Here is a 110,966-nt window from a genome sequence, read left to right on the forward strand (position 1 = left end):
CCTGTCATCAAAACTCTCTATGTCTTTTATATTAAAGCAATAACAAAAACATCTCTCAGGTTAGGCCACCCTTGTCTCAATCAAGCATTCAAGCGTCATGTCAAGCTCCATCATCTGTTGCTGGATTTGCAAGACGAGGCTGAATCGGCAAAAACTTAGATAGATAATACTCATGCAATATTTCCATACAAAGAACCAATTTGTTTAAAAACAATATAGTGTCCAATATCAGTATTGTGATTGGATGGTTATCAATGTGTAATGTATGCAGTATATTTAGATTTTCAATGCCACATTTCTTCATCATTTCAAAATTATAAAAATGAAAAATTTGAAATTTTTGACAACATTTAGTTTTTTGTAAATTTCATGGATTTCTGCTCCTTTTAAAAGAAAAAATTATATTATATTGAATAGAAACATGTATGTTCTGCATCTTTTGAGCCACTAACCAACTCTCTAGCACATCAAATAAAATAGTTATGGCCGATTTGGCTATTTTGGCCCTGCGTGACCTTTGGGGGGAGGTAGCCAAGTCGGTTAAGGAGGTAATTTCCCAAATCCAATTTTTTTGACGGTTTTAGATGTTTTGTCAGCATTTTAGACCCCCGCAATTTTGATTTGAAAGAAAAATGATTTTTCACTCCACCCTACTGTACATCCATGATGTTAATGTGCGATGTACACAATTCCAATCACTCTTTAGAATCCCACACATTTTTAGAAGACGTCGCATTCTAAGCCATACAGTAAAGGCTAAAGCTATTTAATTGAGGTATAGCAAAGGAAGTATAAGTTTTTATTTTAACCAGGCAGTTTAACCCATCAGGAAGCACATGCATTGGGCTTCGTTTTACGTCTGGCGTAGCTTTTCAGACAGATGGCGTTAACGCAGTACAAAATATGTGAAGGGTATGACGTAGAACGCGACTAGTGGGCAGACATTCTTATACCTTATGTTGTGTTGTTGTGACATCAGGGAAATACTGACGTATAACAGCCGTTTACGTTTACCTTTAAAAAAATTAGAGGCTTACGTTAATTGCACAACCATCCGTCACATAGGCGGCAACAAGCCTGAGCTAGTAGCTAGTGCAGAACACATTGCGTCACAAAAAAGAAAAATAATGACTTCCTTTATTGCATCACTCATCACAACAATAACAGCCACAATGTGTAAAACCAGCTGAACACAGTGTGTAGAAGAAGAGATTTCAGCATATGTAGCAGTTTTACCAGCAAGGTTGTAGTGTTTGTGAGAAAAGATGTTTATGGGACGCCTCGCCACTTAGTTGACAGAGAAGCAGTTTTTAATAACCTTCAAAGCGCTCTGTTCTGTATATTATAATTTTATTAACAACCTGCCAAACCGTGGTTTGCTAGCCGCATGCTGCTCTTCAACCATTTTTATGCGGGTTTGTAGTTGCGTTTTTTAAGATGTCCCGTTGTAATCCTCGGCTTAATATTTTGCTTTACTTTAATACTACAATGCAAACAAAGATAAATCTCGTCATCATAAACACGCCATGAGTCCCATGGCAGTTAAGGGGTGAAGGCTTTTGTGGCCCTAAATTCTAAACTAGTGGTAATTAGGTTTTCGACAGAAATTAATTTAGGTCAAATAAAAGTAGCAAGCTATAGACGCGATAAATAAGGGTTGTATTTTTCTCCCGTACACACAATACGATCTACAAATCAACATTAATTAAAGCAGAATATTCTATAATACCACAGTATTAGGACCAACAACTGTTTAGCGAAGGTTTGGGGGCCGCTGTTTTTGCACCGGAATATTTAGGCCTTTGGGGTTAGGTAAACAGTTGAATAGGCATTGTTCTGGCCATTCAGGTCTTCTTCCAATTGGTTCAAGTCTTATTCTGATTTAGACGTTATTACAACTATACGGTATTAGTCCTATTGTGGTATTTTCTGAAGGGTATTTTATTCCGATGTTAATCTTGTTTTAGTTTCGGTTTTATGGCTGGAGGCCAACCGTAAATACCGCCTGGTAAGTCAGGTGTGACGGGTCACGCCAATGAACACAGTTGGGTTACCCGATTCGTCAACAGCCCTCGCAAAAACAGTGCTAAATGTTAGGGAAGAGTTGACGAATCTGGTGGTTGGGTCAACAACGGGTTTTTGGTGCAACAATTGCGTGGTTCACACAACCACACTTTTGATTTAGATTTTAATAAGTTGTGCGTTAGGTAGTGTGCAATGACAGTTGGCGGCTATCGTCCTATTATAAGATAAATCATAAATAGCTTCTAATGTAATTCTTTTTGTTCTCCAGCGTTTAAACCAGCTATACAAGTCGCCTTTTTTAGGGTTAATGTCACCGAATGGTCGGTAAATAGCAATATTTAAGGGTCTACGAGCATATACAATAGTTTAATTAATTATTCGTCAATCGTCTATATTTCCACTGACGTTTGACCCGTTATCGCAGTGGTACCTACTGGGGTCCGGGCTTAACCCTTTCTTATGCGCGAAAGCGTTTTAAAATAAATGGTTGTTGGTTAGCATTCATTTTGGGTAAAGTATGTTGAAGGGGTCAACACTACATAAGTAATGAACGGTGCTAAGAACCATTGAACAGGAAAATGTTGCAATATTGTTCATATCTTGATTCAACAAAATTTTAAGCGATTGTTTATAAAGAAAAACGAGCAGCAGCGTTATTTATAAGTTTCAACAGACGAAAACAGGCTTTCCGTTATTTGGGGGAAAGATTACTAATGCAGCCATTTATCTTTCCACAGAAAATCAAATTAGCTTTTACAGTCGTAATACCAAATGTCATTGCAATCGAACCCAAAGTGACAAACTCTTAAAAATGCCAGCACGACGCGCAGGACGTGCACGTCGAGCAGGGCGAGCAAGACATCATCACCATCGTACACACCACACCAATAGACATCGCCATCGCACTTTGTTTGCAAGTAGAGCAAGGCGAGTGCATATGCAACAAGGAACCAACGGAATGGTGATTACGCGCTCGGTTGTAGGTTAGTAAGCACCTTAAGTTCTATGTTACCTATTATATCGATTAAAAAATAGACCCTCGTAGAAATTTTCATTTTGGTTTACTATAAAAAAGTTTTTATTTTATATATAAACGGAACTGCGAACCTTTCAAGATTGATTCTACTGATTCACTCGGACATATTTAATCAAACTACTGTTTATAACGTATGAGTTTCAATTCGTGACTGACTGAATGTACATGAACTTTAGTTTGTTTAATAGATTTGTACTCAATTAGAGATATCCCGCAATATCGACAAAAGTTTAATATAGAGATATATGGGCTTCCTAACCCTCGAGCAAATTTTGACTTAATTCTTTGAAAATGTTTACCATTGCGCTGATCAATTTGATAAACTTTGTTTATTGCACCATAGTAATAATATAATTTAAAATACCAAGGATCGAACGTGGCACTTTTTAAAAGACTTGTATTAAAATATTGACAAGCGTTTGCACAAATGTGCTACATCACGTCAAAGTAGAAAATCATATTGATTACACTGGATGAATTACAGTTGTTTCTTAAGTTTAACACCTTTTCCCAACCTAGAGAATACTAATGCGCCTTAAACTTGAAAGGATATGTGCCTGGATTTTGCGTGGTTAAACAAAATGCATTTTTGCAATTATCGAAAAACACGTTACCTCAATTGTGAAACAGAAGAAACGCTTGTCGTCCCAAGGCTGTTTAGGCTTTTTGTGTCGTGATTCGAAAAAAAACTAAGTATCTGTGCGACCATAAAAAATCAAATTAGACCAAAACTCTCATAAAGGTTTGCAAAATATGTGAAAAATCTATTGACGAAACGGCGTGAAACTTGTTCAAATAATATTATGGCATTTGTCTTAGTAACCGTTTAGGTGTAATTGGTAAAAACGAACTTGCTAAGCCGTTTGACACTTGTTTTGTCAAGTTGTTAATACTTTAAAAAGTTAAGAATTTTACGTTTACTTTCATTCAAAACATTTCCTATAAAACCGTATTGTTTCTTTGTCTAGGTCTCTAGGATATAGATTATTCTCTTTTTAATATTTGGAGCAAGCGGTCCGTTCGTCGTGGATCGTGATAAACCTTTTTCCAAAGTATTTACCAGTTTATTCTGACTCGGCGTCGTCCAGGTTAAATTGCTTATTTACCAGTATTAATTCTAGCTGTTACTGGACTAATGTAGTCCTACCTGCGATGGAAACCAATTAAGCGAGGTAAATTTGCAAAACCTACCTGATTATTGCGTGCTTAAACAAAAAGTACAATTCAACATGCTGTGGGCTCATCACTATTGCATATTACGTTGTAACATGTCCGTGTAAATTGGCCTACCTTGTGTAAAAGCCCGTGATTATAAAAAATGTATGCGGTGGCAATCGACCTGTAACCTGGCGATTACAATTCCTTCCGCCCTCGCGAAAAAAACAAAAAAACGTTGTTGTAGAAAAGTTTAATAACTCGCCCTCCCCTTTTCAACCCATGTTGATGACAATTTGAGTTGAACTAACCAAACAACTAACGCGATTGGTATGTTAGAAAATATGCTCCTAAATAATAGAAAGCATTTAGTGTATTACGTCACACACGCATCCTGTTTTCTTCACGTGACACACAACGTTCTACGTATGTATCAATTAACAACATTTATATGTAGAGTATTTTATTTTTAGATTTTATAGTAGCCGTTAAAATGGTACCGATCGGGCACAGGACGTATGCTCATTAATTTCTCATTTGTTGCTGTCATACACAACGACTTCTGGCCTACGATACAAAATAGATTAATATATTAATTGTATAGCTGATTCTTGTATAAACGTGTCATAAACCGTGTCGCACAGGGCATACTATGTGTTATAGGTCTGGCTACATATGCAGATATAACCAAGGAGTAGGCCTGCGCTGATCATCCAATGCTTTGCAAACTCATTAAAAACTAGGGATTATTTAATTCCTGACATTTTGCATGTTTTGCAGGTGGTACTCCGCGTGTGTTCGGAGCAATTGTGATGTTGATGTTTGGTTTCTTCTTGTTGGTACCAGGTGGAGTGTTGACTGCCACCGGTCGGTCAACTTCCATGTTCAAAATCGGCATCGTCTGCTTGTCCATTTCGCTCGCGTTGCTTGTCACGGGGTTTGTAACTTGCTGCCGTTATCGCGCCCAGCAGCAAATGACTGGACAGCCGCCTGCGACTACCATTGTTACTTCCACCACTAACATGCCGCAAAACACTGGTAACCAGGTATTAATCACTGGAAATGGACAACAACAGAATATCGCAATGACTGCACACTTGCAACAACCGTTTACAACAACTCAGAACAACATGCCTACTAACGTTCACGCAACCACGACTATATTCCAAAATCAGGCTCAGCCAAGATTCCAACAAAATCAGCCAAGTCCCAATTTTGCCCCCGGAACCTACCCACAGGAGTACCGACCTTATCCCAACCCTGGACCCATTCCTCAACCGGGGTTTTCACCTCCCTACCCAACGCAGCCGAGCCTACCGCCGGCTTTTCACAATGAACCTGCTCCCCCATCTTACGAAGACGCGACTGTGAAGTAATAGATTGGTCCCTTGTAGGTAATACTTTTACAGGAGTAAACTCGTAAGAGGGCGGACTGATACGCGGTCGATGTGAAACAATTATATAAGATTCTGAATACCAAAGTCAAAATGGCAATTCTTCTGCCAATATCTGCAAAATGTAAATATGATTCAAACTGAAATAGAATATATCGTCTGCAATGTGAGTGTGTGTGTTTTTAATTTATGCGACATGCGTGTAGGTGTTTCGATACACCCTGGTGACCCAGGTCCAACAAAACAGGAATAATACGAACGAAGGCCTCTTCAAAATATGTTTTTATTTATTTAATAAGTATTGTAATATCTCTTTTCAACTACTTTTTTTTTATTACAATTTTAATCTATTCTCGTGATATTTATTTTTATGTTTTTTACATTTTTTGTATTCATTTCCATTGCCCTGAATATGACAGAATATTTACTATACACAATTTCAGTGTTGGCAAATTACCCCGAGGGGGGAGTTTTTCTACAATATGTTTGGTTATTCGCAAACAGTCTTCCCAGGGACGGATCTAGTCATAACTCAGCCAAATTATATTTTTAGACTTTCTTTCTTGTATGTATTACGCGATTTGTTGGTATATTTCCGACACAAAGCGTCCTCTGCGCTGTGGCACTTTCTCAAAAGTTCAACAAACTCAGCCTAATATTTATATATTTTTTGCGCTTCTGTCGAATGTATTTAGTCTTTGAAATATAAACAAAATACCAGCCGTTTTCTAAACTCAGAAAAATACCGATTTACATTTTGTCAACCTAATTTAGTCACCCATGTTGTGTATTTCTTCCGATTTATACGGTGTTTGCAATATGTCCGTTATACCGCCAGTAACACGTCTGTAACTTAAAAGCCTAAAAAGCAAAAAATTATTTGTTTTATAGCGTCGGAGTATGACGTCATATGGTGTACAGTAAATTTGAGATTCTATTTTTAACCTGGCTCGCCACAACATTTTAAGTTTCCCATGAATACTGAAAGTATTCCAAATGCCTGTGACGACTTTTATTTTTGACACAAATTGTTCAAAAAATAAAACGCTTCGCACACAGCTAAAAGTGACTTTTACAAGTAATATAGGGAACTATTTTGAATTTCTATCGTGAGGGACATAAAACACCTTCTAATAGCATATTACCGCTGAAACAGTTAACTCACTAGCAGTCAACTCAACCCACCGCTATTGTGACGTAACAATTGCATTTATTTGTCAAAATAAAATTAGGGGACGCACATCAGGTTGCACTCTTCATCAAGTTGGCCAAAAAGACCAATCACAACAGATGCGTGTAATGTATGAAAAATGATGGCAGACTAAAAAACTGGACATTTTGGTGGCTAATCGTGACGTCGGGATAATGCCCTAAAAATCAGGATGTATGGCAAACCCAAAGTCTATAGAAATCACAAGTTGTGCAACTCAGATTCACGCTCAAATATTTCAATTGCTTCTGTTTACAATCGGCGCTTATAGAAGCGAATTAAAAAATTGACGTATTTAGCATTTTTTTTAAAGGTTTGTAAATTGTGATGACCCATACACAAATATAGGCCTATATGTGTAATGCACACAGTTAACCGACATTTTCTACATAAAGAACGCCTTGTTTTTCTTTGGCCTTTCTGTAGAAGAGAAAAGTGTTTGTAGCAATATTGTAAACAACTGACGAAAAACACTTACCATAATTACAAATTCTTACACAAATACCAAGTTTCCATCTTGCAACTTCAAAATTCAACCTAGTTGGGCGTTACCCCTTTGAGAACCTCTGGCAGTGTTGTAAACAAGTCATTTTAAAATGACTGAAGTCCCAGTCAAGTCATTCGTAAAATAACTTAAGTAGAAGTCAAGTCTTTTTGAATAAATAACAAGTCAAGTCCCAGTCCAAGTCATCGGTTGCCCAAGTCAAGCCATAATTAGAGCAAGTCAACTTCAAGTCCAGCCCTTGTCAAAAAATAAAACTTTAAATTATGAAAACCGGCAAACTCCTCCGATTATTATGAGCAACTTAAGTCAAAAATAACATAAAAGCAGCATATAACAAGCAAATTCTTTTATGTGCAAAGATTGGGCTAAATAATGCAATTTTATAATTAATTGCTTAATTGAAACAATTTGTTTAACCCAAGTCATTTGTCCAAATGACTTAAGTCAAGTGAAGTCATTTGCCCAAAAGACTTAAGTCAAGTCAAGTCATTTAAAAACAGTGACGTGAGTGCACTTAAGTCAAGTCATTACAACACTGACCTCTGGTATAGCACAGAATCTGTCGTGATTTCATGTTTAGTTTTGCAGAAGAGCTATGCCAGACAATCAGAAATATTGACAAGCTCCCTTGTAAAAAAATTAAATCTATTACAGCATAGGTCCAATTCATCAATACAATACTGGTGTAAAACAGTTAAGAAAGTCTTTAAACTAACCACTAATAAACTGTTCTGTTTTGAAATGACAACCACTATCTTTTACTACATATTGTTTATTTAATGCCCCAATAACTTTGTCAGCCCTAAGACCAAGAGTAACTTTTTTCAAATCTGAGCAGAATCTTTTTGTTGGTAGGCCTACATGGTAAAGTTGGTCGAGATATTTAGCATCGCAATTAGCAATACTACAATGTTTACTCATCTTCAACTAGAACTAAAATATGAACAAAAGTTAAAATGTGACCAGTGTAGTGAAATATTGCTTAAGATTTCTCAAGTGCAATCTAAGGTATTGGGTACATATAGGCCTACTAATGGTCTTTGTTACAGATAAGTACATGCGCACATGTAAAAAGACGTTTGTACTTCGCCGTAGTACTTTAAATACCTTTGTAAACTTCAATCTTAAAAAAATATCACAAAATCCAACTAATCTCGCTGATCACAAATTCACAACCAACGTTAATTATTGCTTTTGGTAAATTCAGTCAAGCGTGAGACGGCAGACACAAATAAACAACGTACCCATGTCTGTGATATAAGCCTCGGTAAAAATAAAAAAAAATAAAAAATATTGCCAAAAACTCAAAAGCTTACCGAAGAAAACAATAGCTTTTCAAGCGGTCTAAAGCAAGTGTTGATCGTTCTGCTAAAAAGGAATTACTGTTTGCCCTCACAACCCAGTTTTCAGGCGAAGCAGTATATCAGCAAATCACACATTTACTCCAATTCAGCCTTTAGCAAACGAACCGGTTGTAATTGTTAAGTAATAAAATCTGCCGGTTGTCAACCCTTGTGCTATTGTATAGTTTAGAAGTACGTTGTCGTTGGCTTTCTTAAAGTTAAAAATAAATAGGACAAAATGAATGTTTTGAAAAAAAATTTTTTGATGATAATAACAACGTTATCTTAGCCATTCATGAACTAGGTTGTAATCATAATAATGGATGTAGGGCTAGCAGATAAAATAAACTGGTTCATGCCTAAGTCTTTTAGGAAATTTAATAGCAGTTTTATGAAAAAAAATGGTAAATGTATCATTTGATACAGTGTTTCCCAACCTTTTTAAGTTCGCGACCCACTTTTAATGCAAGTTTTATTGTGCGACCCACAATGAGATATGAGCAAACAGATAAAGTTACATAAAAGCTGCATCTTTGCTACTGGCGTACGTACTGAAATAGTTTATGCGACACAACACATTTAATTGTTACGTATTTGTTATTTGGTGCATAAATGTTAATGCAAATAATTTTCCGATCCAACAGAAAACTTTAACAATTAGAAATGCTTAGCGACTCGCCTGAAATAGCTTCGCGACCCACCAATGGGCGGCCCACTGGTTGGTGGAGGTAAGAAAAATCATCGGTGAGGTATGTGATTTGAATCGACCTTTGTTCAAATTTTATCACAATTTGGCATAGGCAGCCTTAAAAAAAAAAAATTTTGCAAGTAAACCAGTGATGATTAAAAGTACAGTTTACTATTATTATGTTTAGGTATGATAATTTCGGCTATATTGTAATTTTTTGCCAATAATTCATTGAGAAACAAGTTTAAATTTTGTCTTAACGTTCAAACCAAGTATGCTAGACTTATGGTAAACGGCATTAAACAAATTATAAAAAATTCAAAAAATTATTTCTCCGAAATGGTCTTATCATGTCGTTGTTCTGAATCTTAATATTTTGGTGCTAAAAGTTTAGATTTAGGTAATGATGCTGTTTTGGTCTAATTGTCTGTTCCTATCGACTCAAACGGTCTACAAAGACCGTATCGCATATAATTTAGGTAAGGGTGTAAGTTAGCGTTTGGATTTGGGTAGGTTTAAAAACAATATTGTTGAATAATAAATATATAATAATACCTAACCCACACCAAAACGCTAACCGACTCCCTAACCCAAATAATGTGTGTTGCGGTATTTGTAGACCTTATTTGCGTTACTTTCTAGAGCCCCGTATAATATTGTATAGGTTTACCAGTGAAGTTATTTTGTGACACAGTAGAAATGAAAAATACATCCTCGTTATGTTTCCCTACAAAATTTGAATGGAATGATTAATAAATAAATTTACTTAGGTACTACTGTTTAAGATCTTTGCGATATAATGCATTTTTCGGTCATAAATATTTACCGAGCCTATATGCTTACAAAATATCCATGCAATGACCTCATCCAATATAGTTTCTAAATTTTAATCAAATTGACTATTTTGACTGGATCACATTTTTCATTGATAGTTAAAATTCTGTTAGTTTAAAAATAGAGAATCCTACAATTTATTTATTTAGAAAAGAATATGTTTTGTAGTCTTGCTTTGCTTGCTCGAAATTCTTGTTGATTTCGGTTTTGACTTCCCCCGCTGTACTATAATATGTGTTCTTGTTATGGTTGTTCGGTACGACTTTGGAACTCGTCAAATTTTAGTTGTACGCACTTGTGTACGAATGTTTCTGTGTGGCTTTTAAATTTATATGTTGGTAGGGCTGTTCAAAGTAGAATCCCAAGGTATAATAGGTTTCGAATCTAGAAAAACGAATCCAGAATAGCGAATCCTAGTATATTTTTATTAAATTATTTAACCTATATTTTGTTTGGGGAACGGATTAATCTTAATCTACCCTGCAGGGCCCACAATCACAGCAATAAATCGCCCAAACAATTTGCTAACATGTGTACATTATAATAAAAAATCTCAAAGTTACTATTAACATAACGAATACTTGGCAATTACACTGTGCATAACTGCATAACCTCACTGAATATTGGCCTAAAGTTAACCTTAGGTAGCCCTATAGCGCATTTTGTGGACGGCCGGTACGTTTTACAATGTATTGTTCTTTTGCAACTTACGCATTTAGGGAAATTGCAAACTCTGCACCTAGCAATACACTTTAGTCGCTCGCCCAATAACGGTTGATTGATACTTAATTATTAAATGAACGTTATCGCAAGACGTGAAGTAATTGGTCGCCCCAAAACACGATGACACTGCACTGCCAGGTTACATTTAAAGCAAGCACTATAAATTGGTCACCGCAGCGACAGGCCGACTTGCCACAAGTGTTTGTACAATTATGCGCAACAATTGGCGGTAAATCATTAAATTATATCGGTTCCAATTACCCGAAATAAACGGCAAAATTGGATTCGATATTCTACTTTGAACATTCCTATATGTGGGGCAATGCAACACTTCTGATATGTTCTTTGAGACATGTCTCTGGTTCTAATATGGCAGTTAATGAATAACTACACCGATAACTGTAAGTACGACTAAACTTTTTTATTCTTAGCTGTGGCTAGGAGCACTTAATAAGTCTTTCGCCCAGTCCAAACTTTACTATGGCTGTGGGCCAGTCTGGAAATTATGTTAGATCTTGATGTAATCTTGCAAGCTCATGACAGAAAAAAATTGGTTGACTGTGTGCACATTGTGCACCAAAGGTAAAAAGTGTTTTTGGTGCAGGTTTGGTGTGTTGAAAAAACACGTTTGAAATTTTGGTCTTAAACACTCAATATTTTGTCAACCATTCATGAAGCCCTAAAAGGCATCCAATGAATTAAAGTGTACTAAATATACTTATGATAAAACAAAATAAACCTCATGACTGTGATCATATTTGTTTTGGGGAGGCCAATTAATAAATGCCCGTTCAAGAGCTTTTGAAGTCCCAATTTGTTAAACTGCTAAGCCAACAGGGGCAGGTCTGAGGTTTTCATTTGGGACGACATAGAATTGTTCAGAAAGAAGTCACAAAGTTAAATCATAAAACAATGAATCCTAAAAGCACTTTTGAACTCTTGCACGAAATATGCAGCTGAAACCCGTAGCTGAAAAGTATGTGGGGGACCATATCCTGTTGGCCCTATAAAATAACAATAAGCCAAAAAAAACTCTAGTCACACCTATTTGTAAGTATGGTATATAGGGATGTTCAAAGTAGAATATCGAATCCTTGGATTCAAATCCAGATGGGATTCGAATCCAATTCTGCCGTTTATTTCGGGTAATTGGAACCGATATAATTTGATGTTTTACCGCCGATTGTCGCGCCTAATTGCACAAACGCGTGTGGTAAGTTGTCCTGTTGCTGCGGCGACCAATTTACAGTGCTTGCTTTAAATGTAACCTGGTAGTGCAATGTCAGCGTTTTTTCGGGCGACCAATTACCGCGTCTCACGATAACGTACGTGTAATAATTAAGTGTCAATCAAGCGTTATTTGGCGAGCGATCAACGAGTAATGTCTGGTGTGGAGTTCGCAATTTCCCTAAATGCGTTAAGTTGCAAAAGTAACATTACGTTGTAAAACGTGCTGGCCGTCCACAAAATGCGCTATAGGATTACTTAAGGTCAACTTTAGGCCAATATTCAGCGAGGTTATGCAGTTATGCGCAGTTTAATTGTCAAAAATTCGTTAAGTCAATAGTAACTTTGTATTCTTTGCAGTGCATTATTTGACTGCATAACAGATAACATTAGTAAAAAATAAGACCCAAGACCAAACAATGCTTGAAAAAACAGGACCGAATTGCTTAAGACTTCTGTGTGCAGTGTTGCATTATACTCACTATTGGCAAAAATATAAGTTTAACAACCTGGACAGTTGACATATTACAGTTTACACAACTGCTTCAAATGACAGAACTTTGTTAAGAATGTTGAACAAATGGGAGATTTTTTTTATTATAATGTACACATGTTAGAAAATTGTTTGGGCGATTTATTGCTGTGATTGTGGGTCCTGTAGGGTAGATTAAGATTAATCCCTACCCCAAACAAAATCGAGGTTAAATAATTTAATAAAAATATACTAGGATTCGCTATTCTGGATTCGTTATTCTAGATTCGAAACCTATTATTCTAGAATACCCTGGGATTCTACTTTGAGCATCCCTAATGGTATAGTTATCACATGCGCACAACTACATGAAAAAAATAGACGATTAAAAAAATTTATCCCGTCCACTAAAAATGAATCAAAGGCCCACAGTAATCCGACCACTGTTTTAGTGTTTGAGTCATAGGTGGCGACATGGGTGTGCAGAGCATCGTTAGATGCCCTGGAATTCTGGAAGGTTATCAAAACGCCCTGAATTTGAACAAGTTACACAGCAATAAGTGTGCAAAACCACTTTGTATAAGTCATAATAAAGGTTGAGTAGGAAAAAAGTTAGTGCCATTTAATACACTGCTCCGCATGACATCAAATATTGTGTAATATTCAGTCGTTCAAAGTCGATAAAAAACTTATTTTAGCTGATATAAACATATGTTGAATAAAATTAAAAAATTCTAGATAAATGATTGCAATATATGCTAAAGAATTCTTCATTTAAAATTGCCTGCTCTCGAGCACTTGCTATTCAATTAACATTAAATATGTCGGATGATTTTGTTGAGCTTAATAAGTGTTGTGGTCACTAATTTGTTTTATTTCTATGACTTTGTCAGCAAGAAGTTATTTAAACATTGTGACAATTGGGTTTTGTAAATAAACATTCATGTATCAAGGTAAATTTATTGTTGAGCGATAAACAGTGCAGGAGGCCGATTCTTTATCATGAGCCGAGTAGATATTCACCAGACCAGGGGTCAATACAAAGGCTTGTACCTAAACCCTTAACATGATTTTCCAGCCATTGTTTGTACACAAAACTTGTTATTTTTCGTTTGAGTGTCACTCACCTTTAACAAACAGCCTATTCATTTTATATGTATGAAAACATATATTCAGCTGTGTACAATATAGACAACTTATTGTGTCTTGCACCTTAAGTAAATATGTTACTTCACAATAAAAAATATTCGGAAGGTTTGTATGTATGTGGTACTTTATGGTAGCTGTGTTTGAGGCAGTTGTGTCAAATGGTTTATTTGCAATACAGTATGCCATCAAATTTTTTTATCTCAAGATTACAGTATCCAACAGAACTTAGTAAGTCGGACACTGCTACAACTGCTGAAACTTTAAAAAAGGAGGCTGGAAATATTTTAAAGAAAAAACAAAATAATATAGAATTAAACCACTTTCTTCAACAGCAACTGTTGCATAAAGGGACAACTACTCTGATTACTCATAGTGCCGCTAAGTGGCCTGTCTGGTGCAATCATAGCGCAAATGTGAGATACATCCACAATTTCCACAACGTTTCTGGAATCACTGCTACAAAACTGGACCTTCACAAGCGCAGAACTGTAAACCGACCAGTTGCAGAGTCTGTTACTAACCCTCGATCAACCTCTGAGCATTTTCCTGTCAACAAAAACTTATCTCATCAGAAACTGAGTTTGAGTTTGCCAATTTACGGCGAAGAGGTTGTAAGCTACAGTAATTTGCCCCTTAAGGTTAAGTTTGTTTCACGCTTTGGTGCTTATGTAAAGAAAATGGGTCAAACTTTGTCAGAGCCAGTTACAAAGAAAGAAACCACAAGCGATGAAAACCACTTTTTGAAAGTAGGAGCCTCTTGTATGCAAGGATGGAGAATCAGTATCCTTTTTTATTAGTACTACCCTCAATAATGCTATATATATGTATTCAACTTTATTTAAAATAATTCGAAAAAAAAAAGTTTAATACCATTATCTGCCTCTATGCTTTTTGATGGCTTTTGTATATATGTATATATAATTTTTTTTACTTGGTTGACAATCACTGATGCAATAAAAAATATTACTGTGCCATATTATGAATTCAAGTTTTTTTCATAACCATTTTACTTCCAACAAAAGCAATGGAAGATGAACACGTCCACAAACTTTGCCTAAATGATGAGAAAGACACACATTTCTTTGCTGTGTTTGATGGACATGGCGGCCAAGCCACTGCACAGTATGCTGCTAAACATTTGGATCACTGTATTGTGAATCACACTGCTTATAGTGAGTTCTTTTAGAATTTAAATTATTCTTTTACATCAATTGTTGGTCAATTTACCGTCTGGTTTTACTTTGGACCAAGGCAATCAGATACCTTAATCTGTAAATTTGCAGATAAATGTCTATCCAGACTTGTCAAATTTCATTACCACAAAGATTCTTTGTTAAAGTTTCTTGGAAATTTTTTGTAGAGCAATACTTACCTGGTAGCTGCACTTTTTACTGGTATAACAAGATAAATTTTCCTGACTGTGTATTACATTTAGGAATGTTTTTGTTCCTAGCCATTTACTATTCCATTATAAAAACAACGCCTTTTGACATCAGCTCCATAACAACAAGCTGCAAATAGCACAAAGTTGACAAATGCTGTGTTGTCAGATTTTCATATATTTTTCTATTAATTAAGCATTTCTGACTTTCTTTTGAAAGAAACAGACTTCTGTTTCTTTTCTTTTGGAGCGATTTCTTCTCAGAAGAAATCTCTAATATGTTTTTTTAACATTTATGGGGAAACAAAATTGGTTTTGAACTTTATTTTATTTTTTGACGGACTAGAAAATCACATGGAAAGGTACACCACTATCTTAAACTTAAAATTATGGGTCCTTGTTAAATCTAATTTGGAATATTTAATTTTAGTGTTACCTTTTTCAATAATTAACTGTAATGTTAGAACATGCTTGTAACATTATAGCTGTCAGTAAAAAATAAAAGTATTTTTACCTATTAAAATTTGCGCTCTTGGTGAACAAACCGTCCAAGTTTATTAGTATTTAAGCTACTCATTAGAAAAAATATCCCTTCAAAAAAAAATTAACTTCCCTGCTGTCACATTTTTGTAATTTTTTTTTTTTTTGTTTTCTATTATCTTAATATATTACTGCAAGTACTAAATGTAGGGGTTAATTTAAGAAGATAACTAATTTTAAGTATTACACAGTTAACTTCAATTAGGATTAGAAAAACTAAAAGGCTATATTCAAAAGACTATAAGAGTGATTTAAAATGTTTTTTTTTTGTTAAAAAATATTTTACATTGCATTTTATATCTTGGGTTTGCACTTAAAATCGAAACAATAAATAGATATTTCCAAGACCCAAGATTAATATATTGTTTTGTGAAACTTTTAAACCTTATGCAAACAGGTTAACACAGTTCTGTTGTGAAAAAAATATTTTCCACTGCATGCCACAAAAATATATTTTTACTGAAACGCTTTTGTAGTTTCAAAGTTAAGTCTTGGAACTCTTGCAATGTTTTTTGCTGCATTTCTGTAGTAACTGTACAGAGTTTAGAGTAAGTAATTTATTCCCTTTGTATTTAGGGCGAGACATAGCTTTGGCTTGTAAAGGAGGATTCATGCAGGTTGATGATCAGTTGAACAAGGACTTTTATGGAAAAGAGGATTCTTCTGGATGCACTGCTGTATCAGTGTTAATCAAAGGAAGTAAAATATATTGTGTAAGTTAATAGGTTTGTCTTTTGTGAAATAGTGGTTTAAAATTAGTGAAATATATAAAAAAATTATGTTAACTAACCTGTTTCGGTTTGGGCTGTGATACTGTGATAGTTAATCTGCCAAAAAATACCATTTATATTTTCACACCGATGGCTTGGCTTTTATGCTTCCACTTATTTATTTCAGACAAATGGTTACACGACAATTTATAGATATATAATTACACAAAACGAGACTTGGTGCAGAGGGGTACTAGTGTCCTATTGACATTTTATAAAAATCTTCATTGCTTTTTTTATTCTTGGCAAATGCCATTTTTGTACTAATTGTTATATTGTTTGTTAGCGAAAATATTTACACTGTTCCTACAATTATTTCATGTATATATACAACCGTAGTCAAACTTTTTGATGACAGTGCATCATTTGAATCCACATTCTTCTCTATTGGTGGGTGTATGCTCAACCCCCAACTGATTGCCACTATGCCTTTTTGTTTGTTAGCTTGCTGTCATTGTGACCTATACACAGTGTATTGACTCTTGGCAATTGTGTCACATAGGATTGGCTGTTGGCTAATAGACATTCAGTTCTTTCAGAAATGATTGAATCAATAGGATGTCCCGCGACTAAAAGTCTCATATTTCACCCGTACTTCTACTAAATTCATCTCTGGTTGTAATCTGAGTATTAGTTGGACACACGCGTGTCTGTAAACTGGGGTTATACTTATCATTTTCGGGCATAATTACTAAACAATATAAGAGATTGCAATTTTGATTTCCATGGCCTTGAATATTTGTTATTTATATGAATAATAAACAAAAAAACTCTTCCATTATTTAGTATAACTTAATTTTTGTGCTAGGAAAATCATGGCAAAACATGTTTTCAGAGGTCTATGTGTGGTCATTTGTGTTGAAAAGGGTTAATTGCAAGTACGTACACCACAAAGGCCTTGGATTGGTATGGCATTAATTAAGGTCAACATATCAACTTTAGGCTTGTTGGCATTACTGTACGGTGATACTAACACAGTAACACGGTGCTTCAAAAACAAGGTAGTTTTTTTTGTGGTGATTTATTTAACTTCGTAAAACGATATGTTTGTAACCCAGTACATGTTTGACATAACAATGTTCTATGTACCATTTTTGGTCAACACCCTGTTATTATATGTTAGCTAATATATTTTGAAATTACATGCTATTTTGCCATCACACTTTATTTTATATTTCTGTCACACCCATTTAAAGAGTAATTAAGTATATTAAAGAACATATTGTCTCGAATTTTAAGGTCTGTGTTCATTATTCTTCTCCGAACCTACTATTCTAGATTATTTAGTACAGACGTAGGCAGAATACGGCCAGTCTGCCAAGCAACTGAATCCTACCCGCAGCCTATTTTTTTCTAAACTGCTTTTTGGTATTTTTCAGGGATAAAGCCGATATCAATTTTACGAACCCAATACGATTCCCGATATGTTGTATTTTTGCCTACTGATACTCGATACCGATAACCGATTTTTTACAAACCTATTTGTATGAGTTTTAAGTATTTTATTACACTGCAACATGCCTTGTAACTTCCTATTGAAGTAAAAACTTATACATTGCATTTTTAACCATGATACTAAACACAACAAGACTTTATATCATTGTAAACCAATCAGGGTTTAAGTGGGTGTGTGATTATTTTTTATTCAATAAGTGTAGATTAAAGGCAAATTGTAATAAAGGCAACACAACTTTTAATATCGCTAAATATATTGGATGAAATTTACTTATACCGATTTATCAGTAGAAGTGAAATATGGGCCAATATTATAGGTGAACCGTTACGTTTGACCTCTAGTATTTTCTGTCCTAATTTTGACAACAAATCACAAACTCTATCCTAAGCTGTTTCAAACTAATCGTTGCCTGTTTTCAAAAATGCAACACTTTTGCCCAGGGATGAATCTAATCATGATCCAACCAAACTCAATGTTTTTTTAAGTTCAAACTGCTAATATGGAAATTGTTTTTACCTTGAAGCTGCCAACAGCCCTCAAAACTTAATAAATGCCATATATTGAGCAATATGCTTAGGTTTTGCTGTGCCCAATATGTTTCCCCCTTTAAATCCCAATTAAGTTTGCATTTTAAACCTAATAGCCACAAACTCACTTGATGTGACCTCTGTCGCTTTTTTAATTTTGACTTCAGCTGCAAATTTGCACACTTATAGTGTCACAGTATGATGTTATGTTGTGTGTATTTCAGTTCCTAGTTTTGACCCGACCTGCAACAATGTTTTGTTTCTTGCCTGCTGTAAAAAACACCCCTGCCTAACCTTACACTTTCATAGAATGAACTTTACAAAGATGTAGTATCGTAGTTGGAACCTGTAAAAAACAGCGACTTGAGCAACTCCTGCTTTGCGACCTCAAAATTTTACATAAAAGCAACAAAGTTGACTTCACTAAACATCCTTAGTAAACAATATGAACATAAGTCACAGAAAACTGAGTAGAACGCCATATCTGATCTAAGGAGTTGAAACCTGGGTATTAAGTTATACAAATGCCAACCTTTTGTTTATATCGGGTTTTTCAAATAGATAAACTTAATCCTTTCATGGATGGTGACCCCCTTTTATAGTCTTTTTACTTAGGTCCCTACCAATAAAAATGGCACTATTTGTTTCTAACTATAAAAAAGTCAGGAATATTTTGTAATAACATCCATTGAATTGAACTATTCAGAGTCATTATACCATAGAATACTAATTACATAGAAGGCTCACCGGGTCTTGTCACGCATGAGTAACACTGACACGATTTGTTAAAAACACTGGTTTGCTTAACGTTCCCCAACAAGTGGAATTACAACCACTAATCAAGCCAACACCAGAAGCAACCATCAGTTTAGTGTCCCTACCGGGAGAGATTCAGCTTCCCTTCTAGCCCATGAAGTAATTACGGATTGGTTGCAGTTATTTTTAAGAAAAAAACGAAATTTTGCTGTAATGCTGATAAGTTATTTTAAATTTGCCATAATTGGAAGCTGCAAAGCAACTTTTACATTTACTCAATGACATTGTCAAAAACAAAGAGGGAGATACAATTTACAATCCTATTTTATAAATAAAGCTGAAAGTGAAATGTTAGTAGACGTTGCTGGATACCGTACTGTATACACAAGTTCTCCAAAGAGTACAAAGATTTGCATACAATTATTCAAGTTTTATGTGCACCTGAAAATTAAAGAACATTGGATTCAGCCTTTCTTTTCAGGTTAAAAAAAAACAATTGCCATCCAAAGATGCCTGCTGAGTGGTGCTCCTATTTTTTAATTATTTTATTTTACTTTTAGCATAGAATGCAACAAAAAAACTGACAAAATTAATTTTAATGAAACCATGAGGGAAATAGCTAAATGTGATTCAGAGCGAAACGGTGACTGTTTTTTTATTGTTAAGCTGTTTACAAGAGTTTTTTTTGAAGTTTTTTGAAAATGTTTTTAAAAAGGTTGATAAGCAATCTACAGGTTTACAAGAGATATGCCAACAAAATAGGAAAGAGGCATGTAAAATAATGTAAATGAAAAAAACAATATATTTAAATCTTTGTTATAACGGTTTATTTACACATAAAGGTTGTCTCAAATTGAAGTTTAACCCCTGTAATGTATTTATTTATGACATATGCCTTGATTGTTGTTTTATCATTGATACATTATTAGCATTTGTTAATTGGCCATTAGGGATCATTATAATAGTTATATTATTTAATTTCATCCCATTAATAGCAATTCATTTCTTATTTGTTACATCAAGTCATAAAAGAACACCAATTTATTGTTCAATTTGTCATTTTTGAGGGGGGAAAGTGGATCTTCATAAAGTATTTTCCAGGCATTTTGGATCCCATGTAATGTATTACCGCCTTTGGTTTTTTATTATTTTTCTTTCTATTACATGCTGTACATCATCTGACACCTGGTGAATATCCGGATTTCTTGCCCGGTAGCCAAGTTGCCTCTAAATAAAACACAATTTGATATTTGCTCTGTGGTCGATATTCATTAAAGCTTGGTAATAATTCTTGTTTTCCAAAAAATACTTCAAAAAAATGTTTCCAAAAATGCTTCCAAAACATCCTAGGAAAAACTATGTAGGCACACATGATCCAGCTGTTTTAAAAGACGCTAATTAAGCAGAATAAAATTTAATATAAAAAAAAAATTTTTTATTCAGATAAGTGATGAACACTAATCGTTCCAATATGGGCTTTGCCATAAGTCTTTTGTTTTCACTTTTGTTGTGTTTTTCTATATTTTCCTTTAATTAAAAATAGCTGTAAGTGCCTGCTATAGCTTTAAGCAAATTAATATAAACAACCTTCCAAGAAGCTAGTTCTTGAATAAAAACATTTTCTAACCGTTCCAAATTTTCATCTCCCCCATATTTTATTGGACACTTCACTCCACAATTTACAATATCAAACCATCTGTAAATATTATTACATATAAAAAGTTGTATATTAAATTTTGTTTAAAAATTATAGTTATATATATGTATATTTAATTTCTTTTTAAATTATAGCAAAATCAAAATTATAACTCCCCTCATAATTTTAAAACTAACCCATTTTGTAACCCCACCCATTACCTACCAATAACCCCAAAGAGGACCAAAAATCGGAGCCAAAACACCCGCGGCCTGACGTGCCGGTCACACTAGGTCGTCCAAACGAAGTCATCAAAACGGCTGATGGCCCCCGATCCTCCCTTACCCTCTACCCACAGGTTCGGACGTTTATTTGTCCTTATTTCGATGAATTTAGGCCCTATTCCGACGAATTTGGCCTTATTCCGGTGAATTTAGGACTTATTCCGATGAATTTAGGCCTTGTTCCGATGAATTTAGGCCTAATTCCGACAAATGTAGGTCTTATTCAGACGATTTTGATCTTATGCTGTACTGGATTACTGCGTATTTGGCTGTATTATGTCGTTGGTCTTAATACTATAGTTTTATAGATTTTTCTGCTTCAGGTATTGTTGCTTTTTAGGTCTTATTGTTTGTTCCCAGATTTGTTACCGCACAGGTGTAGGTGACCGCGACGATATGTATGCATTTTATACAATCGTTAATTGTATGGAGAGGCCTTTACGATGGTAAAAGCCTAACTTGATCTTAATTAGTGGATAAAATTAGTTTTGAACGTCAGTGATGAAAACCCAATACACAATACAACAAATTTTGATGCGAAATATTTTTTACCTTCACGACCGAAGTAAGTTTCATTCATGCGGAATTTAGTCAACATTAGTGGTGCGGGACCGATGAGACAATAGAAACAGGTACCTTTGAGCCACTGGTTTCTCGGTAACTACGGCCAATGTTACACATATTATTAATATTTTCAGTTGAAATAACATAATACAAGATGTCTGGTAAAAAAATTTTGCAAAAATCCTATGTGGCACCTTTGTAGCTCAGGTTTTATGAAGCTTGCTGTCAAAGATGCTAATGATAAATTTTAATCAATAAGATTGTAAGCAGAAGCTCACTCGTTGACCAAAGAACCCTGTCAATATATGTTAAAGACACCGCTAGTAAGTGTCATTATGCGGAACAGTATGCAAATGAGGCAATGAGCCTTCTATGTAATTAGTATTCTATGATTATACTATAAATGAACAAAGCTATTATATAATGTTTTACATAGTGTATGACTTAATTTACAGGGTTATTCAAAGACACTGTTACACCTCTATTCAGAATGGGAGCACACAGTGTAACTGACTAACTACCAATGTAAAACATGAACGAATTATGGATTTTTTTTAAACTTCTTTGAGCTACTAAATAGGCATTGTTTATTTTTAACCATTCATAGTTTTATTTTTGTTATAATATACATATCTAGGCAAATTCATTTTGTTTAATCTATTAATTGCTGAATCTCTTATTTTTTCGAAATTTATTTCACAATATATGACTTTTTTAGCATGAAATGTATCCTAATCTTTATAGATAACAGCTTGCAAACAACTTTTTTGTTATGTATTTTAAACTATAACATTGTCAAACAACGTACAAAACACTTGTTTCACTTCGAAATTACAACAAATATTTAAATGTCCTGTGCATTTAACTAAACTAAAGCATCCAAGTACAATTTGTAATAATTATACATGTTTGTGTCTTAGTGTCTGCAAAGTTTCTGCTTGTATCAAGCATTGATTTCAAAAGGGAAAATAATTACTCTGTAGACAGATCTCGAAAGAGGCTGGCATTTTTTTAATTTTCACAAAAAAAAAAAATCTAATAATCTGGGAGCTATTTTTTTTACTGGCCCTAGTAATTATTTAGGATTATTTTGACTTATTTTAGAATAGATCATAGATCACTGCTCTGCAACCTCTTCTCACATTTTGCCACACCAAGATTAAAATTTCAGCTGCACATGTAAATATATACCTTAAGTCATGATAGACTCAAAACCCTTAAAAAAAAGTTAAATAAAAAATAATTATTCTTTGTGTTAAAAATAATTGTCCTTATGTCATATGGACAATCTTTTTGGGTATATAAAATCATTGAAAACCTTTGCTGTATAGTTAAATTGTTTCTGAATTATTTTAACATAGGTGTTCTACCTGAATTAATAAATACAGTACAGTAAACATGTCCCTTGATTTCTCTGTCTTGGATTATTCCTACAGACTTTAAGACCATACCCTGTGAAAAGCACCTCTAGTAAATTCTGGTGACAATGTGGCACTGGCATTGTACATTTTAAACCTATTTATATATAAAATATTTTGGGTAGTCTGCTTTGAACATTGCTCACTACAGGTTGGCCATCGCTAACTTTTAACCCTTTTAGTAACCAGGACTGTTTAACTGGGACCTCCATGTGAAGCAAATAACTGAGGAAACATTTTTTTTTTTTTTATTATTTGTTCTGTTTTTTTTTCTAAATTTATGTCTAATAATCGGCAATTTTATTCTTATCTGACCTTAACAAATATGTTTTGTTTCCAGGCAAATGCTGGTGATTCACGGGCAGTGGCAAGCGTTAGAGGTCATGCACAGCTTCTTTCGTTTGACCATAAACCAAACCATGAAAGGGAAATGCGAAGAATCAATGCTGCTGGTGGCTTTGTTGAGTTTAACCGCGTTAATGGCAACCTGGCCCTTTCACGAGCTCTAGGAGACTTTGTTTTTAAGCGCAATGAGCACAGGAGAATGGAAGAACAGATTGTAATTGGTAAATGTTTTGAATTATCCCTTTAACTTTTGTCTTAGATTTACTTAAAATTTTGATTTTAACGAATATGTAATTTTTAATCGCTAGTAGGATGTGTGTTTACCAATCAGCACTTGTCAGGACAAAATTGCACTCACCAAAATTTTGTCAACCAATCTGCAAATTTCCGTCTTACCAAATTGTTTTGCACATAATATTTAACATGCCTTTCTATTTCGATGCATATACATATTTATTATGGTCGGCCTTAATTGTTTATCAATGATGGACTTTAATCTTGGCATTTACCATAATTTGTCGCAAATTTAGGTTCTTGCTGGTCAGGCAAACGGTTGTTATTCTGCACTAACCATTGAGGGCAAATGGCACTTGCATTGGCTAGCAGGCAAATGCAAATTCCCAACCCTGCCATGTTCACATTGTGCAGAGATCCATGTTTTCTTATATTTGCTACTTGTTTGGGTAACAAATGTGCTTACAAGTCCTCCAAAATTTTGGGGACCTTTATTAGGACAACATGTCCACAATAATGACAGTTAGTTAGCTTGTGTATTTTGTGTTTTCGTTCTAAACTATAATGTATTCCACCTTGATAATCCCTAGTCTGCCCAAAAATGAACTATTATTGTGGCATTTTAAAATGTTACCTGAAAGTGATGACACCACCTTTGCATGCAAAAAATTGACCAAGGTGAAAATACTTGAGCGCAATTTAGCTAAATAAATGTTGTGGGCTTTTTGCCAATAGTCTAATATTAGATACGGCGGATTAGATCAGTGCCCCGCAACCGGTGTGCCGTGAAACCATGCCAGTTGGGCCCCGACGTCCCCTGAGGTGTTTACTTGCGTTTTTAAAGATACTTTAGACCTTATGCAGTATTTTAGGTGTAATTTTATGAACTTTCCTTAAAATTTAATACATATGTTGCGTTTAAACGCCGGAAGTCAAATTTCAAACAGATATTTTTAACACACTCAACATATTAAAGCCAATGGCGCAATAATATCCACGAGAGAATGAGATACAAAATCATCTAGAAATAACATACCTGTAGAACAAGTCCTAAGTTCATCGGAATAAGGCCTAAATGGCCAAAATAATGCCTGAAACTGCAGTGAGAGGGTATGGGACGATTGGGGCCATTTGTCTTGCATCTGATGTTTTGGTGTCAATGTTTCGGGGCTCTAGTTTGAACTACGGTTACAGCACCGTTGCGGCACTGCTGTTTTGGCATTGGATTGTTTGCCCCTGTTTGGGGTAAGTGGTGGTTAATTGGTGGAGTTATAAATTAAGTTGGGATGGAATTAGGATAGTTAGTGATGAAACTTAAGAGTAGATAGTGATGAATTTGGGGCGGGGTTTTTGAGGTTGAGAAAAAGCTTGTGTTATTCTAGCCATTTTAAGTTTTATTCTGACGGGCTTAGTACTTATTGCGACTATTTGCGATTCTATTAGATATTATTTTGGTGTTATTCCAAACTGTGTTTTATTTCGACGAGGATGTTATTCTAATTTTGGTCTTTTGACTGGAGTCCCTTATTGGCCATCGTAAGATATTTTAGGAAGAGCTTAAAACCGCCAAATCAAAAGATAAAAGAATGTGAAACGTCCAATTTCCCCCGCCTTCTGTGCGTTTAATCATAAATCGCTCCTTTATCTTTGGGCAGCCTAGAATATTTGCCTTTTTTGTGTATTGTCGATCTTCATATATTTCGGTTTGGCGCAAGTGTTAAAAGGTTGCTGAGCACTTAATAAGATTGTAGTGTGTTCTCAGCTCATGTGTAGAGAACATGGTAAACACCTGTCTTTTTATTTTGCTTTGTTGTTACAACTTGTGTACACCTGTAAAAAATAGTACAGTTTTAAGAAGTTTGATCTATTGTTTACAGCTGATCCTGATGTCATAATTAAGGATATGACAAAAGATCATGAGTTCATAGTTCTTGCATGTGATGGGATATGGGATGTTCTCAACAATCAAGATGTAGTCGAATTTGTAAGGGAGAAGTTGTCCCAAAAAATGGAACCAGAAATGGTGGGTAACTAATAGCAACTGTAGTTGTAAATTGAGATGTTTTAAATATATAATGTGAACAGAAATTGGTTCAACTCGACGTTAAGGTATTTCAGCTTGGCCAGCTGTAACTATTTATTACAGCATCAATTTTGTTATAAACCTGCTCTTAAATTGTCATTTTGTTTTAAACCTTTTAAACTTATGTCAACAGATATGTGAGGAACTGATGGACAAATGTCTTGCCAGTGAGTGTGCCATGGGCGGCGTTGGCTGCGACAACATGACAGTTGTTATAATTGCTCTAAAACATGACGGAACGTTCGAAGACCTCTGCAAGAAATGCGCAACTCAAAAGCGAGATCCTATTCCGCCATCGTGCCTGTTAACTTCCTACCCTGATTATGTCAGGGGTGGAATCAGCTGCCTATAAAGGGTTTATAACACAACCATGGAGGCACTTTTGTAAAATAAGGTGTTGTTAAAACTGAAATTTTGGTAACCTATTACACTTTATATCAATCGCCCTCAACGATGTTTAATGAATACGATGTATTAATATAAAATACGTTTTTTTTGCAATAGGGAAGAGTTTTTATGTTGGTTCCCGCCTTACCATCTTAACTTTTTAAATTCCGATCTTATGGCAACGCTACTCACCTTGCTAAACTTTTAGTGTCAATGAAATGTTTGGCTGTTTATTTTTCAAACGGAAAGTACTATAGCAATGCATTTTTGGAAAACCGTTCTATGTGAGATACCATCGCTTATAGTCAAACTTGTTCTCTATGAATTTGTAGTACACGTGCTAAAAATTGCGTGTCTGTCATTATGGTTCGGTGTTTTCCTGAACAAATTATATAAAACTGTGCCTGTAGTTTTTTCAAAATGTTTTTTTTTTACTCTTACACTCACATTTTGGTACGTTGTGTATAGTTCTGTTGATTATATAAATTTTAAAACAGCTATCATTTGTACTAAACCTAAATCCCACTCAAAGATGCTTAGGGAAAGTAAAAGGTCATCTTACACCCTTATATGATTTAACTCACGTAATTTCATATAATAATATTTGGGGTTTTATACCTTCAAATAAAAACCTGTAACTAATCCTATTATGCAAGTTGGCACTTATCGCTTCCCGGAATAGATTAATTTGCTTGTACTTTTCATCGAGTAGTAAGCTATTTACACATTTTAATTGCTGTGCGTAAGTAATAGGTATATCAAATCTTAGGGCTAATAATAATTCTAATTTCAATTATCATTTTACATCAGGCCAAATAATACTTTTACCTCAGGCTGAATATCTAATAATAGTCATATAATATACAACGCGTGGCACAAGTAAAAAAATTAAGACATTTTTGAAACCTTTAAACGTTAGCTATTCATGATGCATAACATACTATCCGAATCATTGTTGTTAAACTGCGGTCTACAAGCTTATGGGCGTTATAACGCAAGTTTTGCTCTCTTCCATGCCTTACTGCAGGTTTGTTTTTGTTTTAACGAATCTTGCCAAAATTTCTGATTGATACGGTTTATCCCGACCCTAGATTAGAGCTGATAACTACTGAAAATACTTTTGCCGTGTATCCTTTTTTGTCGCAGGAAAAACAAGTGAGTTGGCGATTCATTACGGTGATTTAACATTTCACACGATATTTTTATCATTTTGCCTCAGCCAAAATAAGGGGTGGGATTCTACAAGTTCCTCGATAAAGGTGTTTGTCGTTGTTTTAGTAACCACCCAAAGCCCTAGGTAATTCCCCGCAGGTGGTGCTTCAAACACTGTAAGTCGCATTATGCGCTGCTACCTTGCCTATATATATATATTTATATATGTATGTACGTGTATACCAAAAGATCAAGCACTTAGCTCTTGTGCATGTGGAGTTTTCGCATGCGCGATGTTAATTTTGTGCAGTTTGGTGTAAAAATGACTGTGAAATGTGGCGATAATTTGTCCAATATTTAGTATTGTTGCTTTACAATGTTTTCTAAGTAGGCTTTTACAGGGCATGAAATGTGATTTGTTATCCTTGGAGTCAATTTAAATAGCTTGTGCTAACTTTACCAATAGTAACAGCACTAACAGGCCTCTTGTCACAGGTGTATGGAATTTTGGATGTATATTATTATGTGCCGAGACATTAAGTTTAATTGATCCGATTGTGATAGTAAAACCTATTTTGTGCCCTGTATTGTCTAATTATTTCGCATCAAAGGTGCCTGAACCCATAATGGCCTCTAACCTTATGTCATGTGTATTTATTTTAAGTTTTAAGTTCAACCTTCTATTTAGGGCTTTAGCTGTGTTAATTTGTTCATTTATATGACAGATTAGAACTGAAATTACTTTCTGCATATATAGGAAGTTACATTACACTCGCATTTTTTGTTTGTTCTGACTGTTTGATTTCGTATTCTCAAATTAAACTTGACTTATAACACTTCTAATTGTAACACTTATTGGTTTCCTCAAACATTTTTTAGGTTGTTGTATACTTTACCAATTTTTAACCGCCTATCGTATTTATTTCAATGTAGTTTTGACAAAAAATACTACGTTAAAATAACCAAACTTCATACATCATTATAGTTCAAAGATGTGATCATTATAGTTCAAAGATCAATTTATATTTTTGTTTCAACTTTGCATGTTCTAAATTTTTTCTGAATGCCTCTTGCACACCTGCACATGTTCTTGCGAAGGGTAAGTGCATTCTAATTGTGCACAAGCTTGCGTAGCTTGTTGGTTGTTCTGTGCCTTTATATTGTGCATGTAGTTAACAAAACAGGTTTCTTTCTGTGTGTTCAATTTTGTTAAAGTTTAGCGTATTTAATTTCGTAAAACATTTTCATGGCTGATCTCTTTTGTTATTTGATTAAGCTTCATCCATGAATAAATAAATGTCGTTAAAATTGCCTTTTTTCACAAGTAATATTCGTTATGTACGCTTTGTTTCATGCAGCAGGAGAATCTGGTTATTTTATTAAATATTAACAATGTTTTGTCAAAATTTGTGCTTGTTTAGCAGACACAAACGGTTAAAATATTTACAGCAAATTCATTTTTCACCCTCACCAGTTTTAAGTAAATTAATTAGGGATGTCCGATATTTTGGATCGGAATCGAAACCCTACATGGTAGTATTTACTGGAAGGGCACGTAACACACCACGGCTTATTAGAACACAAGTAAAGAATCCGCACTACTGCGAGAGTCGCGGTTATATGCAGGCACAGGAATGCGTAATAAAGGTCGTACACAATAATCCTATACTAAACAGTTTCACATATAAATAAGTCGACAGATACTAATTTGTCGGTATGATACTAGTCTTATACTTTCGTTCCCAAACAATTGTGCTTTTCTATTTATATAGGGCCGTCGTATTCTTAAATTTATGTTGCTTTTTTAATAATACTAAAATAATAGTGCGTTGTGCTAAAAACTGGATTTTTAATATTTATAGGTCAAAATTTATCATTTTTTAGTTAAAAAAGCAATCGCCCTAATTGTTAGCAATGAACGTTGCTGAGTCATTTTTCAATTGAAAAATTCAAAGAGCGTGTACAGTCTTTTTACTTGTTGTTTTGTCTTGCATGCGAAAGTAAACTAATAGTTTGAAATTTGTAGAGGGCTCTTTCAGAAACGGACAAATAACTCATAAATAGCAATGCGTGAAAAAATGGCAAATATGAATCATGATGAGGGACCGTAAGATCTGTGCGTCAGTGGGTGTCGGTGAATTGGGAAACGGTTTCGGTGGCTTAACAACTGACAATGCTGGGGATCCGAAAGGGGTGTCGGATAGTGGTAGAGGATAAAAATTTGATGGCCGCCCTCTACGCGGAGGATGAGGCACAAGCGCTGGAAGGTAAACTTTTTAGCGCCATGCTTGCCAACCTTGTATGGACCATCGTAAGGAGGGTTAACAGGGGACGACGACAGTCTGCGAATGAAAACGTAAGAGCTGGAGGTTAACTATTTCGGAATCTTTACTCGGACAAAACCATAACGAGACATCGGTGTTGGGGCCAGTTGCCGAACCGTGGATCTAACTAATGGCAAAACTTAGGCGGGCGATGGCGTCGTGACATATAGCTTATTGTCGCTCTGGCGATAAACCCGTTATATTATTCCATTGGGTTTGAGATTACTGGAACATGTACGGCGAAGCCGGATGCCCAGTAGTTTGTTGAAAATAGTCTGCAATTCTGATGTGAACTGCGAACCTCGTTCTTTCGAGAAATCGGTGGCAACTCCGAATCGAGAAATCCATTAGAAGGCGAAAGCTCACGTGAAGATTTTTTTTACCCGTGAAGGTGGTCGCATCCGACATCGGAACGGCTTCTGGCCATCTAGTCTAACAATAGACCATCATCCATAAATCCTTGTTATCTTGTAAAGGAGGTAAAATGCCGACGCTGTCGATATTGACATGAGCAAACCAAGCTTGGTAAGGAATTCACCGGCGTGCGTCGTGTTAGTGAAATTTGCCTTTTGACACTCTACGTATTGTTTAGCGGCTAGCCCATAAACCAACTTGATGGGGCTGTGCCATCCAAACTTTAAGGCAATTAGTTTACGCGTAGCCCGAACCGAAGGATGTGACAGTCCGCAAACTATTTCGAAAACCTTTTGTTGCCACGACTTTAGTTCTATTGGGCGCAGAGATCCGGCGGCTACATCGCACAGGATGTTTGTTCCGAGCTGGTTCAGTAGGATGTTTCCCAGTTTGAGACCATAAATTGCGGTGCCGTCTGTTCAAGATTTGTACGCGCGAGTGCGGTGTAGTCCATGTCGAGTTAGTAATTCGTTCTGGTGGAACTTTGGGAAAGCGCGTTGGCGACGTGGTTTCGCTTCCATTCGATGTACCGGTACAAACTTAGAAAGCAGTTAAATCGTCAGTTGTTACTGCTGTGGGTGACTTGGACGAAGGATCATGCAATAATGTTGCACTGGCAAGGGCGCTTTGAGCTTCCGTGAAAGCCAAACATAAACGGTCTTCTAAAGCTAGCTTACTGCTTTTCACGCAAGTGCTTCGTAAATCGGCGAAATGATGCATGGGGCTTTAGAAATGACAAAAATTGATAATGCCGACAAATTCCTGATCTTCTTTGAATTATGTGGGCCACGGGAAATATTGAATTGACTCCACCTTGCTAGGGAATGGCCTTGCGAAGAACACGATTAATAAACGAAACGTGAACTAATCTACGTGCAATTATAAAAAAAAAACACTAGGACTGTGAGTGTCAGATCTAGTCGAATTATTTTTATAAATTATTTCCACTTAACAAGATTGCAACAGAACACACCCACAAGCGGTTTCACCGCTTAGATAACATGCCTTTCTAGGAATAGATATCAAATTTTTAAGCACTACCTTCGATGCACAGGTGGGCATGGCCTAGTTTAGATAACTATCAAATGAAGCTGATTGAGCTGCAGTCCAGTGCAGAGTTAAAATTAAAATTTAACGCCGAGAATGTGATACTGCGTGACTTTTATGAAAGATATCTTAATTGCAAGCAAAATCCTACCTTAATATATCATGGCTAAAATATGCCTCAATGTATGGTGAGCACTTGCAAGATGCTTTTGGCCAATTTCAATTTATCACCGGGCTTTAACAAACTTTTAAACCAAAAACAACATCGAATATCTCATTAAGTTGTGACAATATCACCACTAGTATTAACTACTTTGTTTTGTTTTTGTCCGAAGCTGGCAAAATTTAAAATATTATTAATAAAATGCATGGTACTCACACATTTAAAAAATAAAATTGTTTGGAGAAATTTGTTACTGCCTCGTTCTTTTTAAATGTAATTAGACCTTTCTTCAATTGCCAAAAACACGAGATACGTCCGCTTGATTAGTTCTTGTAACACGTGTAAAAGCTAACCGTTTTAAAATTAAAATAACAAAAGTTAAAGGCCCGCCGAAACCTTTCTGAGTTCAGTTTTGGCCCGCGACTAAATAAAGTCTGCCCACCCCTGATCTAGTCGAATTATTTTCTTATCTGAACTTAAGGATATGGCCTGACACACTTCGGTGTTACTGAGACCGAACAGAAAACGATTAGGTTAACTATATCAGACCCTTGAATTGCTCTTAAGCAGTGGTTCTCAACCTTCTATGCTTCGTGACCTCTTTTGAAATGCTCTCGGCCCTGGTGGCTCCCTGCTAATAAAAATGCCAAGCGTTGTGTTTAACGTCTTTTCGCGTGTTTTACTTCTTCACGTTAACCAAGCGATGCCACTACATTCGTTGAGATAATTTCTTGGTTTTCGTTTTATTAATTTGACAAATAAGCTGTGCATTAACTCGCTAAATATTGGCCTAAAATTGACCTTGAGTAACCCTGTAGCGACAGCGTACTTTATGCGTTTTACGATGGAATGTTTCTTTTGCAACTTAATTCCGTTTAAGGAAATTGCAAAATCGTTGCACCTGGCATAACACGTTAGTTGCTCACCCAACAGCATTTGCTGGACACTTAATGATTAGGCGAAGAGTATTGGCAAGTAATCGGCCGCAGCACCGTTTCGCTTTATCAATGTTGCCACTCGGGTACGTTCAATTAGGCGGCGTAACTTTTCGCGATAAAACGAATAAAAATGATCCAATATTCTACTTTAAACATCCCTACTGACGAGCCAAAGCAGGTGTCAAAAATGTGTTACATAACATTCCAAAAAGTTTTACTGTCATAATATAAAACACAAATTTAAGTTAACTGGCTTATTAATAAAAAACGTGACACTTTGGTTTTGCAATACCTATAGCTAGAGAGTTATGGGCCCCAAGGGCCACGGTTGAGAAGCCTTGCTCTGAAGTCTAAACATTGCCACGATGCATTAGAAATTGCACATCGAATCCTAGTCCCGGAGCACAACAAGGTGGGTACAGACCATTACATAGCCTACAGACACATATTAAACGTAAAAATACGCAACCTCAAAAAACCTCCTGTTCTCGATTGATCCCGTACAAAAATAACTGAAGTCTTAGGATAAAAACACTTTTAAAGGGAAGCGAGAAGGCATTTGCGCCAACGAACATTCCTTTATGACAGGTTTACTGAAGAGGCATTGTTAAGATTCACTTTGCTACACCCAGCGTACTTTAAAGCGCAAACCCCCTGTTATAATTGTTTTTTTGTCAGTCGCACACGTCTTTGCGAGCATGTGCCTGTGGATATGTTAGACGTCACCATTCTTATCGCCTTATTCTCGCGTTTGTCATTCTAGGGGCATTTGAATTGTTTTCATTTATACTGTGACCTGATGAAGCACGGTTTAACGAAAGCTTGTCGAGAATTCAATGCAATTTCTCTTTATACAGTGCCACCTGATTCCTCTATTTATAATTTGACAAATACAGCCACATACAAAATTAAAAAAAAAATGTCGTCTAAAAATAACTTGTGCCTATAGACGAAATCCTGTGCGAACCTGCAACTGTGTAAGTTGCAGTCTTATAGTTATACCTCGTCTTGGACTGAAATAAATCTAGATTGATGCTTCAAATTGCAGTCACGCTTGCAAACCTTGCATAGTGTAAGTTAACCCAAATCTGTGTAATATTGCGGGCAAGTTTTAGAATGCGTCACTAACAAAATTCGACCAAAAACGAAAACGCTCATTAATCTTGCAAATTGTGAAGCAAAAATAATGCACATTTAGAGAGTGTTTGCAAAGTATTATTAAAGCATTTTAGCGATTCGATAATAATCTAAACATACGAATATAGGGCCGTAGCCGAGGTCAGATATAATTCATTTTCGCACGTGGCGTTGTATAGCCGGGGCAAAGTCTAAAGCATTCAAGTAGAAGAGTACTGCGCTTATTTTGTTTAGATTGGCAACACATAGACACGAAAAAAAACGCGCACTGCTAGAAAGAAAGAATTAACTCAGATGGTATTAAGAAAACGTTTAATTTTAGGCCTTTACATCTTAAGCTATATGCATAGTCTGACAAAAACCACTTAAAACATTTGCTCCAATCTCGATAAAATAATGCTGAAATTTAACAAACCTTGAAGAAAGCGGAGATCCAGCGGTGCTATGCTTTTACCTCGCAAGAAGGTTGTATTTTTTAAGATTCTATAGGACCCTGGTAATAAGAATATCTTGGAAACGTCAATACATAAGACCGATGTAAAATAAAAACAAAACATATCAAATGTAACTAATATGTAGCGAGGTTTAATGAGATGGGTCAACTTGCTTGGCTTTACTATAATCAAAACACAAAAATAACTACGATATAAGCATTAAAAAATTTACATAGTAAACGTAGACAATTTTTTTTAGAGGACATGAGCTCTTAGGATTAAATAATGTTGTCACAATTTACAAGTTTTCTTTTAGTCAAATTGTTACACTTAAATTTCTATATTATAGTTCATAAGGGTGCAAAACGCGACGAGAAATTATAAGAAATCAACTAGTAAATTTGGCAGAAAATCATTCAATATGTAATAAAAATCCTTTGTACGTTTGTTTTTCCTAAAGATAAACATGATTGAATAAATGATTGCACCAATAATAGCAAAAAATATATTAGCTTGAATAAGTTGGCCCGGCGAACAAATCGACATCAAATCTCTTCTTTCGGAATGAAAAAGTGCAGAATTTGTAGTATAAAGGCGAGCATTTTGCTGACCAACGTAGCAGCAGAAGACATACTACGTAATGGTTAATAATCGTCCTGTAAAAGTTAAAAAGAATAAACATATATGTTAGTATCGATTATACCGACCAAGTAAATTAGTTTAGTTCCCATTTCTAAATTTGGTAAAATCATTTTTTATTTACCTAAGTAGCGAAGCTCTTATAGCCATTGCCGATTTTTTAAACTTTAATGGTATAAATTGGGCGCGAAGCTATTATTCCTTAAATGAACATATACGTTTATTGAGCAAAACTAGGCAATATTGAGTGATTTTATGTCACGTGCACGAAAGAAAATGATTGGTAAGACCAGAACCCTGTTTCTCCCATCTGACTCGAACACAAACTACTTGCCCATTCGTCATCGTCTACCCCTTCCATTGTATCCTGTTCAAGTTCTTTGTCAAGGTCCAGTTTGTTGGACATAGCAGTTACCAGCTGTGAGAATAACGCAAATCAGAAGTTAATACAATATCCAAATCGATTGCTCATTAAACCACTAAATATGTACGAAAAAACGCGGTGCTTTTCATACCAAGTCGCGTTACATTGGTTTATTCGTCGCAGATCACACTAAAAAACGCTTTTTACCTCTTCCTTTTTTTCTTCGTCAGTCTTGTAAGTTTCGGGGTTGTACGATTCATACTTTCGTTGCTTTGGAGCTTCTTTTGGTGCATCACTCACTGAAAGAGTGTGTATATTGCTTTAACAAGAATATAACTGTTTCTTACAATGAATCAATTCAATTCGGTTTTATCACTTCAGCTCCGATTTTCTCAAATGCGTTGCATCAACGATTTTACAACTAACTATTAGTTTGTTCACCGTTCTATTTTAACAATCCTAAATTGCATCTCATACACACTTACAGTTCTTCATATCCTTGGGTTTCAGGCTGAAACTCTCAGGAAGTGTATTGGAGCCATTTAACCACTCGTCGGAGGACATCGTGGCCACGTCAGTCCGCCGCGTGTTGGGAAAAAGGTCGTCCTGAAAGTATTCCATCTAAAAACAGATTTTAAACTTTATTTATGTTATTGTTAACGTTTCAAAATAATTATGATGTCGGAAAGTATTACAGCTGTAGCCATTCTTATTAAAAGAAATTCGGTGATAAAATGAATGGCAAAGCCAAAAAGGTCGAGTAGATCGATATCATCTTGATTATTAAGACGTTTAAGACGTCGATACGAGCTTGTATAATGTTCAGTTATAGTCAATAGTTAACTCGTATCGGAAGTTTCGAAAGGTCTTAATAAACAAACTGACGTCGATCTACTCGACCTTTTTGGCTTTGCAATTCATTATCAAGCTACATTACAGATCAGTGCATAGTGTACCCAAGAATTTCGTTGATAACACAATATTATCTGAGACGTAAACCAAGGAAATATTTTTTCGAGGTGACCAACCTTGACCCTTGGGACTTTGAAGGACACCGGTTCCAGTGAGGCCTTTCCCATTCGCCATGCCCGAGCAAACTCGACACTTTTGACGTCACAGACGGTTTTGCTGAGGAAGCAGAATCCCTGATAGGCCTGGTCCGAGCTAAAGGTGGCGAGGGGGGCGATGTAGGGCTCCTCCGAAAGAAGTTCGAACGATACGAGGAGGTTGTCTCCCTGTAGAAAAGGGGTTTCTTTTTTGACCGCGCCAGACTTTACACAATTTTTTTAAACTCGCGCCTTCCTCTATGAGTAATATGTTTCATAGCCGCAAAGTCATTTTGCTGTTACTTTTAATGTTAAATGATCTGCAATGTAGAGGCAGTGTTTTGAGATAAAACATAACTTTGAACATACCGTGCGAAGAGGTTCATATGGATGAAGAAAAAATAATATCTGTTTGACAAATTTTTTTGTTTTTGACAATGGGTGATCTAATGACCGTAGATTTATAACTTTTTTATAATAACTTTGTGCCACAGAATATACTAGACGAAATATCCGGTGTTGTCCAGGCGAAATAGAGTATTTATCAGCTGTCTTATTGGTAAAGATCTACTGGCATTGTACACCGATGTTAAGGAATTACTGCTGCAATAAGCGTGATAGTTTGCAAAATCAACCTGAACTTAAAAAATAAATTTTATGCATTTCGCAAAACAACAAAGACGTTGGTGAAATGGGTTAACTCAGTGGTTCTCAACCTGGGGGTCGCAAAGGGCTGTCTGGGGGGGTCGCCATGTACAATTTCATTAAGGAAATATTCATAAGAAGTAGACAATATGAACTAATAGTTTAGCACTATGGAAGAAGCAAAAACAACCGCCAGTCTAACATTTGTCTTTGTGGGTTTTTGCTGCAGTGAACCTGTCGCGTTTATGACGTCACCATTATATTTTTCAATTAATGAATTAAGCCTAGCTTCAGTCAAACGATGTCTAATAAAAATGAATGGACGCTCAAACCAGGATTGCCCGAAGGCCTAAAATTTGAACCAAAAACAATAAATTGTCCTAATTTAACTGCTGTGTCCGACGGTTTGTAAATCATTAGGACAGTAAGCTTTCTGTCCTAATTTGGCCGAATTTATTTGAAACATTGTGGGATGAAGTAAAACCACGGGCTCACGAGGCCTACAAACTTTGTTTATGAGTGACTTTTCAGGTTGGTAGAAAATGACTTTCTTTCTGTTTAAGAGTGTCGCATGTCCTCACAATTGAGATAGAGCTCTGCCGCGTAAAGTGCTCAATCTATCTCTTGCAACAAAGATTATCATATTTGAAGATTAATGCAATAACAGCGGGTGTACTACAGTTCTCCACAAAAATACAACAAAATTTAAATCAAGAACCAACGCACGCTATATATTTCAACTAATGATAATAAACACAAACCATGCTAAAAAAATTGTCGGTTTTATACGAATTTACCAAGAAACAAAGTATTTCTTAATTAGGCTATACTATAATCTGAAACAATACCTTTCCTCCTAACATGACAATGTTGTTTTCTTGATCGACGTGTGGAATAAGCGTAGAGGGTGCGCGTGCCAATTCGTGAACTACTAGGGGACCTTCTTCAAGCTTTGAAACGTCATAACAGCTTACGATCCGCGAACCTTGCCTGCAAATGGTAGTAGCAAAGCATACAATTTGTTAATCCAAAGCCTACAGCTGCCGGTTAGTGAAGTATTGTAACATTAGTGAAGTATTTGTTACATTAAAAACAAAACAAAAAAGAAGTAAAAACAAATTATAAAACATAACAATTCTGGTAACGTTACCTTATAAACCTTGAAAGTGTATTTTAGAAAATTGCATTAGCATTAAACGTATCATAAAATTGGGTGGTAATTCAAATACAACATGTAAAAATAACAAACATTTTTTTTGCGTTGAAATACACAAAACAGTGAACGAACATATACGGTGTCACCATTTTTTATCGTTTTAATCCAAACAATACATGGCAACCTCAAAAAAGAGTGCTTAGATAACGTCAGAGTCACACGGAAAGTATCTTAAACCGCCAAAACATTCTAAAAAAACGTTATAAACTTTACATATTACAAATCAATTTCCGTAAAAAGTTGTGTAGATTTTACTATGTGATAAGTACATTGCGTTACGATTGAGATGACAATAAGTTACGTACTTGGAGAAACCGGAAACGAAGAGCATCGTGTTGTTGCAAACCCATGCGATACGAGCCCCTCTGTTGCCTTCAGGACCTGGGCCGATCTGTGGCATATTTTACTGTTAAAACACCTCAAGTATCAGGTGTATTATTATTTTTGACCAATCTGATATAGATATATTAATAAAAAACAGGGAAAATAAATATTTCCTACATGTTGCACTGAATATGTGAAATGGGAAATCACCTTGACCATTGCAAGATAAATGTTGACCTTAATCAATAACAGCAGTTTCTTATACAGTGCGTTTGTTTATTTATGTATACTGACGATGCATTTGCTGGCAAATATATATATCTTTTAAGATCTTTTAATAGTGCCTGCCTGAATTGCTAGCGTTGCTAGATTATTCTGCGATTATTTCTTACATAATATATATATTCAACATAAATATATATTTCGCCGTATTAAATTAGGCATAAAACCAAATCGGTAGAAAAACTAAAATAATATAATTAAATAAAAAAACTCAAAAATCTATAAAATGTAAATATTAAATAAGGCAGGTTTATCCTCCGCTAAGACCAAAAATAAAGCACGCCGCTCTGTGATGATCAAGTAGGTTATCACTCGATATTGTTCAATACATGTTTGTAACTGATGATTGTAACAAAATTATTTGGTTTAAAGATTTTTACTGCCTCAGTTTTTATTGATCTTATAATGTTTTTTTTTTTCGCTTAGCTTAAGATAAGTAGTTGAAAGATAGTTTTAGAAATAAAAATAGGCCAAACCAAGCGCTCAACTTGAAGGAAATCACGTTTTTTTGAAACAAGGATATTAATATATTTGAAGACAATGCATTTAAGAAAAGCACAACATTACAAATAAGTACGAAATGCTAACCCTGCTTATAGGCGTAAGACAACGAGCGAGTGACAACAAGCAAAAGAAGAAAATACGGCAACGAAACAGACGCAATGTTTAACAAAAGTAATTATTTTTTAGATATAAAGTAAAGTGTTGTTGTTTCTATCAAATGTTGTGGCCCATATATATTTCTCTATATCTATTTATTTCTATAAATATAGGTAAACGTCAACGATCTCTGTAGTGCAATAAGATGTTTTCTACAATTAGGTTTTAAAGAGGTAGCGTGTAACAAACCACACAGACACGTTAATTAAAATAAATAAAACCTACAGCACAGAATCAAATATAAAATAACTTGTTTTATAGCAGTAAGTAACATATTTAAATAGTTCTAATTGCTCACAAGATTATAAAAACGTATTGTGTACTTTATTTTAGCAAGCTGACCAATTTGTTCATTACATCGTTAGATAAATAAAAATTCGCTCATATTATTGCTTAAGAGGGGTGTGCAACCTGTGGCCAGCAGAGAAAACAAAATTGTGACAGAGAAAAGCTCTTTCCGAGTAATTTACTGTAGGTCCCTCCCTTAATGAATCATGATATTCGCTCAGTAATTTGATAATATTTTTATTTGCCTAAATACCAGAAATAAAATCACGTACTTTTTATGGGTCGTCATTTACTGTAAAATTGCTACGACCATCGAGTATGAAATCCTATACTATTTGTTGTTTTTTATTGTCCACAAGTACAGTGGTTCCGGAATTTATTCAAATAAGTCCAGTTCTTAATGTGAGCTTCGTACAAATAAAGCTTAACCTCTAAAATGTTTCAAACAAGGAGTATGGAAAAATCGCGGCATAACATTCACAATTGTACCATTTAATAGCATTTTAATTCTTATTTAATTCCGATGCCCGATGTCAGGGGAAAAAATCAACTATCTGCGTCACTTTAGGCTTGTTTAAAAACAGTGAGAAATCGAAGCAGCATTGGCAACATTTCAACGCAAAAATCGTAATAATAAATTGAAATACATGAATATGTATTATTTTCTAAACTATTATGATTTACAAAATCTTCTATAGCAAAAAGTGGCCGAAGCCATTCTCAAACTTGGTCTATCGACTCTGCATAAGGGCAAGCAATGAATTTTAAGGACGCTAGTAGGTCCACCTTAATAGTGTTACATGCATAAAAATGGCATGTTTTACAAATGCAAAAGTTTAATTTAACGTAAAAAAGCATGTTCCCGAAGTGGACATTATCGGAGGAAAGCAGACAACGAAAAATATATTATTACTACTGTTAAGCGGAAAGGGCGATCAAACTTTTAATAAATTTAAAGCGGTCGAAGACTGAAAAGGTCCTATTCTAGGCAATCAGCACAGATTGTTGTTCTAAATAACTGAAAAATAGAGCTTTTAGTTAAAGTGAACCTGGATAGAGTTTATAGAAAATCAAGCAATCATATTTTATTTAAAGCGTTTTTGAAAATTGTTTGTTTATTTATGCAACAAATGGTTGATAAATATCAGTTTGATCCTGGTCTAATTCGGATTTGCTTATTAGTCCAACCGGTATATAAGGTTGCCCCCATAAAGTCTGGACATAAAGATATAGAAATGCGGTTATATGGAGATATTCTTCACAATAAAACGTATAATTTTTTGTACCTTAGTCGGCTCTGTTGAGTGACGAGGATCAAAGATTCGAATCTTACTATCCTTTGCTACCGTTGCAAGGTATTTTCCGTCAGAACTCCAGCTCATATGCATAACTTCTTCTTCGTGGCCTTTCAAAATGATTTCCTTATACAAAAAAGGTTTTAAGCTAGAAAGATAAGTTGTTTAGAAGAGTCACATAAAACATTTTTGCTATCAGTTTGGTTCTGTCCTTCATCACCAAACATTCGCATTGCCGTTTTTTCTAAAGGGTTTTCTGTATTTGAGCATTTCTCTGTATAACACCGTTTTAGAATTCAAACTTAAGAAAAACTCATTGTTTCGAGGTAAAATGTAATTACCTGGTCGCCTGTCTCGACGTTCCAGATGATAATTTTCATGTCAAATGAGGCGCTAGCAAGTAGATCTCGTGCCAGAGGATGATATTGTACGCATACCACCTTTGTGTAATGCCCTTGAACAAAACGTAGTGCATTATTGAAATCACGGAAACGTCAATAGTATTTTTGTTAGTCACCCTGGTTAGGTTTTTAGCAAACGAAAATGTAAATCTAGTATGTTATTTGCAAGTTTATGTAACACTATTTTATTCACCTATCAGTGCGTTGTCAGGTTCAGATTCGATCCCTTTAGGCCCTGACCTAGAAATGTTCCAAATTTTTACTACGCCGTCGTCAAGACCCACGGCCAGCTGGTAGGAATTAAACGGGTTCCATTTGAAGTCGGTCACAGAGCTGGTGTTTTGGATGGCTGCTGGTGTTGACGAGACTCTACCGGTCTGAGAGACCTGAAAACGAAATTATGGCGCAGTTGGAACTTAAATCTCAACAATATAAACATATATCATTAGTGACGTACAAAATTAACTACACTATCAGGTGTACTTGTCCTGAGGTACACAACCAGACAGAAAGTTTAAGTTTAAAAGGCGTTTTTTTGTACTTACAAGAAGGGTTTTTTTAAGGTTTGGTTTGGGTGACCGCTAAGTAGTTTTAAGAGACCGCAAGTGTTTCATTTAAATATAAAAAATAGCCATATTTGCTTAAACGAGTTGCAAGTCCAAATTTTGGGAAACCACTGGAGAAATTTGACACCTTAAAAACCTTTAAAAAAACACTGCTTACAAGCGACCTTAAGTGATTTTATAATCGTAAATGTTTGTAATAATTAGGGCGATAATTTTCTGACCGAAAAATGAGACATTTTGACAAATTTAATGAAAATATGACAAATTTGACCTTAAAATTTCCTTGACAACATTTTAATCTATTAGGAATACCTTGATTTAAACAACGCATTATTGCATAAAGTTTTGGCATATTATAAAGACAAACAACTATAAAAATGCCAAAGAAAAACACGACAATGGTTATTTTAAAAAATTGTTGTGTAAACAGTTGAAATACAAGGTAAAATTAATTGCAGAAAATCAATACAAACCTCGCATATTATCGAAATAGGTAATGGTATAATTGCAAATCACCACCGTAAAAAAAAACAGCATACTGTTCAATGCAATTGTCTAAATCAAAGATACAAAACTATATGACGCAAAAACGAAGTACCTGGTTAATTCTGTCGGTTTGCGTACGGGCTTTACTATATATTGCTCTATAATGAAGACATATTACAGTTAAAATGTTGTTGGTTGTAATTTAACACTAAATCTTAATAAAATTTAACAATTTCATAAAGTTTACTACGTCGTTTGGTAGTTTTTATAAACGATTTTCTTACATTTTGTAATAAATTTTAACTTTAAACAACTTCGACATATTTTGACCGAACGTGTAAATTTTAACAAAATTTTGATGTTTTTCGCCAAGTAAAAAAAATTTGCCTCTAGTAATAATAATGCAATATATATTTAAGAAACTAGTTGTTATGTCGTACTTAAACTAAATCTTTCGCCAACCAAAACAAGATAAACAATATAATTCACCGCTCTTCACAGAAGTATTTTATTAAATCATTTAATGTGAGCATAGGCTAGCGACTTTGGACCTTTACGCGAAATGAATCTAATATTCATTTTTTGCCATTAAGCGAATCTATAACGTTTATGTAATACGGCATCGTAAGTAACGCCTCTCCAACTCATTGAAGATAGACCTGTATTTTTTTGTGCATCGTGCATAGATTTGGTTTCTGTGCAGCCGTAAACCACCTTGATTAATTTAAACATATCGAGAATTGTGCGAAACTTGTGTGTGTGACCGAGCGAGATATAGTTTTTCTCACGTAGCACCACCTATTACCTCGAGAATGGCTATCTGACCACCGGCTGCGGCTAGTGGAACAGCAGCGAATTTATCGTTGACATGAAAACCGTCGCAAGATCCGGGAAGTGAGGTGCTCAGTTTAGGGATGTTGGTGATGTGGGAGGACGGGTGTTGGACAGTGGCCACCCAGTGGCGAAACTTCGATGCTCGTACCCCTAAAAAGTCACATATATATTATATACTGTATAAGGTATATTTATGAAATCCGAAACCATTGGCAGCAGGTTTCTGCTTGTCGACCACTGTTCCGCTGACGCGTATATAAACAATAAATAAAAAAGTTTGAAAACCAGAGTAAAACCAGGATCAGACATTTTTTAAAGAAATATAAAAAACGAAATAGATTCCAGAGTTTAAACATTAAAACTAAAATACATAGCACACTTAACTATTGCGGAACAAACATGTGAAAAGGGTAACCTCTGAATGCATTTTTATGCAACTTTAACTACTAACAAGATCTTTCACATTTAGACACTTATTATTTAGATTAAAATGTTTCGTGTTAGTAGAATAGAGTACAACACCTATTTTATTACATTAAGTGAGCTATGATTACTTTCACTATTGCATATCTCTCAACGTTTCCTAACGTTTAGGTTAGATGCTACTTTGCCAAACACATATTGCTACAACAAATTGCTTTCAGATTACACATTGAGCTGCTTAAACTAAAGAAGAAATCGCTTCTTCTTTTTGAAGGTTGATTGAAGTTTTTAATTGCATATATTTAAGACAAATGCATATAGGAAAAATGTTAAATACATCGAATCGCCGAGATAAGGGTAACTCTTATTTTATCTTTTAAGGCACAATTTACCAGGACAATATCGGGTATTTCGCTACAAAAATCCGCATACTATCCACTAAACCAGGGGTGGGCAATTATTTTTAGCCGCGGGCCGCAATACAATATGACGTCATACTCTGACGGTGTAAAAAAATAATCAACCAATTTGTTATTACGTTTAGAGTTGTGCGAAAATGTGCAATTTAAGTCGGATTTAAAGAAGGTGACGAAACGTCGCGCGAAGCGCGAAAAATTTGCGACTATGTTTGTTTGAAAATGCAAACTTTAATTTAGATTTAGATGGTACGTGAAGCATTGAGCATCGACTAAAAATGTATATTGCTTGATATATTAGCGTTTATTAAGTTGTGGGGCGCGTTGACCCAAAACTTAAGATTAAAATACATGAAAATTTCGTACGAAAAACTTACCTATATGTTTTTTCTTCTTTTTTAAAACTTTAAGTAACCGATGTGTTACAAAGTTTAACAAACTTAGCCTAATATTTATATATATTTTAAATAATATTTATATATATTTTAAATATTAGGCTAAGTTTGTTAAACTTTCGTAGGAGAAAATGCCACTGAGCAGAGGACGCTATTTGTTTGTGAAAATGCTAAAAAAATCGCGTGAAACATACTAGGAAGACATAAGAGATTCGCGCGAACCGCGAAAAGAATTTCCGTTTTAGCATTTAGAACAGGCTAAAAATCGAATTTGGCGGGGTCTTGACAAGATCTGTCAACTTGCCCTGGTTTTCGCTTAGCCTATGTATTTTATTGAAAATAAGCCGCGGGCCGTATGTTGCCCAGGTCTGCACTAACTAAACATATTACATCATTTAAATTAAAGTAAGCAAAACATACCAGAAAAAGGTTTTAGTAATGGCGGTGATTCGACCATTTCCTGATCTTGTCCTTTGTTGTTGATCGTAGGTTTTTCCACTGGTTCTTTCTTGTTCTCAACTTTTGTATTGCTTTGGGAAACAATTTCGTTCTGAGTGGCTTTTTGTTCCCCATTTGCATTTCCGTCGCTGGAACCGCTGCTTAGCGGCCTTTTATTACTCGGATCAAGGCTGCATTTTTTGCGCTAAAACACATAACCGCTAGATGATGCTCTTGAAAAGAATGCTACATTACTCATACTACTGAATATCCAGAAGAAAAAAATGAAGAAAATTAGTGACGATAGTTACTAGCTTGTGAATAACAATTGGGCAATTACATTAGGTTGATACAGTGATTATCAACCTTTTACGGCTTAGGGCAACCCTCAAAAATATAAATAGATTTTTGGCACCACAACTGGATTTTCGTTGAGTATTTTACTGAAATGCCACTATAAATGGAACTGGAACAACACAATCAACTTAAAACATGTAGGAAAATGTCATTTGACATAATGGTCTCTATCGTACACTAATAGTTGTATCAAGAAGCTTACCAATTGAGCAAAAAAAGATTCCTAAAAATTATCAAATACCTATGGGCACCCTTGAGCATTAGAAATGACACACCAGGGCGTTGAGAACCACTGGGTTAAAAGGTTAACTCAGGCGGGACATCAAATTTACTTCGGCCCCAACAATCTTCAAATTTTAAAATAAATGGAAAACAGGTGCGACACAATAAACAAAACGATGTTCAGTCTGCGCTGAGACTCGAACTTACACTCCTGTATATACCTGAGCATCTTTACCTTCGAACCACTCGTCATTTGTCAAAACAACTTCATCGGAATCGGTGTCCGGAAAAAGGTCGCTGGGATAATCACGGTGGGCCTAACAGAAAAAAAAAACGGGAAATTCTAACTTCCTATGTTTTGCGCTATACTTCGATAAGTTGAACATTTAATATTTGCTGTACTACCGTTGCGTCCATAAAAATTTTTCAATACGTTAAATATTGAATTTAATTTTAAAAACTTTTTTTTTAAATGACAAATTACATAAATTACATAAATACATAAAAAAGTTTTTAATACACAACCTAAACCAATCATGATAACAAACAATCTATTCCAAAAGGGATTTTGTCGTTATTGCTGGGCCCTATTCAAATTCCCGGAACCTTTACCTTACGCGGTACTTCGATCGTTATAGGCACGACCTGTCGAGAGCAAAGCTGCATCAACCTGGCAACTTCGCACGACATAACGTCCACAGACAACTTGTTCATCATCCCCATACCTTTGGTCTGGTCGGGTAGCATTATCTTGTTTACTTTGCAAAAATCATATCAGTCACGTTACAATACGATACATTTATTTTAGTAACGTCAATGCCTTTATATTCTTTAAGTTGCCCAAACAATTTTTTGCATTTACATATATAATTAAAATAGGCAAAGCATAGGAGTTGGACCATTACCACGTGCTTCCTGAGAGCGACCCTGCGGTAACAATCTCTAGTGGTAGTTGTAGAATATGAGGTAAGTAGAACAATGTACGGTGCGTGGAATATGAGCTGGGATACGTGAAATTCTTAAAGGGTGATAAAGTTGCAAAACTTGCAACATACGACAAAACCGGATGCACATAATAGTATGTATTACCTTCAACATTAGCATTGTACATTTATTTTGTTATAAAAAATTGTGATCTATTTCAACATTACGACGCATGAGCTACTCTATAAAAAGGTTGCTTAAGGCTATGGCGCCATAAAAATATTTGACTCCTACAAAACTACAAACAATTGAGCGCGAGTGTTTTACTTGCTATCAGTAATAAAAAGTAGCACTACTTTACCCAGTTATTTTCGTCTTTCATCTGTTTATAACAGTGTTAAAATAATAGATGTTAACTAAGCGGAAAACCAGAATCAGTATTGCGACCAAAACAAAGTGTCATTAGACTCGACAAGATAGATTAACATTACTACACAGCTTTCTTAACCAACTACCTTGTGATATAGCAGATTCTTCAACCTCCAGGAGGGTCAAAGTTGAGTCGCCCTACAAAAACATGTAAAAATAAAGCAATGCCATTCCTTACGTAAATATTACAAATAAACTGAAATGTCTAAACAAAAAGTACAAACCCTGAAATTTACTTCTATGTGTAATATTGTTTTATCAATTACCTAAAACAAAAAAGAGTGTGGTGCGTCATTGCGTTGTTAAACGATTATAACAAGCATTTTCAGGTCTTTTTGTGACTATAAAATTTCGAGTTTTGGTAGTATTACGACTTCCGTTAACTGAACTCTCCCTTTGCTACAATATATCGATCTATAACAGGGGTTCTTTAACTTTTTGTTAACGCGGAACCCTCATTTTTTTGCTTCGCGTGGACCACGGAAGGAAAGAATTTTTCATAACTGACGTCATAAACTGACGTCACAATACAAATAGAACTAAGAAATCTGCAGTTTTCTATCCACAAAATGTGAAAGTAAAATAGAGTCTAACTATATATTTTTAACTAAACTCTTTTCTTTGAAAAAATAATTACTTGTTAGTTCTTAAAAACACTAATATTTCAATTTGACCTTTATGGACCCCCTAAAACTAGTTCACGGCTCCCCAAGGGGTCCATGGACCTCAGTTTAACAGCCCCTGATCTATAACTTTTTTCTTGCGACGCACCAAGCGAAGGTTTTAACTATTTTTTATACGTTGATAAGAAAACCGTAATCAATTAAAATGAGTTCGAATGCTTATATCATTGGATAATAATACCTGTAAGCGTTTATTACCGGTACTAAGTTTAGAAATGTGACGAAATTAATATGCGATGCCCCTGGAAAATTAAAATGTTTGAGAATAACTGCTATAACCTAAAATGCGACTATAGCGCTGTGAGATGTTTTTAACGCAACTACCTTCTTATAAATATAACCGTAGTTTAATAAATATTTAATTATTATAAACTTGAGTAAAATTGTTTTTTTAAAAACCAGTGGATGCTTGCATCGATAATTAAAATCAACCAGAAGATACGATGCTAAAAAGGTTGAACATAACTATTGTAAATTAACTGCGGATAACTTACTGATTCAATTTAAGTTGACTACTAAATACCTCAGTAATTACAAACAATTTATCCCTTACTATCATAGTTTGGTATTCAAGGGTCTGCCAAAGCGTTGTAGATTTTGGTTTCTATAAAGGTATTTTAATGAGGTAATTGAGCAACTGCGAGGGAGCGGCCAAATTAATTTTCTCCTGATAAGGAAAAAGTAATTGAGCGGAAAAAATTTGAAAGTTTTTTATTTTATTTACGATGCGAAGTTCAAAGACCATATTACCATATACTTGTAGTTGTATGTTACACAGTAAAACGCCTAGCATGATCACGCAGCACATCGTTAGAGGAGCAATGGGTTTGATGATAATAAATCACAACGAAAAGAGCGAGGTATGTTAGTAGTTTAATGAGCCACATTATTATATACGTTTTTTTTAGGCTGGCAATCTCAGTTCTAGTAATGTTTCTTTATGGTTAACTGCTGACATTGCCATACCTGGTACTAAATCAATCGTCACAATTGGGATAAAATATTAAAAAAATATTTTTATACCTTTGAGCCAATAAACAGTAGACGAGTGTCCTGGTCGTAAAAAGGCATTGGCACTCTGCAAAGAAACGATTTAAATATTAGCACATCGATCATCTATTTAAATTATACAACGAACCAAACAAATTTTAATCATTAAATACAAGCGGGTACAGAAAATAGGCTTTTTCGCAAACCAAAATATAGGAATAAAACAGTGTTTTTTTTTCATTAAAACAACCTAACATTACACAGTTATGCGAATGAACTCAGTATACGTTGAATGGTATAGATTTTGAACCGAATTTATTCCAGATTCGTATCATGTGTGATTTTTAATGTGGAAATATCAGGTTTTCAAATAACGTTACTATTTCAATTGGAAGTGAGGAAGTAAATAGTTCTTAACAAAAATCCCGCACACCATTCCGTTTTGAAAAAAAAAATGTCCCATACTTGTTTGTAATCATTCGAAAATGATTAAAAATAAAACTAGACTCTAGTGTTGGCAAAGATGATGGCCAATCACCTTTATTATTATTAACCCCATCCCCACCGCCAAAAAAACACAGGGCGCATTTCAAAAAGGTTAATCAACTCGTCTAAAAAAGCTTCGGCACGATAACCAAACCATGATTCACGAATACGATCTTGAAAAACCACAACTAGGTTAAAATGCCGCAAAGTGAGCGAACTAAATCAGATGGGCAAACTACGCAGTTAAGCTGAGGTGCAGTTAATGCAGCCAACGCTTTCACAAGTCTCCCTTTTCTCAACGCAGGTTTATTTAACGATGCCTAATGGGCCCGGTCAAGCGGAAACTTGAAAATGCTTGTAGCGGTGAGACGATGTGGGGCCTATTATCTTTCTCGCTCGGCTGTGTAATTGATGAATTTGCCTTGCCCGCCAATTTGACAGTGAGTAGGGAAAGGCTGTTTTTGAAGGTTGGCATGTTTTTGTGGTTTCATGTTGGCTTGCACAAGGTTCGTCTGTATGCCTAAATTTATGGCAGATACTATAAATGGTAGCAAAAAAGCATTGTTAAGTTCATATCTAAAAACGTAACAACCTAGTAAAAAGGATTGTCGGCATAGGAAAATCTTAAAGCGATTACATTATTTTTATTAAAATTTATATAAAATATTAAATCTGTCAATAATTGATTAATATACGATCGCCAACAAGAGAAATATTTCCGCTAAGTGTCGCTAAAGGGTTGAGTGCTGTCGCGTTATTTTTAGCTGATAAGAGTTTAAAGCTGAGTGCTAATACGCATAAAAAATGAAACAACACAACACTGCATTTACCCATATGTCTAATTTAATCTAAATAAAGTCGAAAACCGCCATGGGAAGACATTTGCTGTTCATTTTGACTCGCTGTTGCACCGAAAGTGTAAATGGTCCGCCATTTTTGAGGTTATGTGTTCCAATTTGTCAAAAATATCCTTTATTTGTGCAATTTTCCCAAAGGTAAAATGGTTCATGTTTGGCGCGATAAGGGCAGTATACAGCAGTGTTTCTTAAACAGGTGAATGGTTCACCCCAGGGTGAATAATATTTTTGCAGGGGTGAGCCAACCAAAAGGGGTGAATAAGGGTAAACCATCAGAAATCGATGACAACTCGCAGTAAATCAACTACTGAACTGTTGTTTTTTTTGTGTTTTTTTTTGCTTATTTTGATAGAGAAGTTGGTTTGCACTGAGTGTATAAGTACAAACATTTGGTGACTGTGTTTTGTGCTTTTGTAGCTTTATATCTCTTGACTCGAGAAATTGTAGATTGGAAATTTAGTAAATCTTAGCTAGAGTTGATCTTAACCAAAAAAAAACAAACTAAAAGTCATTTTGTGCTGTTATATATAGACTAGATAGTTCTATCATATCATGAGACAAGGGTGAATGAAATCTTGAGAAAGATGCTTTTAAGAAGCACTGGTATACAGTGCTGGTGTACTATACACAAAACGTTGCAAACTCTTTGGACAACTTTGAATGCAGTTGTCACATTTTAGGTCACATACGGCCCAAAAAGCGTTTGTAAAACTGTCCACTAACAATAGCGCCAATAAATAGTTTTAACTACAGATATCGGGTTAGGTCTAAATGGAAAGGCTGAGTTCGTCTGCGACCAGAAAATGTAACAAATTTCACACAATATGCTGACTTCAAAAACTGAAAAAAAAAATCCCTAAGATATTAAAATTAGGAATATCTAACTCTCCAAACATTTTTAATATTAACTATCAGGGAAAAACGCTGCACAATTAAATGCATACGCCAGCTGTTGACAGACTTAGAATATGGAAGTATCATGTGTCTCCAAACAGGTTTGCACAATGTTCAGCCGTGATTGGGCGATTACACGGGTCACGTGGTTTTGGCTGCTTTATAACGCGTTTGCCGTTTGGGTTACTTCACGGGTCACGTGATACGATCCTTGCCACCTACTAAGTTCCAAGGCAAGCATATAAATTCTACACATAGTGGAATGTCAATTTTAGTCGATGTTACGACACAGAAGTGTTTTTTGAACAGTTAAAGAAATAATGACCGTTTAAAATGAAAAAAGTAATACTAAAATTAGACAAAAATTTGAGTATAAGTAAAAAATTAAAAACGCTATAATTCGCCATAATTGGAACGGCTTGAAGACTTACCATCCTTCGTCAAGCCAGACAATAAATATTTTTTTCAAACTACGCCTAAAATATGCGGTTGTCATGACAGCGTAAGATCAACAACTTTCGGCTTCTGCTAACAGACGAGCAAAGCACAACAGCCGACACGCTCGGTTGCCGACATTCTAGGTGTTGGTTACACTTCGTAGCAGTGCTTCGAGATATAACAAGTCTTAGTTTTAAATTCTGTCTTGCTCCGTTATCAGTTAACTTTTTGGAGTGGTTATTTTTGGAGTGGTTATTTTTCGTACTATACTTCTGTGGCGTTACATTATACCGACGGAAAAAATGTCATATAATGTCAATTTTAAAATAAAAACATGGTTGCAAATAAACTAAGTTTATTTGGCGCATAGGGCCAGAAGCCACCCAGAGCTGGCGCTTTTAGCAGACCACTGTGTCGACAGGCAAGATGTCTACAACTCCTCTTAAATATAGGATAAAGATCAACAAATTCACGAACGTACATCAAATCAAATTATCTAAAGCGACTTGCACCTGTTGTCGCAGAATGGGGAAAACGAAGGACCATCTTAAAGGAATCCACTTCTACTAAAAAGTCGTTTAGATTTTTGATCGCGGTTCTACTGTCCAACGATGACGTCACGATTTAAATCACGACAGTGACGCATGAGGCTCTATTACTTTGATCACGGGGTGTCGAAGGATGCGCATTATGGTATATTTTTTATTGGAATCGTAAAACGCTAAATTACACGGAACAATATTTAATACGTTTTACTATTGTTTTTAAAGGTGTCAAAGGAACTAATGACAAAATAGCAGATTTTTTGTGAATGAATTGATGCTTAAAAATATGTCGCACTTTCCTCCATATAGTCAGAGCCAATTTCAACATCACGAGCGTTTAATAACGTCAGCATATTACCGCACGTTTCCTTTATAGTAATTTGATCACAGCCGGGCGTCGCGGATTGATGTTCAAAGACGCCACTCACTCGCCCATCATCGTTTAGCGCAATAAAAACACATGTCAGAGTAAATTACATGCGTCGCAAATTATCAAGATGTGGCACACTCTCCTATCGATGTCCGCTTCGTCAACGCCTACCTAGGAGTTGGCGTATTTTTCTTAATACTTGGAGCGGATAAAATTACAAGGTATTGTGGGCCTCGTATAAACGTTTGACTTAATAAATTTAGGTTAAGCACAGTTATATTTTTCAATCATATATTTCAAATCCATTGTTGCGTACGAGCACTAGTGTTGCCCTTTTTTCGAAATATCAGCAGATCCATTTAAGATGGACCGTTTCATTTATTTTCAAAAACCCTAATTAGCCACGAAAATACATTAGCCATGTACTGTTATATTATAGTATGTCGCCATGTGCCACAGGCCAAATATAAAGTAAGTATCCTTTTTAAAGAAAAACAAACTTAGGTACAAACAAACGCCGAAATATAAATGGTCAACGTTTTAAAACAACTTATTGACTTCAGCAACGGCTTACGATTTCAAATAAAGTGAAAAATTTTAGAATTTTTTTTTAATTTTTTAAAAAAATCAGAAAAAAGTATATTTACGAAAATACTTAAGTCGCAGTACGGCCGCGGTTTTCTCCATAGTTAATTTATCATTGTTGGAAGTTTTCACGCCAAATTTAAACGACGCATATCTAAAATCCCTGCCTAATACATATGCGAACTAGGGGCGACAAATTAAGTAGGAAATGCGACGAAGGGACAAAAAATATCCAGACAAATTTCTAGACGTCGCGTTATATCGCGGCGACGGAAAGTTTGCCAGCGACGGGCCATCAAATATTATCAAACGAGTTTAAGAAGAACGATGATCTAGACTCCTAGAGTAACCCGATAGGACTTCGCATTAGGGAAACAACGTCAAAACTATACAAAGGAGACTACATATATTTCAAGTCTAACAAAAGTCTTCTTTTTATGACGATTCGCTTATTTTAAATAACAACCGAAAACCTCTCGCTTGTAGGAAATGTACCATTTTAACACCAAGTATAACTGGAAAAAATGTGATATAACTCATTCACCGTTATAAACAGAATTAGTAACTACATGGAAATAAATTAGGTCATTTTAGATAGAGGTAGATCAACCGACTTGATACACACCCTTTTATAAATTAGACCATTAAACAGATTGGGCGTAGCTAGATCACAGAATCAGTAACAGTATTCCGAAGAAGAGTAAAAAAGGCCACGAATTCCTCGCCACGTGGGGTCGTTATTATAGACACTCGAACAATCCCTGATCTTGGCGGGGGGCGAAGAGAAAAAACAAATTAAAACTCGCCAATCGACTGCTAGGAAAACCGAGAGGGTCGCGTGACATTAAAGAGGCGTCCGAGGCGCGATCAAATTCAAAGCGAAGTGTTATAGGTGGTTGATTTTAGCTCAACGGCGGCGGGCGCCAAAAGCAAACAAGTGCTCGCTTGGTTGAATCTCGCAAACCTGAGGCCAGAGCTAAATAACTACTGCGTTGGGTTAATTCCATGCGGTTGATATGTCTCTGTGGGACACCCTTTTGTTTTTATACACCTTCTCCAGTATGCAGTCGCGAAATTTTCTTCGCAACGCTGCGTAACAAAAGCTATAGATGCTGCAGTGAAAATGCAAAAAAAATCGACCGAAAGATATTACTTTGTTATCGAGGCATGAAAAACGCACCCCATTTTTATGCAGTTTGATTTCGGCTTCGCATTATCAGCTCTATGAATACCAGGTTATCTTAAAATGCAGTATGATGGATCTTCTGCTGGCAACAGAATCCGTCGTTTGACACAGATAATTCATATAAAAATACCGCAACAGAGTATATATTCTTGTTGGGGCCCATTAGAGCAGGGATGGCGAACCACTGTCCCGCGGATTTTCAATGACCCACTTGTCTCTCAAGAAATACCGAAATGTTATCATTCTTTTTCATGAAAGAACAAATGTAAAAAAGCAGTTCTTCGTTAGATAATACTATACTGTTTAAATCAGGTCTGGCAAATCTGTGGATTGTGCAAACGTGTTTTGGGGTGACGAGTAGGCCTACATTAACTGCAGATTAACAAATCAGTGCAGAAAAGCAGACAACTTAAAGTATTTTGTTTATCGCTGTCAAACGTATAAAAGGCTGGCGATCCTCTAAAAAAACTAAGAGTTCGCAGACTAAAAGTTCTAAAAACCCTGGTTAAACCAATAAACCATGCTGAAAAGCTTTCTGCTGAACTCCTGTAATACCATAAAAAGTGCTGCAGCATTTGTTAACTATTTAGCTTCTTAATATTTGTGGGAATCTGAATTGGAATTACCAACCCAGACAATAACACTTAAAACGACGCAGCAGAGTTTTGCATAAAATTAGCAAATAATTAAATATATGACCCACTTGAGCATTTTGTAAGGATTAAAGTCGTGTTTGTGACCCACGCGATGAAAAGGTTCGCCATCCCTGCATTAGAGCATGGCTCTGCAACAAGACGAACGTCTTCCTTCATTTTATAATAACATAATTCTACCAACTATATATCTGCCAAGAATGGTCATATGCGCTCATTGTTCATAACAATGTTGGTATTAAAAAGAATCTGTGTGTTTTTAACGACAAACGAAGGGACTTTTCTTTGAGCTCAGTTTGCATTAGCAGAAACGCAGGTGAAGAAAGACATCATGGTACGCAATGAACGGTACAACGCGTTGGGCAGAATTAGAGTTTATCGAAATCATGAAAAAAGGTACCATCATTATCCTATAAAATATTTATAAATTTATGATTTATCACTTGTCAACCATATCCATACACAACAAACACAACGAACTTATACCATTAATACAAGTTCTGTACTTGACACGCACGAGCCATTTAAAGCGGAAAGTGAGGTGTTTTGACGAAATCTAAACCACACGACGTTGTTGACCTCTATAAGATTGTGCATGGCTTACTTACACTGTGCACGAGGTTGCAACAGGTCACATTAAGCGCAGCCGCATTTTTTATGTTGGTTTCACCAGTTGGAATTATATTTTTATAGTCAACTGTAAATTTTGGTTTAAAGAATATCCAAATGATGGTTTAAGCAAAACAAATATACGAACTAAATTCCTTAAGATTTCCAGTGAGAATATTTTTTGCTTATGATTTGTGATACGCAATTGGACCGGTGTTTGGAAAATTGAGTGTTAAACATTAATCTGTATTGAGTGTTAAACATTAATCTGTACCATAAGTGTTAAAGACTTGAGGGTAGGCTAATATATGCAAATCAACAAGTGGCGGTATTTGGCGACTAAAACGCTTTCTCAACAAGAACTAACAACAAAATGATGAAAAATGGCGTGGTATGAGACAGTAATCCCAATTGTTGTGTAGGCCAACAAGAAAAAACAAAACACAGTTGCCAAGGAAAGAAAATGACAGCAATACATCAAACTGGCAAAAGCAATGATGCAAAAACTGCACCGCAGCCTTCCAACAAAGCAATATTGTTGAAATAACTTATACTGTTTTTGCTAAGCCGGGTATTCGCCTGGTGATTCACGTAGCTATGCTTTAATCTATTTGCTGCGTCAGACGGTGTGCGATTTGTAATGCAGCGAAGTGGAAAAGGCGTCGATAGTTTTTAGGCACGTTAGCTTTAAAACACATCATGGATACATACTTGCCCTTCATGAATACAGCTAGACGAACGCTCGTAAGGTACGTTATAAGTTTCGGGTGATTGCATAATTTGTTTAGGGAGGGATAAAACAGGATTACAAAAAGTTCGTCTGTGGCGGGCTTTTAACATGAGATACTTATAAGAGCGAATATGGAAAATGGAGACAAACTGTAGTGGTATCATACGGTATCAATACAATATTGTAAACTATTTTATAGGAAAACTTTCATTACCCACACTCCCACCAATATCTAATATTCAAAATCTGGCATCTTAATGTTTTTCCAGGGAAACTGACATCAGTCTGTACTTTGTAATAATTTTTGTAAAGGTATTTATTTTTTTCATTGAAGATAAATTAAAAAAGTAAAACATCTTAAATTAGTTGCTCATGTGCTATACCAAAATGAGAGATTATCGGAACATTTTCATTAAAAAAAAAATTAATAAACCAACTAGCAACTATAAATTTGGAAATCCCAATTGCAGCTGGATTTTCGCCGTATCCGAACTTCCTTAGATGGCAAATCCTACACGAGCGTTAAAAGCGTTCGAGCGAAACGAAAATCGCGCTACAGGAAATGAACGTATTTCGAAGTGAGTTATTGTTCGGCGTCGTTTCTTAGATTTATTTATAGTTTGATAGAAAAACATGTAGGTTGAAGGGTTTACCTTCATATTGCGTTTGACAAATTTAAACTATCAATTGCAAGCCTTGAACGGAAGTTTTCACTGCAAAAATATTTGTTAACAAAATTCCTGTAGAAAATGAAAGCAAAAATTTTATTTGTACTTTTGTGAATGACGTATAGTCCGGTACACCGAACAAGTATTTTTTTTATATGTACCGAAGATTTTTCCAAGAAATGGATCGTAGACACGTCGCGAAGAAATCTTATAATTTCGCTATATTATAGCTTTCGAGCATATGAGTAGTTTCTTCAGGACTTGCAGCATTTTCTTGCTAGAAACATGAACTAGAATTTTCCACAGTTTATAAATCAAGCATGAAGCTAACGCGCGCCGAGAATCAAAACTAAGATTATGGAGTCACAACAACCGAGATCATGGATTCACAAACACGCCAGCTAAGACCTATACGGGCTCACAGGTGATAAGAAAAAACAGTCAAGCCAGCTTACTGATGGGGTTATCTACTTGCTAGGTGACATGGCATCGACAGACATGGCGTGCCGGTACCACAAAGAAAATTTTGGAGCGTGTTTTGGACAACTAATTCCAAGACATTCGAAAGATTTTAACTCATCCGACGGTCGCCTCATCTTGAAAAGTTACCGATGATTACATTAACCTCAAAAAGCTAATGGGTCATCGTCAGATGTATACGCATAGAGTAGAGGTGTTGCTAAACAAATGGATGTATACTTATATATTACAGTAAAACGGGCGAGGAATATAACTAATACAAACAAATGACATGGAAAAGTTAAGATAAAGTTAAATATTATGATGTTTTCCGGTGCATTGCTAAACAAGTTTAGTCGACAAACCTAAATTGTTTTTCATAGAGGGCTTACAAGTTACATATACAATTAAAACATTCCATTGTTATTTTAGGTATTTGTGGAATTTGAACATTTAAAAAACAGTAAAGTATAAATATGACTTAAACATCTAAAACAAAAAGTCTAGTTTTAAAGCACGTTTATAACACGGTTTGATTTTCCTTCTTCCAATAACAACATTGGAATTGATTGACGAAGTCATTTTTCGCGGCAACCAGACGGCCTGCGATTGATTGAGGGTTACCAACGGGGCCCACGAACCCATATTATCGGGGGCAAGGTGGGTGGGCGTCTCCGGGATTATCCGGGGCACGTGGGGCGCGTGTTCTCGGGCAAATAGTTGACAATTTTAAACAAGTGAAGGTTTCCAAAAAAAGTCATGGGTGCCGGGCTATATTGGCCGCGTTCGCTCGGGCGAGAAGCACTTAAGTCCGCCGACGAAGGATAAAACCGAAAAAATACAAATGGGAAAATGCCAGGGGTCTGTATAGTTTGAAGTATATGAATGAATGAATGCTAGGCACAATTTTAGGGCCAAGCTGCACACTTTCGGTACATATAGAGAACGCCATACGGCTTCACAAGAAACGCATGTATTTTCGAGATAAATGGCAAATTGTCTTTATAAAAAGGTTCGCCGAAATAAAACTTCCTTTGTTTAATCCCTTGTAAATTGTGTAGAAACGACAATTAAGAAACGAAGGATGTCGAGTCCACGATGCAGTGGTCAACAACTTAGTACACCAACATGAAAGCATACACCAAAAACTGTAGGCTTATATCGTCCTCCCGTTGCGATTGGTGCGTCAGTACAATGAAAACATAAGGGTTTGTGGGGGTTACTGCAAAGGTTTCAACAATATATACCGCAGTAGTGCTGCAATATCAGACTGTTAAAGAAACGAGCATAATATCAAGAAAAGGAGTTTAGGCTGAGACAACTGCAAATAACAATACGAAAAAGATAATAAAACTAGTATACGTAGAGTTAAAACAGCCTTTGATAAAAACACAGTAATTTGTAAAACAAACATAAATCCAGTGAGTTATATTGCAATACGAAACAAAAATCACAAATATACTGGTATATATATTTTAGGATCTGTTCATGTGATTTGCTTTAAAGTTTGGCATCAGGAGTGTATGCATATCTTTGCATCAACATGTTTGTTCGGTTTCTAGCGTTTGAGCAAAGGGTCGCATAAAGTGAAGCCTTGTTAAACAAGGAACACGAAGGCAGTTTACACGACATGTATGTATCGCGCAAAAGCACACGAGGAACACAAACACTCGACATGTCGGTAGGAAATAGCAAGGGAGGAGTCCTGGTGCAGTTGTTTGCGCTACTTGTTGAAACGCTTCTTCTTATCATGATCGAGCCGTGCTCTGCCCAGATAGCGAAGCTTTAGTGTCTTGTTGCACTTTGTACCGAAATGAATGCTGTTTGTTTGCGTAATTTTTTACACTTACCTAGACGTCATCACAGTCGGCGCTGCGCCAAATTTTGACGCACCATAGTCCTATTTCCGATGAAGTCAGGCTTGTTAGGGTTTAGAAAGAAAGAAAAATCAGATGCGACAATCAGCGAGTTCCAATATAACACGGGATAAATTATTGTCAAACAATCTACGCGATAATGTCAAATTTATCATGAAACTCACAAACTCAAATTTACCGTCCGGCATGTAACAAATTGAGGTGATTTATCAAACTTCAGACATGCAAAAGATCGATATTTTGTCACAGAGACACTATAGACGTCTTTAAGATTAAAGTAACTTCAAGAGAGATTTTTAACAACCAATCAACACAAAAATACACGACAGTTCTTTTTTATAAACAAGACTACTTCCTTTAAAACAATGTTTCTCAACGCCGTGTCCGCGCACTTATTTGACTCCGTTTAGGGTACTAGGAGTCCACGAGCACATTATTTGTACAAATTTTTGTTTAATTACTATTTAACGAACTACAAAAGTACATGTTATGTACATTCAACTTTCACAGATCCAAGAGGTGCCATTCTCCCAAAATTTCAAGAGTTTTCCGAGGTTTTGTTAAAAAATTTAGCAATATTGAGCGTTATGACGCCTTAAAAATATAACCAAGCCCCGTTATTTTAGCCAGTCGAATATTTGGTTTTCGGGCGATTTTTGTAAAGGACGGTTTTTAGGTCAGTTCGTTTGAAAGACGCTAGCAAACTTAACTTAACATCAAAAGTGGAAAAACGAAACCGGGTATTGGAATTACTTCGGTTTAGTTAAAGGTAAGGCCAGAGAGCTTGTTGTGCAAAGGGGCTTTGGTCATCGGTCTGAACAAGGAAACGTTAGTATTCACCTAAAAGTTAAGGAAATAACGATTTTAAGGGTTAGTTAGAAAATTGAGTTATAATAAAAAATAACCATCTTTGATCTGAATTCGTCAATATGTGATTCCTTACATTGCAACTTTTATTTGGCCTAGTTGCTAGTTCCAATACAGTTGAGTACAAATGTCGAAGTTTCACAACAACAACTATTAAAATCAGTAACATACAATGCTGAACTAACTAAAACACAACAATAAATGCAATAGGGTTTAAATCGTTTAAGTGTGGCATGTTGGTTGAAATTGACTGACATTACAGCCCGCAGCTTATTTAAAAAGGTACAAGGGTGACAGTTAAGATAAAATAATGACGTTTCCATTTTAAATCCTAAGGCACGCGTTTGCTGTAATGGAGCGTCGGAGCATTATCTGGGCGCTCAGGTTTTACAAAGCAAAAAAATACGAAGCACAGGCACGACTTATGGCAACGATCGTCTCGGCTTTGACAAACAGCCTAAACGCTGAGTGACCCCACAAAAACTCTCCCAAACTGGCAAAGAAAACAGAGGGCCCAGCCTTGGCTTAGGCGAATAGCAAAAACAACAGGCGATTGATGTACAGTCACAAAAGACCTTGTTTGCCGGACGCTCAACCGGGATACAACACGACCGCCTTTGGATTGTCTTAGCGGAACAGAATCCTGTCAGTTGCGATTCGTGAGGCAAGGCGTAATCCAAATCCTGTTGTAACGACTTAATCCTGATTTATAAACGTGGTGAACGAACGAAGGCTTTTTTAAGTATGTCAGATGTACATTGACAAAGAGGCAGAATTTTAAGTAAAAAAATCCAAGCCGTTAGTGGAAGAGTCTGAACCTTCACAAACATAAACACCATACCTACCCCAAATCTTGTTATTTTGACCTTCCATTTGACCCTTTAAAAAAAACTTGCACCTAACGAGCGTTTATTCATAAACGCAGCTTTTTGCATAACACAGGGTGGAACGTCAAAACAAAAGCTTCAAATAAACAGCAACCAATATACAGAGTAAAAACACAGTTGTATGTATCAGGTTGTGTGTTTATCACTGAAATAAATATTGATTTGTAAACAACTAAAATTTTTGCAAAGAATTTATTATTTGTATAAAAATCTGATAATAACGAATATATCGCCTCTTTTTTTAAATGTAGACTATTTTCTGCGAAAATTCGTGTATTGTTTTCTGCAAAAGAAAGTATCTGTAAGAAGCATATTAGCAGACCTTGAGTCGTTCTAGCACCAGAAAAACAAGTCTATTCTGACGCTGCCATCCAATTTGAATTGAATCGAAGTTTTCAATGAACAAAGCTTGTCGGCTTCGCAATGTTCGATGTGCGAAAGGCAGTAAATCTCGCAATACATTCAATGTAACAAGTGCCAGCCTTGAGTACGATCTGGGAGTTTACAATCCATCACTCTACTGCCGCCCAGGCGCACCTCAAAAACAAGCTTACTTCGCCATGCGCGATATTTAACGTTATAGGAAAAATGCTGGTGCCATCAGAAAGCTAGACAGTTTCTATAAGGCCACCTTCCCAACTTTAACGGGAACCAAGGGGCGTTGAGTGCATTATTAAACAAAACAAACTTCCTCTAGCCCACGCCCACCCGCGCAAACCTTATCATGGAATGTGGTTGATGCTTGGAAAAACACAAACTTGCCAAACGATGTCACAGATACAAGCCAGTAAAAATGCACATACTCGCAAAAATGCGATGTTTTAGTCCGGTAAGCGATCTCGCTATTGGCTGTTTGAACCACGGGACAAAAGAAAGAGTTTTACTATGCATGCCACTGGTAAAAAATAACTTAATCAACGATAACCAAGTACGTGACCAAGCGAAAATATAATGTAGACTCCAACCAATTTAAAGCGCACTATTCAGAATGCAAAATCAGATAAACATTTTCAAACAAAATCCCACAAAAATCAATAAATTAGTGCAATTATCGATTCGCTCCTAATGGGCAAAGTGCGGAACCAAAATTTGGCGGGAAACTTGCTGCAGCCGCGTGGGACTCGGCATTACAATGCTAGAACCGTGGGCTTATTGCATTAGATGTGGGAGAGGCGCAAAAAGCGAAGGGCGCATCATATTATACGGGCCAGGGAAAGGCCGTGGGAATGCCAGCGCCCAAAGGGAAAAGGCCTAAAGGTGGCCGACAACCGGCTTTTCAGCCTGTGATATTAGAAGGCGCAACTTGTCAGTTTGAGTGCTGCCAGAACTCGCACCAGTTTGCTGATCATAATTTACGTGGGCGAGCGCGTCAACAATGTTATGTTCCGTTAGTCGTTTGTCACATTTAAAGGAAGACAGCGGACGCGCTTGTACCTCGATACTGAAATTTTACCGTAAAAACCTACTTTTTTTAAAGGAATCTCTAAATAGTCTGATTAAAACAAATATGTGGCACACTTGATCGCCCTTATAATATGTGTGAAACAATACCATTAGGTTTTTCGTGTCGAAAAAGATTAATAATATAAAAATCATTTTAACAATTATGAAAGACTTGGCTGTTTTTGATGCAGTTCCTAAAATATGCAAAAAATATCCAACAGCATGACGGACAGCAATTCCCCCAACATGCGCTGGAAATTCGACCAATATTCAAATGTCAACTGAAACCACCACAAAATAATCCATCTGGAACGCAAACGAGTTCCTCGAATATTATTTTAACATGTTGTTTTAAATCGACAGAACCTACCCTATTTTGCGTTTTTGTAACGATTTACTTTTGTTAATCACGCTACTGTCCTTTGCACTAGATATTGACTATAGACGTCGCAGCTAGGTGCTTTAATCTAAGCAACTGCGTTTGTCAACTCTCGAGTTATACGTCGATGGATAAATGAGATATTCCAGGATAAACGCAGGGAAGGGTAGCATCGCTTAGTATGATAATCAAACACATAAAACTAATGTTGCACATAAAACTGCATTTTGAAACACATAAAACTAATAATGTCCGCACTAAAATTAACGAACTTCCTGGCTTAAAACCATCAATAAATTCTATATATTTCGATCCCAAGCATGCACAACAATGTATTTGCTAGACGTTTAGAATTTTTGCTGGTATTTGGCGAATGTAGGGGAAACTCCCCGCCGAAGTGTGTCGATGGTGTTTCATTACAAAGTTGTAAAAAGGCGCAGTTGAAGCGCAGACACCTTAGATCGGGAGTCGCGGACTTGGTGTGATCAAACTTTTCACAAACGTTGCCTAAATTTACATAGATAGTAAGTTGGTAGCCTTAGTAAAATTACTATTTTAAAGTAAAATACCGCTTTTCGCGCAATTTTTTAGTTTTAAACCTGTTTAGCGTAATGTCTTAACACAATTCTCTCGAGTGGTCACGACCCACTTGTCAAAAACGTGATTCCATTGTGACGAGCAGCGATTTTATTGTTCCCAGTCGCGAGATGTTAGTTCCGGGTTCAATTCGCCGCTTGCCAGAGATCGCGCGGCTCGATTGCGTCACAATAAACGGGGTTAAACGTTACGCGCGAGCGAAACAAAGCGAGAACGCGATCTGGGTTGAGGAGCTATTTGAACGGGTCACAAGCCAATTTTTCGATTATGATGACACACAAGTACGATTGCAAACAAAAACAGACATCGCGTTTTAAATATGAGAGATGCGATTGGTCAGTTAGGCTCATTGGATGTTAATCAGCTAGCACCTTCAGTTGTAAAGGTTCTAAATAATCCTAAATAGGGTTTACCACGGGAATCAACAACAACAAGCAACAAACAGTAACAAGTATAGGTACAATCATTTGTGGTGACCGGTGACGATATGAGATCGACGCTAGTTGTTTTATTGTTGGATTTGAAGACGTTTGAATTTTTCTATGCGACTGAAGACAAAATTTATGCAAAACGCATTTAGAAGTAATTTATTGACATTGACTTTTTGAAGCATTTTAATCCAGAGTAAGTATGGAAAACACTAGTCTAAGTTGCGTTCGGCTCAGGTACATTTCCTTTTACCAATATGACCGCTTTATTAGGGCAAGGTACTTCGTCAGGAACCCGAACTTAAAGCACTTTCGCGCCCCAAGACAAACACGGCTACCTCCGTCCCAGCAGGAAACGTATCCAGACATGCTGTTATGGCCATCCACCGTGCAAGAGTGGCTTAAAACCTTATTTGAAATCCAACAAACGCCGTCTGTCAATCAAAAACATCGAGGCGTAACCGCCATGCCTGACTGACAACGGTCAAGTACAAAAATATCCACAAAGTAAAAGACTATAATATGGAAGTGCGAAGATGGCGCCGTCTGATAAGAAATCCGCCCATTGTTTGTCATAAAACGAATAGGTTATGCATATAGTCCAGTGCCTTAAACGTTTGGAAAAATCGCTGGTGTCTCATATTTTCTGGAGATAACTGAAGCACCTAGTTGCCTGATTCCAAACATGTTATATGGTCGTGCTGCTTCCATCAATGACATTTTACGTTGAAGAATACCGATTTCAAAGCAGTGCAGGTAAAACCATCTCCTTGAAAATGTGTTTAGTCGGCAACAGATTGCCGGAAAGAGCCACAAGTGTCCGCAACCGACACATGCGTAATTCGTCACGCTTCAAAGCGTCACAGAGCTTTGAGAAAGTCACGTGACAGTTGTGGACCAATCGTCGTCAAGCATCTAAAGTAGGGTAAGTAGGTGGGGGATAGAAGACGGAAGCGGAAATCGATTATGTGATTCCGTCGTTTTGGATTTCCAGTTTCTGACGAAGGAATTTGGCGAATAGTGGAACCACAGGGGCAGAGATCGTGATTTTTGGTAATTGCAGTTTTTACTTGAGTTAGTTTTTGTGGATACACAGCAAACGAATATTGTTGTGTAACAGAAGTTAAATAAATGATTGCCAAAACTAAATGCAGTTGTATTTATTAAAAAAATGTACTTTACCGTGATTATTGATGACTGTTTCGATCTATCAAAACTAGGAAATCGAGTAATATTTAGGTGTATAATAAAAAAACAAAAACACAGAACATGTGAGTTTGAAAATCATGATATTAAAATTAAGGAAATTAGGATAATTTTTGTTAATGAGTGGCGAAGTTACTTCAAACAAAGTTCCTTGTTTAAAAAAACAACCTACGAACAAATCCATTTCCTTTTTTAAATGTATACCCAATTTGAAATGCAATGCCCCAAAACAGAAATAAAAGCGTTTCAACGTCGACAAAGCAAAAATGATTTTAGCATGGTGTTTGGTTAAACGAACTGTAATAATATGGCCTTTTCAGCTAACCATTAGAGGGGTTCTGGTTTAATGGCGAAAATACAGAGCCGAAATAACGTAAGGCTGAATTGGTAATGGATAAGGCAAAAGGAGTAAAAAAAAATAAAATAAATGAGCAAAATTTATAAAAGTCAAATTCTAAGAGAAAAGCTACAGTTTTGTTTGTTTGTTTATCTTAGGTGTTCCCAGTGTGAGTCATTTTAAAGGTCGGTTTAGGGAAATTAAATATAAGCAAGATAGAGCAGAAGAATAGCGATATCCACATAAACCAAATCACGTTTGCGGGGCTATTTGAACCGGCGCAGCTCCGCGTAAAACGGCTGTAAGGAAAGCCCATCCAGAGAAAGGTGCATAAACAAACACACGCGGGGGCAAAAGCCGGCAAAGTCGGCTTTGGTCACGCCCGACCACGCACGTAGATCGGCGAGAGCGCCCCGGTTTGAGTAAATCTGACAGGCTATAACAACTCCGGTGCTCGGGCAAAAGAAAGTTGGCGCTCCAAGGCGGGAGAAAAAAGAGGAAGTAGAGAGAGAGGGAGAGAAGTTGCTCCTGCGGTTATCTCGCATGAGCGCCCCGGCGAGAACTACAATGCGATGCCTGGCCTATCGCTCTTGCGACTGTCTAATGTTAGACCTCTGCAGACGTAGGACAACGAACATGTGCATTTCAGGTTATTTTTGGTTGTTTTTTGTGGGCCAACAAGATGGTTCATATAAAGAAACCGCCTATAGGCTAACTCAAATGTTTGTGTTCGAAGTTCCGACTTTGTGTGTGAATAGTGTGGGTCAAGGCAGGGTCGCTAAAGAAATAATAGACGGCAATTTCTAAGGCAATCTAGTACAGCAAGCTTTTTAACTTTTCTATCAGTTAGTTACTAACAACCCTGTGTCGTAAGGATGTCATAGCATTTGTAATAGGCCACATGTGTTAAAGAAATGGGATATCGTCAGTGGACAGACTTTCAAGTAATAGTTTGCATGTAGGAAATGCAAGTCGTACGAGTGTACATTTAGTTCATGATTGTATATATATAACGTATGAAATAGCTTATATAAGCAGATGTGATTTCCTTGTTTAAGAGGACAATATTTCCAGTTATGTTTCTCTAAAATATACCGTAGGGATCTAAAAGAAAAAGTATACCGTAGAAAGCGATAACAGAATACCTTGTACATAGCTCACACTTTAAATGCTAAAAATTTTTCACCCTGAAGAAAAAACACTACCAAAATGTATTATGTTGACTCGCGCGAATTCTTTCATCACGTCGATTCGTCAATCATAAACTTCTCTGCATGTTTTCTTGGGGTTAAATTCGCTCTATGCTATGTCTCACGAATCAGTCATCGTTATTTTGCAACTTTGCAAAACGTTTGCACTCCATGCTTTTAAAACGCAATCTGTTTACAAAATGTAGGAAGACTTGCAGAAATTAAAAAGAGGACAACGCTTGAAATACAATAATACGATTTAATACTTTGATCAACTTTTGATACGAATTTGGGACTGTAGTATGTTCATCTGCGGCTCAGTGCAATAAAAAAATACGATAAAATACATATTAAAGCAAGTAATTATATAAAGTTATAACAAATGACTAAACGTGTAATTTAAAGGCTATCGCTCAAATGTTGTAAGCCATGCAAAGAAACGAAATGCGTTGTGCGTTATAGCATTAGAGGAATCTTTAGAGACAACAGCGTGGAACACTATAGACGTCGAGGCTTAGTAAGTTAGACAACAGCATCAGCAGACAGCACTGGGCAAGCCGATCGATTTTTGATCCCCTTATCGCTGCCTAAATCATTTTACAAACATCTATTCGCTGTTGTTCTTTCGACGCGCGCAAACTTCCCGACTTCGCTTCAGGCAGCCTGGTAAAGCTCCACATTTCTATGTTTGATTTTACGGTAGGTGGGTGAGGCCGACTGCCTTTGGAAAGGGTGTTGACAGTCGTATAAGGAGCGGGCTGTGCTTTATGTCTTACCAAAAACTCTCTATTCCAGCCTCTCTACTAAGGTTTTCAGTTTTAGGCGCAAGCTATGTAAGATGATATTCCGCTCTCCTATTGAGACGTCATGGCAAGCATACTATATTGCAGGGGGCAAACAGTCAGCAAAGATGTCGTACTTTGTTAACTAAAAAGAGAGCATTCTTATGCATTCACATAAATAAATATCAACGCGTTTTCTTCTCGAGCGCACACTAACCCTATTGTGTAGGCTGCATTAACGGTAATTGCTAATAACACTTGAGGGGATTCGTTAAAGATATATGTCAGGTGGGGCAAAATGACCTAAGTTAATAGCATTTGAAATGTTTCTTCATAATAACATGGGGCAACATTGAAAAATTAAACCAAAGGAATAACTGCAGGCGGTAACAAAAATTTGATTAATTTGAAAAGGCGTATTTCTTTATGAGACAAAGCTCGTTTTCCGTACCCAAACACCTGAACTTTCAAAACGGCGACAATGGGTCGTTATCAGTGGCATAATCTCAACCAGATGGAAATCGCCTTCTATGGGGAGGTTCTGTATTGGATGAGCGCAAAGCAACCACGCCAGTACAAATATACTTGGTAGGATCGCTAGGCACACAATATACGCTTCATCGTCTACAGCAGGTGTGCGCTGGCTTAAACTTTAAAGCGATAAAGCTTGATTGATGTTGCAATAAAAATCGAACTGTCGACCGGGTATCTTGTGACGATTTACTGTACCTAAGCGTAAATCAAGCTTTCTTAAAAAAACAAATTTTTAAAATTGGATTTTAGCTGTGGTAAATTAACACACCGCAAGCATTTTTTTTACATTTGGTTATTCCAAGTTATTTCAAAAACTAGCTGAATTAGTTCAAAAGCCTCTATTTTTATGAAACTTATCTTTTGAATATCTGCTTTGATCAAGTTTCATTATTAAAACATTATAGCTGTTTATTTAAAAGCGTGGAAATGTTGGCCATTTATAATAACCAGTTCAGTCTAAACACATTTCAATATAAAGTAACATCTTGGTGGAATTTGCCAAAGAGTTTCTATTCACTAAGTACTGTTTTTCAGTTTGCTAAATAATTTTTATAGTTTAGTATTTTAATTCGGCCTAAACGTATTTTTTTAAACAAAATGCTTGTTGAATGTTTCGTTTTCTTGTTTTTCACCATGTCGTACTTCAAGAATGAAAGTCAGTAAGACCGGCATCAAAAAAAACAACCATACGACTGTAATTACAGCGAAATGATCCTCGATTTTTATGATATTTCCGGGTGCATTTTCGACACGTAGTTTCGAAGGCTTTAGCACGTTTTGGTTTATTTTGTGAGGCCTGAAGCCACGCGCGAGCAATCTTTTAGCCGTCAGATTTATATCAGATCTTGTTCGGATAAAACTTGATCCTCCAGCCACAACTCCGCACAGTAATGTGCTCGCTCTTTGTTTAGTATTTTACAAAAGCTAGAATGATGTTGTACCCATCATAAGCCATTCGCTAGCATCGTGAAGTTTTTACCCTATTTCGAGAGGGCCTATACTTTTCGACTCGGTAATAGTTCCATTTTCATGGATGAACAAAAAACAATAATACATAACTGCTTGACTCTTTTGGTCGCTAAGTGTAACAACTTTCACAAGTAAAAACTAAACTGGTTCATTCAAAAATTGACCGTGTTATTAATTACTATAACTAAGTTATTTTCCTGAGAAAAATTATTATTGAAAAAAGATTAACGAACGTTTAGTTAACAAGCGACATCTAGATAAACCAACAAATCCTGATTATTTTATTAGTTTGCTCCACTTGCTGTTCAAAGATAAAACAATTTAATAGTAACAATTTAAGGATAATAGGCATACACATGTGTGAAACGTGATTTTTAATGTGGGCCTTTGGGGCAATGCAAGAAAGGTAAAAAAGTGTACCTTACGAAGGTCAGTGGTTTGACAAAACCAGTGATATTTTTAGTTGTATCAAGGAGAAATTTGCAGTTTGCTGTGCAGCCGCATTCGAAATGAACTAGACAAAACATAAGCATGCGGGAACGCAAAATACGCCGCAAATTTTATGAAACCGCACAAGTGGACGTTAATGAAGGCAGTTAGCGTCGCCGTGGCTGCAAACATCAAGTGGTTAATTGAAGTGCTGGGCGCCTGGAGTTCGCCCGGCAACTTCCAGAATTATCGAGGACTCGTAATTACAGCTTCGTTAACGTGTTTTAAAACGCGTTTTTCTTCAAAAAATACCATAAATTACGCGGAACAGCTAACACACGGGAACTCTAGACCCTGAAAATGTATAATTGCTTTTATGCTGTCTGATAGACGCAATTCATCATTTAAAAATCGTTCGAAAAGGCCGCGCATTTTTATCATGATTTTACAATTTATAATTAATTGGCCATGCATCTTTCTTGTCAAAAAATTGGTTGAGAACGAAACACCTTAAAATATATATTTTCTCTCGAAAGAGTGCATGTTAAAGGCTTGCTAAAAATCGAACGAGAAAAGAACGTAACAAGCTAATACGGTGTCCCGCTGCGTTAAACAAGGTAACTTGTCGGGGCCCTTGTGGTTTGTCCATACGCTTACATCGACGATTTAGCGGCTTTATGAGGGCATTAACGGGACTTTGCAGCGCTCTGTAGTGTTATTGGCCACAAATAGTCCACGTCATGCTTGTTTAACCGCAATTAAATGCAGCTTAAATGGAAGCCAATTCGAGTCGGATTCAAACGTTTCAAACTCAAGCATTATATACTAGTACCATATTGCAACCATAACCTAATGTTAAATGTTATACGATTAAAAGGTAAACTAGCATGACTAAACAACGAGCGCAACGTAACTATGTTTCTTCATACCCTTAAAATATCCCTTTTTGTAAATCCCAACAGACCACGCTCCAGTCGAAGGCTGTGTATGATAATTTTTAGAAGTCTGGTAGGTGGCATTCGGCGCCCGTACACAAAGCCTGTTGATTTAGTGTATAAATGAAGGTACGCGCGTGCGACTGTGCGTGTCTGCCTTGTTTTTCTACGAGAGAAAAGGAAAATCTTTATCCGTCGGTGTTCTGCGAGCAGTGTTATTAATTTTACGGCAAAGCTTCAGTCATCGCCAAGGCTCCTAAAGCCGCTTGATTTGATTTGTAGTCGCAAGGCAGGATACACGCTACAGCGTTTTTGTTTCCAAGGGGGTAATACGCTTCGATAGCAAAGCATAGGGGTCTTCAGGGGAGGGAGCAGTTGCCCCGGGCACGCCTAACCTCGCTTCATTGGAGCCCAAAGCCACTTGACCACGAGCGAAATCAAAACAAAACCAATAAATGTTTTTGTCGGCGTCTTGTCGGGCAACGACGTGTATAGCTTTTTATTTTGCGTGTACATTATTAATTTTAACTTTTAGTAGTAGCCTTCGACTATTCACGCAAATCGTAATAGGAGATTGGTTTCCATGTGCGACGATCTTTTGTTTAACGCCCATTCAAATAGGTCTTTCCTATGCTTTTAATTTCGTTTTATAGACTTTTGTTATGAATATAAACAACTCCCGGCGCGCACCTCATTTCCGGAGATGCTTTGTTGCAAGGCATATTGAAACCGAAAAGCAAAATGAAAAAAAACGAGGAAAAATAAATAAACGTATTAAAACAATTCAGAAAAAGTAAATAACTATTCAACGAGATTCAATTTAACCATCAAAACGTGATCAAGGAAAAAGTTAAGGAAAAAATAAACTCGGCATGTTCTTTACAAATTGAATTCTCGTTAAGGTCGTGGGTTTTGAGATGTGATAGGGTATCTTATCTTGAGAACGGGAATCGTTCCATATTTAATTATGTTTCATTTGAGGTGTTTGCAATGGGCACCGTAGAAGAAATAAAATCATTTATGTTACCAATATCAGAAGCAAGCGTTGTATTTTCTAGATTTTTATTTTAGCTTGCACTTCTCTGAATTTCCCAGTGCCAATAGCGTCAAATTTCCAGATAGTTTCACGACAAATCAAAACAAAATATACTGTGTGCTCTTCCAAAAATGCGGTTCAACGAGCGTAATTACCCAGGTAGGTGAAGACCACGAAAAGGTACAGTTTCGCTTAAACCGCATTAACGATTAGCCATATATATTAAACATACCGCGATTAGTACGCGTTTGTGCGCTATGGTGAGATCTGGTAATGTCACTGCCGCTAGATCTCATAATCCGAATGTTGCCTCTAAACAAGCACCACAATAGCCCGTATCGAGTTGTCACAACCCACCGCAAGTGTTTACTGTTTACGAAGCGTGATCGACGGGCGCTAGACGCATTTGCCGGGATCCGATTAACGGGCTCCCGCGGGCGAATGGTTTTTCCGCGATGGCAGATTCTCAACCGTCGTCGCGAAAAAGCGGTTGGTCAGCGGTCATGTAATGATTGGTTTAAACTTGGAAAAGAAACGTACTGACGTGTTATTGCGGACGATGATCGATCACGTAAGGACGCGGTAGCGCCAAATTAGGCCAGCGTTTACAAAACCATTTTGAAGGCATTGCCGAAAACGAGCTTACAGGTTTAGACTTATTGAACGAAATAGTCTTTAAAATTGCACATTTTACAATAAAACATTTTAACAACCAATATATACATATATATCGCCCATTCCCAAAGTAAGCATGGTATATTCAGTAGGTGACCATTATGCTACATTCATTCGTAACGAATAGAAAGTGGCATAAAATAAAAATAGTCCTATTTTAATCAAAATTTCGATCCTACTAGTATTTTATTGCAATAGTTTAGCGTCTTAACATCGCAGACGATAAGGCGGTGAGCAAAACCTATTTTTAGTAAAAGCATGTGCAAAAGTGGAGACCACCTCTGTATTTCCACCCACTTCACATTTTCGCCATTGTAGTATATTAATCGTGCGGTGCACCAAAGCTGTACAAAGAATATCAGATAGACGTCAAACACACAATAGCTACTGTTTTTCATTCTAGCGGCAAACGCCACACCTTGAACGCGAGTGTCTAACGTTGAAGACACTAAAACGTTGCTCTATTCGGTCTAATTGCACACATGACGAACGCTAGTTAGCTGATATTGATTTATTTCGGTGTTTAGCCGGTTTGAACCACGTACAAGAATAAATTGGGGCGTTTAAAACGACGATGAACGTGTGGTTTCACTTAAAGCAGTACGTTAATGCTGACGACTTGCATGAGCGTAATATCATTTTTTGCATTTTTTCATATTGCACAAGAAAATTGCTACCACGGACAAAAAATAAAAAGTTTTACGAAATTTTGGGGTTTAGCCCTCATTAGCGTCAATCTAATATTTTAGAGGCACTGTTTTATCGCAAGGTTTATAATCCATTTAGGCTAAGCATCGCCCCTGTGTTATTTTAGTTTTGTCAGTAAAAAAGTATGTTTTTTGTTATAGGGTGACTAAAAAATGCGTGGTACGCTGTTAATCCATTTTGTACACAAACGCTTCAGCGTTTCAGTTTAATAAAGGATAAAGTGCTCCGCGAGCTAAAACTTCCTGGAAAATACACAAAAAAGGCCGCAGACACACGACCAAGACGAAAAGAATAACCGAAGCCAGTCAGTTTACCACAAACACGGCGCACATAAGTAGCAACAGCCTTAGGTTTAAACAATTTAAAAGAAGTTCAGAGCTGCGCACAGCCCATCTGGTTCAATGCTAATTCGGCAAGAAATGTGAGCAAACAAGGTTTAAGAGAGACTTGTTCGCCGTAAAGCAGTCGCGTGCCCGCCTTGTGCCAGAACGCGCGCCAGTTGTGTGCGTTGTTACGCCATACAGTCGAGAAACACCTATGTACAAGGCAGTAAGGACGATGAAGGATGAATAGATAGGAATCTTTATGGTAAGAAGAGGAGCAGAAACGAACGCTTGGTCCGCAAGGGCCCACTCTCTTTAAAATGCGAGCGAATCGTTGCACAATCGCCCAAGGGTTTTAGTAAAACAGTCAGAACTTTCTATGCGCCCGTTCATTTGTGTGCCGCGAGGAACGCTCTAACCATGCCGACACAGGACCTTGTCACAAACAATAAATGACACGCTGTCATATATTACCCTGGCGTAGAACTGCAACTGTGTGGGAACGCTTGTGCTGCTCCCACGTAAGCAATCACGCAAACGCCAAAACATGGCCGATTGCGGGCGCACTTGGGAGTCGAAGCCGAATGCATGCAGCACCAAATCATGCCTTGCTGGTTGTTTGCCTTCCTAATTAAATGTGGGTACGCTACATGCCCATGTAGTGTATTAGTCCATGAAAGCAAAACAGCATTTCTGCACATTCGCCTGCCAAAGGTTACTTGTGTGGACATCGCTTTAAATTAGGCTTGATACGATAGACACAGCCTAATTAAAACATGATGTCGACTATTTAGTGTTGTTTCGTGTATTTCTTGTTTTACACAGGAGCCAACGGAACCCTGCTCTTTGCTTTTTACGCAGGTCAGTTAATTGGAAATGTTGGATGTTGGGGATTATACAACTAGTTTTAAGCCATCTTAAAGCCAAACTACCTTAATAATGATCTTTTTAACCAGTGTGGTTGTTTTTCAAACCTTAAATTGTCGACATAACCTTAGCGGATCAGGCGCATGTTAGCTTTTTGACAGTACAATATACTTTATTTTATCGTTTTGCTTATTTTGAAAATCGTCATTTTCCGCTGTTACCGAACATTTCAAAATATATAACTATTATCGCCATTTAACCAAAATTAACTTGCTCGACCTGAAAGAGGGTCCACCCAAAACATGACGTCAATAAGCTAATTGACAGCACGCGTCCTGTCGTTTCGAGTAAAATCACAACTGTGACATCACTTGAACTTAAATCTAGACAAATCAAACGACGAGAAGGCAAAATGAAGTGGATGCCGCAGGGCGGGGCGACAATAGCGTTTACTGTTGTACGTTAATTAGCTAACCAACGACCTGGAAGCAGCCATTTCTTACGCTTGGTTAGCGACATTAGCTGCGCGTTGTTAAGGGAAGGAAATTGCCGTCGTTGTGAGGCTAATTTACGATGACCGCGCCATTTGTTTCGGATATTGATGTAATCCGTTAAATCAGGGAATTGTATTTGGATTCTTATGTCCTGTAACAGATAGTGATGTTGACAAGTATACAGTTGATTAAATACACAAGTTAAATGCGATTTGAAAAGCGTGAAGAAATAATGCAACTAATGCAATTTGGCGGTTACTCTTAAGTTTGTAAATATCGATATTGTGTTTGTAAGATTGCTAGGAATCGCCTTTTAAAGTCATGCGACTGTTTTGGTTTCAAAACGGATTTGGTGGAAAAGTATCTTACTCAAGCGAAAGGCAATAAAGGGGCGACGAAATTTCGACATAGTTTAGGTAGAAATTAGTTCCGAGTGATCAAGTAAATTGAAAGGCGCAACTTTCGCGGAGTTCAAACAGGATTTCTCTCTGATCAGTTGAAATGCGTGGAAGTAAATGTTTACGTCTACGCCCGGTCGTGGTTTCGGAAAGTCTAAACATGTCGATTTTGTCGCGAAGGGAGAAGAAATGTCGCTTGTATTAGAGAAAGGGTTTAAGAAAAAAACATGACAAGATGTATATGCTTTATCTGTCTTTAAAGCGAACTTCTGTTGAGCAAGATTTACAGCATAACGCTTGTGAAAGTAAAGTAAAAATTTGGCTATGAGAAGTGGATCGTTGATTGCGCCAAACAGTTTGTCTGTGTGCGTTGGTAAGGTCGTAAAGTGGCTGCTGAGAAAATGTAGTTAAAGTACAGTTTGTGTTTTCAAGTTTCTACCAGACTGTTGTCTCTGCTGCTACAGTACTTGCATGGATACCAATAAGAATTTTTAATTTAACTTAACAGATTTAAAATGGGCTGAGCCGCACTGATATCCCGCTATAATTAATATAAATAGAAACAAGGGCTATGACTAGACTAAAACAACCTGCCTTATGTTTAAAAAGTCACTCACATCACAGATAGAAAAATAACCACGCAGTCAAATACAAATCTGAATATCATGTCCCTCAGACATTTTAAAGAGGATGTTTTCATCAAACGAAATTGTTAACACAAATAAAACGTAGATGAGCGGGTGACTAAAATGTGTACTTGGGCAAGGCAAAGCAAAGATTAAGGCTGACATTACATTTAAAACTGCATCTAACTTTTAGTTGGGAAACAATAATTACAAAACTATATTTATTTTTAATTGGTATAAATTTGACGAAAAGCCGGTTTGCATCGTGCTAAAAAATAGGTTGAATATTCCTCCGCGCAGGAAGTAAAGGGGTATTTGGTTCAGAATGCGCTTTGAAGAGTCCTTCACGGGCGAAAATGGGCAACCGTTTTTGTCCCTTACGCGTTTCGCATCCAAAAGTCATTGTGACGTCACAAGCGCGGGTGTGTTTTCGCACTTTTGCAAAGGCTCTCTCGCCCTAATCAGGCGCTGCCACATCCACTTGAATTGCGCGAAGCGCGGACCCCAGAACAGAGCCCTCTTAACCCCCTTCCCCTTCAATCTGGTTTGGGAGCACTTGTTGTGCCAATTGTGTAACTCTTAGATGCTTTGCGCGTTGGCAGAGGATCTATGTGGTGCCAGTTTGTTTTACGTCCCAAGCGATTAACAACGATGATCGAACGTTTGGGATTATCCAAGAGAAAAAAAAGTATGCGTACCTAGGTAACAATACGGTCTCAGAGTAAGTTAGTGATCTTTTTTATCATGTAGGTCAGGTAAAAGTAAATTAAGGTAACTATTCTTTCACAACCAACATGAGCTAGTATTTCCAGTTCGTAATTATGAACCGTGTCGCACCATTAAGTGCAAATTTTATCACAGCCATTGTTTAAATACTAAAAAATATAAACTTGGAAATTTAGCTTAAAACAGCAGCAACATAAACTTTGCCAGTTTGAGCGAAAGACATGTTTATGAAAGTTAAATAATACAGGTTACTCGCTTTAGGAAACTTTTGTCTGCTCGAAATACAGCAAATATATCTATTAGATTTATTTTTTCTTTATTTTGTTATGAGTGACGAATACACAAAATTTGTGACAAATGAGAGCTTTTTTGATTAGATTCATTATCCGCATTGAAGCCGTGGAATCACGTGGTATTTTTCGAACCAGGTGGACCTCATCGAAATGTATAGCTTTAATGCTTATTACTGAAACTGAAGTACAATCGCTTTTGGGGTGATTTCTTTATTCAGAACGCTTTATTATTTTTTAATTATTCATTACAAGGCTAGATAGACATTAAGTTACTTCTGTTCAACATGAAATTTATGCGTCCTGTGGCAGGTCCGTAATACATTTTTGTAGTTTTTCTCTTTTTTTTTTGCCTCTTACATGTCGGCTTGGATAGCACCTGAAAAACTAACAATCATTTCTGGAAAGTTTCCTGTGAATTAGGCGGTTTGTCCGCATTAAACTTTCATTAAATTTTTATGCGGTTGTGGGCCCCTCGTGGCCACGATTAAAATGACAGGCACCAGTTTCCAACAACAAAGGTTTGAATTTATGCAGACTTCCAGATCGTAAGACCATAAGGTATTTAGGAAAGAGATAATCAAGTGCAGTGTTTCACGTTTTGATGTCTAGAAAATCGTTTGAGTATAGACAGAGGGCAGGCAAGTCTGGCACGCTGCACAGCTCTTGAACAATAGCGGGCCACTTGCCATAGGGAGCGGCCAGACTGCTCAAATAAACAGCCTCAGTCGCCCACTCCTTTTGCTTGTAATTGAAAAGCGTCGCGGACTAAAAACAGGATATTAAAGCGTTTTTTACTTCAGCCAGTGCACGCGCCACGCGATCGTACAAGGCTAATACGCCGTATATGTGTTCGCCGACTGCATTTTAACGCGAAAAGACCGCTACTTCAAAGGACCTTTCACTGCTTCCTTTATGAAGCGGGTGAGCCAAATCGTCCCCAATAACGCGTGTTTGAGCAAATCGCGAAAAAGGAGAGTGACTCACAAGCGTCGGGCAAAACCGTCTCGGCTCATAATCCGGGCTGCGGCTCACTCGTGCAGCTATAGGGGAACGGCGCGGCCTGAACTAAAACCTTTATCCACGCGCAGGCAGTTTACGTTCACTGATACGTGAAAATAGGAGAGGGCCATCTTTCCCTTCTCTGGAGCGTGAAAACATCCCACAGCGGCGAGCGCCTAGCGCGATTACTTCGAGTTCGCGCGTCGGGCGGCAGACTTGGCACTCGGGTGGTTAGCAAATGGACGTTTCGACCATTTAGGCAGCCGGAAAACAAAAGGTAGGATTGCAATGCGTTAGTTCTCTTGCACTTAGTCGCAGAACAGAATGGAAAGTGAATGGATTTAGCTTGGGATATATTTTCATCCAATTGGCTTGAACGTAAGTCGCATAAAAGTTAGGCATGTGTATGCTTGCTATTGCGAGTAACTTTTCTTAAGTAAAAGAACGTGTGTACCTGAGATTGAGCAAATTAGCATCACGATTTTTTGTTGTTGTAAACTTCGTAATGTTTTCTGATGATTTTGTCTGCATCACAGCTTTAGAAATTACAGAGTTTGTTTCCCGCCTAACTCTCTAGTTGCGAGAATCGATTTCAACGTTTGGATGGAATTGGGCGAATTTCTCCCGCTGATTTTTTGACACTTGATAAAAGCAGCAAGCAGCTGGTTAATTAAAACTGCTGTCAGATGTCCACCATTTATATGTAGAGATAATATGTTGACAGATAAAAGTTAGACATACAAAAGTGTGGTTGCGGATTGGTGGTCGGCATAGAACAGCGATTCATTTTGATTTTTGAGAACCGGTTTATGCTAACGTTAAATAGACTGTTGGTGCCACAGTGAAAAAGAGGAACACAAGTTCTTTAATTGCCAATGCTCTATTTGTATTGTGCTACATTGCCAGTGTAGAAAATATACTGATGTTGTCGGACCAGGGCAGTTAGATTCAAGCCAAACGGTTTTAACTACTTAGATATTTACTTTAAATTTACGGGCGGCATTTCCTATCCGGTCGGGGGAGAGACAGCTCTTGTATAACACTTGTTTTTTTCTTTTACAAAGATGCCAAGGGGCGATAAAGGCGCGGTCGAAACGACACAATAACATAGTTTACGTTCGCTTCCTGTTGGCGGCAAACTCGCGCGACTTCGGGTAAAGCCACGAAAAGTCGGCGGGGATCAAACGACCGAAAGACCGCGAAAGGCAAGCAAAGCGGGCGACGGACCAAAGCAAACAAATCCAAACAATGGCGACTGCGACTCCTTTTGTGACGTCATTCAGGAAACGGCAACCCCAGCGACGTCACGATACGACATTTGGCGAGAATTTCATGGATTTACGGAAGACTATGTTGTCGGTCTTCGTGTTGACTCTAGCGACGCTTAGCGGTTCATCAGGCTGTCCTAGTGGATGCCAATGTCGCCAGGACGAGGTCTGGTGCATGAGTATGAACCTGAAGGAAGTGCCAAGGGATATCCCCGAACATGCAAGGGAACTATATTTTTTCGACAACAACATTCAGACCATTCCACAAGGAAGCCTTTCGAGATTAAAGGTACAAAACAAAAGCCTGTAATATATCATACAAAACTTACTATTTAAACACGGTTTAAACTTTCTTTGAAGGAAAGCGAATTTCACATATATTATTAAGATACATATTTACAAAAGTATGGTTCGATAAACTATTGGGTCAAGTGCATTAAATAACCTACGCAGTAAAAAAGTTAACAAATAAAACTTTTTTTTTCAGAATCTGCGTTTAGTGGATTTGTCAATGAACAACATCAGCGACACTGGCTTAATTTCAGCGGAGTTTAGCAAGCTGGAAAGACTCGAGGGTCTGATTCTGTCACACAACCATATCACGACCATTCCAGGAAACTTGTTTGCAGGTAAGTCGGCTCCATACATATTACCTTTAATAATTTGGGAAACCGTTGGGATCGGGGACGTTTAAGAAAAAGACAAATTAAGTAAAGTTTTCGAATGCAGTATTGCCCGCTTCACTAAAGGCTGACGTTTTCTTTCCTAAGATTGGTTGGCTCGTTTATTTACTACTACAACGACGAGAAAAGAATTAAGAAACATTACACGCAAACATAACATGGTTACTTTACAGGTATGAGCAAGTTGACGAGGCTCTACCTGGATGACAACCAAATCAGAAGCATTCATGCTTCGGCCCTACGCAACATGAGCGAACTGGTCGAGTTGAAACTGAGCAAAAACAGATTGCAGAGTTTTCCCAAGATACAAAGGTGCCCCAAGCTGAAACGACTTTGCTTGGATGGAAACCGTATTATTTCTTTTCAGAGAAACAGCCTGACAGATGTGGATCTTGAACAGTTGACGGTGAGAGGAATAACTGCTGGCTTAAAATTTAAAATACTTTTTTTGTTTTGTTGGATTTACATTTGATATTTACAAAACCATGGCAATTTAAGCTAAGAAGAAAGTTGTTTCTGCGTTAAAGGAAAGATTACCTATTATTTTATTGCCTTTTGCAAATATAATTTATCGAATGTTTCTTCTTTTCTTTAATTTGATTTCCTGCTTTTTAAAGTAAAGTGTTTTACTTCGAATCGTTAAACATATTGTTAAGTGCGTCAATTAGGTTTTTTAACCGAGTATTGGTTGCTTTTTCCTGCACAGTAAAATATGTCAGACACCAAGTAAACATTTGTTTAAAATTTAACTCCCAAAAGCAGCAGGCCTGCTTCTTAGGAATGTTTTGTGTTCCTGACACGGGAGTGACTTTTGCCCAGCAACGAAAAGCTGAATACGGTAACGTAACTAATATGTGTTTTGTTGCAGATTGCAAACAACAGTATTTCGAGGCTTCCGAGCACGCTGTTTAAAGACATAAGCAGTCTTCGAGAGTTTGACATCAGTGAAAATCGTTTCAAAGCAGTACCACGTATTATAAGGTAAGCAATTATTCATTTGTTTGATGATTAATTGTTAATGTACCCGGTCAAGTCCGTTTTTTTAAAGGGTAAAAAAAACGGCAGAAGAATTAAAATATTAAACAACGGATAAAATGTTTTGGAACGATTGGATACGATTAGACTTGAGCAAAATACCCTATGTGACGTGACTGAATAAAGAGGTGCACACAAATCGAGCGTACTTTTGACTCCTGTTGGCACACCTGATTAATACGCGGGCGCCAAACAAAGGATTTGGCTTCGTTCGTAAGTGGGAAAACCCAAAACAACGGCGCGAGATCGGGCAGCGACCAACACACCAGGACACGATTATCAGTTGCTGGCGATTTACTGTAACGGGCATTTAAGTCATCGGCCGACGCTGGTAGCTTTTGCGGAGCCGAGTGAAGCAAACACGTCGGCCAACCCGGGAGTAATGGTGTGTTTTTAGAATGGCGGAAACCGGCACGATGGTTAAACGGCCTTTGGGAGTCCACAGCGTGACGGGCCGCCCTTTACTTTTCCACGAATTCCCATTTTTCTGACTGCCAGGGATAGAAAGGCCTCTCCCTCTGGACGTGTGTGTACCTTAGCTAGGCGACTTCACGGCCCAGCGCTTGCAGACGACGACTTTCGATGTTTTAAAATAATAGGCCGATCATTTTTTGCGTTACTAATAGCGGTGGCTTTAAACGGCGAACGGAAAAAATGATTTCTTCTGTTTAAATTAACCCGGGCCGCTATTTGATCATGCCTGGAGTTAGCCATATGCCGCAACCAGTCAAAATTGTTAGAAATATTTCACGAAATTTACGCAAAGAGGGACTTAAAAAGGTATAAAGATGAAAACTATAAATGAAATCAGACTACAACCAAGTGCTGTAAGAACCGTTTTGCTCGGTTAGATGATCGATGATGTAATCTCCAGCGAACATGTTGGCCCATCTAGAGTCGTGTCATCAGTCATGTACAAAACCAGTGATAAGGAAGCATCGAAATAAACAATTTCCAAAGTCGGGTTGCTTATAAGCCGCAAACGTGTTTACAAGATGTTGACGGGGGTTGGCGGTCGACGTTCGGTTTTCTGGCAATAAACATGAAACGACACGGTCGAAATGGGTGGCAGCGACCCGCAGCGACCCGCAGCGACCGGCATTGACGCCACACACTTCGTCCACAGACGAGCCCATAATGACAAATTTGAGTCACAACATCTGTAACTAGCTGTGGGTAAACAAGGCGATATCGAGCAAGGCTAGGCTTGTCTTTGGAGTGATGTATTGTGCTATAGATTCCGCGCCTACCATTTGCTAAACACGCAATGAGCGCTAAAACAATTCTACCTGATTATACATTTTTCACCATATACACTTGTATGTTTTACACATTGTCGTCAAAATTAAAATAAAAACGCTATCATTGGTCAACTTTTATAAAAGCGCGATCATATTGTGCCATTAAAGAGATAAAAAACATAGGGAGTTAATTATCACTTCCAAAGTAAACATCGCTGTCTGTAACCCAAAAATATTGATTTACTGAAATTTATTTTGCCTGTTACAAAATATTTTTTGTTTTGTTTTATAAATTTACAATATTAGATAAATTAAAAAAATGGTGTAATCGATTAAATCTGAAGATATGCAACAACTGCTGTGACACGGAATTCGTAAACGCATTGTGATTATAGTGTCCATACGCCCCCCTGAATAGTTTCTAGCACATTAACGAAATCCTTCAAAGCTTGGGTAAAAAACTATTTTACCATGTGGTCCGATGATCACTGTCAAATCACCAAACGTGGTGGCATTTTAAATCGCGCGAGTAATGACAGGGTAACCACGTAGACGCTTCCTCTTACGGTGTTGGCGCCAGCTCGTAGATACGGGTCTGGAGGTGTGTTCTGGTACACAACGGAACACGATTTATAAAAGATTGGACCATTACAAAAAAGAGGCGGCCAAATTACCTTCTAATTGAGCGCAAATGCGCTTTCTTCCGCACTGACGCACATTACGATCCTCGTAATAATTAGTGCGAATTTGCCCGTGCTTTAATTTGCAACAATTACGTTGATCTAAATCTTCTTCATGGCAATAGACAACCAACTGACACCTATTAGACGCTGCAATTTGGAATATAACTTCAGTGCTATATCGCGAATAATATAACTTTTTCTAGTAATATTTTCTCTTAAAAATCTCATTTATTCAAAATGGCGACAAAGGTGGGGCACCTTCTACTAAATATTTCAAATATTTGATCCAAGCGCTTTAAAACTTTAAAATCTAAATAAACTTTCTTTAAGCGTGACTGACATCGTTTTATTTTTCAGGAACATGACAAGGCTGTCGAAGTTAAATCTCTCGTCCAATGATATTGCAAGCCTCCCGAGCGATCTGATATCAGGAATGAGGCGACTGAAAGTGCTGGATCTCCACAACATGAAGCTTACCACTCTGAGCAAGAATTTCATTCCGAGTGGAGTGTTTTTTAATCTCGCTGATTTCTCGGGCAACTTTTGGCACTGCAACTGTGACATCGAGTGGCTCGCAAAACTAGTCAGGTAACGTTTTTGCGATTATCAACATGTTGAGCATTTCAAATTTCCGTGGTATTTCAAAAAACCTAATTTAATCACCAGCCATTTTGTAAAATATGCGTTCTGTTGTATATGTAGAACAGCCGAATCGGTTTTGATGAATTCGTTGTTTTCAATATAAAATAAAATGCAATGTATACTTTTGGTAAATGTTTTGTCAACTTAAGTGGTTATTAACTATATTGTATATTACAGCGATCACACCAGCGTGTTCATTCCAGCCGAAAAGATACAATGCGAAACACCGAGAAACCTTAAGGGTCGCACCATTGAGTCGCTTACCAAGAAAAGTCTTAATTGCGTCGGGTAAGTAAGCCAAGTGCCTAATTTGTTTATTTATTCGTTGTTTTTTCTACAATTACTAACACGTAATTTAACAAGTGGGATTGCGGTACAAGAAAATGTTGACTGCGCAGGAAAAATAAATTATTAACAATAACCTTACCACTAAGTTTTCCTTCCACGTCTATGACATCAAACATTGCAATTGTGAAGCCGTAGTTTATCATGCATTTTCGTTTCTACTTGTACTTGCATTGCATAACACCGATCCATATTATTTAGCGCCAACGGCGGAACTGGCAACTTAGGCTCGGTTGAGCCTCCAGTGACTCCAAAAAAGAAGCCTAATATCGACCTGTGCGACGGTTTCTACTGCAACAACGGTGGCTCGTGCTTCATCAACGTCACCTCGTCTCTACCGACTTGCATGTAAGGCTGTTATATGTTTGAGTGTACACAGTATAACTGTCATTTTAGGACAAGGGCAGTACGAAACATATAGGTTGACATGCTATCTCTTTTATGTTGAATGTTTAGTACTGTTTGTCATTTTTTAAGTTGTTTAAAAAAACAAATACTGTAAAAAATTAATCAACTTTTTTAACTATATATGCAGCACAAAATACGTCGTTGATGCTAGATTAATTTTGTATTTTTTCTTTTATAAAGTTGCACCCCTGGCTGGAGTGGTCTCGTGTGCCAAAAGCCGATCGTGACGCCGACTCCCTTCGTACCCACGACCACTACGTCACGAAACGTCATACCGCCGTCACCGACCTCATCGAGTAGACCAACCCTGCACTTCGACGAGCGCTCGATCAAAGCAACGTCGGCGGACGTTTTTCTCCCGAGGATCGACACGATGGTGACAATATCTATTGCGATCCGACAAGGCGCTAAGTTTCGCCTTTATCGCGAGTACAACGCTAGGCCGATCTCTCAGCCTTACACCGTCAGCGGCCTGGAGCCCGGTAACCATTACAAGATCTGCATCATCGTTACGGACATCAGTAACAACGGACGGAAGATCGAGGACCGGATGTGCGGCGAGGTGAGCACCCCAGAAGCGACAACTGCAGCAGCCCCGGTCGCCCACACTGTTGCCACTGTGGCGAAACAGCCACAGCCAGCTGACGATAAAGTCCGACCCGCGCTCGTGCCCAACCAACATGGCAACTCCGAACAGAGTAATGAACAGGATCAGGGGCATACCATAAACGAGCCTGCCAAAGCCGAGTTCCAGCTGCTCTATCCAGCTCTGGGTGCCAGTTTGGGGGCTTTTGTCATTCTTATCGTGATCGTGATGTTTTACGTGTGCTACCGCAACAAGCAGAAGCTCAAGCACAAAGACGCCAACGACAACGGACCGCCGGGATCGCTCAGACGAGAATACACGCGGGAAAACCCCGGGCCCGAGAGCGAGATGATGATGTCCACGCAGCAGCAACACGTTCACTACATCACGCAACAACCCTCTGTCACATCTACACTGACCCAACAAAATGGAGATATGCACCAGGCGCCACATCCCAGCATTCAGGCGATTTGCGTGTCGCCAAAACGAGTGGGAACGCCGCCTAAAACCGGCTCGTTGGGGAGGAGCAGCAACTCCGGCAGCAGCGTAACACAAGTTGCTCCTTACGTCTACGATCGTCAGAGATGCTACTCGACCGGTTCGGGTAACGGACTGCACCAGCTCCAGCCTCAGGGCATCGATGATATGCGATGTGGGTCAACACCAACTCAGGCTAGTTATCCGACCAATGGCGCTTCGTACAGCGGTCACGTGCCCTACACGTCATCCCACGTGCCGCCAGCAATGTTGACAAATCGCAATCAGGATTATGTGTACAGGGCGCCGCCGCAACAGCAGCGTCACATGTCTCCAGAAACTTACGGCGAAAGTTGCTATCCTGTACACGTCGTGCCCACGGTGGTGATGCCGACCAGAGGCACAAGCACCACCGTAAACCAGTACCACCAAGGACCCATTTCGGCCACAACTGTCGCCCCGGAATGCACTTATAGACCTATTAACACGCCGGCCCCCATTACCGGGTATGCGCCTATGATAACCCGGCAACCGATGCACTATTCTCCGCAGAAGCAGGTTGCCAGTCCCAGGGGCTACTACGCGGGTCGCGAACCAATGACATCGGAAACGTACAGACCCACGATTACGTCCACCCATATTGGGGCGTTTCAAGATACCCTCGTTATGTAAAGGCGCGCTTGTTATGGCTGTGATTGATATATTGCGTTTGTTTTCCTTTTATCTCTTTTATACGGCGTTACGCCATCGTTCAGCTAGAGCTGCCATAAAATTCATTTACGCAAACTTTGTTCGTAAAGCGGATTTTCCACGTTATTTACGCAACAGAATGTGATTTAGGTAGAGCGTTGTGTTTGTTATACAGTTATGCGCTTTGCCTTAGCCCTAAATTGCCAACGAACTGACGAAATTTTTCTCGTAATTGAACCGAATATCGTTGTAAGACTATTTTGATAATCTGGCTACACAATAGGTCTTCTGTTAGGAATGCCAGTTCCTGATAACGCAACACGTCCATGTAAAACATGTGAGACGTCACAAACGTACAACTGCGTAGCGTACTTTTCCAAGGCAAGAGAAACATTGCGTATATGTAAAAAAAACAAGTGCTCATCTTTGCCATCTTCCGTGCTTCGCTTGTGTAGCACATGTCAAAAAGCATTCACTTGTTTATTCAGCCCTATTGTGTGCGTTCCAAAGTTCAAGCTGTGTAAACGCAACAAAACATTGAAGGAATTCGCTTTGCCGCTCACGCGCCAACGTCTTCCGCTTTCAAATGTGTCCAATTTCCTTATTTTATACGTTAATCTATTTTTTTTACTATTATTACCACGTGCGGCGCTAAACGTTCTATATTGCTCTTGCTTATTTCACTACAAATCAATAAAGTCAAATCTCGTCGCCCGGCGAGTTTAAATACTTGTTTGAGTGGAAAAGTGCTCAGTCTTTCTCGTGAATCAAACTTAATCTTTGCATATCGATTTGCCACGAATCATTTCAAAAAGGTTCAAATGGAAACAAACGTTATAACAATGATTTTCACCCGCGGAGTAAATAATTTTTTTTACCTCAAATTTTATGCGTGACACACCCATAGCATGTTTTCTGTCTATTAAAAATAAACATAAACTATCGGGGCCTATTTAAATTGCAATTGTTCGAACTTAGATAAGCGATCAAAGTTACGCTCCCCGAGAGTATTTTCCCTATACTTATTCTATGTTACAACCGGCTACATTTAGGGGGGCTTTTTGCAGTTCGCGCAAATCTTTTTTTGCAATATGGCCATTATATAATAAGTAACAACAAGATAAACGCATTTTTGCGATTCGTGCGAACGTTTTAGGTGGTAGTGCACTCCAAGAAATTATACCTCGCTCAAATATTCTAGTTCCTAAGAACCAATTTCGATTGATAACTTCTGTTCAGGGCGAGTATTTTTTGGCCTAAAAAATGAGAAATTTCGACCTATAAAATTAAAATTTTGACCAAAAAATTTTGTTTTTTGACAAAATTTGATCTATTAGAAATATATTTATTTAAACATCGCATGGTTGTATGAAGTGCGTCGTCAGTCACATGTTTTACTGACGACCGGTGGAATGCAAATTTGTATTTTTTGTCGGGTTTATGCAAAACTCTTGAAAATGCTAAGTTGATATTTTGGCATATGACAAAGACAAACGACTATGAAAATTCCAAAGAAAGGCAAGACGTTGGTTATTTAAGAATTGTTTTGAGTAAACAGTTAGGTTGAAACGTGAGGAAAAATAATTGTAAACAAAAATAAATTACCAAGACCTAGAAAAATTCCAAAACAGGAAATAGGATATTTGCAAATCTTAACCGAAAAAAAGACACAGCAAAAACTTTTATACTTGTCTAAATCAAAGATAAGCAACCGTCTAAAGCAAAAACGAAGCTCGAGCTTAACCTTATGCTATAAACTAGGCCTAATTGGTTAATTTTTCCCGCTTGCGTATACCGTTTATTACTCCAATGAAGATATATTACAGTCAAACTGTTGTTGGATGTAATTTAAAACTAAATTTTGGTACAATTTTAAAATAAACAACATTTTAAAAAGTCCACTGAAATTTTTTGGTAATTCTGAACGATTCGACTTAAAATAATTTTAACAAATTTTGACATAACGTGTAAATTTTGACAATTTTTTTTTTGAAAGTCTAAAATAACTAACTGCTCCACTAGTGTGTACAAAATGTTTTTGGCATGATACTTAACTAATATCTGAGGAAAGAGCAAGCTACAGGAGAATTACTATATCGCATAGGCTAAAATTCCGTGTACTGATCTTCTAAGATTGTTAAAAAGTTGTTTACAGTCTCGCTTAGGAAAAAGTGTATAGTTTAGTGGTTAGCAGGTTGTAAAACGGTATAAAACCAACGTTTCAAAACGCTTTTCACTAACCAGCTCTTTGCCGCCTATGCGCGGTTAATATTCGAAAATTAATTAACCGCCAGGTAACGTGACAAGATACACAATTAGACTGGTAAAACAAGTTCTAAATCAACAAAGATCTTAATCAAGGAGTGTTCGAATATTTTTTTTTCTTTTAAACAAATAATTTAACTTACCCAGCACTGGAACCAAGTTCAAGGCTTTGTAGAGCAGTTGAAATGTTTCGGTCATCAAAAACTTTAAGTTCTCTTCCCCTGCTCTGCAACATACAAACCGAGGTTAGTCGTTTAATGGAAGACTTAAGGCCCGTTTACACTACAGCTGCACTGAGCTGAGCAAAGCGTAATTTACATTTAAATTCTATTGTTTCTAGCTTTTTACGCTTTGCTTAACTCAAGACCCGTGCAGCTGAAAAAACGCTTTGGAGCGATTTTCACGCTTTACGTAATACCTTCCATCGAGGCAAGCAGGTAAAAGAAAAGACTAAAACCTAAACCTGTATAATTTTTTGGGCAGAGCATATATTGCCTTTCGTGTTACTGTTCACCTAAAAGAAGTGCGAGTTCGTTAGAGCACAAAATCTATTTTTTTAATTACTTATTTTATGACGTCTCGTTTTCACTTAGCTTACTGAGATAATCTCTTTTTTTTATTGTGCTGATAGTTTTATGTGACAATGCCTTAGGTTTTTAGTAAACCTGGGGTCACAAAAGGTTGTCTAGGTGTGGGTGGACCCGAGCATTTTTTTCAAAAAAAATAATAAAACGAAAGGAAAATATAAATAAACTAAGGAACAAGAAAAGAAAAATCACAAACACATCTAACAATTATATTTATTACATTTGTGACTGTGAACCAATCGCGTTAACATCGTCTCATTACGCCTGTTTTTAATTGATTGCTAAAGCACTTCAATAATAATGACATTCTTGTCAAATCAGCAATGAATTGGCGAAGAGTGCCAACGTTTCGACAACTATCAAGATTGTATTTGACGGTGATTCATGACTTCCATGCCAAAATTTAAGGTGTCCCGTAAAAAGGTGAGGAGCCACTGTTCTAAATTTAAGGTTTTGCAAAACAAAAAAAAACATGTTTTCTACTCAAAACCGATTTCACTTAAACCTCGGCAGTTTTTTACTATACTTCTTTAGCATTCTGTTATGAAGCATTATATTATAAATCCTTGGCCGGCCTAAACAAAGTTGGTGTCCACATAGAATTTTTGCAATACAGTCTGCCGTCTAAAAACAGCCTTGCCGTTTTTTGCTGTTCGACAATGCAATGCATTATTTGTACAGTAGAATGGTGCAATGCACATAGCACTAACTGATGTAAATCCAGTTGTAATAACTTTTCCAGTTCCTCCAAGCCAAAGTACCCTGGAATCTTTGTGGTTGTCATGAGCCTTGGCGTGTGACACCACTTTGCTGGCTCTTGGGTCAACCACATGTAGAAATTTGCTCTACACAGAACAGTAAGGTATAGCATTATAAAAAAAGGAAGAGTTTTAGTCTAAATTATTGTTCATAAGTATACTGTTCAGGGGTTCTTAAACTTTTTGACTCCTAAAAATAACTTTTCCATGAGTGGACCAGGGTAACATGAAATGTTTTGACGTTATAACAAGTAGACATTTAATTTATTTGAGAAAAAGGTGCCAAAGCTTTTTTTATTAAACTGTGCTCTTCTTATTTCACATCAGTTTTCATATTATACACATTTCATATAGGCTTCATGGACCCCTAAACCTAGTTTATGTACCCCCAAGCAGTCCAAGCACATACCACGGTTTAACTATACATTCTTAAAACATATTTATAAGCAAGGTATCTAATAGGTGGCAGAGATTATGAAGTTTAGTCAAACAAATTTGGTAAAGAATGTATGTAAAACACAATGTGAAACACATGGTGCAAAGTATACCTTTGTTGTACAAGCAATCTGTCTTCCATCCATACACCAAGATATAGACTGAATGATATCACCATCAACACTGCAATCTTAAAAAACAAAGTGTGAAGATCTGGTTTTAAATTTTATTACATCTGTAATTCAGGTGGCCATTGAAAGCTACTGAATATATGTTTTACAACTAATAAAAAATGTACAAATTGTTTAAATAACCACTTTTATTAATCCAACATAAATGAGATAGAACTCAAAGCTTCATTGGCAATAACCATTGCAGTGTGACACCTTTGGTATTTTTGTAATCGTGTGTTTTTAGTAGTGCCTTTTTTGGCTGTGCCACACATTCTGCAGACATCATATGTTGTTGGTGTATATATTATATGCCAGCAATTGATTATGTTTCAAATCAAAAATGACTTGGGTGAAAATGTTCATGGAATAGTACAGTTAACACCATCACATGACTCACTAGTTAAAATAAGGAAATCATGCAAATTCCAATACAAATTCTGTTAGTGACAGTTGTTGGTATAAATCAGTGGCTTTTCAAATTGGGGTCTGTGGGACCCTTTGGGGTTAGTAAGGAAGTTTTAAGGGTCAGCGCAACTTGTTTTCAATTTATTGACTGATAAACTATAATATCCAAAGCACATCCTTATTGGATTTAGGTTGTGTATGTAGTAAGTAGTTTATATGAGTAGAGATTTAAATACATGGATATATTAAACATGAATATATCACAAACATGGGTCTGCAACCTCCAAGTTGCTGCCTGGTGTCAGTCTGTGAGAAACTTTTGACAGATTAGGGTTATTTTGAAATATCTATTATACGTCAAAAAATATTTAAACTATTTGACGAGCAAGAAATTTCGGAATATAGCAGACCTGCAAACCAACTTAGGTGATTCAACCAAGTACTTTCATGAGAGCAGTGTTATAAAGACTGGACAAGACTAATAATAATTTATTTAATACCGGACAACTGAAAATGCAAAAAAGGTTGACAGTCCCTGTCCTTTGATGAAAGTACAACATATTGACAGCATTCTAAAATACATGAAATATTTACCCAACACATGGCATCCTTTTTGCAAATCCCATGTCTGAATCTGGTTACCAGTGGATACAGCAAATATTTCAGAAAGTGGATGATGCTGGATAGTCTCTGGTCTTGCGCCAAAGCCTTTGAATGTTTTTGATGGCTTTATATTCACACAGGAACCAGATGAAGGCAAATTCCAAATTTTAACCTTGAAAATTAAATTTCTTGAATAAAATCACAGCTAAACTTGGTTACACATAACACCAGTGATTTCATATAACATTTCAGAATTTGTATCACTTTTCTCGACCATTTTCAAATTTAATACATTTCCATAGCAGGTTAAAAATGATAAAATAATCAACATTTCATAAATTTAGACCCAGAACTTTAAAGATATCCAATTTTTAAATTGGAATGAATTTGTCACTAGGTGGCGGTAATGAATGTAATGCAGTTTTTTTTTGCTAAAATTGTAGTCATTTCAAACTGAACTTCTACAATTTGAGCTCATTTTGAAGGTGAAGACAAGGCCTTCTAATTAAGAGTACACGCCATTTAAGATTTCCTTTAAAAATTTATTTACAATAAAGTAAACAAAATCTTATGAATTTACCTTTATGGTTCATAACATAAAACAATCATCTTTAAAAAAATATTTGGGAATAAAATGTTAACTATATTCATGTAGTGCAAAAGTGCATGTACGTTTCTCACAAGCAGAATAAATTCTTCAGCCTGACTTCTTTAGATGAGCATGGTAGAGTATATAATACAAATATTTTAACTGGTAACAAAAGTTATATAATATGTTCCACATTATTAGTAAAAATTATTTGTGTTAGACATATGTCTTTATTTACATGTGAGACTGATAATTGCCAAATTATTTAAAATATAATCATATTTTATACAAAAATAATCATACTTTATAGGGTCTTTTTAGTTTTGGGTTTTATATGTTTAACAAACTTGGAGAAAATACGGCCAGCAGAGTCGTTTTATTAGGCCGGCATATCTTTTTTTCTAGTCTCGCTAATTGAGAATTCATCTGCAAATCTATTTTAGCCTGTTTTTTTGTTTTTTTAGAAAATGTTTACTATGGAGTCGGAAAGGTAGATATGTTAACATTGGCATAACTTTTTATATGTTTGGTTATAATATATTTGTAGCCTAGTGTTAAAAGGGATTGATCCAGGCATGCAGAAAAAAAAAATTTTTGCCAGTTTTAAATGTTTCAAAGAAAATTTCATATGCGATTGATGACTCTCATCTGTCTTTTCAATATTAACTTTTTCATTTTAAACCCAAATAGTCAGAATTTTTTAGTCGCAGCGAGGGTGTTTCTCAACTTCTAACACATTAAAAGCTTTCTTATGCTTTCTGTTTCTATAGCGTCATGTTGTTGGTTATGAGATCCTCTTTTTGAACCGGCCAAAAATTATCTTGCTAATGCGGCCCGCTATTAACATTTTTTTCCCACCCCAGGTCTAAGGTTCAATTATATGTCTGAACTCTGAGTATTAAAAAACAGCTTTGTACAGAAAATATAGGTTGAGATATGGAAGTTGTAGTAAATGAGTGCTGTGAAGGCAGCTCCACTTTATGGACTTACACTTGACCGGCTTAAGATGTGGAATTATCTTTGTTGAATTAAACTCCTAAATTGTAGAAAACTTTAGAAAAAATTTTTGCTTAGAAACGTCAACAGCTGCAGAGGCATGACTTCATTGTCCAACAACAGGCCAGTTATTTGCAAACTGAAAAAACAATTATATACCTAGAAATATATATAATTATATATATATAGAAATATATAATTATATAAAATTTAATTTATAATTATATATATTTCTATGGATGAGAAACCACCAATGTACTAGTGGACTTTTGACTTTGTAGTAATATCAGACAGCCTGAAACACAACACAAGGGTATTGTTTTCACAAACACTCAGTTCAATGTAGATTTCTGTAAAACAACTAATAGTACTTCAAAGATAGAGCAGTAAATAGAATAAGATAAACTTCAGTGATTTGACCTGTCACAAGAAAGACTTAAGGGTTGGTGCAAAGTGGAACTTTTTACCACATCTTCTGTTAATCGACTAGTTTCTAGAGGCAGCTTACAAAAACTTGATGAGCAGCAAGTTGTAGCACTAAAACAACTGTGTAAATTTACAAAAAACACAAATCTTGTAAGTATAATCACGCTTAAGCCACCCAATTGAAGAAGAAAATCACCCAATTAAAGAAGAAAATTTGGTAATTTTCCTATGCCTTGCGCCCCCCTACGAAAAGCAATTCGGCATTTTCAATTAAATATTACTGGGACAGCTTAAAAATAGCGAAGTGTGTTGTCGGTCGCGCGAAGCACGAAAAAAAAATTGAGTTTAATTAGTTGAATTGGCGCTAAACTGTAAATTCAGGAGGCTTTTCGCACTGGGCACACAATAAATTTTTCGTGCTCAACACATTGATTTTTATCGAGCTGATATTGACCAGACGTGTTGTGAGGGCATTTACTCCACAGTTGTAAGGCTTTTTTGTCGAGCGCAAATAAAAATGCCAAGCGCAAAAATTAAACATTGTGTTATTGTGTTTCAAACGATGTGACGACACAAAATACAACGGCAATATTGCAAAAAAATTATAGATTCGCGCAGAAAAGTTGGGAGTCTCCCTGTTGCTAGTCTGTTATCATATATAAAATATGGATAAAAATTAGTTTAAATGGGGGATGGCTTTTATCGTTTATCAATAAGTTAGCAAAATTGCAATTTAATAGGGTCGTTATACCTTCGATGATATGAAAAGATGCAAAGGCACTCAAAGAGGCTTTGAGCTAAAACGTAGTCAACAAAAGGAGAACGCTCAAGTTTCGCGCGGAGGGGGAAAATTTTCCAGGTTCAATCTTAAAATTGGCTGAAACAGAGTTTGTACATCCTTGTAGGAATGGTGTATAACCCAAATGAAACCATTATAATCATTGAAAATACTTAAATATTAATTTAGAGCTCGCACCCCCCTAAGAATTGCTTGGCGCCCCCCTAGGGGGGCGCGGCCCCCCGGTTAAGAACCGCTGCTCTAGTGGTATTATTGCTATGACTCAAAACTTTGTTTTCTAGGAAAGTATGTAATTTCAAATAAATTAATAAGAAACAAAGAATGTCATACTTTATGGGTTGGGCGATTTGACATGATGTCTTTGTATAAAATGAAGTAAATTGACAATAAATATAATTAAACTAATCAAGTTGCACATAGTTTTATGTTGCACTTAAATTGGGAAACAATCAACTTACAGTTGAATCTTCAGATGCGGATATCAACAAGTCATGATTAAAGGGGGAAAATACAAAGTCTGTGATTGGTCCAGAATGTGCAGCTAAATTTTCTTCCTTTCCTTTTCTTCCGCAATCGTTAACTCCAAATATTCCAAGCTGCCCACTACCTAATTTAGGAAAAAATGTTATTAGGACATAAAAAAACTTTTATGTGTTAGGATTAAAATAATTGAAACTTGATTTTAACTTAAAATTTCTCTACATGTCAAAGATTACTACATAATAATTATTTATTAAAATAATTCAAACAATGAGTGGTGTAATATCCTGTCCTTAAATGATTATAACTTTTTTTATTTTACAAACCTGTAAGTTGTAAAATCATAATACTTTTTTTCTTTTAAATAACTCAACTTACTTGCTTGCCCAATATTAACTGCAAGATACTTGGCACTGCAAGCAACATGGTTACTGAAAGAGTTGGGGGTATCCACAGACAAATCAGTAAAACAATTCTAAAAATAAGAAAATGTTTCAAATAAAACAAAAACACTAATTAAAAGTGATGATCTGTAAATTTATAAACAGAAAGGAATCAAACAGGCAATAAATCTAAACATAATCATAATTACTAAACTATATATTAACATATTAACGCCACATACCGTAGCGATAGGGAGTGGTTTTCCTATCCCCAATGCTCTTATTTTGATGTCACAATGCATGTGACCAACACCCAAACCAAGGGTTATTGGTGTGATGCAATTCATTTTACTTGATACGGCTTACATACTAGCGGCTTGAATCACTGTGGTATGTTACCATGTGTACTGAGATTTGTGAATATATTCTCAACAAGCAATATCAACAGAGTTAACTGACTCTGTCTAGAGTTCAAGAAGTTAAGGACAGATATCTTAGCGACCTGCTCCTTGGATGTCAGGTATAATAAGGAACATGTAAACTACTTAAGCATCCGCCGGCTGTTGCCTTACGGGCCAGCGCCTACTTACCCATAGCAACTACATCTTCTAATCACCAAACATACATATTACAATTTCACACAAAGCAAAAAGGCGACCACAGTTATTTGTTCTTATATTGCCGGTTAGGTCAATTTTTTAAATATATGTCTTTTTTATAAATATATATTGTATGTAATTTGATGTATTACAAAAAATATTAATCAGGACTGTAAAACTGAAACATGCTCTAGAAAATGACTATTTTGTTGAATAGAGTTTTTTTGATGTTTATTTATATTTGCATAAGACTTTGGCTGAATTTTAGCTTTTAAGATAACTTATATGGTGAGGCAGAAGTAAATTTGTGGAATTATTGAAGCAAACACTTGACTTAGCCACTAGTTTTCTTCAAAGCTTTAAAAATCTTTAAATACTTGTGCTCTTAGTGTCAACACCTTTGTATAAAATTAAAAATATTAAACATTGATTTTGTCTCAACTCACCTCACGTTTTGCTGGTTTTGGAATGCTATTTTTATACTTTGATGCTTTAAATCTGTGCATAATTACTTGATAATTTTGCTTAGCAAATTGCCTAATAAATACTGCATAATTAGAAGAAAAAATTTTTTAGAAAAAAACATGAAAGAATAACAAGAATACAGAAAAATGCAAAATCTCAGGTTAGAAATGCAAACTAGCTCAACAAAGCATTGTATTTTAGCATCGGTAAGGCTTTTAACAAAGTACATGCTAAAAGTTATTTTTTCATGAATTTATTGTGTATTAATATTAACACTGCATTAAATAGCACAATGTTTTATGTTTTTGGTCAAATATCTTTGCATTCTTTAGCAGGTATACAAACCCAATTCGTTTAAGCAATACATGTGCACACCTAAATCTAGAAAAATGTTAAGCTCTGGATTTAAAACCTCAGGTGTGCAATAAAACATCTTTGCACATATTAAAATTTTGCATGGCAGATCAAAAATATCTGAAATACATGGCATTTCTTTGCTAAGATCTTAGGTGTGCACTGGGCAGCGAAAGGCATGTAGATGTGGCCATGAAGTTTTTTTGAACACCTGAGGGTCGGAATCCTTTGTCAATTTAACTTTTTTTTTAATTTGAATGTGCACACAAAAAGCTTTGAACACATCCTGAGTGTGCACCTGAAACAAAAGGCAGACTGGCCGTATCTAAGGATGCCAAAAAGTCTTGTCATTTGTTCTATTAAAATTTTTGGCGCTAAACTAGAATTCTAATACATTTCGTCCAGCGGTTAATACTGCTAAAATTATTTGGGTTATGGTGCAAGTGTTCATTTGGAAGGGACAAGTGTTAATATTATCTTAATTCTTCTGTATTGATTTCCTTCTTGAAATTATTTTCATTCCTATTTTTCTTTTTGACAAAGTGGTTCGTTACTGCATAAAAGGGCCATGGAACTAATCTAGAATCCTGAAGCGGACATTATGCATATTTTACGTTTATAAACATATATTAAAAACATTTTTAAAGTTATACAAAAACTTTAAAGTTATGATTTTTGGCAAATGATTTAAAAACAAATATTAAGTATGGGGATTTCCCAAAAATAAAACTATCTCAAATGCGGAAGTTAAAAGTTGTTTTGTATTACAGATCAGTATTTTATATTTTAAAATAAAGTTTGGTAAATCATTCTGTAAATCATTATGTCTGATAAAGACCGAATATGATGGATACGTAAATATGATTTTTATCGCAGGTTATTCTCAAACACAATCTCTCGTGCCTAGTCATGACTAGGCTTGCCATTTTTTAAAAACGTAAATCCGGGACGCATATCGAACACTGCAAATAAACTTAATGTAGGTGTAATACAAATTGATTTAATGCAACTAGTTAACTAAACGGCTTTGCGGTTGTTTTATATTTTTTCAGGGGTTGTTATAGTAATTGCGTCATAGGGTAATTTATCAAGTTACACATTGGTTTATTAGTTTTAGGCAAAGAGATTAGAACCATGAGGACAAACTGTGACGTAGCCCATTGTTCTACTTTCGACAGCGTTCCGCTCTAGTGCATAATAGTAAAACGTAAACAACTGGGCTTGACTTGTATGGTGGTGAGGTAAAATTTTGGAGCAACCGGCTTATATATATTAAGGTTCGACATTTCTGACAGGTTAAAAGTTATGTTTAAATTAGGTGTCAAACTTTCATTGCCGAGTTTCGTGTAAACACACTCAAAAATGCCTGTAGGGCATACAATATCAGTTGACCATAAGTACTATATAATATGGTTAACACACTCGTTGGCGCGCCAACGTCGTCCAGTTAATGACTGCGGAAGCGTACAACGCGTTGCTGTAGAGTAGACCAGTGGTTCGAAAACCGGGGTGCCGGAGAGGAATTTACATTTTTTATTATTACTAGTAAGCCTTTTGGTACAACTTTTTGTGTTTGCTTATATAGTACAATAAACAAAATATTACAATATTGTTTAAAGTTATTTTTATTGCTCCAGTTTCGTTTATTTTAGCATTACAGTAAAAAACTTAAAGACAATTAGAGTAGGGATCTTGTAATATATTCAATTATTCTTTATTTTTGGTGTTAAGAAATATTAACATTACACATTTTGGTACTGGATAGGGTTCGGTGAACACAAACTTAGTGTGTAATATTGTTCATTTGAAAAAGAAAAGCACCAGATTATGCAGCTTTGTAATCTGTTGAAATTAAATGTAATAATAACCTTTATTATTTTACTACCAGTTATCCAATCAAGTTTAAACTGAATAAAGATATATATATTTAAGCTGTTTACAAGATGTCACCTACTTCTATACATGGGCTTTGATATTCATTCAACTACATTCTCCAGCAGTTAAGCTCCAAACTTTTGTTATCAGCTATTAGGGAGAAAAGAGATGAGAAGCACTCAAGGTAAAAAATACTTTTCACAAACTTACATTGAAAATTACAAAAAATATCTATTTCAAACAGGGCTGCGGAGTCGGTTAAAAATAACCGGAGTCCGACTCCAGTTAAATGTGGCATTTCATTAAGTCCCGAGTCTGGCCCTGACTGAACAGCCTGTTTAACAATGCATATTCAGCTATACACTTATAGGGGTGTCATATAATTCATTCACTCATAATACATGGTTGAAAAATAATCCACCACATGCTATATTCCACCTTTACAATTTTCAGTTGGCGATCATATTAGTTTACTGCGCATGTCAGACTTGGGAGTCGGGTAGTTTTACATGGTCTTACTCGAGTCCCGAGCCTGACTCCAGCAAAACAAACAGACTCCTCGAGGCAGACCCGCAGTCCTGATTTCAAACCTGTACAATATGCTACCTAGTTCTGTGTGTTTTTTTTATTTACTCTAAATTAAGCCACTATACTTTTACAGTCTATAATTTATTTCCTGAAATTTATTCAGAATAAGTAATAACTCAACAACTCTTTTGACGACAAAGTAAAAATTTATAAATATTTTATTCATATAAAACAAAACGTTTACTATGTAATACACACTTGGAAATATAAATATAATAAATCAGTGCAAAGAGAGATAATTTAATAAAATTATAAAAAACATTTGTAATATATTGATCGATAAATTGTGTTCTTACAGACGCTGTTGACCAGGTACTACACAAAAGAGTACAATACTGAAATGGCCTCTGGAATCTGGTGTCAATAAAGAACTTTATTCATTCCTTAAATTGATTGATTCCTGCCATGTTTAACCAAGTAAATTTTTTTAAATAAACATTATTTCGTTTTGCTTGCCTGAGTTTGCATATTAGGTATACCAGGAAGTAGGAAAATAATGACACTTTTAACAAGAATTGATTACTTAAGACAGGGTGGTCCAAAACCCAGGCCCGACATCATTGTTTGTGGCCCGCGAAGCACTGTTGTATTATTGTAATGCGTCCAGGGTTTATTTTAAAGAAATATAAGTGACCAACAACCAGTGAGCATACTGCAATGGTTTGGTTAGGGTTACATTTTTCCGATTACACTATTAAATAAACCAGTTTACTATAACTTGGGAAAAAAAGCCTAATTTTTTGTATGTGTCAGACAGGTTTGAAAGTCGCACTGCGTCCTATATGGAACTTTCTAAAATGGCTGTTTTGCAATGCAAGGTATATTTGCGTTCACTTATAAATGCAGTCTTTTTCGAAATTAAGTCTTGTCAAATATGCAATTTTGAGTGTTTGGAGCGCACCATTCTGCCAGTCTGATTATTATCGTTCGATTTTATTTGTGCACAATTTGGTGATAGCAGAAAGTTTGTGCAGTTTATATATCTTTCGACAGTTACTTTTTGACAATGCTTTGTGCCGTCATCTGTAAACCCCTTCATGCTCCGACCTAATGAAAATCGTTTATCTGCTCCTGGCATGCATGTAGCCTGCTTTGTGGCCCGTAAAGAATATGTAAGAAATATTGTGCAACCTTGGACCACCCTGACTTAAGAAATCAAAATCAAAAGCCCAAAACAATTGCCAGTAGGAATTTGTGTAAAGCAGTGTCATATGTTATCCACAAGAGAATAAAGTTTTACATTAATTAATAGGCTTCTTGCAGCACAACAAATGGTAAAATGGTGGAAAATTTGAAGGAATTTATTGTGTTTTATTCTTTAAATAATCTGCTCATTCTGTGACCAGAACTTTTTAAGTGGAGATTCCCAATCAGTTTTCCAGCCTGTATAATAGAAAAATAGTGTAACATACTAAAATAAAAAAGATTTTAAATAAATAAATACTTAAAATTCTCATGGAGTTAAATTTTATACAAAGTGCTAAATTTATAAAATTGTTATTTTTTTTGTTTGGTATGTTAATGGCAAATTATGTAATGCACATTACTTCAATAAATACATGCCAAAGCAGACATCGAGAAATGTTATGTTTTAAAATGTTAAACCTAGTGGGTCAAAAAGTTTAATACAATAAAAGCAGTCACAGACTGAAAAGTTCGGGTAGCCCTAAACTAGATAGGCCTAAACTTTACCCATGGACAAATGGCAGTTTAAAGTTTTGTTTATAAGTAAAATAAATACTCTATAATGGTTTGCATTACACTATGATCTCATTGTCACAATATTCTTACCACAGATTTGTTGTATCTTTGAGGAATAGACTGACTATTTTTTTATTTTTCCAGTGTACTGTTGATATGTCTTTAAGCAATGTCCAACATAATCCCAGAATGGCTGAATCACAGTTATAGACGAATATGTGTTCTTATTATAGTTTAACTAGTAAATACAAGCAAGTTCTATAAAAATAAACCAAGTGGAGAAGTTTAACATTATAATAACATACTCCAATACTGAGCAATCAAATATAATATAATTTGCAAAATTATTAACTGAATTCAGTGACATTTGGTAACTACTGATTTCAAATGTAACTACCTTTTTTAAATGTAACTACAAATGCTAATTGCTTGCTTCACTCGTACAAACAGCACACAACCAATAATATTTGCTAGTTAAATATTACACACAGCAAACGGAGGTGCAAAAACTTTTTGTTTGAACGATGTTTTCAAAGAATTTGGTATTAATTTTCAGTTTATGGTATCAATTTCTATGTGTCTTAATTTGTAACACTGGAACAAGTATATAGAAGACTATTTAGAGCAGCAGTACAGCATAAATTTATTTTGCGCACTGAACACTGGCATACTAAAGAAAAATTACTGTATGGAAAGTATTCTTTAGGATAAGGATATATTTGCGTAAAGAACATTTCCTAAATGAGCAATGGCTGTTACCATTTACCAAGCACAGCAATTTTTTTTATTTAAATTAAATTGGTATACAACCAAATATTACTCCAACTTACTTTATGTAAGAAAAGCTGGAATTACCACCAAGGGGCAGACAAAATTTGCACTTAAAAAAAATGTTCGCAAGCTGCATAGCACTACTGCGCCCCACTGCTAAATTTGGGATCTTAAACAGTAGTATAGAAATAGATACATTTGTATTCCAATAGTAATATAAGGCAGTGGTTCGCAAACTTTTTTTGCGACGCTCTCAAAAAAGAATTTTGATTTGCGGCACACTTATCAAATTTGGAATTCTACAAATTTTTACTAAAATTTGTACACTAAAGCCAATTCATTTATGGGTTTGGTTTACCAAAAGTTTCTTTTTCTGTAATAGGCTCTGTAGTGTACAGTGTACAATGCAAAATACCTATATCATTTACATTAAGAAGCTAACAATTAACACCGCCATACAGTTAAGTTTAATGAGTTCGGCACCTTGAGATTAACAATAAACTAAGTGATATTAATTTAATTTATACGCCAATTCCTCAAATAAATCTTAACGTAGAAAGTAACGCAAAAAACGGTCAAACAATACCGCATACCGCAACGGGTTACGGTGCGGGTTTGAGTTTGGGTTGGTAGAGCATTATTATTAATAATAAAATAATGATGTGCGTTGCGTTATGCGGCATTTGTAGACCGTTTTTTGCGTTACTTTCTACGTACCAAATGTAAAGAGCCCCGAAATCAACGACATAGCTCAATCGCGTATATTTTAACAGTAACACGCCTTTCAAAAAAGTACAGTAGGGTCCTAAGAAAGTGTCACGCAACTTGTGATAACCTTGCCTGTCCTACCAAGTCAATTTTGTAAACAGAAAACGGTTTAACTTAGAACTAGGGGTCATTAAACAACAAATTACGCCAAAAGCGTACATTTTTATAACAGGCTTAAATGGGAAAGATGATGTTTTTCTTATTGTGAATCAGACCATGACGGCTGTCGAAAGTAGAATGTATTGCTTAAAGGCAAAAGAAAAAAGGCAAAAGTGAGAGTTTGTCCTCATGGTTATAATCTCTTTGGTTTTAGGGCAGGCCTATATATTACGCCAGTGATCGGCAAACTGTGAGCCGCAGAGCCATTTTTAGTGGGCCGCGAGCTACTTTTTAGTATTTTAGTTTTATTATGTATTCGTGGGCCGCATGATAGTCGTACGCGTACACTTATTGCACTGTATTTTAAAAGTCGTAATTTTTATGTTGTCTCAGAGTGGTTCAGGCCCGCATGCCAAATATCGCCCTTGAAGTCAAACCATATTTTTTTGGCGAACTTTATATGTCAACGCAATTTTTTTTCGGGCTACGCGCGTATATTCTTCATTTTACGGTTTGTTTTACATTATGGCGTAGCTGTGTTTTTGGCACTATGGCACTGTGTAATATTTCACCGTTTCTTGGTGTAAATAGCCGAGCGCTGTGTTGACTTAAACTTCATTTAAAATACAATTTTTACCGAAATATATCTAGTTAATTTAATTTTCTATTTAACATTGCAATATGGCTATTATAGCGTGAGTAACATTTATCAAAAAACAACAAAGATTTCACGTAATATATGTGCAAATATTTCATCTTTTATGCATTAAGTATACGTCCAAGGTAAACGTTTTGCTAACTGAAACCAAATAAACGCAATTTTGTGTGTTTGCCCGATAAACGTGGTTTAGTTTCATAATACCACACCGGTTTGTTCTTGAACAACACGTTTTCAAAATTACTGGAACTATAACGTTGCTTGTGACGTCAAATGTAAGAACTTTTATGTAGTTTTGTCAGTTTTACTTAAATCTATTGAGCCCAAGAGCAATATTCTAAGGTCTCTTGCGTCGTGCGACTCGAATTTACAGTCAAATTTCTGGTAAATTATACTACAATTTTTTTTAATTGAAGCTTTGCCAAATTGAACCAAATAAACCAATTGTTTGCACATTATGCGCAACTGCATTTTATCTTCGTACTTGCGTACACCATACGAGTTCATTCGAGAACAACAGGTGTTTCCACGAACAATTGTTTTTGTTCGCCACTTTTGTGACATTATTCTAATGCCAATTTAAAACAAATATCCTGGAACCAGTTTTACGTAGCGGGATGTCAATAGCTTTAAAAAGAATACTTTGGCCGCGACAAAAAACGTTTGCCGACCACTGTGTTAACCTGGACTTTCCCTTGACTTGTTTCTGCAAGCAAATACAGAAATGGGCTGAAAATCCTTTCCTTTCCTATATGACTTTGCAAAAGGGTATTTACCCAAGGGATTCATTTTCTGTAAAGTTTTTTTTGTAAAGACTATTCAAAAAAAAATTTCCAGCCTTTTCACCATGATTTGCGGAGGGAGCGGTGTTTAGGTAAAAACTAAGCATAATTAGCCTACGTTATAGTAACAATATAAATACGTAACAAAATAATATTATTCTAAACGCTTATTGAAATTCAAACCCGCAACACTACGTACGAAATTGAGGAAGTCTTGTTTTCGAGATTTCTACCAGTCTATAGGAGAATACAGCTTAAAGTGCTTATACGATGACACCACACTTTTTTATGATTTTTCTTATTCAAGGCCCCTAAGAAGAACACCAACAATTATCTCCCAACATCTAAAATAAAAAATCCATCTTAATAAAAAAATTTTGTCAAAAATTGGACCTTTCTCAAAAATATATCTCCCAGCATCCACCGTATAATATCCATTTAATTTACTTTACCCACCACATTTATTAACACCCGCTGGAAAAATAGTTAATTTATGTTAAAAAAAATTGCTCGACACCAACCAAAAATGAAAAGTAAAACGTATTACTTAGTTTTAAGAGAGAATTCCTAAAATGGCGAACTCAAGAGTTTACATTTTTTTGTAAACTCAAATTGAAAACTCCGGGACAAATTGGTTAACCGGTTGGGACACCGGGACAAGGCCTTAAAACCGGGACTGTCCCGACTAAACCGTGACGTATGGCAAGCCTAGTCATGAACCCGCCAAATTCGATTTTAATCTATTTTGGTCAACATTCCACGCGATTTTTGGGCAACTTTACAGTCAAACAGAGTCCTCTGCATTTAGGCACTCTCTCCAACGAAATTTTAACAAGCTTAGCCTAATATTTGTATTTTTGCGCGTCGAAAAGTATTTCGTCTTTAAAATATGAACAAAATACCGACTGTTTTCCAAACTCTGAAATATACCGATTCACATTTTGTCAACCTAATGTATTTAATGCCATGTTGTGTGTATTTCCGATATATATCGTCTTTGCAATATGCCCGTTTTACCGCAAGTACACATCGGTAACTAAAATGTTTAAAAAGAAAAGAAAAAACACTGAATTTTTTTTTGTACTAAATTTTCACGTATTTTAATCTTAACGTCAATGGCCCCAAAACTAGATAAACGCCAATATATTAAGCAATGTAAAATTTTTTCTGTGCTCATTGCTTCACGTTCCTCTAAAACTAAATTAAAGTTGTATTTTTAAAGAAACATAGTCGCAATGTTTTTGCGTTTCACGCGACATCTTGTGGCCTTTTTTACACTCGACTTTGAATTGCACATTTTCGCACAACTCCAAACGTAATAACAAAATCTTAGCTTATTTGTTTTATAACGCCAGAGTAGAACGTCACATTGTCTGTATTTCAGATCCTATTTTTGACCCGGCCCGCCACAACATTTTAGGTTTCTCATGCGGCCCGCGGTTAAAACTAATTGTTAGTACTTGATGATTCATTACGTCACAGTTCCTAACTATGAAAGTAAAAGTAAATATAGTCATTAATTCCAACTGCTTATATCAATGTGTAAACATAAACAGCAGGCAGGCATCCACTAGTCACCAGTGGATTAGACTTAGAGTTCAGCTTGCTGCAGCTAGGTTATTCCACCGCTGAAATTGTCACAAACCTCCGTCACAGTGGTTAGGATGGTCAATTGGAACTATTTATTGTGATTAGACCGAGGCAACTAGACAAGCAACACAAAATAATTGTTCATATAATTGTGTTATGTTTCTTGGTAAGTGATAAGTCCACACAAGTAAAAGCATTTAAATGCTATTAAAAATGTCTGTATTACATCGCCAGATACATAATGGCATGGCTTGGGATCTTCGGGAAGTAGCAGCTCAGAATACAAACAGACGAGTGAAAGACGCGCCTTCTAATTTAGAGAGGTTTTCATTATAATTGATTTACCTAGACCTAGAGCTACGATAAAAATGGCTGCCGATTTGCTATTTCCAATATTCACTTTACAAACAAAGCATTAAACTTTCGAAATCGGATGAACGGGATTTCGGAAAAATCCTTCAACCCGAACTAAACCTAAACGAAAAGGTCAAATGGGGCTTTGGTAAATGTCATATCCGCCATACGAAGTTGCACAGGAAGAAAGTCACAATATAATTGTAAATCGTCGTTTTTGTCAAAAGCTTTCGACTCATGGTGATTTTGGACTTTGAATAACATTTCTTCATATTTTTCCTGTGTCCAGCGTTTCGGTGAAAAAAAAACCTATTTAAAACGTGTTTTACGAACATCATTCAACACTTCAATGTTATGGAATATATCTACAATGTGATAAAGTATTATCTTTCCCGAAACATAAGTAAGAAACGAAAACCCGATTTGACAGTGAAACTGGATTCCCACCCAAACTTGTAGCTCCCATATAAACTTCCCTAATTTGTCCAACATATTGATCGACAAACTGGTACATAAATAAAACGAATAAATATAACTAATTGCATTCTCATCGTTTGCGACAAACTATATAGCATTAAATTATTTTGTGCGAAACACAATTCAAACTGTGAAATGTACCTTGTTACTGAATTTCAAAGATAAAACGGTCGAGATTGACATCATCTTGATTCAAGCGTTTCGATACAAACTTGACATAATAATTGAAGATCACATTAAATGAAAGGTAAAGTTTGTATCGAAACGTCTTAATCAGTGATGTCGATCTACTCGACGTTTTGACTTTCAAATTCTTTATAAAGCTGCGTTACAGATCTATGCATATAGCGTACCTATAAGAGGCGTCCTATTTGCAAATTGTGCGAAAGTCTACACTAACAATAACAATGTTCCACTAAATGCCGTTTGAATACGATAAATATATACGTTTCATATAGAGTTGTTTTTTTAATGATAATAATAGGCCTTATTCTTCGTGTTTTCGAGACACATTATGTTTCGTGTTTTTGAAACACATTATGACACAATATGTTACGTGTTTTATAACGTTTTACTTTACACTTTTTAGTTTGCTCAGCCCAACGGAAAAACATTTACTCTCAAACCTACCTAAACCGAATTGTGTGATGTGATAAACAAGATTCACTGAAGTTGAATTATAACGTAATCAGAAAAAATCCTGAAATCTTGTCCATGTTACTCTTAAGACAATAAATTATTAATTCGCTTCAGTGAATAATTTATCGGTAAATAGTCAGACAGATTCACACGCTATAGTACATTCCAAGATGTTCCCTACCACAATCATGCTTTTGCATAATCGTCGTGTGATGATCGCCATGTTCTTATGTTAGTTACCACCATCAGTCGACCTATCTCATCAGATTAGTAACATGGACCAGTGCTCCAACTCGTGTGCCTATAGGCCTAGGGTTTACGAATTTTTTATGTAGAGGCGCACAACCTTTTAGAGGTCGTGTATACTAAACTTATAATTTGTCTTTAGAACAGTGCGTTTTAGGATCCGTTTAACAGATATAGAAGAAACAACAAAAATGTACTGAACTGTTAAAATTTTAAATTGAAGAGCTGTCGAAAGTAAAGAAATCTCCGAATGTATAAACCACAGCGACGTGTTAAACACGTGTTTTATTTTTTTCTATTTCTGTGTATTGCTGTCAATCTGAATTTGCAGATAATTATTATTAGCGACCTTACACTGTGACAGAATTGGTACTAATTGTTTATTTACAACCGGGGTGGATCTAACTTTTATTTTTTCGGGGAAACTTAATTGTGTTTAAATATGACGTCACAAGCTACGACCAAACGAGACGACATAGTTAAATAATATTAAGAAAGGTTCTGTTCTCGAACGAACCGGTGTATAATTACAACTACAATTGCAACAATTAGTTTATTTGGCAAATATGGATGTCGTAAAGATTTTTGTTCGAAACTCGGCTGTTGGACACATGGATAAGCGAAAACTGGTATACGACGCCAGTTGAAACGATTCACTTGAATTAAGCAAATATTTGTAAAAAAAAGTCTGCGCGAACATTTTTGCATTTAAGTTAGACAAAAATATAGTTCGGTGTAAATGTGTTTGTGCTGCTTCCTGGATCCGCCATAGTTCCAAACAAGATCAGAAGTTGGAAAGTAATAAGTTCCGAAACAAACGATTTAACGCGCGCATAAATAAATTACATAATACATAGTCAAAAGCTCTGTGTGCCCATGCATTTCTTAGGTAAATGGGCAAATAAGATTTATGTTAAACCATATCAATAATTACAATTACATGTGTACTGGAAATAGTTTAAAAGAGAAGAAATCTGACGAAAACAAAATTTCTGATAAGATTTCAATGTTTTCTTCGTCACGAACTTTATAATGGTAAAAAACATCTAAGCTTGTATGGTTTTACTTAAAACAAATTGTCAAATACTTCCGCGTAATCTTTAAAAAAATTATATTTAATTCCTTGCAAAACAATCTATTTTTTTAATAAAAATGGAGATATCAGTCTCATTATTTGTCTCACAAGACATTATCAAGGTTTTAATGCAGCAGTTTAAATGTGCTTTTTATGTAGAAGTTACTAAAATCCGATTACTGTTCTTATATGTCACAAAAGGTTCGTCGAACATTTATTTTTCTGGTAAACATATTGCAATAAAAACGCAAAACATTAATATTTGATTATATGCTGTCGTCCGTTCGTTAAACAATCAGGTAAACCACTTTAAGTTATGTAACAGGCGCATTAACGTATACTGCTAACTCATCGCTCTTAGTGAGTTAATTGGTGGCGGCTGATGAACTTGCAAAAGGCTTTTGTTGTAAACAGAACTTATTGTAAAATGTTAATTCGTTTTGCTGATCAAACCTGGCTGATAACAATGAATGTTTATGATGTGATGGGTTGTTAAAGAATCAATAGGTGGCGATTATAGTAAAGATTGACTGCTTAGTAAATAATGTTGACATTTTACGATTAGATAAGTACAATTACTTTACTTAAGTCTTGTTGATTTTAACCAAAGGTCATGTATGTTAGAAATTAAAATAGTATTGCGAAATGAGCTCAGACAAAACTTTATTTAAAAAAAAGGGTTGAACTATGAAACTTCATATTTAGATACCTATAGCTGACCAGAAGTAACTTTACCTAAAACGATAAAAGTAAATAAATTTATTACTATAGGTTTCATGGCGATTCTTGATTATTAGGGGATACTTAGGAGCTCCATAGGTCTATTCCAAATTTTTTTATAATGATTTTATTGGTTCCATGTTGCGTTTGTTTATTGATAATTCTTCTTTAATGCTTTCCTATTCTTTACATAATAATTACACATGTGTAGATAAGTATGCTAAAGAAAAATGAATCATGGTTTTGCGATTTGCTAACTTTTGGTCTACTGTGTTTTGTTAGTTTCTCGGGTTTTAGGAAATATTTGCTACTTGTTAAGGCCGATTTCGGCTGTGTTTAGTCAGTACGGTATGATGGTTAAAGAATATCCGAGTTTTGTCACCGGGAAATTCAGACTTATCTGCGGGATTTTTTTTTTGCATTGCGTGTCATCACACCCTTTGAAACACGATTTACGCAATGTATAATTTTTGCGCTTCAAGCGACATTTTTACATGGTTTCTGTTCTGCCTATCGAGTGTAAAGTCAATGCCCTCACAACATATTTGTCAAAATCAGCTCGATGGAAATTAATGTATCGCGCACGAACAACTTTTTGTGTGTCCAAAGCTTTAGGTCTTCTATATTTTACCCAATTAAAGTTTATCCAATTAAAACCAAATAAACACAGTAATTTCGCGCTTCGGGCGCATAAGAGTTAACTTTTGTATTTTATGTTGTCTCACTGACATAGATTCGAAAAATACCGAATTGATTTTGGTATGATAATTATAATTAACACTTGATAATTATTATTAAAGGGGGCGCACTAGCAAAACGATTAACAACCAAAAAGAAACACAAGTATCCGTGCCTGCGAAATTAGCTAAAACTGTTTAAATGCTTTGGTTGTTAACAAAATAAATCTATTTTGTCTTTTAAACATCAAACACTTTTGAACTTGAAAGGTCAGGTAGGTTACCTACAATTTTAACCTTTAATTTTTTAAACTTAAGGCAACTGTTGTGACAATGGAAATAACCGAAACCACCCCTGACTTACAACACTCAACTTTGGACAGTTCTATTACTTCTGCCACAAATGAAACTCTTGTTGATAACTCTTCAGCTGTAACCACTGCTGAGTAAGATAAGTTGTAATTGTGTATCTTTTCATTTGGGTATTCTAGATGCTTTTTTCTACCTGTATATTTACCTGTTGTAAGTTACAGTTGATGCTATTTTGAGAAAAATATGGGCCTGACTGCGATTAATTCAAACTTTTTCATCGCGAACCGTTAATTTTTTTCTTATTTTATAGTCTTGATATACGTTAGTAACGATTACCATAACAGACAGAGTATATCAAGCTATTCATTTTTAAGGGTGGTAAATATACTGTTACACTTTATGGCAAAAAATTACTTCATAAAACAAATAACGAGAATTTGCCTATTGACACCAGCGATACTCGTGCGCGAATTGTGCAATTTAAATGAATTCTTGACAAGATGCAGGGTGCGACGACGTGTGTGTTTCAAACAATTAGGTAAATCACGTTTATGCGGCCAATGCTGGCGTTATTAATAAAATACATACAAGCGTAACATAACAAAGTAAATACCCACATCCGTTAAACTCGGAGGTAAACTTTCAATTAAAAAAAATAAAAATTATATATTCTCTATGTCAGAGTAGGACATACTGCGATTCTTTGACATATATATTTGTGGCAGTTCTATTACTAAAGTAATATTAAAGAAACGAAATAAAGGTGTACCTCATATTTGAACAGTGTTTGTTTATTAATATATATTATGGGGATACATTTTTCGAACCAATATTTTTTAAAGCAGGTAATCGATTTGCACGTCGGTGCATATCAGTTTTTCGTACACACATGCGGTCTGCGTCAAATTTTCATTTTTGCGCCTGTGGCGACTAGTACATTTGGTTATTTAAAATGGTCGATTTTTTGCTGTTTGACACGGGTTTAAAAACATTAAAATACTTATTTGAAAACCGCAATATTATTTCAATATTAGCCTACTCCACGTCTGCAGCGAAAATAAAAACAAATTTCAAACGACCTAAAATCTAGGGATATTTGACGCTTGAACGCATTCATGCGGGTGCCCATATACATGCTATTTGTATTTACCACTGCTGCCAAAATGTATGTAGGCATCTACGCCACAAATTATGCTAGTGCAGATACAACAAAAATAATTAAATTTCAAAACCTTTTTTTAAGTTGGTGCGACCCGCTGACGTATAGTCATACTTAGAGAATCTTATGCGGCCCATAATGACTGAGTTTGGCACGCCTAAACTAGAATTACTATGTGATGTAACATTGCAGTGTTATTTTAATAAAAATTTTCCGGACAATTGTACAATTGAAACGATGCCTGGCAGCAACAGCATATTTATTGCAGTGTTGTTGATTCAAAAACAAATCTACAGAGTTCTTTAGCTGTTCTAATGAGCTTTTTTGTGCGACTTTTTAAACTTATGAATTCAAAATGCGGCTCGCCTGCGTTTACCCAATCCTTGCTTATGTTATGTAGGTCAACTTGAGTTAACACCAACAACGAAAAAAAGCAAATACCAAAATACTAAATTCAACAACAGTTAATATAAAAACTAAAATAAACTTTTTTAAAGTATACAAGTAATTTTGATTAAAATGATCTTTGTTTATTTAGACCTTACAGACCTCCTTTCGATGAAGTCGGTGTAATTGTCAGCTCCGTGGTCCTTTTTCCACCAGCCGCATTTGGAGTGGTTGCGAACATTGTCACCATATACGTGATATACAAAACACCAAATTTGCAGTAAGTATTTTAATAACGCCAGATGTAAATGTGGTTTGTCTGTTTCAGAATTTGATTTCAAGATTCATTGTATAAACGGTGAGTCGTCTTTATATTTAAGAGAACTTACCCAGCACTAATAAAACTGCAATTTTTACATGGCCGCTAAGAGCTAAGTGAAACCGACATATAGCCTGTGGGATGTGGATAGTACAATCCCAAGGAGGTTAACTTGTTCAAAAATAACGCCACTAAAAATTATTGTTAATTAGCGGTTTCGAATTTCCAAGTAAAGTGGCCACTTGTGCGAAGTTGGACAGTGTAAACATTTGTTCATTTAATAGCCACTGACCTTTCTCCCAAGTTTTAAAATTACCTAAGTCTCGTTCCATTTATTTGCAAAATTATTGAAGTCAAGTCGTTTTCACAAGATAGCAAGTTAAGTCAAACCATTATACATAACGCATACATACCAAAACAAAAAATGTTACTATCTGCGCAATTAACCCAATTTTATTATACCAAATTTATTGGCTTTTCCTAAATGCACTCTAGCCCAGTATTTGCCACTCTGTCAACCTTGTAAAGACTCGAGCCCTGGTTTGGTCGTTTTTTCAAATTAGTGTTATTGTTGTGTATTATTGTATTTAATCTTGTGTCACACATACCGCACTAATAACAGATCCGTTTTCAACTTTTTGATTATGAGCCTATGTGTCTCTGATTTTATTTCGGCAAGTCTAACCCCACTTTACGTGTACCGGCGCACTTGGGGTTTCATGGACTGGACCATATCAGAATTCCTGTGTAAGGTGAGAACATAAAGAACGAAACTTAACAGTGTTAAAAACAAGCAGTTAAAACGTTGTTCGTGTAATCGATCAATAATTAATCA

General features: G+C 36.3%; 5 protein-coding genes across 6 annotated transcripts in view; 4 read left to right on the forward strand and 1 right to left on the reverse strand.

Annotated features, from left to right (window-relative positions):
* The first annotated feature begins 2,766 nt into the window (after positions 1 to 2,766).
* On the forward strand, positions 2,767 to 6,627 carry LOC146136323 (uncharacterized). The gene is made up of 2 exons (XM_083395797.1): positions 2,767 to 3,008; positions 4,997 to 6,627. The coding sequence occupies exons 1-2, from the start codon at positions 2,837 to 2,839 to the stop codon at positions 5,590 to 5,592; spliced, it is 768 nt and encodes a 255-aa protein (XP_083251923.1). The 5' UTR covers positions 2,767 to 2,836; the 3' UTR covers positions 5,593 to 6,627.
* A 7,285-nt stretch (positions 6,628 to 13,912) lies between these two features.
* Positions 13,913 to 28,648, forward strand: LOC146136324 (putative protein phosphatase 2C T23F11.1). The gene is made up of 6 exons (XM_083395066.1): positions 13,913 to 14,541; positions 14,784 to 14,933; positions 16,259 to 16,395; positions 23,434 to 23,659; positions 25,550 to 25,695; positions 25,889 to 28,648. The coding sequence occupies exons 1-6, from the start codon at positions 13,920 to 13,922 to the stop codon at positions 26,105 to 26,107; spliced, it is 1,500 nt and encodes a 499-aa protein (XP_083251192.1). The 5' UTR covers positions 13,913 to 13,919; the 3' UTR covers positions 26,108 to 28,648.
* A 5,150-nt stretch (positions 28,649 to 33,798) lies between these two features.
* Positions 33,799 to 94,658, reverse strand: LOC146136325 (coronin-7-like). Of its 2 annotated transcripts, XM_083395959.1 has the most exons (23): positions 94,562 to 94,658; positions 93,512 to 93,608; positions 93,112 to 93,260; positions 89,835 to 90,015; positions 88,776 to 88,852; positions 88,180 to 88,314; positions 87,026 to 87,108; positions 48,108 to 48,162; positions 46,488 to 46,539; positions 45,661 to 45,806; positions 45,270 to 45,365; positions 44,452 to 44,674; positions 42,769 to 42,947; positions 41,105 to 41,297; positions 40,852 to 40,964; positions 40,502 to 40,636; positions 37,967 to 38,052; positions 37,294 to 37,435; positions 35,783 to 35,989; positions 35,240 to 35,375; positions 34,962 to 35,053; positions 34,725 to 34,808; positions 33,799 to 34,407 (listed from the first exon to the last, which is right to left on the reverse strand). In XM_083395959.1, exons 1-23 carry the CDS (start codon positions 94,619 to 94,621, stop codon positions 34,396 to 34,398), a joined length of 2,733 nt encoding a protein of 910 aa, XP_083252085.1. In that variant the 5' UTR covers positions 94,622 to 94,658; the 3' UTR covers positions 33,799 to 34,395. The 2 variants fall into 2 exon arrangements, with proteins under 2 accessions (XP_083252085.1, XP_083252084.1); XM_083395958.1 differs by having other exon boundaries at positions 33,799 to 34,808.
* LOC146136326 (vasorin-like) lies at positions 76,808 to 85,340 on the forward strand. The gene is made up of 8 exons (XM_083395957.1): positions 76,808 to 78,116; positions 78,315 to 78,456; positions 78,684 to 78,916; positions 79,379 to 79,491; positions 81,827 to 82,057; positions 82,289 to 82,399; positions 82,658 to 82,804; positions 83,045 to 85,340. Exons 1-8 carry the CDS (start codon positions 77,808 to 77,810, stop codon positions 84,597 to 84,599), a joined length of 2,841 nt encoding a protein of 946 aa, XP_083252083.1. The 5' UTR covers positions 76,808 to 77,807; the 3' UTR covers positions 84,600 to 85,340.
* Positions 94,659 to 108,287: 13,629 nt separating the features above from the next.
* Positions 108,288 to 110,966, forward strand: part of LOC146136327 (growth hormone secretagogue receptor type 1-like) — a 7,993-nt gene continuing 5,314 nt past the window's right edge. The window contains exons 1-3 of the mRNA XM_083396200.1: positions 108,288 to 108,400; positions 109,964 to 110,092; positions 110,754 to 110,883. Coding sequence (XP_083252326.1) covers positions 108,288 to 108,400; positions 109,964 to 110,092; positions 110,754 to 110,883 — 372 coding nt within the window. The remainder of the gene's footprint in view (positions 108,401 to 109,963; positions 110,093 to 110,753; positions 110,884 to 110,966) is intronic.

This window comes from Ascidiella aspersa, chromosome 8, assembly GCF_963924565.1.
Source record: "Ascidiella aspersa chromosome 8, kaAscAspe10.2, whole genome shotgun sequence".
Taxonomy (NCBI): Eukaryota; Metazoa; Chordata; class Ascidiacea; order Phlebobranchia; family Ascidiidae; genus Ascidiella; species Ascidiella aspersa.

Excerpts from the sequence above, each read along its gene's own strand:
- LOC146136323 (XM_083395797.1), top strand. The coding sequence starts at position 2,837 with ATGCCAGCACGACGCGCAGGACGTGCACGTCGAGCAGGGCGAGCAAGA. Across the intron at positions 3,009-4,996 it reads GATTACGCGCTCGGTTGTAG|GTGGTACTCCGCGTGTGTTC; the intron begins GTTAGTAAGCAC and ends CATGTTTTGCAG.
- LOC146136326 (XM_083395957.1), top strand. The coding sequence starts at position 77,808 with ATGGCGACTGCGACTCCTTTTGTGACGTCATTCAGGAAACGGCAACCC. Across the intron at positions 78,457-78,683 it reads TCCAGGAAACTTGTTTGCAG|GTATGAGCAAGTTGACGAGG; the intron begins GTAAGTCGGCTC and ends GTTACTTTACAG. Across the intron at positions 79,492-81,826 it reads GCAGTACCACGTATTATAAG|GAACATGACAAGGCTGTCGA; the intron begins GTAAGCAATTAT and ends TTTATTTTTCAG.
- LOC146136324 (XM_083395066.1), top strand. The coding sequence starts at position 13,920 with ATGGTTTATTTGCAATACAGTATGCCATCAAATTTTTTTATCTCAAGA. Across the intron at positions 14,542-14,783 it reads TATGCAAGGATGGAGAATCA|CAATGGAAGATGAACACGTC; the intron begins GTATCCTTTTTT and ends TTCCAACAAAAG. Across the intron at positions 14,934-16,258 it reads TGTGAATCACACTGCTTATA|GGCGAGACATAGCTTTGGCT; the intron begins GTGAGTTCTTTT and ends CTTTGTATTTAG.
- LOC146136325 (XM_083395958.1), bottom strand. The coding sequence starts at position 94,621 with ATGCACAGATTTAAAGCATCAAAGTATAAAAATAGCATTCCAAAACCA. Across the intron at positions 88,853-89,834 it reads AAAAGGATGCCATGTGTTGG|ATTGCAGTGTTGATGGTGAT; the intron begins GTAAATATTTCA and ends TTGTTTTTTAAG. Across the intron at positions 37,436-37,966 it reads TTCGTTTCCGGTTTCTCCAA|GCAAGGTTCGCGGATCGTAA; the intron begins GTACGTAACTTA and ends TACCATTTGCAG.